Here is a 122,744-nt window from a genome sequence, read left to right on the forward strand (position 1 = left end):
ACCGGGTGCCGGCGGGTATCACACATTGGCGGTTGTGATGCATATTTTGAGTAACGGAGCTGCAGACGGGTGAAAGAGCCACATGCGGCTCCAGAGCCCCAGGTTGCTGATCCCTGCCATAGAGGATAGCAGCTCCCACCTCTCCCCAGCATGTCCAGAGAGGCCACAGTGGTGTTTGTCCCTTTGGTGCCTTCCTCTCTTGATCCAAGAACCATGTTGTCTGCACCCCCAGATGTTTTCCACTGGGGTTAGCCAGAGGAGGTAGTGCCTGGGGTTTTTTTGGGGGGGGCGGTCAGACTGAGGGGATAGCCCCTCTAAAGGAGGACAAAGCAGCCTTAGGTTCTACAGGAGAAGAGATGCATAGGAGTGAGTCTTTGGCTGCTGTGACCTCCAAGGCCGGCTGTCTTTGGGACAGAAGATGGGGGAGGCATAGCTCCCATCTTGCTGCCAAAGGTAGCCCTTCCAAGAGCCAGGAGAGCACCAGGAGGGGTTTCCCCCACACATTTCCCTACCTTTTCCCTACACCTGCATTTCCCCTTTTGCATTCTGGGGGGGAATCTTCCTTCAGCACCAGAAACAAAATTATGAGGGCTAACAGAATCCACTTTTGGTGAATGTTAACACTGCTTTGTTTCTTTGTTTTTATTTTTTAAATTATCTGTTTTAATCATTTTTATAGATGTTTCAATTGTCCTATTACCTACACTGCCCAGAGTTACTATTCGAGTGTCATTAATTAATTGATTGAAAATTGATTAATTGATTGATTATGCTATCTTCGCAGGATGCTGATCCTGCTTCTAAGAAAAACTGAAATTCTCAAGGAGTGTGTGTGTGTATGTGAGAGAGAGAGAGGGAGGGAGGGAAGGAGAGAGGGAGGGAAGGAGGGGGAGGCCAGATCCTCAAGGGCAGCAAGGGAAGCAATTAGCATGGACAATGACCTTCATCAGCAAGCCTGGGCCTGTCCAGCTTTGTGGATTGCTATGTCTGGGCCTGCAGGGCTGCAAGCCAATGCCTCCCCTCCCCCACAGGTCTGCATCACCCTCCCCAAAATGTGGCTGCCATTCCTTCTGCTTATGGTGGCTCTTCTGGAAGTGGCCTGGAGAAGGTGGCCTCCAGCCCTTCCAGCTTCTCTGTGGCTGTGGGTCCCTTCCCCGGTTGGGAGGGGGTGACCAAAGCAGCTCCTGAGAAGACTCCTGGGTGGGGTGGGGTGGGGTAGGGTGGGCTAAAGAAGAGAAAATTGTTTCATCAATGCCCTGCTGATGGCCAGCTCAGACCCCCTAACTAGTTGGGCTCAGCTCCCTGGTCCACAGCTGGTTCTTGCCAAAACAAGATACCCCCAGTTCTTTGGGGCACAGCACCTCCCTAGCATGGTCCTGAACATGTAAGCAGGGGGAGGGGCAGCAGGGGAGGCCATGCGGAGGCCTGGGCCAGCTTCTGCAGCCATTGTCCAGAAGGCAGAGAGGCTGTGTTGGGCCACCCTCAAAATGATGCTATAGAGCACTGCACACCAGAACAACTAGACACAAGGACAGTTTTTTCCTGAACGCCATCACTCTGCTCAACAAATAATTCCCACAACACTGTCAAACTATTTACTAAGTCTGCACTACTATTAATCTTCTCATCATTCCCACCACCCATCTCCTCCCACTTATGACTGCATGACTGTAACCTTGTTGCTGGTATCCTTAAGATTTATATTGACTGTTTCCCTATGACTATCATTGTTGTACCTTATGATTCTTGACAAACGTATTTTTTTTCTTTTATGTACACTGAGAGCGTATGCACCAAGACAAATTCCTTGTGTGTCCAATCACACTTGGCCACTAAAGAATTCTATTCTATTCTATTCTATTCTATTCTATTCTATTCTATTCTATTCTATTCTATTCTATTCTATCTCCCCCAGGACCCTGGACCCTCCTTCTTGGCAGCCGTGGGTTCCCGTGTCCAGGCTGACCGTCGGCTGTGATGGCCAGAGAGTCGGGGGGGGCAGGGGCTGATCCTTGCCCAGGAGGCCCCCGGTGGAGGCTGGAGGAGCCCTTCTCAGCCTGGGTGCCGCGGCCTCAAGCACACAGGCCTTTTCCACATGCCAACAGAGTGAAAGCTCCTCTGAAACTGTTGGGGGGCAGGGGGATTTATTGGGCATTATACACAGGCCTAACTGGTCAATGTTACAGCCAGGCGTGAGGTTAATCCTGGCTTGCCTTCTTCCCTTTCTTCCCTCTTGGGAGGCTGATGAGCCGAGTGGGGGGTGCCCAGACTGCCTGACCTCAAGCAAATCAGCTGCCCTGCAGGATCGCAGACTGCAACTAAATCCCATCTGCAAGGGTGAATTTACCTTCTGGCCACCCCGTCAGCCCCCAAGCCTTGTCTGGCCTTTCTCAGCTGAATGCATCCCCCTCTTCCCAGGTTGCTCAGTCACCACCAGGCCCAAATCCTGCCACATCAAAAGCTCTCTGGGAGGCCAGAATGTGGCCCCTGCCCTGCCTAGCAAGATCCCCAGGAAGCCCGGGGCCCTTGCCAGCCAGGACCCCCAGAGGCACCAGGAATGGCCTGTCCAGATGGGCAACTCAGGTGGGTGGGGTGGCTCTTCTTGGCACGGAGCAGCCCTTGGGGGTCCTCGGCTCTTCTGCCCTGAGCTAGAGACTGCTGGGAGTCCGAGCAGATGTTAAGAGTAAAGAGCCTTGGAAGGGTCTTGTTGAATTCAGGCGGAGGATTTTTTTGTGTTCAGCATTGTTATTTCTCCCAGGGGCCAACCAGAGGCCTCCAAGATGCTCCCCAGAAGGAAACAGACCCCCTCCTTCCTTGCAGCTGCCCCCCTGTAAGTGAGATTCGGAGGGAGCTCTCCCAAACTGGTGGTAAGATGGAGTCAAGGCTCCTAGCCCTGGATAGACGGTCCTTCCTGAACTTATCCAATCCTTTTTGGAGTTGTTTTAGCTAGTGGTCTCATTTAGCGGTAATGAATTAGTGAATTAATGAATCAGCACTAATTAATGAAAGAATCAGCAGTAAGGAAGCACGCTAGTGGTAGAGTCCTTTGGGCTTGTGATGAGATGCTTCCGTTTGTCTGCTTCCCTAACAGGTTGCCCCCTCCTCCCCCCTCCGTCCTAGTCTCTGGCCAGAGGGAGCAAAGCTTCTCCAGGCCCACTCTGTCCAGGGCATGCATGGCTTTATACACCTCAGTTATGTCCCCTCTCCCCCCGCATGCCAATTGCCTCCCCCCCCCCGGAAGCTTCAGTGCAAGTGATGAGGATGGGAGAGATCATCACACTGATGGGTAATGAAAGCTCTGCAAGCAAACATCCCGGCTCAGAGAGCACCAAGGACTTCCCTCCCCCCACTGTCCAAATTCCACCAGGGCGGCCCTCGGTCACAGAGGGTTTGCTGGTGCCCAGATCTCTTAGACCCTTGGCTGAAGACGCAAAGGATGTTCCTGTGTGAACAGCGTGAGGCTGTCCCTTTCCACAGTTCCTGTTCCTTTTCCCCCCTTGGAATACAGGATGGATTTAACTTTATGTTTGAGGAATAAAAGGCCCTTCCAAATGTGAGGGTAGGACAGGGGCTTCCATGGTGCACTGCCCACATTCAGGGTGGGGGCAGGGGCAAAACTGCTGATCCTATTTCAGAAGGAGCAGATGGGATCTGCCTGGCTCCCTTGGTGTGCAGTGGCACTTTTATGGGATCTTCCAGTCAGGAATTAAGAAGCGGAACTGATTAAGCATGAAACAAGATTACCTGCCAAAGGGACGGGGCTGGGAGGGTGGGGGGAGTGGCTGGGATGAGCTCCTGGTGCTTCCCTGCAGAAAAATTCCCAGGGCTCTTCCTGAAGGAGTCTCCCCTTCCCAAGTGGAATGCAAGAAAACCAAGTTCCTGAAACAAACCCAGCTGGAGCGGCTGTGTGTGTGTTTGTTTGTGTGTGGGGAGTGAAGAGGGTCAAATCCATTCAAAATCAGCATTTTTCCCTCTGGTCCAATTCACTTGCAGCATCTGGAGATAGGGGGTTGAGCGGGAGAGGGGGGCAGACGCATTTTCTAGACCTGTCTCTCCAAGTTACAAGCCAGCAAGGAGCTAGGTTCACACTTGTTTTGTCTGCTACACCAACAGAACAACATATGGGAAATTGCCCCATTCCAGAGATATTTTATAGCACCCAAAGTTGGAAACCCCATCCCAGGGCTGCAGTGAAATTCACTTGGCAGCCCAGCTCTGTGTCCTGGCTCGGCCACCGAAAGCCCACCAGGTTTGAATAACCGAGAGGAAGAAGGCAGCGTGGACAACGGCTTGATCAATGGAATCTGGGATCCAGGGGACGGTGGAGGAAGCGTCCCAGAAGGGACCCTCCCGAGTTTCCCAGAGAGTCTTTTCTAGTCGAAGGAGAGGGGGGTTTCGGAAAGAATCTGCTGCCAGAACCTTGCAATAAAGGCAGCCACAGAGACTTCTGGATGCGCAGAAAAGGCAGAGAGAACGAAGGGGAGAATTGGGTCTCTTCTCCCATCATTTTGCTCTTTCACAAAAAATCCCCCTTCTGTGTTGCTGGAGGAGAGCGTGAGTGAGGTTGCGAGAAGCAAAAAGATGTGGGTTTCTTCCCACATCTGGAGAAATCTGGAGAGACCCTGAGAAGAGGGTGAGTAACAGGCCTCGGATTGCCCTTCCGGAGGATTCAAAAGTGGGACAGAAAACCTGCCCATCCCCAGAAGGAAGGAGGGGAGCATGGCTGGCTAGGCCAGGACAGCAGAGCCCCCTCCATGCTTGGGTGGGTCTTTCCATGCAGCCCTTGAGGCTTCCCCTCTCTGACATGGCTGCTACTGCTGTAGCTGAGCCTAGGGTCCTGTCTAGAGCCCCTCCCCCCACATGTGCACCCCTTGGTGGGTTTGGCATGTAGGTCTCTGCTAATCCTGAAGCAAGAGGAAGTGCCCGGCCCCAGCAGGACAATGCCCGGGCAGCGTAATCCTCCTCATCAAAGTGGCAGGGAAGGAGGCCAATGGGATTAGCTGAGGGAGTGGGCCCAGGTGGGGAGATGGAGGGGGTGACCGGCAGCAGCCCCAGCCCAGCCGCCCTTTGTCCCTCTTGCCCTCCCAGCTGGGATTAGCAGTGGCCTGAAAGGGTCGAAAGGCACGCTGGGAGCCCGGTTTGGGGGACGGGCAGCCGGGACCACAGGAAAGGCTCAGCGAGGCTGATAAAGCTCAGGAAGACAGGATGGGGCAGGATGCCTGCACAGCATTTGGGAGGGGGGCAATCAAAGGCCAGCTACAACTGCCAGGGGGTCCAACTAAGACCCCACCCCCGGAGAAGGATGCTGGCTCTGAAGAGCAGGGGAGGGGGCAACACCTGTCCTGGAGGGGCCTCCCTTGGCCAATGCAACTCTGGATTCTGACAGTGAGGAATCAAAGCAAATCAAAGTTCTGGCTGCAGAACTGGGGGGCAGACCCCTCTTCTGAGCAGAGACCTAGCACTATCCCTTGGGATAGTATGCACACACAGTCCAGGGCAGGATCTCCTGGTCAGCATGAGGGCCTCTGCCCCCACCTTCCTAACATATCCTTATGGGGGGGGAACTGCCTTGGTCTGACCTAGATGCACTGCTTGGGAGCCTTAAAGGCTGCAGCTTCTTTGGCCTGTGATCTGGAAAAGCCTCCCAAACAGATGCTGGCTGGGCTTATCCTGAGAGGAGGCAGAGGCTGCAGCCAGCCTGGCTCTGATCAAGGCACACAGCAACTCAGAAAGGCAGGCTGCCCCCCCACCCCCAGGCTTCCATCCCAGAGAGCAGGTTGGGGAACAGCTGCAGAGGGACCCCCCCCCAGCCCATTTCAAAGGAGCCTGCAGAGGCAGCTCTGCAAATAAGACCCCATAAAGTGGTTAAACATGCTTGCCCGAGAACAGCTCTCCCAAAGAGCCCTCCCCACAGGAAAGCAAACAGATTTGTTTGTCCCAGGATGGGGCCCAGTACAGCTCCCCCCCACCCCGCCTAACACCTATCAAAGGACCGGAGAGAACCATTGCCCTCCGTGTGTCTGTGGGGGGCAGAATTGCTTCCTTCCATCCTACTTTGTTTGTGGAGGACACCCACATGCCAGTGGTCTCTCCTACACACCCCACCCCAATCTCAGCTGGGGCTGCCAGGGAGGGAGGATGGCCAGCTGCTTCAGAGTGACCAGCACACATACAAGCCCAGCCCAGCTCAGCAGAGAGCTGGCCCACCTGCTGATGCCCACCTGGGCAAGAGGGGGCCTGTCCTGGGCTCCTTGGCAAACTTAGGGCTTTCTCGATTCTTTGGCTGGGGAAGGGGCAGATTTGAGAGGCTGAAATTGCACAGGGGGTGCAGATGGAGGAAGGCAGGGCAGCCGGGAGGATGGTGCCAGGGAAGAGCTGCCAGCATTCAGGGTCCCTTCCCTGGGCACAGGTGGCTTGGCTCACTTGCTGTACACCCAAGGGCCTAAGTCCAAAGCCACTGCCCTGCAGAGCTGAGGGGTGGAGCCTGGAGGGTCCCTGGGTGCATCATTTGGGCAAGGGCAGGATGCTTCCTGGACCAGCTCAGCTTCTCTGCCACTGCCAGCGCTCCAAAAGGCCTCTGACCAGGGGGAAGCCTGGGCCTTCAGAGGATGCCCCACCCGCCTCTTCAGGCTTTCTTTTGGTCCAGGGAGGCCTTGGGGGGTGTGGGCCATGACTGAGCCCTCTCTGGATGGGTCTGGGGGCGGCTGGGTTTGTGTCTAGATGGGATTAGAACCCGGGTCCCTGTGTCTAGCCTGGTGTCTTAACCACGGCATCGAATGGGCCATCATTCTTTAGGCACCTGAAAGGGTTTCACCTGGCAGGCAAGGCCAGCCCCTCCCCCTTCGCAAAGGGCAGGATACCTATCCCTGGATTGGCATTCCAGAAAGCAACCTCCTCCCCACCCCCGAAGTCAGTCAGAGAGGCAAAAGCCTCCCTTTGCTGGGCAGCCCCCCCCCCGAGAGGGCTCCTGCCTTGCAACGGCTCAGAGGAATGGGCATCCAGGCGACCCCCATCTTGTCCAGCAGTCCAGATGACCTGGGGAAGGGGCTGAGTCCGTGTTTGGCCAGCTGAGCAGACTGGACAGGGCCAAGCAGGGAAGCCAACTGGAGGAGCCGTTGCAGGCCGCTGCTTTCGGCCAAGGGTGGGGGTGGGGGTGGGGGCTCTGCCGTCCAAGACCAATGCTTGGAAGATAGGCAGGATAGACTGCTGCAGAGATTAGGTGAGGACACAACTGTGAGGGAGTGAAGTTTGTGGAATGGGACACACCGGATTCCCACACGGACACCAAAGGTCGTGATTCCACTGCAGCTTAAAGCCCAGGAGGCTGATGGCCCTTGGCCATAATTACATCAGACCAGCAAACACCTTAAAGACTGTTCTGTGAGATGTAAATGCCTTATTCCCTAATGTGTAAATAATGTATATATGGGACATCGGGGGTTAACTTATTCTTTGGTTCCTAATGTATTCATAATTCACCACTCCCATTCTTGGCTCCACCCCTTGTATATATAAGGAGCCACCTTCACCATTTTCCTTGCTTCTATCTGTGAATATTCAGTGAATATAGAATGCCTGTTATAATTAAAGAGAAATATATTTAAACCTCTAACTCTTATTATCATTATTGAGTCTGATCCTGAAAATATTGCAACAAGCTGGTAGCAGAGGATGGTTAATTGACTCAATAAATACTTAAAGATGTCTAAGAAAGATAGGCCCAACACCAGGGCCTACAGCAAAGAAATAGAAACTGAACAAGAAATAATCAACGAATCCACAAACGCGATTTCGAGAGAATCCGAAGAATACACCACTGAAGAAGAAGAACTAATAAATGAAAATAATGACCAGGAGGAAATCGAAATAGAAAATAACGAACTCAGGTCAGAGATATTAAAACTATTAAAAAGCCAGAAGAATGATGAAAGCCTCATCGCGAATCTCCAAGAAATGCTGAAAAACAGCGGAGCAGCGAGAGAGAAAAACATTGCTAAAGAGAAACCCAAAGACCAAAAAACTGTGAGTGATATGACTACAGAGAAAGTCGTTATGAAAAAGAAAAGATGTGATCCCGCGCGAAATTTTGAATGGCAGCCATCTTGGTTCCAACAAGCCTCCAAAGTGAGCAAAGCAGAGCCAATCAAAATGCTCAGTTCAAAATTTCTGGCGCGAAAAACGTTATCAGACAACGAAAGCGAAAAGGAAGATTCAAACTCTTCAGAAGAACCAGAATCAGAAAGCGAAGACGACTTAACGAAATCCCAAGTAAAGTCAGCAATGAAGACGCTTTTTGCTGCATTTGGGCCAAAATTAAAAATTTCCAAAGCGACAACGAAGAAGCTAGAGAACGAGCCGATACCTCAAGACCTGCACGCTCCCATCCTGACTTCGAGAGCGACGACGCCCGAGCCCAGAGAGCCATGTCGATTCCGCCCTACACCGCAGACCGGATCAAGTACCAACGCACACAAAAGAAAGAAAAGAGCAGTTGCCGCCATCAAAACTCCTAAAACCGAGCCAGAAACCGACTCGTCTGAAGAGGAGCGGAGCGAGCGAGCTGCAATGGAGAGAACCTTCCACGACGACGCCAAAGAAGAAATGAGCAACGCGCATGTGCGAAACTACGTAGACGGTCCGGAAAGACTTGAACTGGCCAGAGAACCGCGCAGACTCGTTGCGAGCATCCCCATGCCGTTTTGCAATTTCCTGCACTTGCGAGACCACGGACTACCTCAGGCTGTAAGTAATGGACAAAATAATGTGGGAAACTTACCCAGTGACTTCCCAAAACTTAGAGTTGATGGCATTAATTTGCAAGAATGGTATCAACAGCTCCAGGTTGTCTTTATGAAAGAAAATTTACTATTCTTTATCACTAGTCCTCCAAGAAGACCTTGGACTTTAAAAATAGATTGTTTACATCATAGAGCATTTTTCTTAATAATATCTAGCGTGTCTCCTGCAATGTATCATAGCATCAAACCAAACCTAACTGTTTCAGAAATAATTCAATGCATGTTTAATCTGTTTCACAGCGATAGTGTAGCTACCACTACAAGAATGTCTAAGGATTTCTTTTCTTCCAGAGTAAAACCAGGGGTTTCCATAAGTGAGCATTTGATATCTCTAAACAAAATAAGAGCTGAGCTGCATTTGAGGGGGGAAGTGATTTCAGATCAAACAATGAAAAGTGTTATTATCAATTCACTTGATTCATCATGGGATAGTTTTATGTCACACTTAGACACCATCAATCTAGGATATTTATCCATAGAAAGTCTATCTAACAAATTGATAGCAGAAGACAATTCAAGAAAAAATCATTCCAGCAATCACACAGAACACAAATCTTTTAGGAAGGTAGCTTTCCAGGAAAAATACAATGAAGCTTTTAAATGCCATAATTGTGGGTCCAGGGAACACAATAGAAAAGACTGTCCCAAAATCTCAAAGGAGAGACATAGGTCAGAGTATAGGAGCAAATACAATTATAGACAGTCTTCCACAGATAGACATAAATATAGAAGCCCACCAAATTACAGAGATAGTAGAGGGGGTAGAGAAAATTCAAAAGAGAGAAAATCTGGTTCACTGAATGGACTAAATAAACAAGACAGCACTAAAACACAACAAAATGAGAACAATAATTGGCTTATTGATTCTGGGGCAACCAACCACACCACTAATAACAAAAATATATTGTCTTCATTTACAGAAGATAAATTTGTAATAAAGGTAGCTAATCAAGAAAAGGTTCAAGTATTAGGCAGAGGAAATGTGACCTTGCCTGGCCTAGGAAAAATAGAGGGGGTATTGTTAATTCCAGAAATACCTCATAACATACTAAGTGCCATAAAACTAAGCAGAGATTCTGACATCAATATAGTTTTCTCAAAGGGGAAAGCAACTTTAGAGAAGGACAAAACAAATGTAGGCACTGTGATGATTAAAGGAGGCCTACCCTATCTAATAACAAAAGAAAGATGGTTACATAACATTGATTCAAATATGGAAGATTGTATTGAGGCAGATGATGAAAATGTTAGTAACAGTGACAATGATGAATGTAAAATATCTCATGATCACGCAAATACACACAATGAGAAGAAACCAAGAATAGGTAAACCAATTCATGATGAGTGTGCTCACATCTTGCATAGGAAGTTAGGACATGCAAGTTTTCCTGTAGTACAAAAAATGACTGAACACGCAGAAGGTGTCAAAATAAAAAATTGTGAAAATTATTTGGAATGCTCAGTATGTAAATCCACTAAACTAAAAACTAGTCCCAGACCAAAAAAATCCAACAGATCAACTAACAAAATTTTTGACTTAGTACATATGGACCTAGTTGGTCCATTAACTCCATCAATCACTTATAGAAAACGTTACTTCCTAACAATAGTAGACGATTACAGTCGCTATGGTTTTGTTTACACATTAAAACACAAGGATGAAACCTTTCAGAAATTTAAGGAATTCTACAAACGCATAGAAACACAACATAATATCAGAATAAAACAAATTATGACAGATAGGGGATGTGAATTCATGTCTAAAGAATTCTCCCAATGGTTAAAGGATAGAGGAATGCTACATTTCACGTCTAGTCCATTTTCTGCGTTCCAAAACGGGATTGCAGAGAGAAAGAATTCCACACTACAAACCATGATTAGGTGCACATTAGAGGATGCTGGTTTAGGCAAACAATTTTGGTCAGAGGCCTTACATTATTCAAATTACACTCAAAATAGAACCTGGTCCAGTATTGTGAATAAAACACCATATGAGGTGATGTATAATAGGAAACCCAAATTAGCACACATGCACATATTTGGAGTCACTGCAGACGTACACATACCTAAGCAGTTGAGAAGAAATGGAGAAAACGTATCCAGAAGATTAAGATTTATGGGATATGAAACTGGCACCAAAGGGTACAGATTCATTGATAATAATAACAAATTTATAGTCTCCAGAACAGCTGTGTTCCATGAACAGGCCAATTGGTCTAAATTACATCTTAATGAAATATTTCCAAATAAATGCAAAGATACAAAATCTTGTGAGGAAGGGACAATAGAAAATCAAAATATCAACAAAAATAAAAACAAAACCAAAACTTGGACAAATAGTCAGCACAAAATAAAGACAGACACATTAACAAAAAAGGAAGCAAGATATTTGCATGATAACCATAGCAAACCCGAAAGAGCTATTAGAAACAATAGAAATCAAGTACCAAATAAATACAGAGATTACATAATGCATATGGATGGTGAACAAATGACACCTAATACATATGAGGAAGTATTAAAACTCCCTCGTGAAGAAAAGGAAAAATGGGAACTAGCTATGAAAAAAGAGATGGAAAGTTTGCAAGGATTGAATGTGTTTACACCTGCGATTGCACCTAAAGATAAAACGATTATAGGTACCAGGTGGATTTATAAAATTAAGAATCTAGAAGGAGGCAATACTCTATACAAAGCTAGATTGGTTGCACAAGGTTATGCACAAAAATATCCGGAGGACTACACTGACACATACTCCCCCACAGTGAGAACAGAGAGTGTTAAAACAGCTCTAGTAGTGGCATCTGCACTCAATCTTGATGTATTTCAATATGACATACAGACTGCGTATTTACACGCAAAACTAGATAAGGAAATATATGTAAGAGCACCACACAGTCAATACACTAATAAGAATGAAATTTGGCTATTGAACAAGAGTCTATACGGATTAAAGCAATCTGGCAAAAGATGGTACGATTGCTTGGTAAAAGTACTTAAGACCATGGATTTCAACGCTACCACTGCTGATAACTGTTTCTTTGTAAAAAAGAGTGATGATCATATTGAATTTGTATTAATTTATGTAGATGATATTTTATATATAGGAAAACACAAGGAGAGAAGAGAAACCTTTGTAAATAAGCTAAACGAACATTTCTCGTTGAAATCTCTAGGTAAAGTAAACAAATACCTTGGTGTACAAATTAACAAAACTAGAAGGGGATTCAAACTTACTCAGAAAGATAAAATCATTGAACTTCTGAACAAATGCAATTTAAACAATGCCAAACCCTGTGACACTCCTATGCAAACTGATTTCCTTAGAAACACTGATGAATCTTCCCCTGAATTCAAGGATAATACATTTTATAGATCAGTCATAGGTTCACTTCTTTATATATCTAATTGGACCAGGCCAGATATTGCATTACCACTCAACTTATTGTCAAGATATGTTAGCAAACCAACAATGTATCATTGGGAAGCAGTCAAAAGAATTCTAAGATATCTGAAAAGTACATTAGACTTTTGCTTAGTATTAGAACCTAGTAATGGTAAAGAACCAAAACTTACATGTTACGCAGATGCGGATTGGGCTGGAGATATATCATGCAGAAAGAGCACTTCTGGTTATATTTTTCTATTAAATGACTGTCCAGTTTACTGGTACACTGGTAAACAAGAACTGGTAGCCACTTCGACCACAGAAGCGGAATATGTTTGTTTGTCCAAAGCTGCAAATAACCTTGTATGGTTTAATGATTTGATTTCAGATGTTTGGAAAAAACCTGCTTTGCCTTTTGTTATGCATGAAGATAATAAAGCAGCCATTGAAATATCCAGATCCGATGCCATTGGACAAAGGTCCAGGCATATAGATATAAAATTTAAGCATGTGAGACAATTGTCTCAAGATGGATTTATCAAAGCAGTGCATTGTGATACCTCTGAACAATTAGCTGACATATTGACGAAGCCTTTACCTTCTAAACAGCACAAATATTTAACATCAAAATTATATGTCTTATATTGTCCTGAATCTGAATGTAATTGGTGTTGTATAGCGAACCGGCATTTAGAGGGGGATTTGTGAGATGTAAATGCCTTATTCCCTAATGTGTAAATAATGTATATATGGGACATCGGGGGTTAACTTATTCTTTGGTTCCTAATGTATTCATAATTCACCACTCCCATTCTTGGCTCCACCCCTTGTATATATAAGGAGCCACCTTCACCATTTTCCTTGCTTCTATCTGTGAATATTCAGTGAATATAGAATGCCTGTTATAATTAAAGAGAAATATATTTAAACCTCTAACTCTTATTATCATTATTGAGTCTGATCCTGAAAATATTGCAACATGTTCCATGCAAACTTATCTCATGGTCATGAAGCCGGCTATGACCACAAAGCATAGATAATCTTTGCCGAAGTGTGAAGGTTCCTCACTGCCTTGTTAGTTTTGCAAAAAGCCTTTCCAGAATTTGCATTGCATGGTATCACTTAACTGCTCAGGGTAATTAGAAGGCCAGTGTAAAGTAAGGAATAATATTGTAACTTATGAAATCTCTGGATTTGATTTCAAATCGCATTGCCGGAAGAAAGTTTCCTGAAGTAATTATTTCTTGCTTTGTTCCAATGGGTCACTTATCTTTGTCTTCTAGATAATTATCCAGTTTCTATGAATGGGCCACTAAATTTAATCATTCATGTTGAGCTATCAGAGGGAGGGTGTGAAGTACCCTGGATTCTTAGGGGCCATTAAGCTTCCCTGGAGGGTGGGGGTGGGGGGGCTGCATGCCCAGAGAGAGCTGCTCAAGGCCATGGGGATTCTGGCTAAAAGTGGCCCATTCAAGAGCTGAGGGGAAGCTCTGTCCTTTGGGGGGGGGGGAGGAATCAGTAGCTCTGTCCAACAATGGAGGTCATTAACAGCTGAATCCCCTTGGCTCAAGCCCTGTGTGGATTCCCAGTCTGGGGAAAATGCACAGCCAGCCAGGCAAATTTCCAGAAGAGACCCAGGCTTCTTCAGCCTCCCTGGAGAGGGGGGGAGGGCTCCCTGGCTGCCCAAAGAGCCCCTCCTGGGACCCAGCAGGTAGCAATTCTCCAGGGAAGGCTGGAGCTTTCATCCTGTTAAAATACCTGCTGGATCCCCAAGTGAAACCTTCCAGTTTAAGGCCCAGGGTGGGTGGTGAGGGTGGGTGGGGGTCTCTCCCTGTGAGAGATAACACCAGCCCTTCTAAGCTCCTTCAGATGCTCAGGAACATTTGGCTCCCAAATGTGGCTGATGGAAATGGGCTTTATTGATTTTATCTTATAAGGTATTGATTAGGTTATTGTTATTTATTTTTTATTTTTTATTTTTTATTTTATTTTATTAAGACTGCCAAAGCCAAAACTGAGATGTGTTTTAATTTGAGCCACAGTGGTAGGAAATATACATCCAAAATAGAAACATATAAAATAGAAATAAAAATAGAAAATTCCCACACATAAACAATAATAACCCAACAATACATGGCCCCAAATAGATGCGCTGACACATCTAACCTCTTTCAGTGACCATCACCATGTTCTGTGGGAATGAATTCCACAGGTCAGCAATGGGCTGTGCAAAGAAAGGCTTTCCGGTCTCAGGTCTTGATCTGCTTGCAACTGGCTTTCTTGGATGACCTCCTTCCCAGGATTCTGAGGTGGGCAGAAAGACTGCTCTTTTGACATGCTGTGCCAGCCGGCTGCTTCTGTTTGGGTCCAAGGGAAGCTGGTCTCTTTGCTAGAGGGGGAGCGACCTTCCCCCGCCACAGCCCTCTTCTCCGTCTTCCTTGGACTCTCAAAAGACCTGACATACGTACATCTGCATTACCTTTTCTGGCTGGGGAGATTAAACTTCACAATCTGATCTACCATCTGGGGATCTCTTCTTCTTCAAGCACATCAGACCAGCCTTTCCTGAATTCAGAAGGTTGGACAGGTGCTGCAAGCTGCTTGGGAACGGCATGGCACTATGCTGCTTCGGCTGTGCAAAGGCCTGCATGGGCTGGTACAGCCAAGCACAATTGCCTCTGACCGGCAAGTCCTGCTCTCTGGACCTTCTGTGGAGCCTCCAGAGAGACCTGGCCGGCCCTGTGAGTGGAGGCTCCATTGCTGAGGCTGGAACGGGGCTGTCACCTTCCCTCTGGCCGGGGCGCTTCCTCCAGACAGGAAGACACCTACAACAGGCAAGCAAGGAACAAGCCAGCCTTTTCCTGTGTGTGTGTGTGTGGGGGGGGACAAGGATCCCCAAGCCCCTCTCCCAGGCGGCCTCTCCAGTTGGAAGGCCCTGTTTTTCCTTCACCTCTCCCACCCATTAACACCTTTTCAGGCTCAACTCATTAGCTCCTCCAGGGCTGCTAATTGCCTGGGGCCTTGGGGGAGGGAGGGAGGGGTGTCTGCCTCTCCACACAAATAAACCCTGTAGTTTCCCAGCTGAGACTTCAGCAGCTTCCATTTCTGGATGGAATGTTCTGGTGTTCCAGAAGGTTCTGTGGCTCCCCTGGATGAGAAGACTGCAGCCATTTGGGCCACCTGCCGCCCCACTCCTCCTCCACAGCTGGCCGCAGCAGAGGCCACCCCTGCCCAAGGAGCGCCTGGCCTGCAGCCACCGGCCGGAGTCCCAGGGAAGGGGCTGCTTCCCAAGGATGCGCGGCCCGAGACGAGGCCCTTGCCTTCTCCCCAGAGTCACTGGAGGGAAAGCTTCATTTTCTGAGTCAAAATGTCCCTGCAGGAATAAATGGGGGCTGGTGGGAGACTTTCTCCTTGCAAAAGCTGAGCTTTATTCAGGCCTTGGTAGGTGCATTCAGCCTCCCCACCTCTAAGACAAACAAACAAACAAACAAGGCAGCCAATGGCAGCTGAGTCCAGCTCAGAAACGCCCGGGGGATTCTGGGAGTTGAAGTCTCCCCATTTTACACTTGACAAATGGGAAAAAAAAAATTGGGTTTGGCTCCTCCTCCTCCGAGTCAAGTGAAGCCCGGAAGTGGCGGAATTCCCTCGATCACGTGCCCACTGAGGGCGCGGGGGGGGATTGAGACGGGCAAGGGCCAATCCCGACGGCCGCTCCTGGAAGCTGAGAGCTAGCCCCTTCCGGTCGGCCAGGCGCCGCTCTCCCCCCCGGGCTCTCTATGGTGCCTGGAGAGCTACCGGGACGACGATGGCTCTGGCGGGGGCGCTGAAGGGCGTCCGGGCAGCCTCGGCCGGCGCGGTGAGCGAGCGGGCGGGCGGGCGGCGGGGGCGGGGGCGGGGGGCGGGCGGTGGCTCACCCGGCCCTTCCTGTCTTGCAGCGGCTCCTGCGGAGCCTCTCGAGCTCGGCGGCGCTTCTGCAGAGGGCGGCGCAGGTGAGGCTCCCGTCGGGGGTGGGGGAGGGGGCGAGGGGGCGGGGCTGCCGCGGGGCCCCTTGAGACCCTCCCGCTCGTTGCAGGCGGAGGGCGCCTTCCCGGTGACGCTGCTGCCGGGGGACGGCGTGGGCCCGGAGCTGATGCACTCCGTCAAGGAGGTATTCAAGGTGAGCGCGGGGGGGAGGGGTGGCGAGGCGGGGGGAGGGGAGGGGCCGGGGGGGGGCTCGAGGTCCAGCCCTGCCCGCCCCCTCCCCTCGGTCCCCGGCTGTGCCGTGCAGGTGGCGGGCGTGCCGGTGCAGTTCGACGAGCACCACCTGAGCGAGGTGCAGAACCTGGCCTCGGAGGAGATCCTGGAGCAGGTGCTGGAGTCCATGCAGAAGAGCAAGGTGGCCCTGATCGGTGAGGCTTCCGCCGGGGACGGGTGGGGGGGCTTGGTGCCCCCTGCCCTCCGGCCCCCTCACCGCCTGCTCTCTCTCTCTCTCGGCCTCGCAGGGAAGATCCACACCCCCATGGAGTACAAAGGGGAGCTGGCCTCCTACGACATGAGGCTCAGGTACGTGGCCCCCCCCCTCTGCAGCCTCCCTTTGGTCCTGGGGGAGGGTCAGCAGAGGGATGCGGGACGGAACCCACCCCCGGCTCCTCCTTGCAGGCGAAAGCTTGACCTCTTTGCCAACGTGGTCCACGTGAGCAGCCTGCCCGGCTATAAAACCCGGCATAACAACCTGGACCTGGTGATCATCCGTGAGCAGACGGAGGGCGAGTACAGCTCCCTGGAGCACGAGGTGAGCGCCATGGTCCCTCCGGCTGGCAGCTGCAGTTACGGGCCTTCCAAAGGGGTCCTGGGGAGGGGCTGCCGACATCTCCAGTGAACCTGGAGTGTGGCTGCCCCAACCCAAAGGACCACTGAGGACCTATAGACAGGGTGGGGGTGGGGTGTCAGGTCAGCTATCCAGCAGGATAAAGTCAACGGGCTTGAAAATGCCTCCAATAGGCTGAAGAGAAACCTGGGAGTGTCCTCTCAAATCCACAGGTGAGCTAGATGGCTTTGCTCCCATAGTTTGCTTTAAGCTTCCCAATTAGCCACTAAGGATCCCCAGATGGCCTTTCTAAGATCCATCTAGAGCAGTGGTTCCCAAACATTTTGGAATGGGGGACCAGTTTTATGGGAAACAGTTTTTTCAGGGATCTAGGAGGGAGAGGAATGTGCAGCTTAGGTCCCTCTCACAAGCAGTTTATAGTAGGGCTTGTGCTCTGATGAGAACCCGATGCCTGGTGAAGAGAGGTGGTGATGCCAGTGCTGGGGAGTGGCTGCAGATACAGATGGAGCTTTGCTTGCTTGCTCGTTTGCCCACCCATCACTCATCTACAGTTGTGCAGCCTGGTTCCTAACAGGCCGTGGACCGCTACTAGTCTGCAGCCTGGGAGTTTGGGACCCCTGATCTAGAGGAAACAATTGGAAAAGATAAACAAATTCCAAAGAAAAAGAGGGCAATTCTTGTGCATTACCGAGCGAAGGCTTCCCTGGGTTTTTTTCTGGGCCATGCAGACCCTTGATCCAGAATGTGGGCTCTCTGGAGTGGTGGGCTTTGCTCCTTCTAGTGGCCAGCCTGATAGAGACAGTGCAGGGAGAGGAGGCCAAGGGGAGCCGGGCACCCAGGAAGCTTCTATTCCACCGGCTCCAGTGAGGGGCTTTGGGGGGGGGGCTTCAAGTGAACCGCAGAGCTTGTGTTTCTTTCTGTGTTCAGAGTGCAAAGGGGGTCATTGAATGCCTGAAGATCATCACCCGGGCCAAATCTCAGCGCATTGCCAAATTTGCCTTTGATTTTGCCACCAAGAAGGGGAGGAACAAGGTCACTGCGGTGCACAAGGCCAATATCATGTAAGTGAGCCTGCCTGCCTCAGTGGATCGAGATGGGGGGTGTGATGGCTTTCCGATGATCCCGCAGATCTCTGGCAGCTTTGGATAGCCCACGGAGGTGCCTGCTTTGCAGCAAAATTGTCACAAGCCAAAGGACATGCTGTAGACCCCTATATGTCAAAAGAAAACCCATGAATGTTGAGATTGGGGAAGTTGGAGTGGACTGAACGATGACTCCCTCCCTCTCCTTTCTCTTCCTTTGCCCTGGTACAGAAAGGCCTTGGGAGGTTGGACAGGTCTCGTCCCACCTGTTTAATTTTTAATTTTAATTTGGGCCTGGGAAGAAGGATCAACCGTGGGCCCTTCACGGCCCTTTCTAGGCAGGATCAACCGTATCCATGCTTCTGCCCAGAAGAGCTACCGCAGCAGCTTCCAAGGCCTTCGGATTCCTTCCGATTCTGCTACCTGCCGAGAAGCCGCTGCGCTTTGGCCCTCCTGGCTGCCCCAGTCGGCTCGTTCGGCCCCTTTGATTCAGGCTGAGCCTTCTCGGCTGGGTCGTTCTTGGCAAGACGGGTGACCCTTGGCTGTCCCATCCAGGGCAGGGTGAGAACTTGTCTCTCTCCTCCACCTCCTTCCAGGAAGCTGGGGGATGGGCTCTTCCTTCGCTGCTGTGAGGAGGTGGCTGAGCTGTACCCCAAGATCACCTTTGAGACCATGATCATTGACAACTGCTGCATGCAGGTAGGGCTGCCCTGCCTCAGGCCTGGGGGAGAGGCAGAGAGGGGAGGGAGGGAGGGGCTATGCAGGGTGCGGGGAGGCTGCCTGCACCGGCGAGGCCAGGGCCACTTCCACAGCAGCCAACTGGGGAGCTCCCAGCAGTTTGGCAGCCCCGTGGTTTTGCCACTCGAGAAAAATAGGAGGGGGAAAAATGTAAGGCAGGCAGTGGTTTGGAACCCAAAAATAGGTTGGATACTTTGTGGTTCGGGTGCCAGCCCTTCTTGCTTGAGTTTGGATCTGGAAGTCAGAACGGGGCCTCTGCAGACACTGGACCCAGCAATGATGGCTTATTAGCCTGGCTTGATGTTAGTCCTGGCTCCCTTGTGCTGAGGGTGTTTGAGCAGAGGCAGGAGAGCCCCCTCTCTGGGAGGCTTTGGTGGGGGTTGGGCCCCTCCCAACTCTAGGATTTTGATTTTATGTGAAGGGAGCACAGATACTTTTTCAGAAAGCAGAAAACTGTGTTTTGCCTCTTGCAGAGGAAAAGAACAAATCCAGGCCCCAGTTGGTCAGTGCCCCCATTTCCCACGCCAGGCCTCTCATTTCCACGTGGAAAAGTCTCGTGTGGGACACAGCTGCCAGGTGGTGTGTGTGTGTGTGTGTGTGTGTGTGTGTGTGTGTGTCCCCCGATTGGGCCCAGGCAGGCCCCGGAGCCAGAGGGATGTGTGGGTGTGTTTTTCAGCTGGTGCAGAACCCTTACCAGTTTGACGTCTTGGTCATGCCCAACTTGTACGGCAACATCATTGACAACCTGGCAGCCGGCCTGGTGGGAGGGGCCGGTGTGGTCCCTGGGGAGAGCTACAGCGCCGACTTTGCTGTGTTTGAGATGGTGAGGACGAGGCTGGGCTGCCCCCTCCCCTCCCCTCCCTAGGGGTGGCCAGGGCCAGCGGGTATTTCTGGAGGAGGCTCCTGCAGGGACCTTTCTGCTCCTCTTGCAGGGTGCCCGTCACCCCTTTGCCCAGGCGGTTGGGAGGAACATCGCCAACCCTACGGCCATGCTGCTGTCCTCCGCCAACATGCTGCGCCATCTCAAGTAGGTGCCTGAGCCGGGGCTGCTGGGCTTGAACGGGACGTCCCAGAGGCTGCTCCCTGCCCATCGGCCTGGCCTGCCTTGCAGGGCAATGATGGGGGGGGGGAGGGAAAGGCAGCTGAGATGCATCCCTCCTCTCTCCTGATCAGCCTGGAGCACCACTCGGCCATGATTTCGGACGCGGTGAAGAAGGTCATCAAAGTGGGCAAGGTGAGAGGCTGCCCTGGAGGGCCTGGCGGAGGAGGGGGCGGAGTTGGGGGTTCTGAGGCAGCCAGAGGTAGGCTGGAGCGCTTTCTTTCTCCTTGCCATGTTGACTGCTGCGGGCGGAAGGCCTGGCTGAGCTGCCTGGGTGCTTCTGGCACTGGGCGTCTGCCCCGTCCCCTTTCTACAGCTCCTCTGGACCCCCGACTGACCGCTTCTCTCCCTCCCCCTCCCCCGTAGGTGCGGACGCAGGACATGGGTGGTTATTCCACCACCTCGGACTTCATCAAGTCTGTCATTGACCACCTCCACCCCCCCTATGGTGTTTAGTGTCAGGCTGCCCCTGGCCCACACCTGCCCCCTAGCAGCCCTGTCCCCCCCCCCCGGGATCTGTTGGGGAAGAAAGCCCCCTCCTGCCTTGCGGCCCTCCAGATGTCTGCTCTGCTCCAGCTGGAAGGGATGGGGTGGGGCTGCCCAGGGCCTTTGGGATAGTTTCTTCAGTGACGGTTGCTGTGGGGGGGCATGCCTGGGGCCTTCTGCTCTGGGGTGCCCCCTTGGAAGCCAGCCTCTGCGGCAGAAAGGGTGTGTCCAGGAACGGTGCCTCCTGGAAGAGGTGGCCGGGGAGCATGGGCCTTGTGGAGACCATTGGGCCCCTTTCAGTCCTGCAGAAGAGCAGCCAGACTTTGGGGCTTGTGGGGTGCTGGGGGCTTTGGGGGTGATGTGTAACCTAGGACTGCCTGTGAATAAAAGGGATTTTTTAGCCAGCTCTGCTCCTTCTAGCTCTTCCGTGTTAGCCGGTTCCTGGCAGCTGACAGGGTCTGGTGGGCCAGAAGGTCCTGGCTGGAGGGTTTGTGACCGAGAGGACTGGCCTTCCCTACCTGGGTCCCCTGAGCAGCCCCATGGCCCGTTCCCTGTCTCTGGAGGGCTGCTTCCTGATCCTCCCACCCCCAAAGCAGCCCTCCTCCCTTTGCCTCACCTCTCTGGACTGGAAAAGAGGCCAAGCTTGCCCAGTGCCCCCCCTCCCCCGCTGGGTTTTCAAGTGGCAGAGGAACCACTGAAAGCCCTGCCTCTCCCAGCCTCCCCCCCTCCCCCAGTCTGCCTCGGAGGAGGCCCTTGTCCACGGTGCGGCTTGGCTCCTGATCTCCTTCCTCCTTGCCAGAAGATTTCCCTTGCAATCCGCAGTGGAAAACAGGCACCGGTGACTCCTGGGGGAGAGGTGCTCCCTCACACCCCCTTGGGACTGCTGTCTCCGCCACGGACAGGATGCTCCTGGAGCTGCTGCTGGTCTCCCTCAAAACATCTGGCCCTATTTCTCCTAAGCTGCCCCCCAAGGTGCTTCTTGGCTGTGCCAAGGGAGGGAGTGGCTCCTTTAAGGCCCAGGGAGGACCCTACACACACTGGGCCTGACCGCCCCACCCCACCCCCAGTGCAAGAATTGCCATCAGAAGTGACGCCGCCTCATTGGAAGGCAGAAGGTACGGAGCGCCTCTTGAGCTAGACCGGCCACTACAGGGAGTCCTTGGGTTACGGCTGCCGTGGAGTCTCCCCGTTACGGTTGCAAGCCATGAGGGTCCTCATGTGAGCAACCTGATTTCACAAGCTTATTTGTGGAGGCCATGAAGCAACCACTGCAGTTGTCAGGTGAACCCCTGCTCTGCCCCAGTTGTGCTGCCCTTCGCTGGAAGTTAGCAGGGCAAGAAAGAGTTGAGAAATGCAGCCACGCGTGGAAGCAGCCACAATTGCAGCTAGGTTGCCTGGCACCTGGGGGGGGGGCAGCCATTGGAATTCCAAAGTAAATGCCCTCCCAGGTAGGTGACTGGTCACTTAAGCGATCAGTTGTAAGTCGAGGACTATCCGTAATGGAGACAGCAGGTGGTTTTGACAGGTTTCTGTCCATTCTGGGCAAAGGTGATGGATCTGTGGGGCCGGCAGCTGCTTCCTAGTTGCCCCGTGTAGTCTTTGCCAGTCCCTAAGATGATTGGTTGCCCTCCCCAGGAGAAAGTGACCCCCTCCCGATCTGCTTGGGGAGCTTTCCTGGAGGCCCTTGGACTCTTCCGGGGCATTGGCCAGGCTCCTCCCCGCCACCTTCATGCTGCCTTAACCAGTTCTTAAAAGGGGCTTTCTCAGCCCACTGAAGCTTGCAACAGGCAGGATTGTTTTGAAAAAGCAGAGGCGGTGGGGCCAAGGCATCTTCAGGTCCATCTCTCCGGTTTGAAGTTGCCTTTGAAAATGGGAGGTATTTTTCTCAGCTGGGATTTTGGCAGCCCCTCCCCCCACCCTTCGGCTGTTGAGACCCCCCCCCCCCCCCGTGCAACAACCTGAATGTTTGTCAAGGCTTCCAAGGGACAGAGGTTTATGGGAACCAAACCGCCATGATCAGCATATGGAGCATAGCAGCCCAGGGTTACCGCATCTCTGCTGCTTTTGCTTTTTGCAGGTGCGAACTGCAGACATGGGGGGCTACGCCACCTCCGATGACTTCACCCATGCCGTGATTGCAGCTCTGACGGACTAAAAGGGAACTCTGCTGGCGTGGCAGTTCCAGGCCGCTTGGTTTTTCTGCATTTTATTTATTCCTAATTTATTGTAACTGTTCATGCTCGCCCAGACGCATGCAATAAAAGGAGCCATCGACTCTGATGTGAGCAGCTCAGTGTGGCTGGGAGAAACAGGCAGCGAAATAATGCCGGCTCACAGGAGCCCAGCTGGCCACAAGCAGAGGAGTCTTGAGACAAAAAGGCTGGGGGAGGGGAGACAGGAGGGGCAGTTTTCTGGGCTGATGCTGTGCAAGCTGTGACAAGCCTCAGTCCAGTGTTTGCTGAGGGACATGAGGGCTCCAAGGCGAAGGGACTGAGACCAATTGAGCAGACAAGGGTTGTAATGGGAGGGACAAATTGCTTCCACCATCTAGTTTTTTTTTGGGGGGGGGGGTGCTACATGGAGTGGTTGGTAAGTGCAGCCCTGGAAACCAGATGTATCTGGCTGTGAAGGACACCTGATTGCCCCACAAAGCTGCCTCCCCCCAGGGGTCTCCCTTCTGGCCAAAGCCTGGGAGGAGGAGGACCAATTACCCTCTTTGATCAGGCCAGGCCAGGCCAGCCCTCCCCACCCCATTTCAAACCTGGCTGAAGCCTTCTATTAGAGCAGCCTGACAAAGCCCCTCCCCTCCCCAAAGAGGCTGAATGCGAAGGGAGGGGCAGCTGTATAAAAAAAGTAGCACATTTTATTATGTTGAGTGAGTTAAACACCATTTGGGTTTATAGTCCTGCAGCGGGAGCTCCTGCTGGCCCCCATCCCCATTGATGGGGCACTATGGGGAGCCTTTGGGTGCTTTTCGGTCTGACCTGCCCAGAGCTTTCCCTCTGCCTTTGGGGAGAAGCCTGGCCATTCATGGCTGCCATCCCACTTGGAGCAATGGGGCCAGGGCTGGGCCTCTCGCGCCCGATCTGCCCCCGCTGGGCCTGCCGTCTCGTTGCCTTGAAAGTTCTGGGTTGTGGGAAAATATACCCCTGCTTTGCTCGAAGAAGCAAAATTGGACGGACTTCGCATCGGCTGGACTCCTCCAGGCTAGTTGTCGTCCTCTTCTGTCCTGGCCTTCCTCTTCTTCGTCTTCTTCCCCTGGGAGGTTGGGGGCTCCTCTGCCACCACCACCACCACAGGCTGCCGCTGCTGCTTCTTCTTGGGCAAAGGTGCTTCTTCATCTACCAGGCCGTTGTCAGCCAACTCTTGGGGCTTCCTTTTCTTCCTCTTGGCCTTCACCTCGTTCTCCTGTGAAAAAGGAACACACCTCAGTGCAACCTCCTATGCATAACCATCCCGCCACAAAACGCAAATTGCTACTCAGCCTGCCAAGAAAGGGGGGGGGGGAAGGAGCCCCACCTGTTTGGGAGACTCCAGGAGTGAGGAGTTCTGAGTCTCTGCTGCTTCTGCAGCTGCTGCCAAAGCCTCCAGGCGCTTCTTCTCTTGCTTCAGCTTCTTCCTTTGCTTCTTCTCCAACTTTCTTTTGATTTCAGCTGCTACCTCTGAAGCCTGTGGAGGGAGGGGACGGTCACCGGGGCTCGACTCCCCCACCCTCACCCCTTTGCCAGGCAGGCTTTCGCCATCCGAAGGGCGCTTGTTGGATCAGGCTCATTAAATCAGCTTTGGCCTCCACAGACAAGACTGGTCAGGCTCAAGAGTTTTCATCACTCCCAACAGCGCGGCCCCCATGGCCCCCCTCGGCCCTCACCTCCTCCACAGCCTCTTTCATGACCTCCAGGTTCTTGCGAGGGACCTCCCCGGTTTCATAGAAAGCCAGGCGCTCCTCCACCTGTTCTCGCAGCTTGTCTCCAAAGACGGAGGTTGGGACTTCTGGAAAGGAAAAGAAAACAACAGCTGAGCTGAAGCCGCTAAGGGTGTCACGTCCAGAAGTGCCGCCAGTGAAAGACCCTTCAACTGCTGCCTTTGCTCAGATATTTCAATGTCAACATTCACTGTGCGTGAAATGCTGCTGACGAAAAATGTAACCATCATGGCAAAGGCAGAAAGCATCTTGCGGAGTGGCACCTGTGCTGGCTCCCTTCCCCTCTCTAGCAAAGGGGAGGGTGCTCTGGAAGGTTCTGCAGCCCACCTGAGAAGCAGTCGATGCGAGATGCGATGGTGCACTTGTTGGCCAGGTAGCGAGAGATGCGCCCCTTGTTCTTGGCCGCTGCTCGCCCAATAAAGGTGGAGTGAAATATCAGGCCGTACTTGGGAGTGTTTCCCCGGGTCTTCAGGGCCCTGCGGGGCAGGAGACAATCATGCAGATGACCTCCTTGGCACCCGGCTGGCCATCCCCATGGGAGGGAAGGAAGGCGTGGAAAACTGGCTGCGTGCATAACCCAGCAGCAGTGCCTAGTTCCTGTTAAGTTGAACGGGCGGGGGGGCCCTCCAGAGAATTACCTGAAGAGGGCCTTCTCTGCCCCCAGGATCTGAACTGTCGAGGCTGGGTACTTGGCCAGATTGGTCAAGCTGCCTGCATGGGAGATGAGACGAGCCCCCACCTGTGTAGAGAGAACAGACTGTTTTCTTTCTTTAATGCAATTTGCGTGGCCGCCCATCTTGCCCTAGTGAATCTAAGTGGGTGGCCACAAAAAACTGAACTCTGATCAAAGCAATATGAGAAAACCTATGAGCGCAAAGGCAAAGAGCCCATCAAGAACTCTGGCCACTGCTCTGCCCCCCCAAGCCTTCAGTGTCCTAAACCCCAAATTAACCCCCTATCCAGGCAGCCTGCCTGGGCTGAGAACAGAAGTGAGGCTTTTTCCTTCTGCCTGCCTACCTTCATCTAACCCCAAGGAGCAGCCAGGAGAGGCCAAGTGCTGCCTCAGCCCTTTCTTCCCTGGCTCAGATCAGCATTCATAGGTTTCAGCACTGAGATTCAGTGGATTGACAGATTCAAATGCACATCATGTCTGCAGCCAGAGAGCCCTCTCCACACAACACAGGTACACAAAAACTGCTGCAGCCAACCTTACTTGCAAGCCCAAAGGCCCCAAAGCACTCACCACTTCTCCAATTAAGGCAGAGAGGCTGGGAGCCACCTGGTTCATTTTGGAGCGGAGATACTCCTGCAAACCTTTGCGATACTCCGAGAGGGAGATGACCCGGCTGGAGAAGCTCTCGATGTTGATGAGGTCAATGGGCGAGATGTCCATTCCTGTAGGAAACCAGAGTTGCGGGGAGGGATAAGGACCTGACCGAGGGCAAGCAACTCAACCGGGATGCAGCAAACAGCCTGCAAAGGACCCGGGACTGTGCTTTAATATTACAGCTGAAGTTGGAAATGGCCATAGCAAACTCTAGCTCGTGTGTGTGTGTGTGTGTGTGTGTGTGTGTGTGTGTGTTTTCAAATAGGCAGGTAACTGAGCCCTCTTGTCTGCGTTTCTCCTTTATAGGACAAGTTGTGCGCTTTCGTACAGATACATCAAAAAGCAGTCTTTAAAATCCGGATCATGATGTGCTGACCAACCACATGATCATGTAAATTACTGACCACTCCTCGAAGAAAGGTTTATTCTGGAACAGCCTCCCTCTGACAAACCCCAGTAAAATGCCGCCACCACCCCTCTCATCCCCCCTTGCCACTGACCCATGGAGGAGCGGGAGGCGTCTAGAATGGCTTGGGCCTTGGCGCTGTCCATGACAATTTCCTCCAAAGCCTCCAGGCTCTCCTCGCTCAGTTCCTTGCGATTCCCGATTAGCTTGGCCAAGCGGCAGTAGGTGTAGTTGTCGCTCACGATCTTGATCAGCTCTGGGAAGTGATAACCGTACCACTCTCTGCGCCACAAAGAGACAAGCGTGAGACCCAAAAGGGAGCCACGCTGGCGTGCCTTTTCCTCCCCTGTTGCGCGAGGGAAGCCTGTGCCCTCACAAACCAAACAGCTCAGGCACGGGATGGCCCGGCTGGGGTGCACGGAGGGCCCTTTGCTGTGCCTCCCCTTTCTATACAGCCAGCGGTGGTGGCCCAGCTGCCTGTGGTAAGCTGGAGGAGACAGGAAAGCCCAACCTATCCACCCCCCCAGCACAGGGACCAAGGTGCCTGGAGGGCCTAGGGGAGTGCAGGTGCAAATCCAGCCAGACCCACTGCAGACCCCCCCCCTCCAAAAGGGGGGTGGCTGGCTCACCTGACCCTCATGGAGAAGGTGTTGATGTCCTTGTCCAGCTGGTCCAGGAGGCTGATGGACTGGATGATCATGTTGTCCACCCTGTTGACGTTGAACTTCACCTTGGCCCGCGAGTAGCTGTGTCCGAGCCCCAGCTGGGCCTTGGAGGCGGCCTGGGCAGTCAGGCCCTTGATCAGGCTGTGGAAGTGCAGGCGGATCCCTGCGGGGGGGGGGAGGGGGCGTCAGGGCTCCGGCCACGCTGCCCCCTCCTCCCCGGCGACCCCCGCCCAGCCCCCCCCCCCCGCTCACCTCGCAAGAGCTCGGCCACGACGCCGCCCGCCTGGCACGGGTAGCCCAGCTCCTCCTGGATGGCGGCGCCGATCTTGGGGTCGCCGACGCCCAGCAGGACCTTCTTCTTCTTGGCCGGCAGGCTCGTCTCCAGCAGCAGCCGCAGGTCCTCGTGCAGCAGCCCTGCGGGGTTGGCCGGAGCCCGTCAAGGCCGGAACCCCCGCCCGCCCCGCCCCCACTGCCCCCCCCCGCCGGCCCCGGCCCCGCTCACCCTCCGAGACGGCGTTGATGTTCTCCAGCGCGGCCTGGGCCGAGCGGAAGGGCGCGAAGGCCTCCAGGCGCACCAGGGCCAGGAAGCGGCCCAGGCTCAGCGCGCTCTCCTCCACCTGCGGCTGCAGCAGCTGCACCTCCTCCGTCGGCCGCACCGCCAGCAGCGCGTAGCCCGCCGCGTGCTCGAACAGCACGTGCAGCTGCACCTGCGGGACACCGGGAGGGAGGGAGGGGGGCGTCAGGCGTGCGGGGGGAAGGGAAGGGAACGGGGGAGGGTGGTGGGAATCCCGACGGGCCCGGACTCCCCGCCCGCCCGCCCGCCCGCTCACCATGGCGGCTGCCGAGGAAAAGGCCGCACGCGCCCGTCCCACGCAGCCGGAAGCGCTCCCCGCGGGCCGCCCGCCCCTTCCGCCCTCTCGGGCGCGCCCAGCGCGGAGCCCGCCGAGTCAAGGGGCGGAGACAAGGGCGCCTCGCCGGCCAATGGGCGCCGGCCTGCTCCGCGAGCCGGCCTGGTGGGGGCGGAGGGAGGCGGCTCCTGCCGGGAAACCCCGTGCCTGGGACTTCCGGGGCTCCGGCGGGCGGGGGAGGGGCTTGGGAAGCCCCGTGGCGCTGCGGCCCCCCCCTTGTTCCCCCCCCCGGGCGGGAGGGCTGGGCGCATTGCCGTGGCGCCCAGACCGGTCCTGCTTGGGCGGGGGAGACGCTCCTCCTGGCCCCCCCCTTCCCCCCGTCCATCCTCTGCCCAGCCAGGGAAAGGGGGGGGCGTTGGGGTCTCCGTGGGGCGGAGGGAGCAGCGGCCGAGGCAGGAGAAGCTCCACTGGGCCACTTCGGGCAAGCGGCCGCCTCTCCCTGGGAGCCTCCAGTGCCGAAGCAGCCCCGAGTCCAGGAAGCTTCTTGGGTGCGGAGTGAAACGTCTTCGAAAGCAAAAGGCCCTTTGGGACCAGAGTCTCCATAGACGTTGACCCAGGATGGGTGGTCGCCGGCTTGGCCGATAGGCAGGAAGGAGACCCGGGGGTCGAACCCCGCAGCCCTGCTGTCCCGGTGGTGACGATGAAGCAAATTCAAGGCCGGCTCTGCTGTTCCAAAGCCTCGAGCAAGAGTGGCTGAGAGGAGAAACGGGACCAGGCCTCCTGATGGAAGCCGCTGCGTGAATCTTTTTGGAAGATGAAATGTCTGATGAAGGAAACAGTTTGCCTCAACCTCTTTCCAAAAGGGCAATATTGAAATAATGTTCGAATTTGGAGGGAAAAGGCTCTTCCGCTAATTCCATATTCGGCTTTCTTTCCAATGATTTATCCCCAGCCATCCCATGTGACCAGTTGTTTTTTTAGGTAAAGCAATGCAGAAAAGGCTGCACAAAGGCTCCAGTTGACCCTTGAGACCCTGAGGCTGGGCACTGGAATCGGGCAAAGTGAAAGGAGCTGGGGCACAGGATCTGCAGCTCCACTCAGGTCCTGGGAGGGTCTGCCCTGCCCCTGCTCCATACTCAGCGACCCAGGAACAAGGGCCCCCCTCCCCTCCAAGGCAAATTGCATTCGGCTGGCCACCACAAGCCTTTATGCACTCAGCCGTGGATAAAGCAGCTGAAAAGAGCTGAGGTGTTGGCTTTGCCCTGGACCGACTTGAGGGCCCAGCCTCCCTGAACAGGGCAACCACCGAGCCCTTTCCAGCAGTCTTAATTAGGGCCCTGCTGCCTCCCTTTATCCCCCCCCACCCGATTTCAAAATAGGTGGGCATCTCGGGGACAGCTCTTGCTGGAATTGAGGTGGGTTTAGGAATGCTGAAATGCCTGGCTGCCTTCTGTGGTTGGCATAAGCAATCCTAAAGTGGTTTAAGGTCAGTTCAACATAACCCCCCCTCCCCAAACCAGCTGTTGTGTATAAAGAAATACTTGCAAGCCCCCCCCTCCCCCAGCAAAGCCATAAACCGGGTGAGGCCACTCTTGGCCAGGGTAATTGCAGCTATGCTTTAAGGTGCACCAAGATGCTCTACTGCAGTGGTTCTCAACCTGTGGGTCGGGACCCCTTTGGGGGTCGAACGACCCTTTCACAGGGGTCACCTAAGACCATCGGAAAACACATATTTTCAATGGTTTTAGGAATAATTTTATGGTTGGGGGTCACCACAACATGAGGAACTGTATTAAAGGGTTGTGGTATTAGGAAGGTTGAGAACCACTGCTCTACTGAATGAAATGTGGGAGTTGCACCCCCAGCAGGGGTAGAGAGCAGCGGCCCCTTCCCAAGAGGGCCCGGCTGTGGCCAGGAGGAGGAAGAGCAGCCAAGGGAGAGTGAGGGAGGCCTTGGCCTCTGCAGTCCAGCGCCTGAATGAAGCTACAGCTCAGGTGGGGTTCCAGAGAGCTTTATTGATTTATCTCCAGTCCTCCAAGGAAGTCAACATGCAAGAAAGGATCTGTTTTGTAGTGCTTGTAGATCCCTGGGCTCTTCCCACCGGGAAACCTGTTTGGGATCCTTAACCAAAACCGCAGAGGAAAAGAAAGGCTGTTAAGAGGGGGCACAAAAAGCATCTCCTCTCCATGAAAGCCACCCTCTGTGTCACCACAGGGGAAGGGGAGCAGTGGTGCCAGGTGGGGGGGCGGCGGCAGGACAGGGGTCCCAGCAGACTGAAAGGCCGCTCTGCCGCCTGCACCACAGAGGCAGCTGATGGAGCCGGCTCTCCTAAGTGATCAGCCTGCTGTGGAGTTTGTGCAGCTGCTCCGGCGTCAGCACCAGCTTGTGCCGCTGCCCGTGGCCCGGCTGGCAGGGGAAGGTCACGCGGCCGACATAGATGGCGCTGTCCTTCTCCTCCTCTTTGGCCTGGAGGGGAAAAAAGAGCAGGCAGAGGAATGCCGGGAGGGCGGGCAGCAGCTTCCCCACAGCCTTCCTTCCTGGCCCTGGGTAGAAGAAGCCCACCTTCAGGAAGGGCACTGAGGGGAACGTGCCGAAGTCCGTAGGGATGCTGGCCCCGGGGCGCTGCAGGATCGTCTCCTTCCTGACTTCATCCTGGAGCAGAATGGACAGAAAATGGTTGCTCTGGAGCAACCTAAGGCCTAAAATGGGGGCCCTCCAAGCTTGGCAACTTTTAAGCCTTGCGGTCTTCAAATCCCAGAATTCCTCAGCCAGCTATCCTGGGAGTTCACAAGGCATAAAGTGGCCACGTTTGGATGCCTCTGATGTAAAACATTGGGGGGCTTCCCACAGGGAGGTCAGAACAGAGTGAGAAGCTGCCCCCACTCTACCCATCTCCCCCAGCCCCCCCCCCCCGGAAAGAGTTATACACACACACACACACACACACACACACACACACACAGGACTACCTTCAGCTTCTCGATGGCTTCGCTCAGGGATGTCAGGCGGGTTGTCTGCTCCAAGAGCTGAGCTGCTGGACTGCCCACTGCAGGGGGAAGGGGAGACCAGTGAAAGAAAAGAGGGGAAGGGGAGGGGCCCCTCTGCCGTTGCTCCTGGCCCCCCTGGCGCACCTGCCTTCTGCCGCGTAATGTCCACCACCTGGGCATTGGCACTCATCTGGTAGAGGGTCTCCAGCAGCCGGCTGGTCTTGCGATACAATGAGCTGGAAACCACTTCGTCCCCCTGCCTGTCCTTGGGCAGCGAGAGCTTGGGAACGTGCAGGGGGGGCAGTGCCGCCAACTCCCTCCTCATCTGGGCGCCCTGAGAAACAAGGTTGGGGCAGGAATGGCTGGGATCAGCTCAAGGGACTCTGCTGCCCCCCTCCCCGCCAAAGTTCCTGAGAGGACAAGGAAGGAATGGGAAGGGGAGTCCGAGTAGGGTGGATGGAGACCGAAGGCCAGGGTCACCGTGGGAAAGCTTTTGCTTCAGGCATCTCAGGGCTACCGGGAGCCGCTCACCTTCAGCCGGTTATTCTCGTTTTTTAGGTGCTTGATGGACAGCTGCATGGCCTCAATCTGCTGGAGCAGGAGAGGGGAGTCCTTCACCTGCACGGGGCCAGAGCCCCCGGCCATCACCTGGCTGGCACCCACACCTACAGGAGAGACAAGCAGACAAGAGGTGGCCATCAGCAGAGGCGGCCTCCCTGAGCCTCGGCCAACAACACCCCCAACCCCCAGGGACATCGGAGAGAGACTGAGGACTGGCCTGGGCAATGATTGCCAAATCCCTCCCAGGCACTGGGGGGATCATACATCAGCCTCGGCTGTTATTGGGCACCTGCTTCCCGGGGAGTGTCCCAGAGAGGGGGCTGTCCCCCAGCCCAGTTTTCTCCTATCCCAAGAACAGATTGTCGGGCTGGGGGAAATGTTGGCAAAGGGGAGGGAGGCAGCTAATGAGATGAAAACCCCTGGCTGGGGCGGGGGGAGGTTGTTTCGCAGGGTTCCTGACAGCCTGACCCAGAAGCCTCCCCCTCTGCCCTGCCCGCCCCTCTCTGAGCACCGTGTACCTCTCTGCTGTTCCTCTGCAGCCCAAGCATGAAAGAGACAAGAAGGAGCACGATTAGAGAAAAGCCCTCGGCTCCCTTCGGCCCCACAAGCAGGAAGAGGGGACACCAGCACCCTGGGGGAAGTGGGGAGCTCCTTTCACAGGCACCAGCCTGTTTTGTACCCGGAGTGTTTATGGTGCGTAGTGGGGGTAAGGAGTCTGCCCCCTGTCTGGGCACTGTGTGGCATCATTAAGCACAATGAAGCCAGGATTGGTCACAAACGATGCAGTGGGTGGAGCTGCGCCCACAAAGGTTCAGCAGCCTGAAGCCCAACCCAGGTGCCCATCTGATGCTCCATCTCCAGCTGGGCTTTGGAGCGTCTGCTGGTGCCGGAGTCTGTTCTCAGGCACCCAGGAAGCCACTGAAGTGGCACTGCCCTTTCTCCATGCCCCCTGCCCACCCCACCTCCGACTCATGCCAGGGCCTGAACATGCAAGCAGCCAACTGAGGCTCCCCAGCCTGAGCGGCTCCGGATCAAACTGCCCCTCCCCTCCCCTCCCCCTCCAACCCACCTCCTGCAATGCTGGAGATGACTGAGGCGATGCCCGAGGTGGGGGGGCCCCCACGCAGGCCCTCCATGGTGCGCTTGGACTGGTTGTTGAGCCGCTGCTTCAGTTCCAGCTTCTCCGACTCCAGTTGGTCAATGTCCGCTTGCAGGGCATCCATCGTCTCTTCAAACTCCCTGTGCGGGAAGGAGACTGGCTGACCTCTGACCCTCCACCCCCCTTCTCGGGCCCTGGGGGGGGGGGAGCCCAACAGAGTTTCCTCAAAACCAGCCCCGCTTTCGCTCTGGCCCAGAATGAGCCTCCTTGGGCCAGTGGCCGCTTGGGGAATGACCGGGCTCCAGAGGAGCAGGACAGGTGGTCTGCTGAGAGTTCCTCTGGCTCTGATCCTGCTGGCAGGAAGAGGCCAAGGGGGGCAGGCGCTGTGCTGGACTATGCCAACCCCCCAGCCCCATTTAACTCAAAAGTACCACTTTTCTGCTTTGCATTTAGCTTTAAAGCAGTGAAGTGGGGAGAAAGAGGAGGGAGAAGGACTGTAGGTTGCTTTTGATGTGAACATCCCCTTCATGCCTCTTGTTTTCAAGCTGGGGAGCAGGTCCCTCGCTTACTTCTCCTTTTTCTTCAGCAGCACCTGGGTGTCGCTCAGCTTCCTCTGGATCTTCTCCACCCGCTCATCGGCATCTTTGGAAGCGCTATCCAGCTTCTTCTCCAGGAGGCTCAGGCGCACGTTGGCTTCGCTGAGCTCCTCGCCCTGGATGGCAGGGAGGAGATGGGTGTACGGCCAGGGTGCCAAGCCTCCCTGGCACAGGCCGAGGCGGCAGACAGACTGCCAATCGTACCTTGATTTTAAGAGACTTCTTCAGCTCTTTGATGACGGTCTCTCGATCCTCCAGTTTGAGCCCCAGGCCCTCGGCGTCCGTGATCTCGGCCCGAAGCGCGGCTGCCCGCAGCTCGACCGGAGGAAGAGGCTGCAAAAAGAATGAAGTGCCGTTCGCTCAGGATCCAGGGATGACCTCTCCAATTTGGAGCTGCCAATGGTGACCTCCCTCTCTGAGCTCTAGAGCAGTTCTTAAGTGGGGAGACAAACGCAGAGAGGCTCTCTGGCACTCGGTCTCCAAACTGCTGGCCCGTTCCTAGCGCCAGACGGGAGCTGCCTGCGAAAGCTCAGCAACTGGTGTTGGCTCACCTTGGTCTGGGGCTTGTCTGCATCGTATTCACCTTCCTGCATGGCAGTGGCCATCTTGTTCATGGTGGCAATGAGGATGTTGCAGGACTGGCGCAGGCACTCGTAAGGGCTGATGCCCTGTGCCCCATAGATCTGGGAAGGAATCTCTTAGTCATTGCCTGAAGCAAAACCTTGCAGAAAGTCTGCAGCCACCAGAGAGGAAGGTGCCATGCCCACTTTCTGGGAAGCTTCCGTGGACGTGGCCTTCCTTATGAGTGCCCCTCCCGTCCCCACTGGCCATGGCAGCAGCAGAAGAGGCATGAACTGAAGCGGCCTTAGCCACCCGAAACCACTGACACCGCTGGCAACCCTTCCCCTCACCCCCTTCCAGATGCGAAAGAATCCCCCCTCTGCCAGATATTCTGCTCAGGATTCCAGGCACAAGCAGACAACCAAGGCCTGCAGCTGTATCTCTGCAAACCGATCGGTTCCAGCCCTGCCCGGGGCGCCCAGATCCTATCCTGCTCTTTCCTTTCAGCCTGTGCTGGCTTCAGGTACCTTCACCAGGATGAGTCTCCTGGTCTCAACGGAGGGGGATGGAGCGGAGGGAGGGGAAGGAAGGGGCAAGCCTGGATCCACTTCCCCTTACCTGCTCACTGGCCTTGAAGGCCAGGTCCTCCAGTTTCATGGCCTGCAAGCCCTCGTTCTCAGTCAAGGGGGCGATCATCTGAGCCCCTGCGGCCGCCACCTCCTGCAGCACAGCCACCACCCAGGTCAGGTGTTTGCGGCAGTCCAGCAGGGTATCCGAGACCTGGGAGACCGAAGAGCGCAGAGTCAAGTCTCTGCAGAGGGGCTCCCTGCAAGCAGGGGAGGCTCACGGTGGGGTGGGGTGGGGCTGGGCAGGCCTCCCACCTGTTGCCCAAAGCCCAGGGCTGCAGGGATGCCAGGGGCATCGGTGCCCGGCATGCGCCGCCTGATCTTCTTGCAGAACTGGCGGATGTCACTGCATGAGGTCTCCAGATCCTTCAGGAGGATGGCGAAGTCAGAGGCCTCCTGTCCGGTCTGCAGAAGGGGAGAGGGAGGTCAGCCGGATTCAGCCATCCACAGCCTGGCCGGGTGGGTGAGGCCAGCTCTTACCTGGAGAAAGGAGCGCAGCCGGCAGACCTCCACACTCATGCAGTCCAAGGCACTCTGCGTGAACTGCAAGGAAAGACGACCGTGCTCAGAGCAGGGCAGTGCCACCGGGCAGCCCTCTGCTCTCTGCCCCCAAGGGAGTCAGCAGGAGCAGAGAGGCCCCCCCGCACAGCAGCCCTTCCGGCAGGGCCCATGCAGGAACCTGGGTCCACTCACCTTGATGTGGTCAGCCAATTGCACTGTGCAGTCCTCGGCCTGGTCAGCCAGGTGGATGCTGTACAGGTGCTGAGAGGGGAAGGAAAGACGTGTCTGCTGGGCGTCTCTCCCGCAGAGCCCAAAGCTGCCAGCCGAGGCTGGATGGGACTCGCTCTGGCATCGCCCTCCCCCCATCCCCACGTGGGCTGCACCTGGTAGTACTTGATGGCTTTGGTCAAGGGCTCCACGTTGACGGTTTCGTCCAGCTGGTCCTTGTGCAGCAGCTCAATAAGGAAGTCCAGGGACCTCTCGTGCACACACATCTCCGGATACAGCAGGCCCACTTTTCTGTAGACTTCCACGCTGCACTTACTCAAGGCCCTGGAAGGGCAGGGCAGAGCATCACGGGAGGCCATTGGGCCTCTCAGCCCCCTCCGGACTCCCCAGGCCCAGCCCCGCGCCCACTCACTGCTCATATTTGTGGAGTGTTGCTTGTAGAAGGAGCAGAGAATAGACCAGCCCGGCAGCGAAGCTGAGTTGCTCCCCCGGTGCCCCCCGGAGACCGGCTCGCTCGGCACAGTTCTCGCTCAGCTCAAACTTCTCTTGTGCTTGTCTGCTGATCAGCTCAGCCTGTTTCAGAGAGGGAGGGGCTGTAAGGCCTCAGCAGACAGGCCCCCATTTCCACCCTCTGCCCGGGGGATGGAGGCAAGAGAGGGCCCCGCCCTCCAGAAGTCCCATCTACACCTCCAGATCTCGGTGCTGCTGTAGCCATATTCCTGGGCACTTTGAGGGGAGACATGATCCAACTCACTCAATCTCTCCCTGCTAAAAGGGCTGCCGCCTCTGACTGGGGTTCAGCCCTGAATCACAGCTACAAGAAGTTGCCAGGCATAGTTTACTACCAGACTATTCATAATATTCTTCTGCCTTACGAAATGTCTATTTTTGCGGGAAAAGTATTAAAATATTCATTTGCCTATTCAAAGCAGGTTAAACCTCACTGCCTGTAATTAAAAAACAGGGTTCTTCCCTAAGCAGAGTCCGAGTTTGATTAAAGACGAGGATTAACACGAGAGAAGGAAGGCCAGCGATCGAATGATTCAAAGCGGAGGATTTTGAACGTGAATTAGGTTCAGGGTCTCCTCCAGCCACCTACAGGCATGGGGAGTGCTTCAATGAAAAAGATTGCCTATCATGCCACTCAAGCTGGGATCCAAAGGAAGGGAAACGTAGCACCAGGAGCCCTCCCTTACCTTGCCCACCAGCCGGGGAAGCAGCAGCAGCACCAGCACACAGTCGTGGTCCCCGCCGTGCCGCAGGAAGCTGTCGGGCAGGAAGGAAGTGAGCAGGGAGACGTGCCGGTTGGCCTGCTGCACCTCCATCTGGCGCAGCTCCATTTCGATGGCCTGCAAGGCAAGAGTGCTCCAATGGGGCCCAGCCTAGGGGATCCTTGTCAGCCCCTGAGCTCTGGGCCAGGACAGCTGTGCCCAGGAGAGGGCCCCCGGCCCCCAGGGGACTGCCTTCGGGTGGCCTCTCCGTTCAAATGCCCCGCGTAGGCCTGGGCCTGCTCGGGCTCCCTTGCAGCTGCGGGGGCTAATGAAAGGGGACTTGCCCCACCAGGTGACTGGAGAGGACGGGTGGCCATGAGGCAGGAGAGGGACGGGAAGGGGACCAGAGCTCAAGGCCAGGAGCAGAACGGGGGCCGCCTTGACTCAGACTTCATTGATCTGGGCATCCGCGCAGAAAGGGGAAGGGAGCGCAAGCGATGGAGGCCTTGGCAGAAAAGGACCCTGGAGAAAAGGAGAGGGGACTGGAACCATTGTGGAGGCTCACGGCCTGCATTAAGACACGTTGGGGGGAGGGGCCCCCTGAGCTGCAGGCTCTGCTGGCAGGCGCTTCGTGACCCAACTGGCTCACATCTTCAGTGCAGGTAAGTGTGAGGTTTGCAGGGCAGCTACTCGCACTGAAGGCCTGACCTAGGTGGGCAGTGAAACGCCAGCAGCTCAGGGGGCACCAGGGAGTTCAGCCCTGAGCTGCGGAGAGCCTCTTTGGTTGGAGAACCGGCCCCAACCGGACAAAGAGGAAGGAAGAAGCTGCTGCTTGGATCAGAGCCAAAGGAATTCTGTGACCCGTCAGGGTGACAGGATGAGCTGGGAGCACTTTTTGGGGTGTCTCAGGGCGCCCCCCACCTCTATTGAACTGTTATAATTGACCCTCTTCTGCCTCTCCTGCCCAGCGACTCCTGCGTGAGCTGCCAGGAATAGAAGAGGGCAGCTGCCGAGGCTGAGGCTGTCCTACCTTGGCATGAGCTTTTGTCTCGGCAAATTTGATCTTGAAATCAAACATTTCGGGCGGCGGCTGCTGCTGCCTCTCCACAGAGGCCTCTTGCTGGCTCATCAGGTCTCGGTTAACATCCTGCAAGGTGGAAAGGCAGCATCAGTAAAGTGGGCCTCCGCCCTGCTCTGCCCAGGGCAGAGGCCCTCAGACCATCCCAGATGAGGGGCTGTTCCCCCTTGGCTGGAAGACCCCTGACGGGCTGGGCTTAAAGCTGGCCTTGAAAGCAGAGAAAGGTTGGTCATTCTATGCGTGGCCTCCTCAATCTCCTTGTTTGTATGAGCCATTTCTAACTGGGAACTGGATAATCCAGGCAACTAATTGATAGAAACCAATCCTAGATCCTGGCACCCTAGTGCTCTCCCTCCCTCCTGCCCGTCTCTGCAGGCCCTGGCACCTGCAGGTGGGCCGTCAGCTCTCGGTATTTCTTGATGGTCTGCTGGTAGTCAGCCACCGTCTCCTGCGCTGCCTCCACCCGCTTCTCCGACTCGCGAACTCGAGCCGTGGCCATGTCCAGCTGCTCCCGCAGCTCCAGCTCCGTCTCCCGGGCGTTCTCCTGCAGCTCGTCATTCATCTCGTTCATGGCTTCCTAAAGGAGGAACGGCCACGAAACAGTGGATAGCGAGGGCATCCCAAGCAAGGCCCCCACCCCTTTTGCAAGGGAGACCAAGCGTACCACGCTCTCTCCGGCTGGGACAGTGGAGCCCAGGAGCCCCTCCCTCAAGCCAGGCTCCATTCTGCTTGCTCTCACCAGATCGCCCACTGTCTCACGGAGCTCGCGGACCTTCTCCTCCAGATCGAGGTTCCTCTCAGTGAGCGTCTCCACCATCTCCTCGGCCCCCAGAGCAGCATCCACCTGGGATGGGAGGGCGGGTTAGGGGGCGCAGGAGAACAGCCGCTGACTCCAGAGCACAAGGGTGCCGGAGCTGGCCTGACAGCCCTGGCTGACTTGCCTGTTCCTTCAGCTCATCGATGGTCCCTTCGGCCTGCTTCAGCTCCTCCTGCAGCTTGTCCTTCTGCTGACGCAGGGCCTCCAGCTCCACATTCTTCTTCTCCATGTGCTTCTGAAGCTTCACGTGCTCCTGCTTCTCCGAGGCAGACAGGTCCCGCATCCTTTCAGGGCAAAGAGGGGCTGGAGTCACCCCGGGCCAGAGAGGGAAGCAGCCAAAGGAGGGGGGAGCTTCTCCTTGCCCTGACACCTGGTTCCCCCACACAGCCTCCTCCAGCTTCTCTGCGACCCCTCCTGCTGTCCTCGCCAACAGCCGGTGGGCCTACCTCACAAGGGCCTCCTTCAGGCGGCCATTCTGCTCCTCAAGCTGCTTGACGTGGTAACTGGAGGCAGCTCCTTCAGAACCTGCAGGATTGAAAACCACAAACACGGGGTTCACAGAGCGTGTCAAATGTGGTTGATCAAACAAAAATGTTGTGTTCATGTCTGTCTGTCTGCCTGTCTGCCTCTTTAAATTTTAGAGTCTTGATCATTTTGGTGTCTGCAGTCACCCTGTCTCCCGTTCTGGAATAGTCCTTTTCTAGGATCAAGTGAGGCAGAATCCATAGATTTGTGCAAAGTGTTCATGATTTTGGACTTTTCTTTTGAATCCTTTGGTATTTTTATGAAGCGCTCTCCTCCTGTGACCCTTCAACCCCTCTCTAGCTGGGCTAGGCCAGGAGATCCGGAGCCCCCAGGCCACGGCAGCTGCCTTCATTGCCAAGAGTATTCTAGATGCTTCCAGGTGATTCACAAGGGGGAGGAGGGGAGAGAAGCCCCCCCCCCCAAGGCCGATTTGGGGAAAAGAGCTCCTGGAGGCAAAGCAGGGACCATTTCTGAGGCTGCAGCTGAAAGGAGCCCGACGTCCCCAAGGGTGGTGCAGGGGCCAGGCGGTGGCTCTGCCCTCAAGGCCCCCAGCCATCAAGTCCCCACACATGCTGCCTGCCAGGGGCTCACCCTTCTCTTCAATCTCATGCTTCAGGATCTCCAGGTCCATGGTGAGATCCTCCACCTTCTCCTTCAAGGAATCCACCTCCTGCTGCAGAGACTCCGCCCGCTCCTCGGCCATCTCCTTGTCCAGGGTCGCCATCTCGATGGCATCGGCCGTGTCGGCCATCTCCTCCATGTAGCGCTCTTTGGCCTCCAGGGCCTCTTTGGCTTCCTGCAAGGGCCAGGAGGAAGCAGCCGGGGCTTGCAATCAGGTGGATGCCCTGGGGCCCGATCCCTGACTGGCAGCTGTCAATCAGGCCAATGCAGCTGTGGGAAACCCTTTCTCTGAGGTGTGGAGAAGTGCCTTTTGAGGGCTGCCAAGCAAAAGGACGGACGGCCAGCAGATCCCAATGCAGGTCCGTCAACGGGAAAGTCCGGCGTCTCCCCCCCCCCGAAGCTGCGCAGCCCACCTTCTTGGCCTCCTTCAGGCGCTTCTGGAGCTCTGCCTGCTGCTCCTGCATTTTGCTCTTCCACTCCTGGACCTGCTCCAGCTGGATCTTGTACTTCTCCAGCTCCTTCAGCTTGGCCTTGTCTTCATTCCGCTTCATCTTGAGGGTCTCCAGCTTCTCCTCCAGGTCTCGCACCTGCCCTCGCAGGGACTCCTCCTCCTGCCGGGCAGAGAGAGACCCTCTCACGCCCTCTGGGCCCCTTGGGAGGAAGGGCTCCCACCACCACCCCTCTACAGTCACCCGGCTCCGCACCACAGTGCCAGACCATCCACTCTTGTCCAATTCCTGCTTTAAGTGAGGAGTGGAATCTTTTCTCAAATGAAAAAAATGTCACGTGCGTGTAATAAAAATACTTTCATTTTATCAGGGCCTCCCCAAGTGTAATGATAGGTTTCTTTTTGGAAAATGCCATTCTGCCTCCTGAACCGCCATCCTGGCATGGTCGGTCACATGATCAATGGACCCACCAAATTACGCAACCACCTTTCGTCACAAGTGACATGTGATTCTTTTTCACCAGCAAAGCAGTCAGTGTCCTTCCTGGCTATTGGTTGCGGTTAATGCCTACTTTGACGTGGACTATGTACGGGGGGGGGGGAGGGGAAAGAGGGGGGGCAGCGCTGCCATCCTTTCTACTTCCAGGACTCTCAAGAGGTGCCAATGCTGGGATTTAGGGAGTCTGTGGGAAGGTTCCATCCTAACTGGTGGAGCCTTGGATTTCACAGCAAGATAGTCTGCAAGATAAGGCCACAGAAGCTGCAACTCCATGGGGACAGACCCTCTTCCTCCCACCCCTTGGCCACATGCAAGACGTGGGTCTCTTGAGGCTGCTACCTGGGGTCTGGCTTGGCTTGACCTTAGGAAAGAGGGCTGGTTCCCGTAATACTGAGCCCCAGTTCAGGCCCTTGGCGTTGCCTGGCCCCTTGCAAGTGCCTGACTCCAGAGAAAGCGGGGCAGGAAGTAGACCGTCCACATCCAGAGTCTGGCTACCCGCACCAGCGATACCCAAAGCCTGCAGCCAGGGTATTGCTGGAGGTTGCAGCCTGTCCCAGGACACCTCTTGTAAATGTGCAACTGGACACACGCACACACACATACCCCTTCCCCACCTCACCTTTGTTGGAGACAGGATTGCTGGAGGAGCCACTGGGGATGCCAGAGCTGGGACGGGCACCATGGGGGCAGCCAAGGGGGTCTGTGCAGGAGTGCTTGGTTCACTGCTGCTCATTTCCCCGGCTGAGGCCGAGGCCGAGCCCGAGAGCCCCGCAGTGCTGCTGGAGGTGGCCGAACTGCCAGTTCGGGTAGGCTGCAAGAAAGAGGAAGGGTGAGAAGAGCATTTTCACCGGAAGAGATCTGCCAGGCTGGGCATCTGCTTCAGCCTTTGTAAGTGGCACCATGTAGATGCAGAACCACTCAGGGCTTCTGGAGGAAATGCCAAGGAACTGAGGAGTCCAGCTATCTGCAAAAGCCAAAACTTTTAAATTTTACAGCTGGCCGCTCAAAAGGAGGCAGCAGAGTAGCCTGCAGAAAGACCTGTGTGGCCACATTAGTGGGGGGGGAGAGGGGGTGCTGGCAAAACGCCTATGATTTCCAAAGACAGCTCCTCTCCCCTGCTTTGAAATTGCACCTTAGCCAAACTGACAGGGATGCTCTGGGGGCAGGAGGGTCCTGCTTCGTGCTTTGGGGCATCTCCTTCTTCCATAGTTTTTGGTGGGGCGGGGCAAAATCCAACAAGGTGGGCTTAAACTGAGCCTTCAGGTTGGTTCTTCTGCCGAACCGGCTCAGAGCTCTCATCTCCTAAGACCCCAGCATCTGTTGCCCCCCCCCATCAAATCGAGTATAGCAGGAGAAAATTTTAAAATATAGGATAAGTAATTATATCACCTGTATTACATAAGAGCATAAACACTAAATCAAAAGTCACTGTTCCCTTCTGTGTCTTTACTGATGACTTGAAGGAAAAGATGGAAGGAATACTTATCAAATCTGCAGATGACAAACTGGGTGGGACAGTTAACACCAAAAAAAGAATAACATTTAAAACTGGTTTTCAAGGTTATAAAAATAGACTGAATACAATGGAAAGAAACAGAGACTTGGAGTAGAATAATTTCACTGAGAAAAAAGCCCAGGAGGAGGAGAGGAGCAGCTGAACCGAAAATAGTCCTGGGGAAAAAACAAAGCAAGGATCGTTGCCTGCAAATTGGATTATGAGGCCACGGTAGGACAAGGTTGCAAAAAAAAAAAAAAAAAAAAGGGGAAGGCAAACACAAAATGTTAGGCTGCTCTTTCCAAACTGGGGGAATTAAATGGTTCCAACTTTATTTACTTTGCCCAGGCCCCACATCAAGTGCCACCTCCAGATCAGGGCCTCACCCTGCATATGTAGAGAAAGTGGAAGAGGGCCAGGAAGACAGAAACCAGATCCTAGAAAGAGGTTCTGGACATGTTTGGCCCTGAGAAAAGATGGCGGATTGAGAGGGGATGTGACAGAACTCCTGGGGGGGGGAGGGGTTCCCAAAGGAGGAGGGAGTCTTCCCTCACAGCCCCCAGGAGGAGGTTAGGACACAACCGGGACTGCAGTTCCATGGGAGAAGCTGGGCTCTTGTCCCCAAGGAGGGTGGAGCGCAGCAGAGACAGCCGATTCCTGCAGCAAACAGGCACTGGACTCTGGCCAACTATCCGATTCGGAGGTGATTTATTTTCCTCCTTTTCCTTCAAACCATATCCAATTTCCCTCTAGAAGTCTGCCTCGTCTCTACTGCAGAGAAAAGGCCTCCTGACCCACAGATGCTGCCCAGGATGCAATCTGAGGAGAGAAAGAAACTGAGGAAGGGCCTACCCTCAGGGATCAGGGAGTGAAGAGTGGTGGTGGGAGGTTGGTACTTGCAGACTTGAAAGATTCTGTTACTGCAGCCCTACAGTAAAGCTGTGTTTCCTGGTTTACCTGGGAGAGCTGATGAAACCAGAAGGAACTAAAAATTACAATTAAAGGAAGAAAAAAACACCCTTAATTAGACTTACTACTACAGGATGGAGCAAAGTATTTTAACCATGGAAATATTCAAGGATATGTTTGAACAATGGACCCAGAAGTTAATTTTAACAGTGTCTGCCTCTATAGACAGATTGTGTAAAAAAAAAAAAGAAAGAAAAGGAAAAGGTTTTATTAGACAAGATTAAGGCTGATCTGAAAGTAGATTAAAAATCACAGGCTACAAGAATGACATGAAAAGATGCCTCATTGGACATACAAATCATCTCGACTGATGTCTGAATAATTAAGATATATGAACAGATATAAGAAGAGAGAGTGACCTGGACAATATTCCTATGTTGGACTTACAAAAGAGGCTTGTTAAAGCTTTGAAGAACTTTATGAGAAGAGACAAGGAAGAAATGAAAAGAAACTAACTTCTAGGACGTTAGAAGGGACTGGAGATCCAGGTGGAGATCCAGGTTGTTAGAAGTAAAAGGAAGGAATATAAAGTTGGCTTATTTGATCAAGGTTAATGGTGAAATAAACCATCCAATAATAATCTGAGGGGCATGGGTGGTTAAAAGATATGAAATATAAATAAATAAATAAATAAAAAGAGATACATTATTATCTTTCTGGTAACCCTAAAAGGACATTTGCTGGTTAAGACTGAAACAGGATTTTAGGGATTTGTTTACAGGTGAGATATGGGAAGAGATCGCTTGTATTTTAAGAGACAACAGTTAAGTTACTTCATACTTGTCATGAAGGGGGAAGTAATTTGTTTTCTTTTTCTTTACTATGTTCTTATAGGTTTTTTTTTCTTTCTAGTTTTTCTGCACTATCAGTTTTTATTCTTTTAAGCTTGTATAAAATTACTATTAAAAAAAAAGATGATCACAAGGGCGGCCCCCCCTCTCACCTTGGGCCTCCTCGTTGTGGTCTGGAGGCCGGCAGGAGCAGAAAGCAGAGGAGGAGAGACAGTCACACGGGGAGACGGGAACAGAGACACAGACGGCGGCAGCAGCAGTGGCAGAAGGGGGGAATAGAGTGAGGGGACGACAAGAGAGACAGAAGCGAGATTAGTGCGCACAGCAGCAGCCCGCAAACCTCTGCACTGGGCCCTCTCTCAGCCCCGCCGGACACCAGCGGGCCACCCATCTAGGGCTCCTGGTCCCCCCCGAAGCCTGCCCAAGAGGTCTAGAACTTCCCACCACAATGGCTGCAAGATTTCACACACTCTTTCCCCAGAAACTCTCTGATCACCGATGTCACAAGCTGTCAAATCCAATTCTCCCTGGAGTGGTCTTCCATCTCATGATACCAACGGCTCCCCTGAGGGGATAAAAAAGGACTGCCATGTGCTCTCCGTTGGAGGAGAGAATGTATTCCAACCCCGGATGCTCTCCAGGGGCTCATGAAACAGCAGGAAAAGCAGAACCTGACCGTGGGGAAAGGACACAAGAAAGAAAACGGATCCGGTGTCCTTGGTACAGTTCGTAGCATGGGCTCCTACCGAGGATGAAACTTAATTTAGTCCAAAACTCAACCAGGTCTTTTGACCGAGACAGCCCAGATGATTTGCTGCGGCCAGAATCCCCCACAGCTGGGAGAACAGCGTGATCTTTGAGTCCTCTCTGGGCCAGAAGTGACTCAGCACTGGGAAGGCCAAGTGCCTGAAGGCCACATCTGACTTTGAGGGACAAGGAGGGAAGCTCTCTGTGCTGACCAGCTCCTTCCTGACCGATCCTAGCCTCCTCTGGCACTTTCGGACCATGCATTCAGACCTTGCTTCCATCTTCGAACCACGTCTGAAACACATCTTTTATTTTAGGACAAGGGGCACAGAAAGCAAGACATCTAAGTCGAAGTAAGCTAAGCAATGCCATGGACTTTCCCTAGAATTTGCCAACAGTCTGTAGATCCACTCAGAGCAACTCTGTAGGATGACTCCACATGAAGGCAACAATAGCAAAAAAGGCTCCATTAAAACAGCTCCTCTGAGTCATCTAATCCAGAAAGAGTATCACAAACAGCCCACCTTCAGTTCCGACCTTCCTCCCCATTTGAGCGAACCCATCTAGAGGAGGAACAGGCCGTGGGACTTGGCTACAGGGGCAGTGCAGAGCGATGCTTAGAGCAGCCACTCTCCTTGTGATGCCTAAAGGGAAGGGAGGCAGCTGGAGCCTCAACGAGTTCGCCGTCAAGATAGATCCGACCTAACCTCACACTCGGCACACCTTGCAAGTCTCAAATCCAGCGCATACAGCAGGAAGGGGCTCAAGTGCCCAAAAGATGCCACAGTCACCCACAAGCATCCTACGTCCTAACAATCTGAGGACCCAGATTGTTGGAGGCAAAATGTTGACTCTGTAAACTGCATAGAGAGGGCTATAAAACACTGTAAAGAGGTATAGAAGTCTAAGTGCTATTGCTAAATCACCAGGCACAACTCAACGTACACGTCTTGGTGTTTGTGGAATAGCAATTCAACCATCCAGAGGTTTCTGTTTTCGTGCCGCAAGCAGACTATCCCGCCTCTGCACGTAGCTTCAAGACGACAATCCAAAATGTAAAGCTTTGTGTTCATCACAGCCTGATGCAAGCTAGGATGCCACGAAGAGGCCGGTTCCTGAACTTCCTTCTGAATCCTGCTGCTTCCCTTTCCCAGGCTCTTGGGCCTCTCCCATCATTTCAACAGGACTGAAAGGAGGGAGATGAAATGCTTCGAAAGGACAAGCGTGTGGACAGGCAGCTCAGGGCAAATGCTGGACCTAGAAAGTTTCCAATCCCAGAATATGGCAGGTGAGGCCCGGCCCGGCTGCAGGATTTGTAGCACCTGGCAGCAGTTGTGAGATCCCTGCAGGACGTGAGGCAGCTTTGTGAGCTCCAAGGAGGGCAGAACATGGACTTCAGCCTCCTCACAAAGGGTCAAGCAGACTTCTCCTGCTCTGCATGCTGGGGAACCCCTGTGCCTGCCATTTGGGGGCGGCTGCACAGGGCCTCCATTTAAATTTCTGCCAATGGGAGTGTCCTGGCTGGGGTGTCCCCTCAAGCAGCAAAGCACGGAACAGGTAGTGGGATCAACCCATCAGAACACAGGATACGCACCTCCGCACAACGCGCAGCTGGGATTCGTGAGGTGCGTGCATAGGCCCTTCTGCAGCCACCTGCAACCTCCACTTACCCATCAAGTCCTTGGCAGGGCAAGTATGTGGCAAGGCCTCCAGGGGGGGGTTGCGGGCACCTCCAAATCAGGCTTAAGACAGCTGTTCTTTGGAGGAGGATCAGGCCCCATGGCTGTAAGAATATTTGCAGCTTTCTTTCCAAGCCAAGATTCATCACGATCTCAAAATGCAACAAATGCCTGTTGCCACATCTTGAATGGCTGATTTCACCGGTCTCTTCTGCTGCAGAATGATGCTTCCTAAATTGTCTAAGGAGCTGGGCAAAAGTTTTCCCATAAAAGCAATTCAAGGGGTGCCTGAGGCCTTCCTTGTATAGGGGGAGCAGCACACAGGTGAAGGTGAGCCTCCTTTCCTTCCCTCCTAAAGACAAGACAGCCGTGCTTTGCTTTAAATTATAATGAGGAATTTGGGGCAGCCCTGGAAGAATAATTGTCTCATTGTTTTTTTCCCTTCTCTGTATTGAGGCTTCTTTGCTCATTACAATTCACCCAGGCTGCATTTCTCTCCTGCCTATGATGTGTCTCTGGGTCCAGAGGGCCCTTGCCGCCTCTGTAGAAGACCACTCCCCTGGGGCAGGCGGATAGAGTGTGATCCTTTGCCTTTTGGAGGTGGTTTCTCATTGCAGGGAGATGCTGAAAGGAAGGACTGGATCACTTATATCTCTCTGACCTCACCCTTTCTTCCTGCCCAACCCATCCCATCCCATCTGCCCTGAAATCACAGCCACAGACAGCTGTTCTCGACTGGGAAACAAATATTGGTTGTCCTTGTTGCTGGAAAATAACAAATCAGAAGCAAGTCACAGCAAGAGATTTGTGGGCATCAAAATCTTTGATGAAAATACCGAGTGAAAATAAAGCTGCCGCTAAGGAATGAATGATCTGCAACTGGGAGTAAACACAATGTACTTAAATTGAGTAAGTGCAAATGTAAATGAGAAATGAGACAACTGTCTCATCCTAAAATTTGGACCTTATAAACTGTGTTTCAATCTTCTTTAAATTTCTGTTTATTCCAAAGAGGCATGGGAAGTCCAAATTTCTTTCAGAGTTTCAAAATTGGCTGCGTTCTGTAGGTGTCCTTCTAAACAATAAAAGTACAGAGAAGACATCTCCAGACAAAGATTTGTTACCATTTTTGATTTCAGAGATTGTGGAGCTGATCTGCATTTTATTCCTTAACAGATTCTGGGGGAAAGAAAGTACGGTAAGTAGGATCCGCAATGAAAACTATTGAAGATTTCAAGTGGGAGAGCCGGCCTTCTGGACCTCCGTAAAATTCTGCAAAGGAGGCTGTGGGGCTGCCCCATGGAGTGACTTCCACAAGGTGCTTCCTCTTCAGAGATATGGATGTTTCCTGAGATGAGGGCAGCTCTCCATTCTGGTGGCTCAGCCAGAGCTAGACTTCCACACCCAAGCCTAAACCAGCTCCTAGGCAACAATCCTAGCTTGTTTTTGAAAGGTTCCCATGAGAGCAAGGAGCAGATTACAGAGTAACAGAGTTGGAAGGGACCTTGGAGGTCTTCTAGTCCAACCCCCTGCTCAAACACGAGACCCTATACCATTTCAGACAAATGGCTGTACAATCTCTTCTTGAAAACTTCCAGTGCTGGAAAATTCACAACTTCTGGATGCCAGTTGTTCTACTGACTGATTGTTTAGATGAGGGCAATCTGCATTTACTCACTTTCCACACAGGAACTGTTCATAGAAAGTCCAATTTCGAGGGACAATTTTGAGCGTGCAGAAGTTTCTCCATCACCACAAAAGCCAAGCTCCTTAAACTCTGGGAGACATTCCCAAACATTCCCTTTCCTTAAGCGAAGGAGACCCTGAATCAGCAAGAGCTTTCTGCCAGGAACAAGGCAAAATCTCTCAGCACCAGCAAGGAACAGCAGTTAGCCATAATAAGAGCGGAGGCAGGTGAAAATCTTCAAACAGAGGGGGAAGAGCATCCGTCCGAAATGAAGTAACTGAGCAGGGGATTGGATTAGATGAAGTCCCTTCCAGCCCTAGGATTTCATGGTTCCTATGCAACCTGGTCCTCACCATCCCTCTCCGGTTCATTCTCTTCTGCCATGTTCCTGCTAAGCACAGCACAGCACAGCACAGCATCCTTCCGGTGGCTGATCTCTGCCTCTTAAGGCGGCTGCTGCCATCCACCCCAACCCAACCCAACCCTTCTGCGGCCCTCTTTGTAACTTTCCACCCATTTGGACCCACTCCACTTCTCGGGAGAGCAGAAAAGGAAGGCCCTCCCGAAGCTCTTAGCAGGTTCTAGAGAAGGGCTGCAGGTTTCAGGCTAAGGGGCCCCAGAGGGTCAGCCGGCCTCCAGAAAGCCTTTTCCTTCAGACTACATCCAAACAGCCAGAGAGACTCCCACGGCCACCACAAGCATCACTCCTGTCATTTGGCCGAGGCAATGCAGGAAAAAGCTTGCCCCTTCTCGCCCCCGAGCCTCACACCCTCAAGCCCACCCACTCGATCTGTAACTGGGGCTGGACTCAGAGGTCCGGCTGGGCCGGCCGTGAAGCAAACAACCTCTTGGAAAAAAGAAAGCACCCCAGAGAAGCAGAGACCTCCAACTGGCCGAAGAAATGGGAAGGAAAATGGCTGATGGGGAGCCTGGCTTGAGAAGAGAGAAAGGGGGCAATTGGCATGCAGCTTTCCCAGGATGGGCCCACTCATGCCCACCCTGGCCTTGGCCGCTGCACTACTGCCCTGCCCGCTGCTGCAGGCAACAACAACAAGAACAGGAGGAGGAGGAGGAGGAGAGCACCAACTCCTACGCGAAGGACAGGCAACGAAATGCAACCGGGTGCCTCAGAGTCAAGCATTCCCCCCTCCCGCCGCCTCCATTCCTGTTTACTCCCCCCCAGCCCCCCCCCAGCTGTGTCAGGCAAAAGGCTCAGGAGCAGCAGCAGCCACCCGCCTTAGACTGTACCTTCCGTGTGGTGGCAGCCTGTTTCATGGTTGCAGAAGGGAAGGAAGGAGCAGACAGAGAAGAGGAGAAGAAGGGAGAAGAAAAGCAGACAGAAGATTAAACCATTCAGTCAGTCACAACACCACAGCCCCTCCCGGAGAGCCTGCTGCAAATGGCTGCAGCCCCGTCTTGCTTCCGGAGCCTCCTGGATCCCAGACTGATTCCTGGGGCTGGACAGCTGGGGAGCATCCGAGCAGCAGCCAGAGCCACGGGCAAGGGGGGGGGACGGGGGGCAGGCGGCACATCCCCTCCACCAGCAGCCTCCAACCATCGCCCTGGTTGCTGATTACATCACCACGCCAGAGCCCTCCCCTCCCCTCCCCTCCCTTCCCCGGCCTTGCAGGCGGCTCCTGGGTCCAGAGCTGCGGCTGCTGCTGCTGCACCAGAGATGGGCCAGGCGCCTTTCCCCAGAGAGGGTGGGGAGAGAAGTGCACCTGGAGTTTGGCTGTCTCCCCATTCCCCCTCCCCCACCAACCCTCCCTCCAGAGGTTCAAAGGAGCAAGTTGGAGCCTCCTTCCTTGCAGGGTGGGTGTAAAAATGCCCCCAGGGTTACCCTGAGTTCTTCCCTTCACACTCTGTCCAAGGCTGCATCTCTATGGGGTCGTTCCCCTCCCACAGGCAAGAGCCTGGCCTTCTGGGAAGGAAAAGGACCACCAAGGCTTGCGACGATGCCCCTCAAGAGCCTACATCTTTCTTCCTACCTGGAGTAGTAACTAGCTCTTGGTAGAATATCAAGGGCCAGTGGAAAACTCCCAAGATAGTGGCATGTGGCCACTTTGCCCTCGCTCTTCCTTCCTCTGGGAAGCCCACCCCAGCCAGAGGGGGTTCGGGATTTATGGCAGAGCCTAGATGGGGGAGTTGTCTGAACTCATCATCAGGCTGGCTGCCAGCCAAAGCAAGAGGCCCCCGATTGCAAGGCCTTTCCAGAAAGGAACTGGGGGCCCCTTGCTTCTGGCCCAGAAGAGGGCCCCCCTCCCTCACTCCTTCCCCATTCCCTGCAGGTGTGGCTGAGGATGGGGACGGTTTCGAAAGGGAAGGGAGCTGCTTTGACCGCAAGGGAACAAAGGCAGTAAATGAACAATTCCAGGCAGGGTGAAATGAATCCAAGGACACATTTCATGCCCAGGAACCTCCAATGCTGCTCCTCCATTTGGAGCCTCTGCCGTGTTCGTCCCTTTGCTGGGGCTGGGAAAGGGAGGGGGAAGGAAGAGCCCCCCCCCCCATTGAAGTCCCAGCTGCCCAAAGCCTTGGTCTGTCATCTCCTGCCGCCTTCAAAGCCTCTGCACAGCCCTCCAAGAGGAAATGAGCTGGCACGGGCCACAGAGAGGGAACTTGCCAGGTTTTATCCCTCAGGCCCCCTCCCTCCCTCCCTCCCTCCCTCCTGCGGTGGGTCCCCAGGGTGCAACTGGCCCTGCATTCAGGCCCTGCTCGAGGCTTTAGGAGTGCATTAAGGTGGGGAGCAAGACAGCTCTTAAGCGGACCAGAAGGTCTCAGTCTGGTCTGGACAAACTGGACATCTCCCGGACTGGGGGGTCTTTGAAGGAGACAGACTACACGATTGGGCCAGGAGAAACTGGATCCGATAAGCACATGTGTCTCAGTATTTCCCACAAGCCCCTTCCCCAAGTACTACTTGTACTTGTAGAATACAAGTAGTCCTCAACTTGCGACCAGTTGAGCCCAAAACTTATGCTGCTAAGCAAGATAGCAAGACATTTCTTAAGTGAGTTTTGCCCCATTTTATGACCTTTCTTGCCACAGTTCTTAAGTAAATCAGTGCAGTTCTTAAATTAGTAACTGGTTGTTAAGTGAATCTGGCTTCCCCCATTGACTCGGCTTGTCAGAAGGTCGCAAAAGGGGATCACGTGACCCCCCCCGGGACAGTGCAACGGTCACAAATATGAGTCAGTTGCCAAGTGCCTGAATTGTGATCACGTGACCACGGGGATGCTGTAACGGTCATAAGTGTGAAAAACGATCATAAGTCATTTTTTTTCAGTCATGTTTTAACTTTGAACGGTCACTATATGGACCGGTGTAAGTCGAGGGCTGCCCGTATTCCCAGAGATCTTTCAGGAGCCGAAATGAAAGCTACTCTGCTTGATCTGATTTGCAGCAGGTCCACCTGCTTTTCCTAGAGGAAACATGGCCTTCCACTGAGCCTGCTCTCTTCCACGTCACGTGGCTGGATTGCGACCGGCTGAAGGCACATGAGCAGCGCACAACTTCAGCTCTACGGGCTGCCTGCCTTTTAATTATATTAACAGCACTTGCAAATGTTAAGGACTAGTGTCCTTCTGCAGAAGAAAGAGGATTCAGAGGGTCTACGTTATGAACCATCAATGAAACCCTCCTTCCTTTCGAAAAGAGGAAGGGCTTCTCCTGGAAAGCAGTCAAGGCAGGCACAGCCAAGAGGGTCCCGCAGGGTAGCCAGTGCAGCCGCCAAGGCTGAGCCGGCAGGCAGAGCCGGGGAGGGCAGGGGACGCCAGGCCCCGAGGAGGCTGCTCCCCAGAGAGGCCGCTGCCTAGAAACAAGGCCCATTCTATGCAGCTACCAAGGGGGTGGGGGGGAGAAATGACACAAGATTCCATAAGGGGGGGGGAGGCTGTGGGAGGAGATTTCCAAAAGACACGGCCAACCATTGTCTGCTCTAAAGCAGTTTATTCTTGGAGAGGCCCCCTCCCCTTCCAGAGGCGAATGGCTCCAGTCTGCCAAGAAGGGCAGAGAGACAGGCCTCTTTCCCTGGCCTTACAGGCAAGAGCCAAGGGTCCCACAGGAACCCCCTGGGCACTCAACAGAGGCCCCTTCCTGGCCTCCAAGATCGATCACAGCACCCCAAAGGGTTCCTCCTTTGAAACCAACCTTCCTGCACCCAAAGGTTTATTAGTGATTCCTCTCATGATGGCAACCTGCCTGGTGGCTCAGCAGACTGATAGCATTGTGATTAACACCAGCTGCCTGCAATTACTGTAAGTTCGAATCTCACCAGGCTCAAGGTTGACTCAGCCTTCCATCCTTTCTAAGGTAGGTGAAATGAGGACCCAGATTGTGGGGGCAATAAGCTAACTTTGTATAAATGTACAAAAGTATGAAGGCTATTGCTTAATGCATTGTAAGCCGCCCTGAGTCTCTGGAGAAGGGCGGCATATAAATCAAATTAAAAAAAAAAACAACCACAGGATCGAATGAAAACGAATGCATTTTGATCAAATGGCTGACGTTTTGTAAGATCAGTCACACTCCCCAGGCCACCCCTTCAGCCTCCACCACCACCCCGACTCCCTTAAGGCAGGGGCTGAGCACCCAAGGACACCGCCCCCCCCGAGAAACATGACCCTGGCCAGAGAAGGAGCGAGGAGGGAGCAAAGGAGGGGGCGCAGTCTCCTGCCCTCCTCTGGCCTTGCAATACCCCTGGGGTGGGGTGGGTGGTCCTGGGCTGCCTCAGCACCTGCGCCTCTCCCAGACCGGAAGGCAGATGGCAGGCCCAGAGTGGGGGGTAGGAGGGAGGGCCCTCCCCCTCTCCCCGCAGCCATCTGTCACCCAGAAGGACAGCCAGAGGTACCAACTAATCCAATCAGCAGCTTGCCTGGACCGAGAGAGACAGGCTGCCAAGAGCCCCCCAGCCGCCTCTTCTGAGGGGCAAGCTGGACTCAGCTTGGTTTGGACAACATTGTGGGGGGGCTTTTGCCCTGAGGCGAAGGACAAAGACCGGAGCCCCTCCCAGCCTCGCTTTTCCTCCCGGGTGCCACTGGGGCTGCCCTGTACTCTCAAGGGCACCAAGCCACCTGCAGCCAGGCAAGCCGAGACCTGTTGCCAGAAGCCAAACACGGGAGACATCACTGCGTGCTGGCAGGAGGGGGGGGGTGTCTGCCAGGCACTCCATAAGGCAGGCAGTGACAGAACCAGGGCCAGATTCGGCACTCATGCAAAGCCACACGGACGGAGGATGGTTCTGCAAGCAGCGGGTGCAAGCAAGCAAGGCATGCAAGCCCAGGCCTCAGGCACATGCAACGACGGGAAGGAAGCAGAGCTGGAAGGAGGCAGCGGCGGAGGTCCCCTTCCCCCCCACATCCCCGCTGAGGTTCGGAGCTTGTGTCTCAGGGTCAGGAGGAAGGAGCCCCCACCCCTGGAAACAGGTAGGACCTCGCTTCGGGCAGGCTGGAGGCCAAAGGAGGGAGGGGGGATTCCGCCGCCTGCTTCTGTTGCTTCTACCTTAGAAACGTGCTAGGACTTTCTGTCCCGGGGTGGGCTGAGCAGCCTGGCTCTCCCCCTCAAGCCTGACCTCAGCCTCCGCTTCTCCTTCACTATCTAGAGCAGGGACATCCCCCCCCCACACACAAAGGGTTCCTTTCCTTTCTGGGCAGCGTGAACAGCACTCCAGGCCCCTTTGCCTAATTCTCCTCTAACCCCCCCCCCACCACAGCCCCTAGCCCAGCAGTGGAAAGCCTGTCCACCCTACTGCTCTTTGAGCAGAGCAATGGAGGGAGACTCTGGGGCAGGGGTCTCCAAACCTAGCAACTTTTAAGACTGCTGACTTTAAATCCCAGGCAGCAATGGATTCTGGGAGTTGAACTCCACAAGTCTTAAAATTGCCATGTGTGGAGACCCCTGCTCTAGAAGACAGTTAAAGGGCCCAAGTGGAGGGGGAGACGGTCTCCCGCAGCTGGCCTCTGACCCTGGGAGACAGCCCAGCTCCTGCCTTGGGAAATCTGTCCCCACCGCTGCAGACAAAGAGGGGGAAGATCCCACTGCTCTCCCCAAACTGCTGCGGGGATTAGCAGGGCAATCCCCTCCGCTCTTTCCCCTCTGCTCATGGCCAGGTCAGGAGGGGGGGAGGGGAGGGGAAGGAAGGGGGGGCATCTGGGTTTACAGCTTTCTTTGTGACTGCCAGAAATCCAAAGTAAGCCAGCTCGAGAATTAGCAGCCTCTTTCTGGGCACCGTTAAGCTGGTGATGGGATCTGCCCAGGTGTTCCAGGGAGCTCTTGGCCAGTCAGGGACCCCGTCACACCACTCGTGAGCCCTAATGGGAACTTCCATGCAAGGGGGACGCATGCGTGTATGCAGCAGCTGAGGCCACGGCAGCCACGAGTGTGGCCTTTTGCACCACCGTTTCATGCGCACGAGAAAAAAGAGGCACCACCTTTTTAGGTTTCACTCCGCGCTGCATAGAAAGAGGACAAAAGGACAGGTTAGATTGGGGGGGGGGGGAGAAAGCCAGTGGCTCCGAACGGAAAGGTGTTCCAGGTGTTCCTGCTTTGAGGGTGTTTCGTGGAAAGCCAAAAGAAAAGTCCGTTTGCCCTGGACCACCCACACCTCCCCCTCCTCCTCCCCAGATCAAGTGCAGAATCAAAGGCCAGCAGGGAAAGGAGTGGGAGCTGAAGCCCCCTTTAGTGGCCACAGTTCACCAACCCTTTCCAGGACCCTCATTTCCCCCCCCCCCTCAGGCCAGAGAGAGCTGCAGTTTCCAGGGCAAGGAAAGCCCCCAATTCGTCTCTGGACAGGAGACTCAGAAATGCTTCCCCTCTCCCCCCACCTAGAATTAAGCAAGGCCAGAAGTGCTCGTCAGACGTAGCCATGTGATGGGCTGGGCAACCTCTCCCCACCGGTACAGCAGAGTAACATCAGCCAGGCAAAAGGTGAAGAGTTTTGCGTGCTTGTGGATTCCTTTACAACACAGCAACCCTCCTTCCTTTTCCTGAACCTCACGTTCCAGTTTTGCTCCAAAACAAAGAAACTCCAAAAGGGCCAAAGATACGGCAAACCGCAGAAATCCTGATCGCTTTGTGGGAAATTATTTCAACTTTTTATTTGTATGGACGCATAAAAATGCTTTTTGAAAACATCCGGTTTCTCTGTCACCACTGTGCCCCGTTTACACGAGCAAACACCACGCAAAGAGGAGACGGTCCCGCTGCCCTGTTTCCCTCTTTTATTCATGCTCTGCGACTGCAGAACGACAGGCAGACACAGGCACAAGCGCTTCCCAAAGACAATTCTTTCCCAGGAGGAAGGACCGAGAGGCTGTGGACAGGAAGGCTCAGGAGCCCTTTCGGCACGGATCCATTTCCTGGAGCAAGCCCAGCCCTGCAGCGCATGGGCCGGCCTCTGAAATGACAGGAGGGCAACTCTCTCTCTTCCCCCCGCCACCACAAGCCTGCCCAGGGAGTCCATGGTGGGACCAGAGCCTGTCTCCAGACACAGGCCCAGCCCAGTGCAACACAAGCAATGTGCTTAACTGACAGCAGCTGCTCTCCAAAAACACAGGGGATACGGCCACAGCTGTCATCCCTTCTGGGAAACCTGTGTTTCCAAGCTCCACCCCAACTCCCAACGGGGCCGTCTGCCGCTTAAGACTGGGAGCCCCGAACCCAGGCCGTGATTTGCCCCTCCAGTTCAGGGCAGGGAAAGAAACCACTGGCCCCAACCCTCACCTGGTGGGGGAGGTGCTAAAGGCCCAGAGGGAGCTCCTGTTATGGATGGTGGGCAGGCACCAAACGTTGACTGGCTCTGATCGAGAACAGCACAAGAGCCAGGACAACATGAGGCAGTCAGAGGGATCCCAGCATTCAGGATCTCAGCCACTGCCTCACATGTCTGCAGGGCGGACAGGAAGCAGGTCCCTTCCCTTCCGCAGCACAGTTCATTCAGAGGGGGACAACTGGGAGCAGGGGGGCAAGAGCTTCGGGGCTGAGGCCATGGGGCAGCGGCTTAAGGAAGGGAAAAGGCCTGGCTGGAGTAGAGAGAACCAAGAGAACCAAGAGAAGAGGCCACCGAGGCGGGGCTGCAGAAGTTGGGAGGGGGAACCAGCTCCGAAGAAGGCCCAGAGGAGCAGCTGTCTCCCTGCAGCACTAAACGGAGAGAACCAGCTTGGCTTGAGGATGGACTGGACGGAGGACCAAATGGAGAGGCCATTCGATGGACAGAAGAAGCAAAGGAACAAAGAAAACAGCTGAGCCGGACCTTGAGATGGAGGGGGCCAGTTTCCTATTTCATCCCATGGACAGTTTACAAGGATGGATAAAGCCATAAAAATATAAAAGTAGAAGAAAACTCTAACCCTTCCAAAGTCAGAATTCTTTTATGTGCCGAAGGAATCAGAAAAGGTTAACAGGGAAAAGCCCTCCGGCCCGCTGGAAGGCTTCATTTGGGGGGACCTGGAGGAAGAAGCCCCTTCAGGCCTCTTGGTCAGCACAAGAAGACAAGCGAGTGGCTGCAAGACGACCCAGAAGGGCTTCGCTTCGAGCTCACGGGAAGAGACCTTCCGAATTCTCAGACCTTTTCATCCAGGGCTGATGGGGAATCAGCTGCCCCTTTCGAGCTGAGCACATGGGGCAGAGGTGGTGTGTTTTAGGTGGTTACGAAAAGGGTCAGGGTTACGGTTGTCTTATGTAAAGCAAGCAAACCCCCCCCCCCCAAATAATTGCAAACTGTCTCGTGGGAAAGGGGTCTGGCCATACTTTTCTCCTGCAATGAACATCAGACAGCTACAGGGGACCTCAAACGATGACATGGCAGAAATAAACTACTCACCAGTTTGCTGGCTTTGGGCCCTTCTGAAGAATCTGGAGGAGAAAATCAAAATAACAACATTTTTGAAAGTGATTTTATTGGGAGAGGTGGGCCATGTATTTCCATATGCCACCCAAGTCTGCACTTTACGAACTTCTGGGTAATTCTCTGAACTCATTTGGAAACATGAACTTTGAAGCAAGAGTCCTGCATGCTGCCCACTCCAGATGTGGCCCCTGGGCCCCCCAGCAGGGAATCGTGGAAGGCTCACACCAGAATATGTGCCAAGTCTGTTTGTGGCTTAAGAGTTCTGGGGTGCTTTTTGTTCCACCACTGTCCTATTAGTAACATTTCATCTGATACTCAGACTATTTTGTTTATTATTTCTTTGATTTATTGTGATTATTCATTTCCCCATCCTCCAGAGCTGGGATTCAACTGTGTCCATAGTGTGCTCTCCCTCCTCCCATTTTTTCTTACCATACCCGCTCCCCACCATGAGGTAGGTTGGCCAAGAGAAAAATATACTAGTGGGCCTCCATCTGTCCATCCCCTCCTACTGTGCCCACCCACCGTGGCTCCTGGGCTGGAGAGGGGGACCACTCAAAGCCCCCAAGGCTTTGAGTTCCTGGAGCTGAGGGGGATGGGTCCACATGGGTCTCCCAGTCCCAGCCTAGACCTTCACACTGCAGCCCCCCAGCCCCCAGCCCCCACCCGCCAGCTCTGCTGCTGACTGGCGTCACTAGCAACCAGTAAACCTGCAGGGCGGAGAGGCCGATATTTGCAGTGCAGCTATAATGAACACTGTCCCTGCCTTCAACTGGACCTGGCCTGGACTGAATTCCAGCTGGAAGCAACGCAGGCCAAACCGCAAAGGGAATCAAAGGACCCAGCAAGGAAGAGAAAAAGGGAAGCTCTGCTCCCTGTACTCCAGGCTCTGAGTTGGGGCCAGCTGGGATGTGGGCAGAGGTCCTTCCTCTGACCTCTTGGGCACCCACAGTCATCCATTCAAGCTCTGGGATCAAGCTTTCCTTCTCTGGCTGTTTTGGGGCCCTCTGCAGCCCACCCTCCACCAATGGCAGCTGGGGAAGCCACAGCCGAAAGAAAGAAAGCCGTCAGCAGAGCCGTGACAAAGCCTGCGGGGCCTGTATCGTCTGTGGCAGTTTCCAAGGAAACCTTCCAGCAGAAAGCAATCATCAGGGAGGCTGAACCTCCTGCAAAATCAAATGCTGCTTGGAGGCTGCTTCCCTGCCATCTTTCTGGCATGCCGGCTCCTGAATAGCCATCTCACCTTCTGCACCACACCTGAAAATCACCTGTTTTTCCAGGCCTGAAGTGGGCCCCTCCCCTTTCCTTGGCCCTGGGGATCCCAGCTCCACCAGCCCAGGCTCCCCTGGGACTGAGCAGATCCGTGGACGGCTTTGGCATCCAGCCTGGCTAGCAGGGGCAGCAAGCTCCCCATGGGCCAGGATCCGTGAACATCTGGGGGCTTCTGGAATGCTACCACAAGCCACCTGCCAGGAGCCCCGTGAAGGGCAGCCCCTCATAGCCAGAACTTTTGTGGGATCTCCTTGGCTGCTCCTCTGAAAGGTAAGACATGGCTGCCCAGAGAGAGGCAACGGGCCACCTTCTCGGAAGGGGTGTGGACCCATTCCATGAGGATTTCACTCTTCGCATGTGTGCTGGCAACCTCTTTTATTCCTACGTAAATTGCTTCAAGGGGCAATGCTCAGAATCATGGCATAGAAGACAGGCGGCTACCAAGGTTCCCAAAGGAAGAGACAAATCTGCTAGGGCAGTGGAGATATTTTCCATCGTAAATGGCCAACGTACAGTAAAGAGGCAGGGGAGGCCCCCTGGAGGCTTGAAAAAGCCGAACACCCTACCTCTCTTGGGGACCCTTGACGCCGAAGCCTCCGGGGTTTCTGGGGAGGTGGTGTCTGCGCCATCCTCAAACACCTGGATCTAAAGAGAAAGGAAAGGAGATGAACAAAATGGCCCCTCCAGCTTCTTCCTTCCGGCTTCTTCTGGCCTAAACGCAGCAAAAAAAAAGGTTTTCCCTGCACAGCACTGCATCCACCCTCATGGCCAGCGTCCTTGGGGCTGCCCTCTCTCCTTTACTAATCCAGAGTTTCAAAGATGCTTCATGTCCTCCGTGAGCTCCAGGAGCTGCCCAGACAGGAAGGGCCCACCCAGGGCCCTGGCAGATCTCTGAGGGTTCTTGAGGCAGCCAAGGCCCAACTGGGAAACTCTGGGCTTCGGCCTTTCCCCGGCAACCACCTGTCCTGCAAACTCCGTCTGCAGCCAATGAGGAGATCAGAATTGTAGAAGCCAGTCTTTGTCTAAAAGCTGCTGGCTACTGCAGTTCTTTCAGCAGCCATGTGAATTCCTCACAGGCGAAGCCCCCGCACATCGCCTCATTCGGAGCCTTTTAGAGCCAACAGCCCACCCTCCACGCATTTCATGCCACAATTCCTCGGACCCCCAGGACAGGTGCAAGAAAAAGCAAGGCCGTCTGAGACCCACGGGAGGCAGGTGGTATGCTTCACAGATGGCCACTTGAGGATTCAAAGCAACTACTTCTCCACTCCAGACTCTGGGATTCGCACCACCCCGGATACCCCTTCCAAAGCTGGCATCTCTTGAGGAATGCGGCCCAGCCCATGTGGGATGAAGCTGGGGAGGAGCTCCAGCAGGAGAAGAGCTGGGAGGAAGGTGCCCTGGCTGCCTGGGCACAGAGGCTCAGCCAGGAGAGAGGAGATCTCCAGGAGCCACAGCTACCTAGCATCCTTCTGGACAAAGTGCAGGAAAGTCCTGGGGCCCTGAACCACGGACTGGAGGCCATTGGGGGCTTTCATAGTAAGCACTGGAACGCTTGGTACCAAAATGCATCAGGAGCAAAGGCAGGACACCAAAGCCACAGACTGCTAAGCCAGCATTACTTTTAGGAATGCAGCAGCCAAGGAAGGAATTAAAAATAATGTTATATATTCTCATTTGGCTTTAATGACCAGTGCCTTTCGTTTCGATCGATATTTACCTTTATTTATTTATTCATTTATAACCCACCTTTACTATTTTTTTATAAACAACTCAAGGTGGCAAACAAACCTAACATTCCTTTCTCCTGTTCTATTCCCCACGACAACAGCCCCGTGGCTGAGCTGAGCGAGGAGGACTGGCCCCAAGTCACCCCGCCAGCTTTCAGGCCTAAGGTAGGACTAGCCAGCTGACCAAACTAGGCCAAAGTTAAATGCGTATGAATTGAAAAGCAGCATAAAAATCAAAATCCAAAATCATTTTAAGAGTTCCAACAAGCATATAATGCCTGCTTGGATGTCAGAATTTAGATAGATGATAGATAGATAGATAGATAGATAGATAGATAGATAGATAGATAGATAGATAATCATCAGGTTCTTCTTGTGTAATTTTGCAACTGCTTCCCGGCAGCCGAGACCTGGAGAAGTGAGCGGCATGAGTGATCAAAGGAAAGCCTTGAACTCTGCCCCTCCCCGTGGCTTCCTCAGGTCCCTTAAAGCAAGCAAAGACCCAAAGGGGCTTTCCCCCTCCACACACACACACGCACGCACGCACACGCCCCCTCCTTCCCTCTTCCTTCTTGAGGGGGAGGCTGCTGTTGATGAAGGGAGGGAGCATTTGGGGCCACACCAGCAGAGGCTCACCTGTGACTGTCTCACGAAGATGCCGTGGTTCTCCTCACATGTAAAGTACCGCCTGCCCTGGACTGTCCCATCATTTTTGCCTTTGGCTTCATCCAGGATGACGCCGACCCATTTCCCTGTGGCAAAGAGGGTGGCCCCCACATATGCCACCGTCCCACGGTGCCCCTTGCCGATTACTTCCACTCGGGATCCCACTTTCAGGGGCTTGCCGCCCACTTCTGCGCTCATCCTGGCACTGGCGCTGGAGACCTAGAAGAGTCAGCACAAGAAGGAAAATGGTAGGCCATCTGTTGCTCGTAGATTTCCCAGACCAGCTTTCCTGCGGAAGATCAAGGCAACCCATATGGCTCTCTCTTCTTATTTGGCCCCAACGACGATCCTGTGTGGTAGGTTGGGCTGAAGGCCCCAAGTCACCAGAGAACTACCATGCTGGGGTGGGGAGGACTAGAAGCTGGGTCTCCCAACCCAACAACCGCTAACCAAGATGCCCACAACAGCAGCAGTGAAGGCCTTCCAGCCACATTGAGACCAAGAGCCGCTTTGAGTCCCAGAGGAAGCAGGAAGCCCAATCACTGCCCATTCGGGTGAAAGCTCAGCACCTCCTTCTGGGACATTGGGCAATCCGGAGCCTCCTCAGGACCTCTTGGGTTGAGGATTCCCAGAGCGACTGCTCAGCCACTGACGCTGACCCTGCCCTCTTGGGCCCTAATGGGAGGCCTCTGGAGGAAAGGCCTTCGGACCTCCTGGCTCTGCACCGCCTTTGGTTCCAAGGGCTCGGGGCTCCTGAAGGCGGCCAGTGTGCCAGGAAGGGGATAAACTGGGCTGAGTTCAAACCACAGGGAGCCTCTGTGGGCAAACTCCAATGTAAGCTTGAGAACCCAATCTGGTCTGGACCAGGAGTGGTCCTGGCATCAGCCCTGCCCCATCCAGAGGGAGCCTGGGCATCCAGCCCTGTGTGAAGCCTCCATTGCCCAGCAAAGAGGACAGGCAGAACTGCTTTCCAGCACAAGCATCTCTCCGTAATGAGAGATGCGGAAATAAATTGCACGGAGAAGCTTCTCCCAATTGGTTCCCTGGGCTAAGTTCATGACAGTGTCATGGAAAAGGGCTCTGGATCTGAAGAGAGGAAGACCATTGTCTGTTTGGAAACCTCAATGGGGATCAAGATGCCCCCAAGGATGCCTCCCACTGCCTGGCACTTGGGAGAAGCCTTGTTCTAGGCCGGCTCCCTCTCCAGGCTCCACAGGCGCCGACACTGCCCTTGTTTGAAACCCCAAAAGCCTTCTGGAGTGGCCTGCGCCTGGCAGTGAACACCTAGTTCTCCTGCCTCCAGTTTAATTTCCTGCAGTCAGCCCAGACCCTCATATTCCCCGTCAAAAGCCCTCGTCCCAGCCCAGAAGCCCCATCATGGGAGCAGGAACAGCCTAGCAACTCCTATTAATCCACTTATGTCACGGCCTGCTCTTCTTACCCCAAAAATCTCAGGGCAGCAGGCCTCTAAATCAAAATCCAAGAGGCCAAAGGGACCCAAAGTGAACCCCAGATCAGGGAGGGAGGGAGGGAGGGAGAGACCTCAGAGGAGTTGCTTGGCCCCCCCGCCTCTTGGCATATGGGCAGCTTGGCAGGACAGAATGGGTGCCAGTTGATTGACAGTTAAGGTTATTATCTGTATTCTGCTCTTATTGATTTCATTATTCATTTATGTATTTAACAGTCTTATATGACTGCTCATCGGATGAAACACAATTCTGTGCAGCTCAAACAGCAATAAAAATCAAACATCCCCCGTCAATCCCAATCCAGCAATCCCCAGTCCGCCCAACAGCAGCGTAACCCTCAGGCTCCAGCCACATCTCTCCCAGGGCCTGGGGGGAAGAGCAGCTTTTCTTTCTTTCTTTCTTTCTTTCTTTTTCTTTCTTTCTTCTTTCTTTCTTTTCTTCTTTCTTTCTTTCTTTCTTTCTTTCTTTCTTTCTTTCTTTCTTTCTTCTTCTTTCTTTCTTTCTTTCTTTCTTTCTTTCTTTCTTTCTTTCTTTCTTTCTTTCTTCTTTCTTTCTTTCTTTCTTCTTTCTTTCCACAAGGGAGGGGGGGGAGGGCTGGATCCCAGGGTGTCCCACAAGACGGGGCTGTGATGGGAACAATGTAGAGGAAGGGAGCAGAGTGTGTCCGGGGAGGAGGTGGACTCTGACTAACCCATCCGCCCCCTCCAAGAGGCTGACTGACAGGGCCTGTCAATGTGGTTGGGGCAGCCGCATCCTTTCAGGGTGAGAAGGTCCCCGGGCCGATGTCACGAAAGGCTTTCAAGGTGACAACCCACACCGTGAATTGGACCGGGAAGCAAACTGGCAACCGGTGGTGTAACTGCCCCGCAGCTCGGTTCTGTAGCAGCTGAAGCATCTGGATACTCTTCAAGGGTGGAACGCATTACAATAATCCACCCGTGAGATCGCCGGAGTGACCGAGCGCAGGGGCTCCCAATCCAGGAAAGGGAGCAACTGGTGCACAACAGAAAGTTGCCCAGGACGGCTTGCCTTGTTTAGAGTGGAGAGAGCAGCCGGGTCACAAGACGGTACAAAGCGGAACCCTTTTGCCTCTGCTGAAGCTTTTGGTTTATGTTTACCCAGAAGGGATGGAACCATGCAAAACCAGGTGACCAGGTGATGCCAGAAGGGCAGAGAAATAAGTGTGCTTCTTTGCCACCCTTGTTGCCAAAAGGCAGCCCTTAATACAGACTCTGCCTTCCTGCAGCAGCACTCCGGGCATCTCTCAGGCCACTTCCGCTCCTGGAGCCAAGCCAGAACCTGGGCCCACCTGCGACCCAATCTGTGGCTGCTGTCCCTGGCTTCTTCCAAGCAGCAGCTAAGGCCACTTCCACTGAGCTGTGCCCAGAGCCACCCCAGCTCCCTCTGGTGCACCATTGGGCCCATTGGGGTCCTCCCTCCCTTCCTTCCGGCAGCAGGGCCAGCAGGAAGGGACTGAGGACAAGGCCTCCCCCCGCCACCATATCCAAAGACAAGCACCAGCTGCAGTGAACGCAACCAGCCTGACAGTCCCACACCCCTCACCAGCCGCTCCGTCCCTAACAAGGAGGAGGAGGAGGAGCTCTAGGAGGGAGGCCGGCCTTCCTCGGCTTCAGTAAGCACTTGGCCACCGTAGGCTTGAATCTGAGCTTACACCCACATCCGGTCAGGCTCCCTCGTTTCCTGCCAGCACTACTCCAGGTGTCTCTGCACCCACTTCACCTTCCAGAATAGCAACACCCACCCACCCTGCAGCTGCAAACAAGCTCACAGCATCAAAAGCACTTTAAAAAATTAACATTCAGTAAAACCCATCAGAAAAACATCCACAAAAATTAATGCCCCACTAATTAGGAACTGGCAAAGTGAACTACCGGTAAGCAAACCCTGAGACTTGACTCCCAGCAAAAGCCTGAGAGAAACCCCGGCAGCCCCCTGCTGAGAGCCCCCAGCGCTTCTGAACCCTTTCTTAGCCGGCAGGAAACCTTCGTTCTCCTGGAGCAGAAATGTTCCTCTCTCTCCTGCCAGAGGTGCCACGTGCAGAAGGCGGGAAGGCAACCAGCCTGTTTCACCTGAAAGCCACCTGCTTTGATCAGCCTCACAAATATCATCCCTTCCTATACCCCAAGACTAGAATTTGGGTCTGAAGCCACAAAAAACTCAGACTGCAGCGATGCTGGGGGAGAAGATGGCCCACCTGGCCAAAGCCCTGAGCCAGCTGACAGACGTCTGAGGGGACCGTGCCTGCAGGTGAAATGCCCCTGGGCCCTCCAACCGAGGCTCTCCTCACCAGCCCTCCAGGAAGACGATGGGCACAGCTGAGAAGGGACCTGGCTTTACTGCTGCAGCAAGGCTTCCAGGCAGAGGAACCGGAGTGCAGATAAAGGGATCAAAGCCAAAATCTCCAGCGTCCAAACTGACGTTTGACAAAAGCCCAAAACTGCCTGGAAAAAAAGCTGCCAAGGCAGCCGAGGATGCGAGAGGGAAGTGGAGGGCCACCAGGGGACACAGAGGACTCTGCCTGGACGAGGTTCTGATTTAATGACTCTGCAAGGAACAGCAGCCAGCCCAGAATAAGCAACCGCCTCCATTGGCCGCCACTCCTTTCCTAAAGTTGCGACTTCAAACCTCTCAGCCCCAGAGGGCCTGCCTGTCTGGGCCTTCCGGTCAGAGGAAAGCCCTCCCCTCCCCTCTCCGGGCCTTCTCCTGAGTCACTGCCCTCCCTGCCCGAATCCTTCCCCTTTCAGAGCCAAGACATTCATTCATCTCCACAGGCATTTTCAGCTTGAGCTACAGTAACTGAAGGATGATTGGGCTGGTCTAACAAGGTTTTAACCGGCTGTTTTATTTTCTGCTGTGAGTAACAGGAGAAAGAACAAAAAGCCAAGTATGCATAAGGGTAGGAATGTGGGGCAAGCAAGCAAGCATGTTGGCACCCGCCTTGCCTTGTCTTAGCTCGTAGCCCCTACCTTTCGCCTCTTCGGCTGAGCAGGCCTCTCCCATTAATTCTGCAACAACAACGTAAACGGTTATGGCATTAGCCAGGCCAAGCCACAAAGTCCAATCATTTTCTCTTGGGAAGGCCCAAACAAAGAAGCTACAGCTGTGTTGACTTTTCTAAATCCAAATGCAAGGCAACCACCCAAGTGCTGTTCAGCCTCATGTGTCTAGCCCCACAATCTCCCTGTATTCTAAAAGAAATCAAAAACCACCACCACCATGCAACAAGGGAGACACCGCCCTTCACTTTCCCAATGGTCCAGCTCTTGGAGGATACCATGCCCGGAGACACCACCTGTCCACATGTTCTGGAAAGCCATTAACAACACCAAAAGTTTTCCTCATCCTGAATCAAACGATTGGCACCTCACAGCTCAGAACTGGCCAGGGGTCATTTCCCAACCTATCTGGTGATGCTGCCAAGGAGTGGCCTCGGGATCTCCTGCCTGAGAAACCTCTCTCCACCCCCAAGCTAAGGTGCACAGCGAGCATCAAGGCCTCCTTCAGGCCTGGACAGTGGCTAAAGGAAGGCTCACTGAGGGAAGCAGACACCTCTGGGAGGCTGACCGCATTTTGCATTTGAATGGTCAGATAACTTCCTCTGGCCTCCATTAACCAGGCAGTGTCACTGCAGGAGTAGCCGGGGTAAGAAAGGCACAGCTGGAAAGCCTGGGAATGTCAGTCTTCTTCGAGCCGCTTGTGCTTCCAGGCTTTGCACAAGAGAAGGACGAGGAAGCTGCTCCCAAGTCCCCAGAGCTCAAAGCACATTGCCACGCCATCGCCTCTGGAGGTGGGTGGAGAAAGGAATCGGAAGAAAATGGCAAAACCCCCCAGAGGAGGGGCCCACTGAGCGTGCAGGGGACACCCAGGCCACAATGGGCGGGCAGTCTGGGCTTTCAGGGACCGTCCACGGCCCTCTCGGTTTCAGTGACCAAGAAGGGGCAAAGAGCCAAGAATGGGAAGGGTGAAGCACGGGCCCCAGGTGCCCAGCTGACTGCCAAGGAAGCCAGAGGCAAATCCCAACTGCAGAGGCTTTTCCGGCAGAGAACATCGGCCCACATCCCTCCTCTGGACTCACAAAGCAAGGCCAGGGGCAAACAATCCATGGTACCTTTCTCCTTGTTCACTCTCCCTCTCCTCACCCACCCAACTGCTGGTGCTCCTCCCCTGCCTGGAGAGCCGCCCGGTACCCAGCAGGAACCCCGCGTTGCCCAGTCCTGGGCCCCTTGTTGTCACTCACCTGGCCATAGTGGTGTCTCTTGACCTGGGCCATGCTGATTCTTTTTCCTGCCAATTTTGCTCCGGAAAGGCAGCCTCAGCTCATAGCCAGGACAATCTGGCAGGATCCTGCTCTTAGGTCAGAGAGGAAGCAACCATTGCTGGGCGCCGGGCGGAGACCCCGGGGAGGCCAAGGCGAAAGAGGCCTTTTTGTGGGAGAGGTCCCTGAGCCTCACACACACAATCCTGCCCAGCTGATGGAGACTCACTCTGCGCTAGTGCTGCTCCAGACTCTTGTCACAGGAACTGCCAGCCCACTGGGTCCTAATGCTAGATTGTTCTGCCCCAGACCCAGAAAAGCAACGCGGGAGGCTTGGTAAGGTAGGGTAGGGACCCAGAGAGCCCCCAGCTCTGGGACTGACCCAAAGGCCAGCACAGGGCAGGACTGGCAGCCCCAGCTCAGCTGCAGGAGGCTCCCTTCAACCCAGGAAGCTTTCAGAGAACCAGGATGACAAAAGCATCATGCCCAGGTCTACAGCTTTTGAGCTCCACTCTTCACAGGAACAGCGTGTGCGTGCACACACGCACACACACACACAGAGGGAGGGGGGATTGCCTGCCTCCCTTTTGACCAGCAGGGTATTCATCTACCACCCCCGAATTGCTCTCCTGAGTCGTGGAGATGGGCTCCTCCCAGCAGACCAAAAGGGAATGTCCAAATGGAAAATGCTCAGGCCCCCCAGAGGCTGACCTGGTCTGAAGGCCTGCAGGACCAGACTGGCTGGGGTCCAAAGACCCCACCAGGCGTCCTGCCAAAGTATCCCTCTCCCTGCAGCCATGGAGGCACTGGCTGGAGCAATGGGGGAATGACACGTTGACCCCCAGGCCCCTTTGGGAAATCCCCAGCAGGGCGGGACTCCTCCCCCTCCCCAATTGAGCAGGGCTCCCTCAAAGGACACCCAAGGAAGCCAACAGTGAAGAGATTCCACCAGTCTCACCCTGGCTGACTGAGATGCTTCTTAGACTCTCCCAGCATAAAGTCTTGAAGTGCGATACTCTGAGATCAACAAGATCCCTCTCCCTCTGCCTCTCTTATACGACAATGGATCCACGATCCTGACTATTAATGACTCCATCCAAGATTAGGTTGCATTCAGATTAAAAATGTGGGCATAATTGGTCTTCTCCAAAATGTCTGCACTGGACACCACTTCCTCAAGCACTGTGTACAAAAAGGAGCATTTACGACCCTCTGGATCCACTGAGCGCTTTCCCCCTCTGCAAGTGACAGGGCCCTTTTATCATGTAAGGACCCACCAGTCACTCCTGGGGTCCTCCTGGCCAACCTCCAGATGGGCAGGGGTCAGCAGATCCCCCCCAAGGGCTCCAGAAGCCAAAAGCTGTTCTGTTCATTGGAACAGGGCCTCAGCACGGCCCCCATGGGAAGAAACATTCACGCCAGGAAAAGGCTACATGATTTTTATCCTCAAAATGCTTCAGAAATCCTTCACGTAGATTCTTCAGGGCGCGGAGGGGTCTACAATAAGCTCCTGATGAGCCGGAAGTGTCATGCAAAGGGTGTGACTGGAAATGCAAGGACGGGAGGCCACCAGGAAACCTTCCCTGGCTGCCTCTGCGGCCACATCGCCAAACTCCATACACAGACTGATAGAAGCCTGCCATGGTCCGCCTCGCCCTGCTCTCCCCACAAGCTTTTACAACACTGAGCAGAACTGCGCCTTTAAAGAAAAAAGGAGGCAGAAATTGGTAACAGCAAAAAGGCAACATTTGGCAAAGCTTAGCAGAACCAATATAGCTGAACAGAGAAAAACAGCAGGATTTGGTCCTAGCTAATGCAACCATTTTGGCGAAGTAAAAAAATCAAAGCTTTGCCCAGGAAGCTTGACCACCTCCAGCTATTGACTTCTATGCAAAGGACTCCTTTGGCCCAGTTCTGAGAGAAAGCTCCAAGTAGAGTCAGGCTCTGGACAGTGGTAACGGGCCCAGAGTCTCTCGGGGAGGCCCTCCTTGCAGGGGGTCTGGAGTGGCCACGGCTGCAGGAGACGCGTGACCCGAGTCACAGGACGCCCCACCCAAGCTCTATGTCTACCGCATTAGTGCCCCTCCCCCGACCGCAACTGCAGATGTTACTCGGCCAACATTCAGATCTACCAGCCAACTTTGAATGATGCAATTTTGGGCCATGCTCACCTTATCAAAAAAGGTCTGGATAGAATCGGCCCCTGCCTATATTTGGTGACATCACGGCCCTGGGTGGCCTCCAAGGAACGAGGAGCCCAGTTGCAGCCCTTCCCCACCATCTATACTAGGCAAACCCGGGGAATAATTGGGTGCAACTAGGAAGGTGCATTTCTAAGTGAGATGGGTGGCATACAAATCTAATAAATAAAATAAATAATAAAGTTCCCTGAACCTCTCTGGTGTTTTGTCCTTCAGTCCAAAGGACAATCTGCCTTTGATGCCTTTGAGAGAGAATATTGTTTACGCATTGATATTCCCAAGTTATTTTCATTTTTGCAATTGACAAGAGTTATCATTATGCATCACTGAGAACTGTTTGACTGCAGCAGTTTACAAAATTAATACATGAATGACCCATCTCCGCGCGCCTAACTCAAGAGAGGTCAAGATGAAGGAATCCCCCATCCATATAGAGTTACAGGCACTGCAGCATATATAAATAACTCCTCTGCGCCTCCGTGAAAAATGAATTAGCTTCCATTTCACTTACAGGCTTTTTTTTGAGAAATTTTTATTTTCAGAATTCTGACCTTGCAGGGTGGGGAGAGATTTAATAGGCCAACTGTACATAGAACTGAATAACTTTGCACCATGGTACCCAAGAAGTCATCACATCTCTCAGGAAACCTTCAGGGCTAAAATCTTTCTGGATTCAGTTAAGTCTTCCTCTCTGAACAACCGGCTACTCCAAGGGATTGCTATGACTTTATGTGTTCCCTTTCCCTTAGCATAATGACATTATCCATCTCAGGTGATCCAAAACAGGATGACGAAGGAAGCACCACACATAATTTAATCGAACCAGGATATCAATAGACCAAATACAGAAAATATTTAAGAAAAAGCATTGGTTGTACAGAAAAGACTTCTGGGGAGAGGCTGGCAGCTGAGTGGACAGAAAGCCTCCTCTATTCCTTGCCCAGATCCAGCCCGCCATCAGAGCCACCAGGGAGCAGAGGAGAGAGACGGGCTGCTGAAAGGCCACACCCCTTGAGCGCGTCTTAAGAGAGGCAGACCCCCGGGAGGAGTGGTAAACTACTTTAGCCCAGGCATCTCTCAGGTCTGTAGACCCGAGATACTTTGCTTGGTTCCCAGAGGAAGAAGGAATGTCAGACTGAAAATAGCTCTGCAAAGGGAAAGCAACGAGCATGAAGGGATGAAGAGCCAGCGAGTAGACCGGCTCTTCAGAACCTCTCTGGACAAGGCGACGACAACCCATGTGTGTGGGATGAGATCACTCACAAATGCTACTGACAGCTGCTCCTTGTGAAGAGACTGCAAGATGATGGGTCTCCAGCAGGTTTGCAGCTCTAAGGAAGAAACAGCCTTCTTGCTCAATCCACAGATGGCACCGTCAAAGAGTTCATATATTTCCTTTTATAATCACTTCTAGAAAAAATGGTTACTTGCTTTTCAGACATTAGAAGCCTTTGGATAGACAAGTTGGCTAAGCTTCCTTCAATTCCGACTGAAAGTAAGTTTTAGCTACAAGTTTAAATACTTAAAAAAAATGGCGTAAACAGCAAAAGGGTGATTAAAACTTTTGATTTTAAAAAGTTACAGACTAAGGGTCCAAATAAATTTGAAATATTGGCGGGGCAGATAGTAACCCTAACCCTAAGCCCTTAAGGTGGCCTAGGTTACACTGTTGTTTCGCAAAGCTGTGTTGGTTGTAGGTTTGCTTCAAGGTGCAATTCAAGGCATGGGTTACCACCTTTAAAGCCCTGTGCTGGCAGAGGGGGTGTGCTGCAGACTCCATTGGTCAAGGATTTTCAGTTGGCGGGGTGCAGGAAAAAAGGGGTTTTTTTCTGCCATGGTTCCTGCCCTTTGCAGCATCGTCTCCTCCACCACCCCACCAGGGGTACTTGAGGCTCTTATTGAAGGTCAGCAGGGTGGGCGCAGCTCTCATCTCAGGCCTACAATGTTCCAAAGGGGAGATCTGCACCCACCCAGCTGATCTTCTGTAAGGGTCTGAAGAACTGGTTCTGCCAGTTAGCCTGGGGCCCAACGCGGGTGCACCATTCTGGAGGCGGCTATTGGATTAAGAAAAGCATCCCCACCTCTCCACGTGCATTTTATGTTCCCCTGCTCCACATTTTTTAACTGTACTTACTTTATGATTGTTACTTGTTGTTTTATCATTTTAATGTCTACCATTTTTAATGCTTGTAGGCCGCCCAGAATTACCTCTAGATGAGATGAGCGGCATATACAGAAATACATACATAAAAGTGTTTGAAATTATAAAGAATCCTTCCTGTGGGAAAATGTTTTTGTTTTGAGTTTTAAAAAATGAGATTTTAAAAAATGGGCACTAAAGAGAAGCAGAGGGAAGTAAATATTACAATTAAAGGAGAACACATAAATTCCACTTACAGGTGAAGTAAACCCTTCTAACATTGGATATATCGAAGGACTCGGGAGTTAATTTTAATAGTGTCATCTGCACAGAGATTGTTTCTAAAAGATGTTCTGGAAGAGAAACAAGTTTTACCTAACAAGACTGAGCTGAAGATGGATTGACAAATGACAATCTATGAGAATGAGCGGGAAAAAGATTTTACAAAGAAACTGTTTTTGGAAGCTCTTTAGGCATCCTCAGCTGACCTGGGGAGGGTGTGGGAGCCACAACCAGTCATTCAACTCCCCTCGAAGGGTGTTCTCATTAACAACTTTCTCAAAATTGGTGCTCAAAAGCTTTTATACATTAATCCCTTCAATTCCTGCTGAGGAAAAAAGATTTGTCACCCAAGATTTTACTAGCTAACAATTCATCAATCCTCCCAAGGGCCCTTCTGCTGCCCCCCCAAACTCCAGGCCCACCTAGTGGCCGGTTCACCCTCCAGCCTGGCTCTCCCCCAACGGGAAACTGGAGCCCACCAGGCATTAGGACCCTGAAGGCGTTAAAGAGTGGGCATCTGCGCACTGGCAAATGCCACCATTTCACGACTTCGGCAGCAGGTGAGCCCCCTTCTCCAGGGAAGAGAGCAGGGCAACTGCAGCAGCACAAAGGGGGCCCTGGCTCAGGGAGGCTGGCCGTCATCCTGCGCCCATTTTTCTGCCTTGTTTTTTCAGCAACAGCTGGAGCGACTGAGGGGCAGACCAAGACAGCTGAGGATGTGCTTCACTGAAGGGTAACCATAGCAACGCCGAGAGCGCTGAAGAGGATGCTGGCTGGTAACCAGGTGAGTTGCTTTTGGTGCAGGGTGGTCCCGTTCAGTCAGCCAGCCCAGCTCCTTCCCTGGGAGGGGGAGGAGGGGATCTGCGGCTTCCTCAGTTTTTCCTTCATTTCACCTTCACTAGAGCCAGCCCCAGAAACCCCCAAACCTGCTCCCCTGGATCTGATCCCTTCCCTTCTTCCAGCCCTGCCATCACTTGTTCTCCACCTACCCTGCATTTCCCTCACTCCGTGGTTTTTAACCGAAGAGTAAAACAGCTGGATTGAAAGCGTCCAAAGGAAATAGCCTCTCCGTTCCATTCAGCTCAGCTCCAGCTGCCTCAGACTAGATTCCCCCCACCCCACCCTGAGCCACTATGGCAGGGGTGTCAAACTCGGTTTCATTGAGGACTGCATCACGGCTGCGTTGGATGTCAGTGGGGTGGGGGGTGGCCAGGGTGGGCGTGTTGGGGGTGCCTGTGGTGGCTCGAGTGCTCTGCTAGCAAAAATGGGCTCCTGAGCTCCGTTTTCGGCTGTGACGGCCTCCTGCAACCCTCTGCCACAAAAACGGAGCTCGGGAGGGCCACAGAGGCACCCGGGCTGATTCTTCGCTGTTTCCAGGGTGGCCCCGCGAGCCAGATCCGTGAGTTTGATACCCGTGCACTATGGCTACTTGAGAGGCTGGGAAGCCACCAAGCCTACCTGCGGCGGAGGGAGCAAGATTGGGGAAGGCCACTGGGCCAATGGCAGCATGATGGCCTGGGCCAATTCAGGAGCCGTTGCTCCCCAGGAGCACCTTGTCTAGCTGAGACTTTCTGGATAAGAGTTACTCCCCTTTTGACCAGATATGCTGAAAAAAAAAAGCTGCAGCAGGGCATCAAAAGATGCTTTCCCTGCTGCTTCCAGCTATAAAGAAAGATCTCCTCTGGACCAGGAGGGCCCCATCCTCAGGGAGTTCTCCCTCTGAAAGCCACGGGCCGGAAGGGGTGCCACAGAGTCCTCTCTCCTTCTCTTGGCCTAAATACACTGCCCATCAATGCCTACAGCACAGTTCAGGACTAGTCGTGTATCCACAGCCACGGAGGCTTATTCAGCCAACCATGACTAAACAAGTCATACCTTAACATAACCAGAGCTAAGAGAGATGCTATGGTAACACTGTCTTCAAATCCCACTTGAAATTTAACTTTATGTTTTTATTTATATCCAAAAGAGATTGTTCTAGGTGGAACATTGCGGTTTCTGGTGTATTAAATGTCAGGATGCAACCACTGCAATCACCAACCAGAGTAGGGGGAGGGAGGGATGGTGGCACAGAAGCCCATTTGTCTTTCCCAAGGAATCAGCACAGTAGCTGCAGTGGCAAACAAACCCAACACACCTCCCTCCTCCTAGTTTCCTCACAGCCACAACCCTATGAGGTGGTGGAGGGGAGGTGGGGGGAAGAGAGACTGACCCAAAATCACTTAGTTGGCGTTCATGGCTAAAGTAGAACTTGAACTCACAGTCTCCTGTTTTCTAACCTGGTGCCTTAACCACTAGACCAGGGGTGTCGATTTCATTGAGGGACGCATCAGTTGTGTTAGACGGGGGGGGGGGGGGGGAGTTGGGGGTGTATGGCCAGGGTGGGCATGGCCAGCTCAACATCACTCCTGTGGGGGGTGGGGGGGGGCCACCTGTGGTGGCCAAGTGCTAAGGCAGGACTTCCCTCAGACCCTCCCTCACTCTCATAATTTCCTTCGTTCCTTCTCTTTTTTATTCCCTCTTCATTCTTTCTTCTTCCTTCTCCTTTTTCCTTCTTTTTCCTTCCTTGCTCTCTTCCCATCTTTCCTTCTTTTTCTTTGTCTTTCCACTTCCCCTTTCTCCTTTCCTGTCCCTTCTTGCATGTTCAAATGCAAAAGGGGAAACATTTCTCCTGTTTTGTTTTTAGTTTGTTTTGCTAGCCCTCTGCCAGTGAAAATGGAGCTCATACACCCACCCACCCGGACCCCATTTTCAGCCCTGACAACCTCCTGCAGCCTTCTGCCAGTGGAGCTCAGGGGGCGCATGCTCTGTTTTTGCTGGCAGAGGCACTGCAGGCCAGTCCTTTGCTGTTTCCAGGGCGGCTCCCGTGGGCCAGATCTAAGCACCCCTTTGAGTTTGACACCACTGCACTAGACCAAACTACTCTTAGCAGTAGTTAAGGGTTAGTAGTCCTAACCCTTCCTGAGTCAAATTCTGGGAGTGCCATTCCCAGCACTCAGGCTCACTATGGCAGATTGGGAGAAAACCCCTAAGAAATCAACAGGGAAAATTTTAATAAAGATGATCCAGTTGTTTTGTCCTGGCGCCAACTTTAATCTCCTCCTGTTTCACCTGCCACCTGCCCCCCAACAGCTCTGACTGAAACCTCAGAACCGGGCCCGTTTCCCCAGACGCTGCGCCACTGCCGGCCCCCCACAGCCCCTCTCGCCCTTCAAGGAAGCGAAAGGAGCGGATCGGTCTCGGGGCCGGTGAACGAGAGGCCGCGGGTCAAACAGGGCAGGGACCGAGGGGAGGGGAGGGGAGGCCAAAGCCCCGGGGACCCCTGCCCTTAAGGGGAAGAGCTGAGGGGTCGCCCCATCGCAGGAGAGGGCGGGGGGAGTGGAGTGAGCCCCCAGGGCCCTCCAGCTCCTCCTTCCGAGGGCCCCTCCCACGCCGAGCATCTTCTAAGGCGAGTGACGGAACTTTGAGCCCAAGGCGCCTCCACGGCTCTCCCTCCGCTTCGCCCCCCCCGCTCAACGACAGCCTTGCGAGGTAGGCCGACCAGGGAGAGCGAGCGAGGGAGCTCCGGGAGGGAAAGCGCCCCCACCGCCGCCTCCTCTCCGCTCACGGCTTCCCTCTCCCACGCAGGGGCCGCTCCCGCAGCAGCCGGACGGATCCCGCCGCCAGGACTCCGCGCGTGGCCCGCCCCGCCGGCAGGCAGGACCGGTGGCGGCCGCCCTCTAGCCCAGCCCCGTCGCCGTGGGGAGGGAGACGCCGGGCCTGCCGGGCTCCGGAAAGGAAGGGCAGCCGTCGCAGACCAGCCGGGCGCTCCTCCCTCCGCTTCTCGGGACGGGACGAGCGGAGCGGAGCCGCCGCCGCCGCCGCCGCCGCCGTTCCTCCGGGCCTGCTTGGGCTTCGCCCCGCTCCGGCTCTCGCCCGCCTCCCTCCGCCCAGGGGACGGGGACGGGTCGGGCCGCTGAGTTCCGCCGAACCTCCGGCCGCGCAGCCTTGCAAGGTAGGCCGCCGGGGCCTCTCTCGCCTACCCGCCGCCGCCGCGTCTTCCTCCGACTCCTCCCGCGGGATCCGCCGCCGGGCAACCGCCGCCCTCGCCCGCCGCCTCAGCAAAGCCCTCGACAGGGGCTGCCCCTCCGCCGCCGGTCCCAGAGCCCGCGCCGGCCGGCGGTCAGCACTCCTCAGGCGCCGCGGGCAGCCCGGGCGAGGACCCCTCGAGGGCGCAGGCGTGGGTGGGAGCGGCGGCACTTCCGGCGGGCGCCCCCTGGCGGCCGGAAGCGCCCTGGTGCAGCGGGCGTTGACGAGGGAGGCGGCTGTCGCTCCGTCTCGCCGATCGCTCGGACCCTCCGTCCGGCCGCAGGGATGCCGAAGAGGAAGGCGGCTCGGCCGCTGCGGGCGCTCTGCCTGGAGAACGTGGCCGCCAACATGCAGGTGCTCTGGGCCAAAGACTACGCCGAGCGCTCCCTGGACGAGCAGCGCTTCCGATACCTGCTGGGGCCCTTCAACGACCTGGGTGAGGCGTGAGAGAGGGGCTGGAGCGGGGAGGGGGCTGGGGGGGCTGGGGGGCGGCGAGAGAGGGGCTGGAGGGGGGAAAGGCTCAGGGAGGGAGGGGGCTGGGAGGGAGAAGGGCTGGGGGGGAGGGCTTGGGGAGGGAGAGGGGCTGGGAGAGAGGAGCTCGGGGGAAGGGGGAGGGGCGAGAGAGGGGCTGGGGGGAGAGGGGGGAGGGGGGAAAGGCTCAGGGAGGGAGGGGGGCTGGGGGGAGGGCTCGGGGGAAGGGGGAGGGGCGAGAGAGGGGGCTGGGGGGAGAGGGGGGAGGGGGAAAGGCTCAGGGAGGGAGGGGGGCTGGGGGGAGGGCTCGGGGGAAGGGGGAGGGGCGAGAGAGGGGCTGGGGAGAGGGGGGAGGGGGAAAGGCTCAGGGAGGGAGGGGGGAGGAGGGTGAGGGGCTTGGGGAGGGAGGGGGGCTGGGAGAGGAGCTCGGGGAGAGGGGGGGAGGGGGGAGGGGCGAAAGAGGGCCTGGGGGGAGAGGGAGGAGGGGAGGCTGGATGGAAGACAGGCTGGGTGGGTGGCCGCCCTCCCCCCCCTGCCCTGGGCTGCTGGGTGGGGTGGGGGGGCGGCCTCTGGAGCCCCTCCGCTGGGTGGGCGTCGCCTGCCTGGGCAGCCTCCTCCTGCCTTAGGAATTCCCTGGGCCGGGCGGGGAGAGGCAGTTCTCTTGGGCCCCGCCTGGGCTGACCCTCCCCTCCTCTTCCAGCCGGCTGCCTGGTGCAGGAGCTGATCGACTTCCTGGGGATCAAGCGGCGTGTGACTCGGCCTGTGCTGCACTTGCTGCTGGTGCCACAGCTGACAGAGCTGGACCTGGGCAGATGCTCGCAGCTGGTCACCAAGGATGTGGCTCAGATGATCTCCAGCCGCTGCAAGGTGGACAGCGGGGCTGCTGGGGGTGGGGGGGGCTATGCCGGGGAGGGGGGGAGGCGGATGGGTTCCCTGCATCCTCTGTCTCTGGCCGCACATCCCCCGGTTCTTCAAGCAGCTCCGCAGCCATCGGCCGGGCCTCCCTCCTCGGCTGCCCTGTTGGATAAGCAAAGGTCTTTGCTGCGTCCTGCCTCCTTTCTAGTTCTGGTACCTCTTGGACCGAATAAGTAAATTGGGTAAAATGGCAGAAATTGTATATTTTAGCCGAGCGGCTTCTGTTAAACATTCAGCTTGCTTCTATCTGCAGTAGGAACTCTGAATGCCTAATAATCGTGATAATTGAGCCACTCAGAGGATAAAAGGAGGGTTTATTTATTGATGTACATGTTATATAGTCCATCACCCACCCTGGCCACTGTAGGCACCGTAGGGATTAAAATGCAAAATACCAACATACAACCTCCCGGCATCTAAGGTTATAACCTGATCGGGGAGGGAATGGAGAAGAGGGGAACCCCGAGCCGGCCGACTCTCACCTCGAGATCTAAGCAGGATGAGGCCAGGAGCTCTAAAAACTGCCCTGCCTCTGTCACTCAAGAGACTTCAAGGTTATTTCTCTGAAGGAGAAGCAGTTTTCTGATGTGACCACATTGTGGTTGCGATCTGATTCCCTTGTGGCCAGATAGGATCCCAAGGCTGCTGTGCCATTAGAAGTTCTGATCTGCCTTAGCTTAGTTCAGCCAGTGGCCACTGAAAGCACAGGCAGAAAAGGCCTCAAGACAAGGATTCATTGAAGGCAAAATACAAAATAGACCTATGATTTATTTAAGGCAGATGTGGGGAACTATGGCTCCTTTGGGACTTGGGAATTCTGGGATCTTTAATTTTAAAGTTGTTTTAAATTTAAAATTTGTTAACAGCACCAAAATTAAAATCAAGAAACAGGTACAGCAGTAGCATGAAGAATTAAATGTCCAAGGAGAATTAAAATGTCTGCCTGAAGTTGAAAAAACCGGGGAGGTTAAGCAGGGTTGTCCCACACGATGAGCCCAGCTGTGCGCTGAGAGCCGTGTTTCCTTCCTTACACGCCCGCCTTTTCTTTTTCCTCCCTGGGACAGAACCTGTCCCTGCTGTATCTCCAGCGCTGCAGCCGGATCCCCAGCGATGCTCTGGTTGACCTGATAGAAAGTTTGCCTTCTCTCAAGAAGCTGGACCTGTCGGATACCCAGTGCAACACTCAGGTCTTGTCAGCCGTGGGCTCCACCTGCCGACATCTCTGTGGGCTGAACATCTCTGACTGCAAGCGGCTATCTGCTGATTCCCTTTTCCACTTGGCTTATGATGTCACGGCTGGCTCCTTCTCTTGCCAGGGCCTGCAGGTGCTTTCAGTTGACGGTTTGGAGCCCAGTGGTAAAAGCCGGGATCTGGTCTGGGCCTTGGCCTTTGTTCTGCTGGCCCTTCCCAGTCTCCGGTTCGTAGAGAACGAGTTTGTTTCTGAGGCTCTGCAGGAGATCCTCGGCCAGCAGTTCGCAGCTGCCCAGGTCGACCCCCGGTTTCCCTCCCTGGAGGAACTGGCCCAGCGCAGGATGGCCATGCGCGCAGACCAGGCCGGCTCCAGGCTCACGCTGCCTCTCAAGGAGCTCCTGGAGGTGGAGGAAACTTTCCTGCCCACGGTTTGTGCCGTGTGCCCACATTTAACCAAAGCCATCGTCCTTCTGGACGACGGTTCCGCCTTGAGCCCTGCCTTCTACACCTGGCGCACCCTCACCGACCTGACCTTGGACTGCAGCAGGCCCCGGAATCTGGCGGAACTTCTGCCTGTGGTGGCCATCCTCGGCACCCAGATGCAGTCCCTCTCCGTCGATGGCTTCTATGTCAGGGATGAATTGTCTTTTCACACGCTGCTCAATCGCTGCCCAAATCTCCACAAATTCAGTGCCAGCATCTTCTTGTCCTTGAGGGGTGAGGGAATGCCCCCCCCAGAGCAGGAGGCTGTTTTGACCCCCCCTAGGTTCTCCCAACTTGCCGAGTTTACCTTGAGCCTTTGCCATTTGCACACTTCCGCACCTTCCCAGCCTATTCCAAGGTTGAGAGCAAACCTCCTGTCCGTCCTCCAGAACTCCCCCTGCCTGCACAGCTTGGAGCTGTTCTACCTGCCTTTCTGCCTGGATGAGGTGTTTCAGAAAGTGCTGGAGCCCCAGGGCGCTTCCCTGGTGCAGCTCCGTTACCTTTCTCTGCTCCAGTGCCAGGTCTCCAGCAGCACCATCCACCTGCTGCTGGCTGCAGACAACCAGCTGAATTCCCTCCACTTGGACAAATGCCCAGACATCTACCGGGGCGACTATGACGAGCTTCTCCGAAAAGTCAGCCGGGAAGGTCTTGACTTGCACATTGAGTGGCAGTGAAAGCCCCGGAAGTCGGCTTTGTTTATACTGAGGCCAAAGTAGAGGAGCCCCTCTTAATAAAGTTTGTATTCTCTCCACAGTCTGCCTGGCTTCTGTCGACACCTGGGCGCAGAAGGGGGCAGCCTCTGGGGGTGCAACTCGGGAGGCAGTCAGAGGCGAGTTACTGTTTTGCATCCTCCCTCCTAGAAACCTGTCCTGGGTTCTCACCTGGGTAGGTAGGTGCACCAAAGGCTCTGCAGGACCGATGCTCAGGAGCCTCCCTCTCCCTGCAGGGAGGAAGCAGTTCTCACATGTTGGCAGAGCTCTCTGCAGGGTGCTGCCAAGTTTCCTTGACTGGGAGCAGACAGGAAATGGGGAGCATTCCCAATTGCCTTTGATGGGAGCGCAGGTAGATGGGCTGAGGGATCCAGAAAAACTCCGGGGGTGATGGAGACGTTCCTCCCAAGGTTGGCTTAAACTAGAAACGGGGAACCCTAACCTTGATGCCTGATCAATTGGTGAACAGTTACAGTTCCGAAGCTATTAAGCAAAGGACTGGAGAGAAGTCAGGTTACAAGCTCTCTTTGTCATCACTTCCAGGTTGTTGGTTACTTCATAATTACAATTAATTAGGAGTATTTAATAGGACATTTATGTGCCTCCCATCCAGAGGCAACTCTGTAATTGATAAGGCTAACTTGCTGATAGGTTTAATTTCATGTGCGTATTGAAAATTAGAGATGGTGCAATCCAACATTTACAGAAAAGCTGTAGAATCTATAATCCACCTAACTATTTTTACTCTGGCAATATGTGGGGAAACCTTGATTCCAACTGCCCAAAGCCCTTGGGCCGGCCTGTGTTCCTGCCATCCAATGTGGGGGTGGATTCTAGGCACCCAGTGGATTTTTAGCTGAATGATAATTCAGCTTGTTGAATTAACTTTTTTTTTAGTTAAATGTTTTATTTTATTATATAAAATACAAAGGAGAAGAAAAAATAGAAAATTAAGGGAAGGAGAAGGAAAGAGTGTTGAATTAAATCTTAAATTTAGATTACTTGCTTATTAAAACTTACAAATATTGAGTTTCAGGTTAAATCCCCACCTCCCCTCATTTTTCCGACCAAAGAGAACAAGAACACGGATGACTCAGAGACAACCTCAATCTTGACAATAGTGTGTTTTGTGAAGGAGCTCAGCCTGTCACGTCACCTGAGATCTTGAGCCATTCCTCAGAATGAGAAAGGAGAGTGAGGGGCACAGGGGAAAGGTAGCTTCCAGCTGAGAAGGGCTGTGCTCTTTCGAATCACAAAACCCTGCCAAGAAACTGCCCAGGCACCCCTGTCCTTGCTCTTCCTCAGGAGGGGGGAGCTCCTTTCCAAGACCTGCCAAGCCATCGTCTTGGTCTCTAATAACCCCTGGAGCTTGAAGAGCCTGCTGTTGGAAACATTTATTTTCAAAGTCCATGGGTCCGGGTGTAAGAGGCTGGGGCGGGGGCAGAGAACTCACCGGGCATATGCTAGTTGGCTTCATTTCATTCTGACGTTAATAACCTATTTGCACCACTGGAGCAGCTCTTGTTCTCGCTCTTGGAATTTCATTGCAGTTGCTGGCTAGTTTAGAATTTGCTTCCTGGACCCCCCAAAAAGAAGAAATAACATCGGGATAATTATAATTAATGAAGAGTTTATAAACAAAGAGTTAGATTTCTCTGGAACTTCCAGCCATAAGCCAAAGTAATGGAGGACCTGCTCACAAAAAGGTTGCCTTTATGGGGAGAATCCCACAGCTGCCCCATTTCTCTCCCCATCTTTTGAAATGCTCTCCCTGATCTGGAGAGGATTTATTCAAAGGAAGTTAACAGGTTAACAGAATTGGAAGGGACCTTATAGGTCATCTAGTCCAACCCCCTGCTCAAGCAGAAGACCCTATACTATTTCTGACAAATGGCAGTCCAATCTTTTCTTGAAAGTCTCAAGTGAGGAAGCTCCCACAGCTTCGGAAGGCAAGCTGTTTCATGGGTTGATTGTTCTCTGTCAGAAAGTTCCTCATTTCTAGGTTGAATCTCTCCTTGGTCAGTTTTCATCCATTATTCCTTGTCTGGCCTTCAGGTGCTTTGGAAAACAGCTTGACCCCCTCCTCTCTGTGGCAGCCCCTCAAATATTGTAATTCTGCTGTCATGTCTCCCCTGATCCTTCTCTTCACTAGACTAGCCATGCCCAGTTCCTGCAACGGTTCTTTATATGTTCTAGCCTCCAGTTCCCTAATCATCTTTGTTGCTCTTCTCTGCACTCTTTCTAGAGTCTCAACATCTTTTTTATAGCGTGGTGATCAAAACTGGATGCAGTACTCTAGGTGTGGTCTTACTAGGGCTTTATAGAGTGGTATTAGTACCTCACTTGATCTTAGCTGCTCTGCCAGTGGACTTAGGGTGGACTTCAACTCCCAGATTTCCTTGGCCAGCCTGAGAAGTTCACGTCTGTTAACGGTGTTCAGGTCGAAGAGGGGTAGTGTTTCCGTTTGCCGCTTGTGCTCCGTTTAGGAAAAGCTAGCTGGTTTCAGCAACTTCCCCTCCTGGACCAATCAAGACAGGCACTTTTCTGGCTGGGTGATGGCCGAGCAGCTTCTTTGGGGCCTGGTTTCAGAAGCTGTTGCAAAGTGATTCCCGTGAATGGGACATACTGCAGGAGCAAGCTGCATCCCAAAACACCCCCTCCCCGCAAGCTTCCCATGGAGCTTCCAGACCCTGAGAATACTGTCCCTTGGAGAGAGGGAGCTTTTCCAAGGAAAGTTCAGTCCCTATCTTTTTTTTTTTAAGATCTGTTTTCCATTTTGCTTTGTTACAGCAACCTTTAAAAATAGATATTGGAGCCGTGAGGGACATGGAGCTGCATCCATCAAGAGACGCCCCAGGAGCCTCTGCTCTCTGCCCTGTTCTTTGGCTTTGGGTATACAAAGACCACAAAGTCCATGTGTCTCTCATCCTCCCAGTGCTTCATCCACTGCAGTGGGGCAAATGGGAGGCCACCATTGAAAGGACTTTGGGCCGCCTTGGAGAGTGAGTGACTCCTGAGTCTTGATGGACGAGCGACCCACTTAGAGGGCCTCTACAGGCAGAGAGTGGCCCTCGGCCTGGTCCTTGCAATGCTGAGCTCCTCCCATCCCCAAGCAGGTGGGGCTATTCATGGGGCATGTTGAGGGCATCCAGTTGCCCAGATGACTGGTTCAAACTAGACTCAGAAATAAAAATGATCTCCACCGGATAATAATTTTCCATGCAGCTCATAGACTCTTACTACAGATTACAGTGCAAAACAAACTTGGTTATTCTATTTCAGTAAGAAAATGCACAATTCACTCTTCCATTGTAATCAGAATATTCATGGTTTAAAGACCAAAACCCCACAGCAGAACTAGGGCAGCAAAGAAAAAGGATGATAGGAGAAGCCTGACCTGCTGCAAAGGCATCGCTGGGGAGAGAGAAACGGTGCTGAAGCCGAGAGGAGCCTCGGCTCCAGACAAAAACCATCAGAGATGAGAGCTTCCGACCAGCTTCCCAAGAAACTTAATCCATCATGCAAACAGCCTGGGAAAAGAGATTCAAAGCAGACCCCGGCCCCACAAACTCGAACAGAGGGCTGGAGGGCCCCCAGCAGTCCTCAAGGTCCTTCATTCACAGCATGAGAAAAAATCCAGGGTGAATTTTGCTTTTCTGGCCATGGTTCTCAGTTACAGGGCTTGGCAACTTTGCAGGGAAGAATTCTTGGAAGGGGAGTCGGAAGATGCATGTTGCTGAGCGGCAGTTTTTCTACTCCCCTGGCCAGAAAAGAGGGAGAAGCCCCCTAACGTTCCCTTTGCAGAGGGCCCGAGACCACCTGCTGGCTTCCGTCTGTCTTGAAGCCTGTGGCCTTCTCTAGCGCATCCCACAGCCTCTGGCCGAGGCCTGGCTCTTGTGCGAGGGCTTGAGGCAGTACCAGTGTGCAGTTGCTGTCAAAATACTTGCCCGAAATCCCCTCCATTTCTGGGGCAACTGCGCAGTAGAGAGTGCTGGTGGCTCCCTTTTGGGGGCTCTGGGGAGAGAGCAGGGAAAGCCTCTCAGAGCAAGCTTCGGAGGGGGAGGCATAGAAAGAGGCCCAGCAGCCAAAAGCCTGGAGAGCAAGAATCTGATCCTCCAAGGCCCCATTGAGCAGGGTCTCCGGGTAGCCATCGGGGAGCTCTCGGCTCTGCTGCAAGGAGCTCTGATTCCCCACCCCCCCAGCAATTCCCCAAACCTCCCCCAGTCCCTCCCCCCACCTGCCCATTCTTCCCAGCAAGATCTGCTTCTGGAGCTGCTGCTTCAAAGCCTCACTCACCCTCATGAAAGGGCTGCAGAGCCAGTAGAGCAGGCGGCTGGCCTGGCCGTAATGGCGCAGGATCTCTGTCCGGACGATTCCTGGGCTGAGCACGTTGGCCGACACGCCTGCAGAGGAGATACCCTTCCTGGGTGAATCCCGGCAAGAGAAGGGTGGTCTGGGAGCCAGGATGGGGAAGCAGCCCCCTCTCATCCAGCCCAGAAAAAGGGAAAGAGCCACCGGGCAGGGCCTCTGGTGGGAGCATCTCTTGGCGCCTGATACTAAACTGGCCCCAGCCCCTTCCTGGGGGGACCCCTGCCTGGGACCCTTGACATGCAGACTCTGAGAAGGGGTTCTCACCGCTAACAGAGATCACCAGAGCATATCTACGGAAGCCAATGCTGGGCAGAAGCATAAAAGTGAGCTGAAGGTTGTGCGAATGGGGTTCCAACATTAGAGGGTCAGAAATGGCGAGAGGAACAATCAAGAATGCGGAGAGAATTGCCAAGGAAATCTTAAGAAGGAAGAGCAAATGACTCAAGAGAAGGAGAAGCTCAGGGACGGGCAGGCTGGGTGGGTAGGAGGGAGCCTGGAGAAGAGCCAGGAGAACTTAAGGTCTGGGGAGGCAGAGGGAATGGGCTTGATCTAAACTGCACGCAGCTGTAATTTCTGCCCCGACTTTCTTCTGTTTGTAACTTCTCATTCCATGCCTGTGATTTTGCGTAGCAAAGGGGACCCCCACAGGCGACCATGTGCTTACCGGTGCCCTGCAGTCTCCGGGCCAGCTCCATGGTGAAGATGACGTTCATGAGCTTGGTGCAGTCATAGGCCTGGCTGGCATTCTTGGGCCGCTCCTCCCCCGTCAGCCACTTCAGGTTCACCTTCCTGACATAGAAGTGCCGGAAGGAAGACACATTCACGATGCGAGCCGGAGCAGAGGCCATCATGGTACCTGCACGGAGGAGGAGCAGTGAAGGGAACCAAAGCCCTCTGGGAGAGCTCTGCCAGCTGCAGGGAGCCCACCCCTGGCAGGGCTGGGCCAGGGCTGGGCAGCACAACCAAACGACAGCTAAGACATAAAAGCCAGCCATCAACACACCACAATCAACATCTAAAAAGCCACTTACAATAGGCACTACAAATGCCACACATTGGCATCTCTCTCTCCTGTTTATTTCTCGATATCAAAGGCCAGCAAAGTTGGAGTTTCTCTTCATTCCTGGACCCACCCTCTTGGTACCCATGTTTTAGATAGTTGCCAGCTGCAGCAATGCTGCAGCCCTAAATAATAGCTAACAGTCAGGTCTCCTTTGAGATCCCATCTTTTATTTAGTTATTTGTTTATCTATTTAAAGCATTTATATCCTGTAGCTGCTTATCTTCAAAACAACCTGTGCAACTTTTACTGTGCAATAAAACAGTACAGAACAGTAAAAGCAACAATAAACCAGTAACAGAAGAAACTGGTACCCCAGCCTCTCTTCTCTAGAGCACCCCCCCCCCCAATGCCTGAGGGAAGAGCCAGCCTGAAGTGCCCCTGGAAGGGCAGAAAGTTGGAGGCTGTCAGATCCCAAGAGGGAGGGTGTTGTGTAGGGCAGGGGCTGCAAAGGCTGGCACGAGAAGGGGCCTAGAGCCTGCCTGGTCTCTGCTCTGTAGGGCTTTGAAGATGTGGTGGGAAAGGAGAAAGGAGGTTATTGTTTGTATAGAAATTGTAGCGGGACATACTAATCCTTGAAAAGAAAACACAGCATTTATCTAATCTCATAAATGTGGCTTGAGCTCAAAGCTGCACTTGGACAGAGGGTGAGAGGCCCCTTGGTATGCTCAAAACTGGTTTTAGCTGGAATTTGCTGGCAACTAGAGACAAACCCCAGAAACTAATAGTTATTAGAGATAAATTGTAAATAAGGGGCAGGGAAAAATGTATTCATTTTAGGCACCTCGGATAGATTGTGACGGCCTAAGTACTCAGCCAATGAGGAAAAGGTGGGAGTCAAACTTGTGACGGTGATAGGGAATATAAAGAAAGACTATTGAGGGTTTAAGGTGTGTCCACTGTACCCAGGGCTGGATTTTCCTATAGGCTAACTAGGCTTCAGCCTAGGGCCTCAAGATCAAGAGGGGCCTACATTCAAATTGTTAGCAAAATTAAAATTACACTTTCACTATAGGTGAAAAGGCTTCATAAGTGGAATAGCCTAGGGCCTCTTTTCGTCTAAATCCAGCCCTGACTGTACCTGCATGTACGTGAAACACCCTCTTTGCAAAGTAGCAAATAAAATTACCATTGTTTTATAAGTTGTGGCTTGCAATCATTTTAAACTAGACAATGAATCCCACAAAGGTAAAAGCGGCACCTCGAATTGCACCTGGAAGAAAACTGGAAGCCAGCACAGCTTCCACAAGAGGGGCGTCATAAGGGTGAAGCCGGGGCAGCCAGCGCTCAGCGTGTTGCTAGCTCCAGACCGGTTATAACTCCTGGGTGATCTTCAAGGGCGGCTCACGTGGAGGGCAGCCTCAGGACATAAGGATTCGCTGTGACGTTCTGTGGGGCCGCATTTCCTGCTGCCCAGCCCGTCCTAATTTCCGGTGATGTGTCTCAAGTGTGGCCAGGCCTGGCGCTTTTTCTAGGACTGCCCAGGGAGGTCAGGGCTACTGCCTGGCTGTGCAGAGTGGACGGTGGGGGTCTTTTTTGTTTCCTTTCCTAATTATCCTCAACATTGGCCTTCTGTCCCTCTGGTTCCAAGGGAATCAACTTCTCTTTGGCTTGCCCACCCATTGCTTAGCTCCTGCTCAGAAATGAGCTATGGGGCATCTTGTGCCAGTGTGCATTTCCTTCACTTCTTTTTTTTTTTAATTGTTTTTATTTTGCATTTTCCTGTATAACGCTTCCATTTCTGCAACGGCAGTGTACCGTCTGTATCAAATCTATTTAAATACATAGTTTTATACACACCATAATTATAACCATTTTTCTCACAATACATAGTGTAATCTTCTAATCACCCTATACAATTTAATCTATAATAAGTATAATCTAGTGATAATATTGCTTATGGTATTTATTGCTTATATATATTTACTTTTATTTTATTGATCGTCCTTAATTATAAATTACTAACTTCTGCTTCTATTTTCTAACCATTTATAAAATAGGTCCCAAATTAAATAGTACTCTGTTTCCTCTTTATCCTTAATTTTCATCATTAAGCTGTCCATTTCGGCACAGTCTAATATTTTCTTTCTTACATTTTCATCTATAGATATATGTTCATTTTTCCAATTTTGTGCATACATAATTCTCGTCGCCTTTATCACATGTAATATTAAATATGTAATTCTTTTATTATATTTTCCTGGTAATATACCTAGCAAGAACAATTCTGGTATTAAATCTGTTTGTTGCATTGTCATTTCTTCTAACCATCTTTTTATCTTTAACTATTTCCTTCACTTCTATGCAACTTCCCGATCTCTCCCGACTGATTGCCCAGACCCCTCCAGGAAGTGGCACCATCTCGTAATTGGAGACCCTTTGGGAGATTCCTTCTTTAGAAGGGCCTGGCTCCCCAACTCTAGCACTGATAGAGGAGCTGCTGGATTTAGAGGGTTTCAGGTGACGGGGGAAGCCGCGGAATCAATGACCTTCAGGTTGCATGCAGGAGAAGCTGGTCCTTACCAAGCAGCAGGTTGGTGAGGAGGAAGGCACCCGAGACATTGGTGGCAAATGTGAGCTCCAAGCCCTCAGTCGTGATGGCAAATGGCAGGCCTAGACAGGAGAGAAGAGGGAGGGCAGCTTAAGAGGGGGCAGACTTCAGGATAGGGTCTCTGGGCTCCGCCTGTCTTCGGGAAGGATCTTTCTCAGCCTTGGGCCCTTGGGGTGGAACTGAAGCTTCCTGGTCTCTTGCCTGCTCGCTTCTGACCCAGGCAAGCAGAGGGCATAGCTGCCCAGTGTCTATTACCTGTGACACCCGCGTTGTTCACCAGGATGTGCAGCTGGCTCCCTTCCTCCAGAAACCTCCTGGCAAAGTCACGGACAGAGGCCATGGAGCTGATGTCCAGCAGACGGAGCTGCACCTGGGGGTTTCCTGTGGCTCTACGGATCTCCTCCACCGCAGCCTGGCCTTTCTCCCTGCAGCGGCAGGCCAGGATTGTGTGCGCGTTCTTGCGTGCCAGGTCAAGAGCGATGGCCTTGCCAATTCCTGCAAAGGATGGGCATCAAGAGCAGCTGCCGCAGGACCCCAGGGTGACACCTCCCAACCCCCACCCACCCATGGGCCATTGATCCTGAGGTGGCCAGAAAGATCTCGTGGTGGGAGGGGAGGTGAAAGGGGATCATGTGTCCCTGGGGGCTGAAGGACTCCCCCCCCCAGCAGTGACCAGTGGGCACCAGAGTCTGAGCCCTGAAGGGGGGCATCCAGGGTGCTCAGTTGAATGCCCTCCATGAGAACCCTGCATTGGCTGGGGCTGACCTCCCCAGGGCTCTCTGCTCTTCAGCAGGCAGAGGCTGCCACATTGGCTGTCCTTATCTCCCTTTGGCCAGGGAGGCTGCAGAGATGGCCGGGTGGACTTCCCATCTTCCTCCAAGAGAGAGAGAAAGACCATCAGCTGCTCATAACAGGCCAATGGCTGATGACCAGGGACAGAGCTGGCATCGGTGGGTGGCCTTCTGCCAAAGGAAAACCCTTCTCTGAGGGAGAGAAACAGGCTGGTACCGCCCTCCCCAAAGCCTGGAGACTTCCATAACTTATAATCAAATTATAACTGATAGTGCCCTAAAATGGGAGCCTTATTAAATAGCAGAGAGCAATCATGTATATATAGTTAATTGTAGTTGTGGGATCAAGAAATGAACCTTGTCTCAATCCCCTTTTTATTCGTCCTTGGGGTGCAATTCCTGGCACAACACCATTAAGGGTGGCAGTGGTCTGAAAGGAAGGGGCCATTCCCCGAGGGAGGAAAAGGTGACTTTCCTGCCACAAGGTTCTCCCCCCAGGTGCCCTTTGCCTTTTAGTGGGCAGCAGGAAGACAAGGCCTAGCCCCTCCCTCCCCCGGTTTAGTTCTAAACAGACAAAAGAGGGAGGGAATGTGTGGTGGTCAAACAAGGTAATGCCAAGGTCCCCGCCCCCGCTCTCCCTCTGCCCATTTCCCTGCTCAAGCCCACCTCAGGGACAGAAAGAGGCACCGGGGAGGTCAGTCCCAGCTCCCAATGGCTTGGCATGCACTTGTTCTCCTTAGCCCCGGCGGCTTCTTGGGCAGCCATCCCAGCTGGCTTTTCCTCTCTACCGTCCCACAAGATGAGGGCCCCCTCCTGCCCTCAGACAAGCATGGAACAATTGGGGAGGGGGAAGTACATCGGCAGCAGCCATTCTTTAGCAGACTGGCCGATTGAACAGGCCAGCCTCTTAAACTGCGCTCACACACCAACATTAAGACTGTTGACCCCAGGAATTTTGGGGCTGCCAGCCCTTCTTCCCTTGGACAGTGGTCCTGGCAGGAAGCAAAGGAGCCTCTTTCCTTCCAGACCCAGCAGCCGCTTGCAGGCAACGTGTCCAGAAACATCACACCAGTCGATTCCTTTTCTGGGTTTCTTTATGAATACTAACCAGATTTGGAGGCTTCATGCCTCACACTGCATTACCAAGCAAAAGGCCAGAAACCCAAACTAACCAGGTATCAGGTTTCGATGTAAATGCAGGTTGAAGTGCTGACACCAGGATTGTGGAAATGCATCCACTAAGATTTGAGTTGAGGTGGCTAAGTGGTAAGACTCACCGCTGCTGGCTCCAGTGACAATGGCCGTCTTGCCACTCAGGTCTACGGGACAAGCCTCCGGCCTCCAACTCTTTCTTCTTCGTGCCCACAGCAGCGCCAGGAGGGTCAAGGAGCAGATGAACCAGAGCGGGTGGGAGAAGAGAGCGGTCCCCTCCATCACAGGCAGCCTTTCCAGGAGCAGCTCTGGAAGATGACTGCTGACTCAGAGGTCCACTCTAAGGAAAGACCTCTTGCGTTCAGAAAGAGGAAGTCTCCCAAAGGGGCAGCCGGTGTTCTCTGGGCAGAGTCCGCTTTCAGCAAACGGTCTGCCCATTTCTTGGACAGAAGCCATGCAGCAGAACTTTGGGAAGGCCAACAGGACAAGGCAGTAGAAGCCAGCGGAGGGGGAGGAGGAGGCCTCCCAAGGAATAGAATAGAATAGAATAGAATTTTTTTATTGGCCAAGTGTGATTGGACACACAAGGAATTTGTCTTGGTGCATAGGCTCTCAGTGTACATAAAAGAAAAGATACTTTCATCAAGAATCAGGACGTAAGGTGCGTTGAGCATTTATCCGTTTTGCCAGGGGGAGGGGGAGACCAGCTCCTTGGAGAAAGGCGAGTGAGGGCAGAGAAGCCCAGGCTGCCTCAAAGTCCCAGAGAGACTTGGGTCAAATCAAGGCTGGGCAACCTCCATCCCGTGTCCCCACCCCCCAGGTTATGTTATGTTGTGGTCCTACAACATCACCAATGCTCCTGCTATATCAAATGCATTTATTGAGTGTAAAAAAAAAATGCTGGGTCAATTTCAGACTTTTAAAAAGCAGCTCCTGGTGAAAACTGTGGGTCACCTTACAGGAGGAATCAATCAAGGGTGAAATGCTCCCGGATTGGACCGGATCACCCGGTCTGGTAGTGATCTTGGCCAGTGGTTCAGCGATCTGGTAGTAATGGCGGAGCAAAGCTCCGCCCACCTGCCTGGGTGTCATTACTTCCTGCTTTTAACCAGGAAGTAATGTGTTTTTTACCTTCTGCGCATGTGGAGGTCTGTGCGCGCATGTGACGTGTGCAGCACGTGCGCTTCCGAACCGGTAAGGAAGGTAAGTAGATTTCACCCCTGGAATCAATATGGAAAAGAGTGCACACATGTTTATTTTTGTTAAATTTTCTGATTTTCAAATTTTATAAACTCTATAAAAGAAGATTGCAAATTAATAATATCAAAAACAAATAGACAACAACTTTGCAGGAAGCCTTCTGGGTCACTGTGGCTCTCAGAAACCTTAAGCAACTGAGACACTGACTGCCCTTGATGTCAGCCCTGGAGGCCATCTTTTTCTTTGGCTCTTCAGGGCTGCCACACTTAGTACTGTGGAAAACTGGGAGGGGGGATTGCATGGAGTTGTAGAGATATATACCCATAACAACATTCTTTTCTCTGGGAGTCAAGGACATTTTGCCTGCACCTGGAGTAGCGTGGGAGCCATCTCCTGTTGGGACAGTGGAGTGATTGGACCATGTGATGGACATGTGGATGCAGGGGAAGGGACTTCAACTTTCCTTCGGGTGGGGAAAACCTGGAAGCTTTCAAATTTGTGTTTTCCCAGATGTGCCAATATGGCATCTCTAATAAAATGGAACTTTGAGGAACTTCTAGCCTCGGAGTCTTCTTTTGTTGGGGGTGTTACTGGGAACCTCAACACTTGAAGGATTTCACAATTCAACTGGTGGATTGGGGAAGTGAGGAAGGAATTCCTTATTCCTTTGAGGAGGGGATCAATCTACAGCAGGGGCGTCAAACTCAAGGCCCGAGGGCCGGATGCGGCCCGTGGGGTGCTTAGATCTCGCCCGGGGTGCCTCTGCTAGCGGACCCCCCCCCCCCCCGCAGCCTCCTGTTTTTGGCCTGGACAGCCTCCTGTAGCAGTCTGCCGGCCAAAACGGGCCACGGGGGCTTCCAGAGGCCTCCCCCGGCCTGTGCTGGCTGAAACGGAGCCTCTGTGGGCCCCACCTGGGCCTCTGTGGCTCCGTTTGGGCCTCCGGAGGCCTCCCCGGGCCTGTTACAGGCCGAAATGGAGCCTCCATGGGCTGGATCCGGCCCTCCCCACCCCACCCCACTCCCGTGGCTTTACTGTCCTTACTTTTGGAAGAGCTCCAGAAGAGGCTGAGCCAAGTGGCAGAGAAGCCATAGCATTTTAACTGAACCTGTAAGGTGGTGAGATGTAAGGAAAACAGCTTTCCACATCTGACTGAATAAGACAACTTCGGCTTCTCTGCTATGACGGCCTGCAGGCTTAGTTTGGGCCTAATCTGGCCAGCCCAGTTCCAATGAGCAGTTTCAGGGATTGGGACTTAGCAGCCAATCAACAAGCAGCTTGCAGTTCAGCCTGATGAGGCAAAGGAAGCAACCTCCTCGTTGATTGGCTGCTGCTGCTGCTGCCTCAATCCCTGAAGCAGGAGGCTGCTGTGGCCCAGTCCCGGCCTAGGCCTGCTGGCCACATGGCCCCAGCCGAAGTCTTTTACTTAGAAGCTGGTGAAAATGTTTTCCTTAGATTTCACGTTCTTACAGTTTCACCATCATCTGAATAAAAAACGAGAAGATAATTACCGATGAAGAAATTATTATGAAAATGTTGGACTGTGCTGAAATGAGTAGATTGACATTTGAAATAAGAGAACAGGAAGATAAACAATACTATTTGATATGGGAGATATTTTATCAATGGTTTGATAAAAAAGTATGGAGATGAGATAGCATATATGAAATGTTTAAATATGTATTTTTAGCTTAAGTAAAGAATAATTATTATATTTATTTATTTATTTATTATATTTATTATATTATATGAGGAGATTTGGAGAATTGTAAGCATGAAATGATTTTAACCGATTGAGATGCTGTCTATAATTGTTTGTAAGGATGATATTTTTATGTTATTGTTGTGGTTTTTTTTATTTTTTTTATTTTATTTTTAATCTAAAATAAAACCTTTTTCAAAAAAAAACAAAAAACTTTTTATTCATGCCCACCATGGCCACACACCCCGGCCTTCCAAGGTCAAATACAACCCTGATGTGGCCCTCAATGAAATTGAGTTTGAACAACTCTGATCTAGAGGAAGAAGCCCACTTGCCCCAGACATAAAGTCCTAGGTCTTTTGGCTAGAAACTCTTTGTTAACAGTGCAAATGATTGTTTCAGCAAATACTGGAACAGGGGCTGTTAGCCATAAAACAGGGGAGCTGAAAAATATCCTTGGTAACCTAAAATAGTCAAAACAAATTCCAAGGCCAAGCTATGGGAAAGAGAAAATAAAGGAAATTACTGTACAGGCAATGACTTGCAGCTGTGAGGGAGTGGAGCTGGCCAAGGCAGAGAACACAGCTGGAGAATTTGTGGCAATTCCTATGTTTTACAACCGGATTACTTATTTATTACAAACCTACGTGGCAAACAGAATAAAAACACAAAGCAACCAACAATGAGACTTAAGAGGACATGCTTCAGGCTAGCCGTGGGGTGCCCCTTTTTTCAACCTTTGAGGTGCCAAATCTATCATCAAGACTCTGTGGCTCCAAATTCCTAGGAATTAGAGATAAGCATCCTGGGTTCTCCCATTTTACCTTTGATAATGAATAGAATGGGATACTTCTGAAGAGCTTATGAGCCAAGTCTGGGTCTTTAAGTTTATTTCATATGGTGTAGCAAAATGCAGCATGGGGCATAAAATTCACAGAGGGTCTTCAAAGATGAATATATTGTTCTTCAATAGCTAGAAAGCCATAGTGCAGCACTGAAGGAGGAGGGAGCCGAGCTGCCAAGTTTCCTCTTCAAGGGCAGGAGGTAAAAACCTCCCAAGAGAAGAAGGTCAAGGCAGAGCAACAGAGCCAGACCTGGGGGGGGGGAGGGAAGGGAGGCAGGATATGAGGCCCTCCCAAGGAAAGCAAACGGGGAGGGGTGGGGCTGGGGAGATGTGAAATGTGTCTTACCTGCCTTGTAGCTCTGTCGCGTGTCTCGCCGTTGTCTGCAGGCAAACACGTAGGGTAAAAAAAACCTTGTGAGTTCAATCAAACTTCTTGAATTTGTGAGAAGTTTGGTTTTACCCTACAACGTGTTTGCCTGCAGACAACGGTGAGACATGCGACAGAGCTGCAAGGCAGGTAAGACGCACATCTTGCGTTTCCCCGGCCCCACCCCTCCCCACCTGCCACCCCCAAATTGCATCCAATTTGGGCAGGGGCAGGAAGCCCTACCATGCCCAGCAAGAGGGGGAGAAGAAACTGCAAGAGGAGCCCCATCATGCTCCACGCATCTCGCTTCTCCCCCGCCCTACCTGCCATCCCCCTCGACAAAGAGACAGTGGGAAAGGGCAAAAGCCAGGCTGCTTTACGGTACCATTGGGGTGCGTGGAGCCATCTTACCTGCCTTGCAGCTCCGTTGCGTGTCGCCGTTGTCTGCAGGCAAACACGTAGGGTAAAAAAAACCTCACGAGTGTCAGGGTTCCAAGGAACACTCCTAACGAAATAAAGCTCTGAGGCCTGAGGTTCCTCAAAGTTCCAATTTATTAGAGATGTCATGTTGACACATCTGGGAAAACCCGAATCTGAAAGCTTCCCGATTTTCCACACCCAGCTGACAGTTCACAGCCCTGCCCCACAGCCACAAGTTCGTCACATTGTCCAATCAACTCTTCACACTCAACTGGATACAATCTTCAGGCAGTCTCCATCAGATGCAGGCAAAAGTCCTTGAATACGGAATGTTGTTATGACTAACTTTCTATCGCTCCAACAACCCCCTCCCAACTTCCCCAGCTAAAATATGTGGCAGTTAAGAAGCAAAAAAGAAAATTGTCTTCCAAAACTGACAGCAAGTTCAAACTTCTTGAACTCGCGAGGTTTGATTTTACCCTACGTGTTTGCCTGCAGACAACAGCGAGACACGCGACAGGGCTGCAAGGCAGGTAAGATACGTGTCTCGCATCTCCCTGGCCCCTGGCGAGGGGTGGGGGGAGAAGAGACAGCAAGAGAAGCGAGCCCCATCTTGCTCCATGCATCTTGCTTCTCCCCCTGCCCCATATGCCACCCCCCTCGATAAAGAGCCGGGTGCTGTGGAAAAGGGAGCTGGGTGGGCGCAGGCTTTGGGCATTTGGGTCTGCCGGGGGTCGCCCAGCAGAGAGGTAGGAGCGGGGCGGGAGTTTGCAGGTGAGGGGGATGGATGGATGGCAGGCGGGCAAGTGCCAAGAACCCTGGGGAGATTCCCACTTTTGGTTGCCCCAGCGAACAGCTGACGAGCATGTGTCTGACTCAGCAGAAGCCATGAGGTGGCCATGCTCGCTGTCTCCTGCATCCCAAAAATAATAAGACCACCCCCCCCCCGCGGATAAGACCAAGCCCTTATTTCGGGGTTCAAAAAAATATGACAGGGTCTTATTTTCGGGGAAACACAGTATAAGCTAGGTGGCATTGATCTAGAAGATGACCCTCACTTTGATAAGGAACTAGGTGTATTTATCTCTGACGATTTATGCTGACTTTATGCGTTGCTAAAAAAGCATTATAGAGTTGTAAACTTAATTTTGTGAAACTTTTTTTCTGGAAACATTGTATTGCTAATTAGAGCTTATAAAACCTATGCTAGACCAATTTTAGAGTATTGTTCAACAGTTCAGAATCCCCAATATACATCTGACATCAGTACAATCGAGCGGGTTCAGAAGTACTTCACGAGAAAAGTCTTGCACTTTTCTGTACACAATAGAATTCCTTATGGTACTAGGCTCGAAATTCTCGGTTTGGATAATTTAGAACTGCATCACTTGTGGTCAGACCTAGGTATTGCATACAAAATTATATAGTAGTTTTACCTGTAAATGACTTTTTCTATTTTAATCACAATAAGCGCACAAACAACCGTTTTAAACTCAGTGTAAATCGTTCTAAACTTGACTGTAAAAATATGATTTCTGTAATAGAGTTGTCGAAGTCTGGAATGCCCTACCTGATTCAGTTCTCAGAGCTACAAATTTTCAGTTTCAGTCACAAATTGATAAATTGAAGTCACAAATTACTTCATACTTAAGTGGTCAGTAGAGGGCAGTGGTGGGTTCCTCCCGGTTCGGTCCGGTTCTGCCGAGCCAGTAGCGGTGACGATATGACATCACCGAACCGGTTCTGCCCCCTCCGCCCTCCCACCCCCCCACGTTATTCTTACCTTTTATTTGGTCCCACCCCCAATCTATTGCTGCCTCCTGAGTCTCAGCTGATGACTAGAGGAAAAAAAACAGTTTAAACTCTTGCCGTGGGGCTTCAAAGGGCCGTCCTACAGCTGATCAGTGTTAAAAGCAAACAAATGAGTCAGGTCGTAAGTGCGAGGACTGGTCGTAAGTGCAAGGACCTTCCAGAAATGACTCTGACCAGCTAGCCACGCCCACCTAGTCACATGACCTCCAAGCCACACCCACAAAATAACCCACAGAACCGGTAGTAAAAAAATTTAGAACCCACCCGTGGTAGAGGGGGCGTGCATAAGGGCACTAACATGCCTATCGTCCCGGTCATTGTATTTTTATTCTCTTATTCTTCACGTTTTTGTTTGACAAATTCCAATAAATCAATCAATCAATCCAAAGGGATTCTTTCTGAGTTGAGGTGCCGAAAGGGGGGACTGCAGGGTCTGCCCCGAAGCACTTCATCCTTAAAGAGATTGGATCTGAGACAGGCTGGAAGAGGCACCATGTGCTTGGCTGCTTCAACAGGGATGGAATCACATGAAGTGTTAATACCACTTTATAAGGCCTTGATAAGGCCACATTTGGAATCCTGCATCCAGTTTTGGTCGCCACGATGTAAAAAAGATGTTGAGACTCTGGAAAGAGTGTAGAGAAGAGCAACAAAGATGATCAGGGGGCTGGAGGCTAAAACATATAAGAAAGTTGAAGGAATTGGATGAATGAATGTCATTTTACAACATCTACTTGAAAAGTAAAGCTGAGTTAGCACTATATGTTGCCTTTACTGATTTCAGAGTTGCATTTGATTTTATTTCTAGATCTAGGATGTGTGGAACTTGGAAAAAAACACTGTATATACACACTGGTTCTACTAATGTGCAAACATTATGAAAATTCTGCATTAGAAGTTTAACGCAATATGCAGGAAAATCACAGCTAAGAAATCCCTATCAGCAGTGGGGTTAGGCATCCCTTCCTCTTTTGTTATTGAACCCGTATTCTGACTATCTTGGGTGAAATTACCTTACACAGGCATCCTCTAGTAAAACAACCTGTGAGATACCACAGCACAGGGGTGTTGAAATACTCTTTATCACAACCACCAACTCATTTAAAACAAACTTTGTGTGGTCTGTTTGTTATGAGGAGGTGCTTGTTTGGCTAATTTAGAATTTGCAGCTCAGACACTGAAGCAGGGAGACATTACAGGAGGTGCTGGGACAACACCTCCTATAATTATTAAAATGCTCCCAATTAGTTACTAACAGCACCAGGGTCCTTCCCCAATTGGCCACAGTGAGCCCAAATAGCAGGGACAGAACTCCACTCACAAAGGGGTTATTTTCTCAATGGCTCTCTGACCCTCCACACCCAGAGTGGCTGAGGTTGCATAAGGAGGAGGCTGAAGGGTCTGGCAGGTATTGGGCACCTGCCACAACAAAAGAGGGGAACAACTGTCCAGTTGGTGTTAAAGCAGAAAGTTTGTTATCTCACAACTTGCAAGTGTAAATAGGGAGAGCTGGCTTCACTAAGAGCTTCTCTTTTAGGTCTTAATTCAAAATGTAGTTCAATCGCAGGACACAGTAAAGATCAGCTATTCTAAAATCTTGGTATTTTTGGTATATTTGGGGAGACTGTTTTATTCCTCTGGGAAGTGTGGGGGATTTCTTGGGATTACACTCTTTTGTTCAAAACGCCACACAATCTTTTTATTGTTCTGGAGGACATTATTTATACCCAAAAAGTATTTTCAGCAAAGGTTTGTGCATAGCTTTTACTTGGTGCCAGTGTAAGCCCATCTCGCTACTTTGAGAGGGAGGGAGGGAGAGAGAGAGCGCACCACTGAGAACTACCCAGGAACACAGGGAGCTGCTGGAAACCTCCACCCGGCTCTACAAGCTAATCTGAGGAAGCCAGGCAGGGGCTGCTTGGTTTGGGTGATCTCATATCATGGCTCTTCTGGGGTGGCCCTTTGCAGGACTCTGCTGAACAGGTCGGCCACTAGCAGCCTCTGCCCAACACCCCCACCCCCTTAAAGCCTAGAGCCACGAGAGCCAGAAAATGCTCTAGGATGGCCCGAATCTGATACAAGGCCATCCCCACCCACCAAAGCTCCCTGGACAACTTTGCCCAGAAATCTCTGTGCAATTTCCTTTTTTCCTCTTGCCCCCATAGGCTTCAGTGTTATTTTGACTATCTTTCCAATAAAAATGACCGCGCCCTTCGCTGCCTCTCTCACCCTCCTCAGTAAGAGGGGAGAAGCACCCTTCCATGGCCCCATCAGGCGATTATGCAGTCCAGTCAACCCTGAAGGACCTTTCGAAGGGCAGCAAGCACCTCCCGGGGGGGGCAGGGGGGGCTTTTTCAGTTGAGATGCAACTATGTGCTGGCCAATTCCTCTACTGCAAAGTGGGGGGGGGAGGGACACTGGTTCCACACAGAACACCTCCCTTCTGCAAGGTAACCACAGAAGACAAGTGGGTGGGTGGGGGAATCGTCTCCCCAAATCGCTTCCTTTCATTATCAGCCAGAGTCAGGGCTTCGTAGAAAAGCCACAGGTGTGAGTGTGTCACATCCATTTTATTTCAGGACAGTGTGAGGCTGGGATGTGTCCAGTGAACACCCTGATCCTCATCCCAGCACAGCTTTGGGGCACAAATGTGGCAGAAGTTGTGGCTCCTGAAAGAAGGGCCCTTTGGCCCTGCTGGGAAAGGGCCCACCTGCTTCCTTGGCATCTTCTGCAGGCCGCAAGCATGCGCCACTACCGCCACGGTGGAGGCTCACTCCCGGGGCGAGGTCAACTGTCTCCACCAACAAGGTGGGCTTGACCAACACAAAGCGGGTGGGCTCGAGGGTCTTTCCTGCTGGAAGAGGAGAACAGGCCACCTGCTCCAGGCGGGCCTTCTGCCTTGCCTTCATGGGGTCCTCCGGCTCTACCTGAGCCTGGAGGATGCTTTGATCTACGGGGGCCCGCTTGACAGGGCCACTCGGGGGACGGTGCTGCTTGCAGCGGCCCGAGACCATCTTCAGGGTTTCCTGGCGCCTCGACTCAACATCAGGATCCACCACTTCCACGGTGGGCTTTATCCACCGCTTAGGCAAGCGGGCTGGCTCCAGGTGAGGCACCAGTGTGACGTTGCCCATCTCGTCGTAGAAAACATCCTTGATGTTGGGAGGGCGGCCCATCTGGATGCGGAGGAGGTTGCTGCACGAGGAAGGCAGTAGGGGCTGCCTGCTGCCCAGCAGGGAGCTCACCTCCAGGGGGCCGTGGGGCAACTTCCGCCAAAGCAGCTCCTTCTTGGAGATGTTCTTGGCACTGCCATCCAATCTGGCCGAGTGCTGGGCTACCAGGAGCGGCTGGCAGGACGGCCTGCTTTTGAAGGAGCGCCCGGGAAAGGCAGCCATGGGCCCTTGGGCAGCCCGGCCCTTGGGCAGCCCCCTCCTCGTCTGGGGCTTGGGAGGCTTGACTTCCAGCAGGGAGGGTGCCTGGGGTACTTCCTCTCCCCACTGGAGGGGCATCTCAGCCTGAGTGGTTTCCTCCCCTGGCAGCTCCTCGAGGGCAGGCGCTTCCTCCTCTGGCACTTTGACTGCAGGAACCTGGAGGAAAGGGAGAAGCAGGGGAGTGCTGAGCGCCTGAGTGCGGTGGGTTCAAGGCTGCTTTAGCGTCAGAAGGAGAGACGCGGCCTTTCTATCAAGGAAGCAGCTTTCAGCTGAGGTTGCCTCCCAGCACTTCCTAGCTTAGGGCTCTGGGTTGAGAGCCTCCCGCTTCCCTTCGCTGCCGCCGTGGCAAGACCGGGGAAGCCGCCCGACCCGAAGCCTCCCAGCCTGGCCGGGCCGGGCCGAGCCTCCGTCGGAGCGCCCTCCGCTCGGCTCCCTTCGGCCCGGCTCTAGCCGGCTGCGCCGCGCCCTACCTCCCACTCCGGGCTGGGCACGGTCTGCAGCACCGGCACGGAGCCCTGGGCCCAGGAGTCGGGGACGGCGGCGGACGGCTCCTCGTCCTCCTGCCAGGCCGGGTCCGCAGCCACGTCGCTCTCGCCCGCGTCCCGCACCAGGAAGCGCCACTCCACGATCTGCAGCATCGCCTCCCGCGCCTGGGCGATCACGTAGGGCACGCACTGCGGGCGTGGGGGGCAGGGGGTCAGCGTCGGGGGGGCTCGGGAAGCGCCCCTCCCGCGGAGCAGAGGGACGCGGGGGGCGCCTCTTCCCCCCCCCACGGTGGGGCTGGGGCTGGGGCTGCGGGGGGGGGGAAACGGGCCGACCTGCCGGGCCAGGTAGACCTTGTAGCACTCGCCCAGCACCAGCTCCAGCAGCGCCGCCAGCACGTCGCCCGCCACGTCCTCCGCCTCCTCGAAGGCCAGCAGCGACAGCCACTCGCCCTCCGACAGCCGGCCCGGCACGATCTCCACCTGCGGCACCGGCACCGTGGGCGGCCGGGACCGCTCCGCGCGGGACTTGGCCTGGGCCACGCGGTCGCGGGACGCCATCCCGGAGCCTCGCCGCCCCCCGGACGCCCCGCCCCGCCCCTCCCCGCGACGCCGTCGCCGGGCAACCGCCCCTCCCGCGCGCGTCCCCGGCAACGGCCGCCCCGCCCCGCCCCTCCGCGCCTGCGCGTCGTCCGGGCCAGCGGCGGCGATGTACCGGCGAGAGCGGGGCCTGGCGCTGCGCGGGAGCAGCCTGGCGCTCTACAACAACCTGGCCGTCCTGCCGCTGCCCGCCAAGCGACTCACCTACTTCGCCAGCGTGCACGGCGCCTCGGTCGGGCTGCTCAGCGTCGCGGCGGACGGGCCGGGCTGCGCGCACCGCCAGCTGCAGGCCCGCGAGGGCGGCCTCGGGCCCCCCATCGTCACGCAGGTCGGCAGGGGGCCGGGGGGGGGCCGGGGGGCCGGGAGAGGGGGGCCCCCGCTAGAAACGCTGCCCTCTTGCAGGCGGCCTGGTGCGCGCTGCCCTCGCGGACGCTGCTGGTGCTGGCCTCGTGGAAGGGCATCCAGGTGAGCCCCGGCGGGAGGGAGGGAGGGGGGGCGAGGGAGCGGGAGGGGGGAGACCTGCGCCCAACCGGCCCCTCCGCCTCTCCCGGCAGATGTACGAGCCCGACGGCTCCGCCATGGTCTATTGGCACGCGCTGGACGGCATGGAGGCCTCGGCAGGTACCCTCCCCGGGGTCGGGGGGCGCCGGCCCCGCCCAAGCACGGAGCCCCCGGGACACCCCCCGCTGGCCGTGCACGCCCCAGAAGCGCGCCCGGGTGCGGCCCCTCGGAATCCCTGGGGTGCTGCTCCCCGGGGGCCTCCCTGGGCCCTGGAGCTGTCCGAAGAAAGCTTCGGTGGGAGCAGAGGGGGCGCTTTCTCCCTGCCCGCTCATCTCCGCCTTCTGCCCCCCAGGGATGCTGCTGTTTGCCCGGGGGATTGCAGGGACAGGACTGCACTTTGTGTGTGTAGGTGAGCAAGGCAGGGACCGGCGGGGCCCCTGGACGTGGCTGGGAGGGGGGGGCACAGCCTAGTTGTGCAAGGGCCAGAAAAGGAGGGTTCAGGCTGCAGCCGTCTGGCGGGGCTGGTTGGGGTCCACGGCTGATGCCAGCCCCCGAGGTACTCCTTGAAAGTGGCACGTGGGGGGCATTGTGGCCAGGAGGGTCCCTCATTGCGCAGCGTGAGCCTGCTGGTGCCTCTGTAGAGACGGGGAGGGGCAGCCTGATCCACATCCCCCTTGTAGGGACATCCACCGGTTCAGTCCTCGTCTTTGACGTCCCCGCCAAAGGCACCAACATCACGCTGAGCGAAGTCCTTGAGCAGCACAACAGCCCCATCACAGACATCGGCGCAGAGCTCTGTGAGCAGCCGGTAAGGCCAGGCTGAGCCCACAGACTCACTCTGGGCTGCCTCCTCTGAGCCTGGGGGGGGGGGGTAGCAGCACTCAGCCCTTTAGCCGCCCCCCCCCCCCCCCGTCGTGTGGCTGTCTGGGTCCCTCTGGCCACCAGGGAGCTGTTCAGGCCGGCTTTCAAGAGACCGCATGCCCAGGGCCTGCAACGGCAGTCCTGTCTTTCCCCTGCTGCAGGAGGGAGCTGCGGATCTGGTGACGGCGGACGACTCTGGAGCATTGTGCGTTTGGGGCTCTGGAGAGACCTTCAGGCTGATCACCAAAATCCCGGCTTCTGAGTACGGACCGGGGGGGGAGGAGCAAGGGGTGGGCAGGTGGAAGTTCTGCGCGGCAACAAGGCCAGGTTGCTATGTGGAGCTCAGGGTGGCTGCTCGGAACGGGGTGGAAGGCGAAACCCCGCTCTCCTCGCAGGGAAACCGGCCATGCTCTGGGCTGCAAAGGTGAGGCAGCGACATCCCCCACCCACCCCCTCGCTGCGGGTTTTGCTCAGTCCGCTGAAGGTTGTGGGACATTGCCCTCCGTCTGCCTCTGAGCTCCAGCAGGGCCTGATCCCTCCCCTTCGCGCCCCAGCTGCACCTGCTCCTCCGTGAAGCTGTGGAATGGGGTCATTGCAGCCGGCTATGGGAATGGGCAGATTCGCCTGTATGAAGCGGCGCATGGGACCCTGAGAGCCCAAGTCAGTGCTCACGCCCGCTGGATCTACGCCCTGGACCTGGCCCCGCTCTCAGGGAAGGTGAGCCCGTCGCCATGGGGGAGGGGCAAGCCAGAGTTTGGCACCGGTCAGCTTCCCTTGGTCTTGACCCCAACCTTCAAGGCATGACTGTGCCTTAGCTGCTGCATGCTCACACCTGGGCTCTTTGGCACAGGTGGCAGGCAGGCTCTGCAGAGCTGGTGGAGGTGCTTCACCCCATGGGCAAATGCTTATGTGCAGGTCAGCACAATCACAGCCTGCCTGGGTGCACTTGGCCCAGCTAGGACCCCTTCTGGCAGCTTTGACACTCCTGGAAGGGTCGCCTCCTGTGGGAAGGGTCTCCAATCCAGGGCTGCAAAGCCAGAATCTCCCCCTCCTCCGTTGAGACCTTGTCTGTGTCTTTCTCCTGCCCAGCTGCTGTCTGCCGCTGAGGACTCCTTTGTGCGGGTCTGGGGACTGAGCCACAGTGTGGACACAGAGAGCCTGGAGGTGAGTGAGCCCAAGGGCCATTCGGTTGAGAGGGTGGAAAATGCCCGTCTTTCAGAGGGCGTTTCTGCATTCCTAGGCAGCTCCTCTTGCTTCACTCTCCAGGAAAAGCTTGGTGGTCCCCTTACCAAGCTGGAACGGCCCCACCTTGCCCCAGGCCTGGCTGGGACAAAGAATGCCGGCTGAAGGTCTCTGGGCCTGGGGGTCACCCCGGGGAGACCTGGCAGTGATTCTGCATGGGAGCCTCGGGACAGATTCCCTCCGGTCAGGCCACTCCGGGCTTCCCAGTGCAATGGCGCTCGGGGAGGGGGGGCAGGAATGTCTGAAAGGGACCCACCTGTTTCCCTCAGATCGAGCATTGCCATACAGAGTGTGTGACCGATACCCAGATTTGTGGTGCCCGCTTCTGTAACCCAGAGGGCACTGCCTTCGCCATCACGGGCTTCGAGCTGAACGAGATCATCCTGTACCACCAGGTGTAGCCCTTCGGGTGGAAAGCAGTTGTGATGAAGCCAGCTTGGCCAGAAGGCACATGAAGGGAGCTCCTGCCTCACCCCTCACCCCCCCCCCCCGTCTGAAAATGCCGCCCCCAAAGACTCTTCATTCTTTTGGGCCAAGCAGGCTTTCCCTGGGGTTCCTGGCACATCCGGTGCCAAGGCGTCTCCTTTGGCCCAATAGCTCAGGGTGCCCCCTCTGCCAGGGAGAATCCCACCCGCAATGGAGTTTGAAGCAGGGAGGCCCATCCGGTCCTTCCTCGGCTGAGAGGAGAGCCGGCTGGCGCCTTGTTTCCACTGGTTCATCTCTGCAGGCCGACTGTCTCGCACCTCCAGGGCTGAGGGGCAGCTCGGCCGAGTCTGCAGCAGAGTCCTTCCTTGGGGAAATGCCAGTGCAGTCCCAGAACAACCTGGGGTGGCTTTGTGGATCTTGGCCAGAAGGTCCTCCTGCCCTGCCTGGGTTTGTTTAGGCTCCACATAGCTCGGTTGCTTTTTTAGCGTTTCAGAGCAAGCGGCCAAATTGTCTCTTTTCCTGATGAATAAATCTAGTTATGTTTGGCTGACAAGATAGAACGTCTGGTGCTGTTGCCTTTTTTTAAAAGTGATTTCCTGCATGCAGCGGCGGGAGTGCCTGCGGAGCTGATCACCTCCTGATCCTTCTAGGTTGCCAGTTAGGAACCCTAACCCAAACCCACCATCCTGCCCCCAGTTGTGGGGTGTGGCCCACGGAGAGCAGCAGAAACACAGGGTGGCTCATTTGCCCCGAGGCCTCTAAATTATGGAACCAAGCAGCACTGTCACCCACACCCCCCCCCCCATGTCCTCCACAGGCCAGGGAGGTGCCCCCACCCCCGTCCCAGGAGAGGTATTGGCAGACTCCGGGATGCACAATACAAAAGGCTCTTTATTAAAGATTCCAAACAGCCCAACAGCAAAATGTATAAGAAATGGGGGCTAGCCCAGCTCACAGTGGTTATGCAGATGCACGCAGGCCACGAGGGGCCTAGGGGCATCAAAGCCCTTCGGTCCGGGGTGGGAAGGTCACATTGGCCCACCCCCCAAGTCAGTTTGTGCTTGGCTTACATGTTGCGAAAAAAATGGTAGAAAAAAGTGAAAAAGGTTTAAAAACTGCAGCTCTGCAGGCTCTCCCCCCCCCCCTTTGCTAAAATTATTGGCAGCAATTTCCCTTAATGCACCAGGCAGGAGGGGCAAGAAGGAAGAGTGGATGCTCCCACCCCAAGGAAAGGCCAATTCTGGGCAGAGGCTGCCTGGTGCCCGAGGCGCAGCCTCAAAGCCTCTCTGCATTGCCCCCTTCCCACGGACAAGGAAGAGGGAGCCCTTTCTACAGCTAGTGCCCCCCCCCAACTAAGGGGCTCTAGCTCCTCTGCTCATGCACCCCCCCGCCTCCCAAAATCCACCCACCAATCCCCTTCCACAGCACGTAGACACACCACAAACCCCCCTCTTTTTCCTCCATCCCCTGCACGTCCACTCCCCCCCCCCCGAATACTGCCAAGGTCAGAGGTAGCAACCGATGCTGGGCCCCTGCCCACCCCCCAGGTAAAGGCATGGCAGCCGCGGCAAGAGGCACAGAGCTGTGGGTGGAGAGGCAGCTAGTAGACAAGGCAGAGGCGCCTCTCCCCAGCAAAGGCACCAGCAGTAGGGCGGCCCCCTCCCTCCCCCCGGTGGGTGGGACCCTGCTCAGGAGACATGGCTGGGCTGGTGGGGGCGCCAGAAGCACCACTTGCTGCGCGGATGCTGCTTGCGGAGGGCCTCCTCCTCCTCCTGTGCCCGCTCCTTCTGCATGCGCAGGTAGCGGTCCTCCTCCTTCAGGTACCAGATGGGGGGCCAGCGGTGGCTCTCGAAGTGGGCCCTGTTCTCTGGGGAGAAGCCAGGCCCGGCAGGCGTCAGCTGCTGCTGCTGCTCAAGGGGAGGGCCTGAAATGCAAACTCTGAGGACGGGAGCCAGGCCGCCCTTAAGGCAGCCCCCCACCCTGCCCCAGTTCCTCCCTGGCGTGCAGACCGGGATGGATCTGGGCCGAAGGAGGCAGAAAGCAGGTGGAAGCAAGGAGGCACCCAAGTGGCAACAGGTCCCCGGAGCTGCTCCCTCCCTTTGACTGCAGGCTTACCGGGAGACAGGGCCTTCATCTCACGGGGGAACCGGCGGCAAACACTGTTGTAGTTGGTGCAGATGTAGTGAAGACACCAGGCGGCCAGTTGGAGAGCATTATGGAACTGCAGGGAGGAGCATGGTCAGGCCGCCCAAGCCCTGATGCCACCTCCCTGCCTGGGGAAATTCATAGCCCCAAAAGTCACTGGACCAGGGGGTGGGGGTGGGGATCTGGCCTACTTCTGACTTGTGGCAAAGGCATTGGGCTAGACACTGGGCGATGGTGAGTTCTAGTCCCACCTTAGGCATGAAAGCCGGGTTGGGGGACTTTGGGCCAGTCACTCACTCTCTCAGCTCAACCCACCTCACAGGATTATTGTGAGAAAAAGAGGAAGAGGAAGGACTCTTCACTTGTTCACCCCTTGAACTTTTAATACAAATAATAAAGGTGGGATTAAAAAATCTAAAACTTAAAACATCTAAACTTGCAGGAAGCCTCTCCTCCACTCAGGTTTCCTGCCAGGGCTAAGGCAGCAGCCGGTCTGGTGAGGTTGCACCATACCTGTGTCATTTCCAGGTAGAGGATCACCTGGGCATCGATTTCCACCTGCTGAAGGCTGGCACGCACCAGCTCATCCACTGCATACTGCTCTGGGAAGGAGAGGAAGAGATGCCATTCAGGGCGGAGCGGTCTTTCTTGCAACCCCGTGGATCACCCGTTTCCCTGCCCGTGCTTGGCAGCTGCTGTGCCACCCTTGGTGCCCGGAAGGCTTGTGGCCTCCCAGAGGGGAGCCCCACAGCGACTCACCAGTCAGGGCCTGCAGGCGGGTCAGGCAGAGGCGGTTGGTGAGCACCAGCAACTCCATAGCGTCCAGGTCTGGGCTGGGCACAAAGAGCTCCGTGTACAGGAACTCCAGCACAGCCCGAAGGCAGGCACAGTTGGTGCCTGGCAGGGAGACCTGGGGATGGCAGAGTGGGAGCTCAGGGAGGGTTCTGCCCACCCTTCGCCTCCAGGAGCTGCTCCTGGCAATGCGGGAGGAATTCCTCTTGAAGCACAAAACTGCAGGCTCCATGGTCCACAGCAAGTGCGGGGGAGGGAGGCAGTGCTGAGGAGGAAGTTGGCAGATTGGGGAGGAGGTTGGCCTTGTCCCCTGACCCTTTTTCCAGAGGTCCCACAGTGTTTGGGGGGAGGAATGGTGAGGCTGGTTGGCTGTCCCAGAAACCAGGGGGGGTACCAGGGCCCTTCCTGCTCCTCTGCCGGACACTGGGCCTGGCCCAACAGGGTCAGCTGCCGAGCCGAGAACCAAGCTAGGAAGACTCACAGGCAGGCAAGCTCTGGCCAGTCATCTTTTTCAATTATCCCCAAGAAAGAGGGAGGGGAAGGCCCTGTGGTCTCATGCCACCTTGGAGCCCCCTTATCCCTACCACATGACGGGGGTCTCTAGGGGCCAAGCTGGGGCTTCCATGCACCCAGGCAGGGAAGACACTCCTCGCACCTAGGAGAGACCGTTGACACCCCCCCCCAGGAGCCCCCCAACGGCACATGCACGGCAGCTGAGGCTGCCCCCCAACCGTAGCAGGGGGAGTCCTTCCTCCCTTATAAGGTGGCAGCAGGGCTACCCGCCTCACCTCAGCAGCACAGCTCTCCCGGAAGGTGCCCCCAAACATGGCCACCATGAAGTCACAGCCTGCGAGCAGAAGGGGCTTGTGCGCTGGCACCGAGCCATCATCAACCAGGAACACCACATCTGCAGGGGAGGGGGGGGGACACAGAAGGGAGATCAGTCCTGGGGAGGGGGCTACCTATGGGAGCTGCTCTCCAGCCTCCCTGCTCCTCTCTGCTACCTGCGAAGGAGCCTTTGCTCAGGCACTCCTTGATCCGGTTGGCCCGGCGCACATGGAAGGCCTTGGTGATCTCGCAGTTCATGAAGCTCTCCTTGTTGAGAACGTTGGCCACCATCATGCGCAAGTCGAAGACCTCCAGCAGCTCAGCCATGGCAGCCACCTGCATGAGGCTGGCCTGGGACTGATCCAGGCACCCAGTGTACAGGTACTCCAGCACCACCTTGAAAGGGCCCTCCTGCACTGGTTCATCCAGGTACACGGCTGTCATCGGCTTCTCCTGCTGCGTGACGGGATCCCGCACCATCTCCCGCTGCACATCAACAATGCCCCGGCTCCAGCCAGAGACCGGGCGAGGCATCCGAGCGGCGCACAGTGGCTCGTCACTCTGAGAGGGCCGCAGTGGCACAGCCCGCGTGGCTGTGGCCAGGCATCCCTGGTCTGCTGCATCCAAACTCTTTGTCCGCCCGGCGGGCTCCTTCCCACCAGCCGGCTCATCCCCCAAGTCCAGCGTGAAGAGGTCGTAGAATCGGGAGCAGGCTGTGGCCAGGTAGACTCTGTGTGCAAACAGCTGGTGGCCTCCTGGTAAGCGGAAGACCACATCGGCACAAAGGGGCTCGTGGAAGAGAGCGCCAGGTCCCCGGCCTTCCCCAGCAGCTGGCTCAGGGATGTGGATGATAGGCGGGAGAGGCTTGGGTGGCAGGAAGGGGGCCTGCAGCAGTGGCCGCTGTGTCTTCTTCAGGTGAGATTTCCAGAACTGGAGATGGCGGCGGGAGATAAGGGCAGCCCGAATTGCATTGTCGAAGACGTCCTTGATGCCAAATTGGGCCACGACACTCGTCTCATAGTATGGGATGCCCAGTTCCTTGGCTACCTCATGCCCGCACTCGGGGGGCAGGATGTCTGAAGGTTTAATGGGTCTGAAATAAAGCAGGAGTGTATGCCAATTAGCAAGGAATGGCCGGGAAGGCTCCTGTAAGGGCAGACTAACCCAACTGTGGCAGAGAGTGGAGGCCCCCCTAGGAACAGGCAGGAACCAATCTAGGATGGGGGGCTGACCACACCTGCCAGCCCCCCCAGAATGAGTGGCCTCAGACGGCGGGACGGGGCCCTACTTGGCCAAGGGACGGCGCGCCCGGTTCACTGCCTCAAGGTCTGCATAGCGCAGGTCCAGCTGGCAGCCCACCAGCACGATGGGGGTACGCGGGCAGAAGTGCTTGATTTCTGGGTACCACATGGTCTTCACATGCCGCAGCGAGTTGGGGTTGGCCAAGGAGAAGCAGAGCACCACCACATCGGATCTGTCAAGAAAAAGATGGGGAGTGGGGGAGACGGCATCAGGCGGATGACATCCTCCCCCAGTGTCACTGAGTCTACCAGCCCTTGAGGGAGAGAGGCAGGGGCCGCAAAGAAGGGCAGGCCAAGGCCAAGATGGAGGGCTGGCTCTATTCCTCCGCAGCCCCACCAGCGCCCCAGACTCTTCTTCTTTCCTGGGCCCCACCTGGACCGCCCCCCTCCCCAACACTGGAGAATGGAGGGATTCCTGCAGCTAATTCCGTCAGGCACATCCTTCTCTGGGGAGGCCAGGAGCAACAGAGACCCCCCCCACCGTCCCCCAGAAGGGACGGGAAACCACCTAGACTGCAGCAGCCAGCAGGCTCTCTGGGGTGCTGAAGGGCCTGGGCAGTCCCTCCGGAGAGCTGCCTTGCTGCCTCCCAGCAGCCGCCCCGCGCCGGACGGGGCCATCGGGAAGCGGACCTTTTCGGCGGGAGGGGCGCCCGGGGCTGCGAATGAGGACCCTCACCTGCCGTAGGCGAACCGCCGATCCTTGTGGTGGTCCCCGAAGGTGTCCCAGAGGCGCAGGGAGATGCTGACCTCGTCCACCACGTCGCGGGAGCGCTCCAGCACCTGGGGAGCGCCGAGGGGTCAGGCGGCGGGGCGGGGAAGCCCCCCGCCCGCCCTCCCGCCCTCCCTCCGCCGGCCGGGGCTCACCTCCTGGCACACGCGGTACTGGTCGATGGCCCAGACGGTGGGCACGTGCGTGGCCAGCAGCTGGTACTGGGTGAGCGTGGCGTTGCAGGCCCGCGCGCAGATGAGCCGCGTCTTGCCCACCGCGTTGTCGCCCACCACCACGCACTTGATGGTCTCGACGTTGGGGCGCTCGTAGTCCAGGTCAATATCCATGGGGGCGCCGCCGTCGCTGAGGGGGAAGGCCGGGCTCAGGCCGGGGAGGGCGCGGCCGGGACGCTCCCCCGCCGCTACTGGCCGGGCCCGCCCTTTACGGGCCCCGGGGAGGCGGCCGAGACCCTTCCCCGCCCCGGGGGGCGCCGGCATCCCGGCCGCCGCATCCCATCGCCTCCCCGAGCCTCTCGGCCGGCCGCCGCCGCCGCCGCGCCCCCCGCGCCCGGTGCCCCGCCGCCGCGCCCATCGCCGCCTCCCGCCCGGCTGCCCCGCGGCGCCGCCCCGCCAATCGGCGCCCGGCCGCGCCCCCCTCCGTCCGAACAAAGGAGGCGGCGGGGGGCCCGCGCGGCGCAGCGCCACGCGCCCCGCCCCCGAACCGCCCCCCACGTGACGGGCCCCCGCGGGCGGGGCGGGGCTGGGAGGGGCCGCGCAAACAGCCCGGCCGGAGGGTACCTTGTGCGGGGCCGGACCGCTTGGCAGGCGCGCCGCGGGAGAAGGGCGGGTGCGTCGGCCGGAGGGCGCTCTGCACATGGTCTTGGGCACGCCGCTCGTCCGCAGCTCTTCCCCGCCAAAGCCCGGCCGGCAGAGAGCGCCCAGGCGGCCCGTCGGCCTCATGCCACTCGGGCTCCGCTACAACGGAGGGGAGAGCGCCGCCTTCAGGGCCCCGCCGAGCGGCTCAACCCCCGCGGAGTCCCCGCGGAGCCGCTGCGCCCCCAGTGCGACCGTCCGCCCGCGCCCCTTCACCTTCGCTGCGGCCCCGGCCGGCCCCGGCCACCGGGCTCTCCGCCCCGCTGGCTCCGACGCGGCCCCTCGGCTTCCACTTAGCGGCGCTCCGGGTCTCTCGGGGCGGAGGCAGCGCTGCGGCCGACCCCTCCGGGCGGGCCTTCCGACGGGCGGGGCGCAGAGCTGGCCCCGCTCACGCTACGGCTGCCCCGGGGCCGCAGGGAAGCCGGGAGGAACGGCGCGATTTTGGCGTCTCCTGCTCTGGCCCGGAGAGGAACCCGCCGAGCAGTTCCGCTTCCTTCCCCGGGGCCGCTTGCTGAGCTCTGCGGCTCTGGGTCAGAGCCCGGCCGTGGATTTGAGCGCTCTCGGAGCGGGAGCGGGACTCGGCCTTGGAGCCCGTGGGCGCCCGGCGCCTCCGCGATTTTGACTGGGGGCGGTCGGGGTCCCCCCAGAGCCCTGAGCAGTTGGCTAGCCGGTGGGGAGATCGGACTGCTGGGCTCGGTGGAGGCAGCATTGGGGGTTCTTGGAGGGCGTCCCCCAACCCGAGTTTCCCCAGGGTTTCTGACAAGCCAACAAAACCTGAAAAGCAGCGAGCCGAGGGGCGGGGGTTTTGAGACGGCCAAGGTGCACAGGTGGGCTTCTTGAATTAAGAGCAAGGGATTGCTGGGAATCCCCCTCCACAAAGGTCCCGTGTGGCTTTTCAACCTCCAAGCCAAAACAGCCAGGCACCCAAACCCAGCCCAGCAGGAGCGGCCTGGAGGTTGGGAGGAGGGGTCCCCAGGGCCTCCCCAGATCCAGGCTTTCCAGTCCTTCCGCTGCTCCCCAGTTCTGCCAGCCTTCTGGAGGCCTCTCTGGCAGCCTCACCAAGGGCCCTTCCCTGCGGCCGAGAGGCAGCTCCAAGCCAAGGCCCCTGGCTGGCCAGGGAGATCCCCTGAGGTCCCAGGGAGCAGCTGCGGCTGAGGAGCCCCCCCCCACCTGTCTTACCTTCTGGCTTGCTTTGGTTCCATGTAGACCCCCAGCCAGCCCAGCTGGATTACTGTCCACTAGTTTTGGTTTTCATCTGTTTGCTTTGAAAACCACTTGCTTTTCCCCCAGCCCAGAGTGCGTGGGGCATCTCTTCTTTGTTCAGGGTGGGCATTTCTGGCCCACCTGGGAGCGTTTGATGCCCTTCCGTCCTTCGGAAGGCTTTAAGAACTGGGTTCTTGCCTTGGCATTGGAAAGTTAATGGGGCCCACCTGGAGGTCGGTGTGGTCGATTTAGATTCTGCAGGGTGGCCTTTCCCTTTGATCTTTTTTCTTGTCTCCTCCTCCTTTATATGTGGTGCTACGGTGTTGCCCCAGCGTTGATCGCAAGATGGGCAAGCAGCTAAAGGTCTGTGGTCAAGAGAAGCCCTGTGGCCCGAAGGGAGGGAGTGACCCCTCCTTGGCCACCGAGGACACCTTCTCGTCATGGCAGCCCCCCTTGTTCTCTGGGAAGGGTCGGGTGAGAGTTTGGGGTGGGATATTTTGAGGCTCTGCATCTACCTGCCACTTTCCTTGCCTAGCAGCCCGACAGGATCTCCAGCTGGCAGATCTCAACAGATGCAAAGAGGACAAAGAAGTTCTGCCACCCTCCTTGCCACCAGGCTGGGCTGTGTCCAGTCAGAACTGCTTTGAGTTTTTCTCCAGTGGCGCCCGGGGTCTCTGCGGGGCCTTCCTCCTCTCCTGGAGCCCATCAGTAAGCCTAGATGCACCCTGGATCGGCAGCCGAGAGGCCACATAGGAGTCCCAAGACCCCAGCCCTTCTACCTATTCCAGCAAGCCCCCCTGGCTCCCTCTGGAACCCCACTGGGTCCCTCATGTGCTCAGGGGGGCCCATCGGAGAGGCCTGTCTCCCTGGGGAGGGGTGAGCCAAGGGGGAAGCAGAGAGTGCTCTGTCCAAGGCAACAGGATGAGGTTAATGGCCTCCACTGCCTGTAGCAATTGCTTCATTTCTCTTGCCTGCACTGGGCCTTTAGAATACAGAATAAGAATTGGAAGGGACTATAGAGGTCTTCTAGTCCTGCTCGAGCAGGAGACCCTGGACCATTCCAGACAAGTGGATGTCCAGTCTCTTCTTAAAAACCTCCAGTGATGGAGCACCCACAACTTCTGGTGGCAAGTTGTTCCACTGGTTAATTGTCCTCTCTGTTAAGAAATTTCTCCTTAGTTCTAGCTTCTCCCCTTGATTAGTTTTCCCCCGTTGTTTCTTCTGGTGGTTCCTGCAACCGTTCTTCATATGTTTTAGCCTCCAGCCCCCCAATCATCTTAGCTGTTCTTCTCTGCACTCTTTCCGGGCTCTTCGCTCTCTACAGAGAAGAGATGTATAAAGCAACTCGTCCTAAGCCATATCGCCACCTGTGTTTGGCCGCAAGGCAGTCGGGCCCAGACAAGGGCCTTTCCCTCACCATAACTTTGCCATCGTCCCCGGTCTGTGGGTGAAGCTGCCTCAGATTGCCAGGAGCTTGTGGTTCCCCTTACTCTCCCCCACGGCAGCCACGTTTCTTCTGGGACCTGCTGCCCTCCTTCCGGTTTTGCTTCATTTGTTCCTTACACCTTGGTGTTTTCTGCAGGAAAGAGCTGGCATTGGTGCTCTTCTACTGTATTCTGAAACGGGCAGCCCTGTTGTCCTGACCAGAAGAGGAGGGAAGTTGGGTTGCTTTTGCCTCTGGATTTCCCTGGATCTGTGGCTTTCAGTGCCCACTCTGGTCAGAGATGGGACTGCCTGGTCGGTTTCAGTTTGCAGAGCTCAGCCGGTTGCGTGGCCAGGGCAAGTTCTTCGGTGCTTCTCTCTCCCCTAATTTTAACTTGGGTGATGCCAAGCCAAGTGGGCATCCCACCCAGGGGAGGGAGGAGGAGGAGGGGCAGCAAGTCCAGCCTAGAGGTGGCCAAGCAGCATCTTGACGCCTGACCCTCTACTATGGGGTCTGGATGGTTGGAGGGGACACATGGTGGTCAGTGAAGCCAGAGGAGCTCCCCAAGGCTTCCCTAGGGTGACTGGTATACTCAGGTTGGCAGAGACCTGGAGCAGCATCAGGCAGAGAAGCTGGCAGTGGGGGGAGCCTGGTTTTGTGCTGACAAGGGCAGATGAAGAGCGGGGGGGGGGCTTCAGGTGGAGAAGGCCTGGCTAACCAACGGGGAGGGCGATCCAGCCAGCCATGTGAGGCAGGGAGGGACAAGGCCTGCCCTCTGTCCATGGGGCCAACTGGGGTGCAGTTCCTAGGCCTTCCTCCACTTGCCCTCATTTGGCCCCCCACCCCCGCCCTGCAGCCCTCTGAAATCAACAGCTGCTCTCCCGCTTAGGCTAGCAGTTTTTTTGCTATGAATCCAGCCTGGCACTCTTCATGGTTCCTTTGGGATCCAAATTTGATTGGCCTGCCCCTGTTCTGCAGCGCCTCTGCCCAAGTAATGCCCGGCTGGTGATTTCCATCCTGCTCGTCAAGTCTTCAGTGGGCTTCTTATAAGTACAAGTTTAGGGCGCTTCTGAAAAAGAGCAAGATCTGCATGGCTGGTGGAAGATGGATTTCAGCTGGGGAAGCAAATCCAGTTCTGCCAGCTGAGTCAGCACTGGGGGCATTGCAGGTTTCCCTCTGCTTCTGCTGAATGGGGTTTTTGCATGGCCTTGCTTTTTAATATTTTTTCATTATTTCTCTGAACATATTTATTAAATCTATGACTAGTAGAAGAGCACTAGATGTGAACTCCAGCAGAAGGCTAAAATTATTAAGATCAGTTATAATACTAAAAACTTGCAAGGCAGATTGTTTTAGCCCACCCCCCTTCCTCTTCCACTTCCTCCAGGAGGCCTCTGTTTGAGCTTAGTGGGGGAAGGGTGGGGAGTCTGCCTTCCCCTGCATTCCCAGCTGCCTTTGGGCACCAAAGGAGGCTGAACTCCATGGGCGCCCTCCTAACATCAGTTTGGCCACCATGGATGGATGCTGAGGAACATCTTCCACAGAAATGGCTTTGAGCCATCAAGAACGTCATGACTGACCCTGAAACGGGCTGCCTGCCCACCGGACTCTGTGACCGTATACGAACCCAGAACTATTTTACCTTTGGAGATAAAATGTTGCTGCAACTCAGTGGCACAGCCTCTTCGATGGCTCCTAAGTACATCAACATCTTCATGGTCAGGCTAGAACAAAAACTTCTTAACTCTTACTCCCTGGAGCTGCTCCTTCATTGATGACATTTTCATTAGCCATGGAAGCCTGGGAAATGAATTTCTTTCCAAATTCCATTACGACGTCAACAGATTCCACCACCCTCATCAACTTCAATCTGGACCTGTGTTTCTCAACATTGGCAACTTCAAGACATGTGGAACCTGGCTGGAGAATTCTGGGAGTTGAAGGCCGCATGTCTTGAAGTTGCCCAAGGCTGAGAAACACAGGTCTAGACCTCCCAAAGAACAAATCCACTTCCTTGATATCACTGTAAATCTATTTCTGACGGACACATCAACCCCATGTTGTGTAGAAAACCCCAGAGGTTACCCTGCATTCCACATTCCTGCTGGAGCACACCACCACCAAGCCCAGCTCTGGGCATCAACAGCATTTGTTCTGACAGAGATGCACATCTGATGGAATTAAACCAGGCAGACTGACTGTCCACCGAAATGATCGATAGATGAATCAATAGAACCGGGTCGATTCCCAGGATGGACATATTAAAAGACGGACCATAGTAGCAACAACAGAACATCATCCACAGCTCGCAACTCAAATGCCTTATTAATGACTCGTGGATAATGAGACTGCACTTTCTCTGGCCTTGGGTGAGAAGCCCTCCCCATTGCATTCAGGCAGCCACCCAACATGCGGGGGCTTTTCCTAAGCATCAGGGAACAGGAAGAGAGGCTAACGGAGCCAGACTTCACAACAAACCCAGGTGTCAACTTGGACTCCACATCTATGCCAACAGCACCATCACAGGCTACACAAATGGCACAAACTCTGCAAAAGAATTAATAGATGCAAGTTTGGCATCAGGACTCGAGGACAAAAGGATATCAGAGCTTTTGGTCTTTCCTGGCCAACCTCAGAATGACTCTTTTGGAAGACCTCCACTATCCAGCAAGAGCTTGCTGTGTTCGCAATCTCAGGAGGGTTCAACCAGCCCAAGAGGTTTTTCCTGCCTTCTTTTGGCTCTGTCTTAGCAGCTCTGCTCTTGCCCTCTCCTGCTGAGGTTCCCCAGAGACGGGGGGGGGAGGGTTAAGCTGCCCACCCACCCCTTTTTTTGGCCACCAGGCTAGTGAGCTCGTGGCTGTACCAGGCCGAGGGTTCTTCTATTTCTGAGTGGGTTCCCACCAAAGGTGCTTTTCCCAAAAGGCAACTGGAGTTTCTTGGTTTTTTTCCCTTGGAAACCTTTTGCTTCTCACCCAAGAACTTGCTTCTTCAGTTTTCAAAGAAAAAAAAAAGTAAGAGCAAAGCCCCAAAGCATTGGCTGGGGTAACACATGCAGGATGGTGGAGACACAAAGTCAGGCTTGCAAATTCCACAGAAATGATTCACGCGTCACAAATGCTGCACTTGACAGAGTCTGACGTGAAAGGGGTGTGTGTGGAATATGTGGTTGCCTTATTATGCAATGTTGTGTAGTATGCACTTGCTGTCTTGTGTCTCACGTGTGTATCGTATCTAAGGCCACCCAGAGTTGCTGTTTGCAGGTTGGGCAGTTGTACTGTATAGAAATCTAAATAAATAAGGAAAGAGCCATCTGCCAATCTTTTGTGCTTTAGCACAGCTTCACCCAGAGAGAGAAAATGGCTTTGCTCTCCTGGCCTTCTGCAGCCCAGCTTTGGTGGAGCTGGAGCCCCAGCCAGCCTCTAATGTTTGACCTTCCGCACATGCTCTCCTGCTCTCCCTCGATCTCTGCAATGTGGTGGTTGCACCAGCCAGAACCTGGGGAATTATGAGTTTTGCAGAAGAGGCCCGACTGCAGGGCACAGACTGGAAGGGAGGGTGTAGCTCAAGGTTTCTCTAATGGACCCCGAAAATAGACAGCTAGCACCAGACAGAAAAACAAGCCCACAATATGGCACAGGACAGGATATTCATAATTGGATGAAAATAATAATTTCTCAAACTTCTTTGCTGCTGCCTGACTCTCAACATAACAATCGGAGGTAGAAATGTTTTAACCAGCTTTTCCTCTTCCTCCAAAGTTCATGGGCTCCCACAAATTCCTGGAGCGTCCAGTCGCATCCCAGAGGCGTCCCAGCCTCCACCCAGCAACCTCGAAAAAGGGCCCGGGGTTTCTGCCTCCGGCAGTAGGGAAGCGCGGAGGGTAGCAGTGCCGCTGCAGGCTGCTCCGAAACACCAGAGCGTCGCTGCCTCCCGGGCCAGGCTGGGGAGCCCGGGGCGAGAGAAGCAGGGCTGACCCCGACTCTGGCTCCACGGGAGGCTGCCTGGGCAGCAATTCCCGCCCTCCGCTGAGGAGCCCGAGCCGCCTCCAGGCTGTGTTATTGCTGCAAGGAGGCGGACAATCCCGCCCGCCGTTTCCTCAGGCTGGAATCGCTGCGCTCGCGGCCCGCGCGTGGCGTCTGGGGTGGGGGGTGGGGGGGCGAGGCCTTTTCCCTCCGGGTTTCTCTTCTCCTCCTGCCGGTGGGAAAGTGGAAGCAGCAAGGGCCGCTTCCAAGCTAGGGAAGGAAAGAAAGAAAGAAAGCTGGCCCCAGAACTGCCCCCCTCCCTGCCCCTTTTAATGGACTCTGCGGCCAATGGCCTGTGCCAGCTGACCCCCAGCACCGAGGGAGGCGGAGCCTGGATCTGGCAGGACAGATGTGTGGCATGCTGGGAAGGGCCACTCCCAGGGACCGGCCGAGTCCTACATTAGCGGGCGCTTCTGGCGCCGGGGGAGGAGGCTCTCTTCTCCTCGAGAGAGAAGGGTGTTGGCCAGCAGAAGTTTGGATCCAGGGAGTCCCAACCACATGACAACAGCCAAAAAAGGCACTGAAGGGGTGGGAAGGGGGCTTTGCTGGCTCTCCTGAGTGGCCCAGTGAATCATTGGGAGGAATCTGCCCAGCCTCTCTCAGGGTCCAACCTGGAGCACAAACATGGAGGGGGCACCCCCGCCCATGTTTGTGTTGGTGGTGTATGAGAACATGAATGCAGGTGTGGCTTCAGCAGCTAAAGTTATAACCTGATCAAGAGGAAGAGGAAGAGAGGTGGAGTGGCACTCTGCACTGCACACCTGTTCAGAAGTCAGGTGAATGAACTGCCCTGTATCTGGGTTCAAATGAATGGAAGCACAAAGAACAACAATATGGTTGTTGGTGTCACGTATCAGCTGTCCAGCCAAGGGGAAGGTACTATAGGCGATGCTGAGAAGGACAAACACAGGCTGGACGTAACCCATGCTTTTGGTTGGATAGAGGTCAGATGACAAAGAAAACACACAATCGCCAATGGTTTCGGAATGAGAGGGTCTCCCCTGGGCCGTCGGGAAGAGCCTCCCATGGGAAGCAGCAGGAAGGATCCTGGCTGAGACTTCCTTGGGGCCAAGCCAGGCGTTGATCTGGAAGGAGCTCAGAGCCGCAGGTTATGTGGCTGGCTGAACCTTTAGATCTTCTTTTTGTGACAGCCGTGAGAAGCTTTGAAGAGACCAGCAGAGTTCAGAAAGGTGGGGGGTATAGGGGGAGGGGCACGGGGTCCAAGGAAATACTTGCCAGTCGGTTGAACAGCGTTCTTTGCAAAAAAGTGCTTCCTTCCGTTGACCTGAAGCTCCCTGTTTGGGAGATTCTCAAGCAGATGAGAAAGAGGCTGGCCTGGAGGCCTCTCAAAAACTAGGCGGTGGCTGCTAGGCCAGCTTGGGATTGTGAAGAAGAAATCTTATTGGGCTAATTTGAGTCTTTTTTGAGTGGCTCATTTCCCTACTAGGGAGACGGAAACCTGTGAACATGATCAAAAGGACAGAAGAGGTTCCCCCCAAGAGTCAGACCCCTCGTTTCATCACACACGCAATCCCAAAACACCTGGAGCACCACTTGCACATCATCGGATTGACAAAGTTGCTGTCAGTCAATTGCAAAAGATAATTGGAACTTGGAACAGCTGGCATCCTGCGGAGGATACACCTACCACCATCAGACATCCACCTGTCTATCCCAGGTCCTCAGACAGGTGGATAAAAATGCCGAATCTCAACATTTGTCAGCGCAGCCATCAATCGTAATAATAGTGTAAAACTTTAATGGAGATAAATGCAAAGTTGTTCACCATTTGTTTGTTTGTTTGTTAAATGTACATGCCCTTCATCTCACTCTGAAAAGCGTTTCTGGGTGGCTTACAATTAAAATCATAAATACAAAAAACATTTAAAAGTTTAAATAGAGAGACAAGAAGGAAAAAGGGCACAAGGAAAAATACAATCGATAGACAAAGAGGCATGACTGGCTTATTATCTCTTGTGGAAAAGATACTGGGATAATAATAATGAATTACAAATGAAATACGGATCAGCAGCCTGATATATGCTGCTCAAAAAAATAAAGGGAAAACAAGCAGAAGACATCTGAGATCTGAATGAATGAAATAGCCTTATTAAATACTTTGTTCTTTACATACAGTAGTTTATACACTGCTCAAACAACTAAAGGGAACACAAAACTACTGTATGTAACGAACAAGGTATTTAATAAGGCTATTTCATTCATTCAGATCTCGGATGTCTTCTACTTGTGTTCCCTTTATTTTTTTGAGCAGTGTGGTTGTGAAAAGGGCAAATGCAGTTCCAGGCTGGAACCAGAATGGACCCAAGTGTCATTTCCAAATCACAGCAATCTTTCCACTCAGTTCTGCCCTGGCGAGACACCCGTGGGGCTCCGGATGCAATTCTGGGTACCAGCCTTTCAAAGGGAGTCAGAACTGGGGCAGAGAAAGAGAACCCGATTGAAGGTAAATAATGAGGCTGGGGGGGCCTCCCGGGAGTGGGGTGGGTTGTATGGGTTCAGGGATTAACCCGCGAGAGACGGGATCTAGTCCATCTGAAGAGCATGGCGGAGGAGATGCAGAATCCGGGGCCAAGGAGAGGGTTAGAGCTTGTGCTGTTGATAGACATTACATCAGTACTGTAGGTGGGAGGGGCAGATATGGCGGGAGTAGGGGGCCACATCAAGTTGCGGTAGTGCGCGCTCGCTGCCTTCAAGCGATGGCACGCTCCGGCCCCCAATGCTCTTCTCGTTCCCCAGGTGGCACAGACCCTCAGGCCCTGGGCCTTCGGCTGATGCTATGCAATGCCAGGTCCGTGGTAAATAAAGCCCCCCTCATTTGTGATCTTGTTCAGGAGGGGGGGAGCAGACCTGGTGGGTATTACGGAGACCTGGTTGGGCCAGGAGTGGGGAGTCCCTCTCGTAGAGATGTGCCCACCCGGTTTCCGGGCATTTCATCAGCCAAGGTCACAGGGAAGGGGCGGGGGGTGGTGGCAGTTATCATTATATTTTTAACTGTTTTTTAAATGTTTTAAACGTTTTTAATTGGTAATGAGTTTTAATTGGGCCAAATTTATATATCTTTTAATTGTTTTTAATATTTGTTCTGCATGTTTTTTTAATCTGGCTGTACACCGCCCTGAGTCCTCAGGGAGAAGGGCGGTATAGAAATCCAATATAAAATAAAAAAATAAAATAAATAAAATTAAAGAGGGTCTTGGTCCGAGGGAGGCCACTGTTCCTCAGACGGACGGATGTGAGTCCCTCCTTGTGAAGTGGGGTCATGGGGTGCAGATGGGCCTGCTGGTTACGTACCTGGCTCCCTGCCACGTGGCAGTGGCCTTGCCTGAACTACTCAACGTTATAGCCGCGGTGGCGATTGATACCCCTAGGCTTATGGTCATGGGGGACTTCAACCTGCCATCCGTCGGTGAGGCGTCTGAGGTGGCTCAGGAGTTCATGGCTTCCATGACGGCCATGGACCTGACCCAATTAGTTCATGGCCCTACTCACACGGGGGGAAACACGCTGGACCTGGTTTTTGTCTCTGGTCAGTGGCTGAGTGGTCTCGAGATAGGGGATATAGCGATCGAGCCCTTGTCATGGTCAGATCACTCCCTCCTTCGCTTTGACCTTCGAACCGCCACACCCCGCCGCAGGGAGGCGGAACCAATGAGGTGGTTCCGCCCCAGGCGCCTGGTGGACCCGGATAGGTTCCAGACGGAGCTTGGGCCATTTCCTGAGGCTCTGGCACACGGCTCGACTGAAGACCTAGTGGCTGCCTGGGATAGGGCGGCCACTGGAGCTTTGGACCGGGTCGTGCCTTTGCGGCCTCTAACCCGGCGTCGATCTCACCTGGCTCCCTGGTTCACCGAGGAGCTGAGGGAGATGAAACGCCGGAAAAGATGCCTGGAGAGCAGTTGGAGGGCCAGCCGTTCTGAATCTGACCGAACACTGGTAAGGTCTCATATTAAGACCTACCTGGTGGCAATAAAAGCGGCAAAGTGTAACTATTTTTCCGCTCTTATTGCATCATCAGATAATCGCCTGGCCGCCCTGTTTAGGGTGACCCGCTCCCTGCTCCACCAGGAAGCGCGGGAGGACCCCTTGGAGGGTAGAGCCAAGGATTTTGTACAATATCTGTATGACAAAATCGCTCAGATTTGGGAAAATTTGGACTCTGACTGGGTAAATTCGGGAGGGAGGATGGAGGCAAGTCTTGAGAATATTACCTGGGAAGAGTTTGATTCTGTGACTCCAGAAAACGTGGACAAGATACTGGGCAGACTGAGCGCGGCCATATGTTTATTGGACCCGTGTCCCTCCTGGCTGGTGCTGGCCTCTCGGGAGGTTACACGAGGTTGGCTCCAGGGGATTATAAATGCTTCCTTGAGAGAGGGTGCCTTCCCCGCCGCCTTGAAAGAGGCGGTGGTGAAGCCTCTCCTCAAGAAGCCTTCCCTGGACCCAGCAGTGTTGGCTAATTACTGTCCAATCTCCAACCTTCGCTTCGTTGCGAAGGTTGTTGAGAGTGTGGTAGCGCGACAGCTTCCTCAGTACTTGGATGAATCGGCTTATCTAGATCCGTTCCAGTTGGGCTTCAGGCCTGGATACAGCACGGAAACGGCATTGGTCGCATTGGTAGATGATCTCTGGAGGGCCCAGGACAGGGGTTGCTCCTCTGTCCTGGTCCTATTAGACCTCTCAGCAGCTTTTGATACCATCGACCATGGTATCATGCTGCACCGGTTGGAAGAGTTAGGGGTGGGGGGCACCGTGTTGCGGTGGTTCTCCTCCTTTCTCTCTGATCAGTCGCAGTCTGTGTTGACGGGGGGGCAGAGGTCGACCCCGAGGCCCCTTGTATGTGGGGTGCCACAGGGGTTGGTTCTCTCACCCCTTCTGTTCAACATTTATGTGAAGCCGCTGGGTGAGATCATCCGTGGTTTTGGGGTGAAGTATTATCAGTATGCTGATGATACTCAGCTATACATCTCCACCCTGGACCACCCCAATGATGCCCTTAAAGTGATGTCCCAGTGCCTGGAGGCTGTACGGATCTGGATGGGGAGGAACAGACTCAGGCTCAACCCATCCAAGACCGAGTGGCTGTGGTTTCTGACGTCCCGATATAGTCAGTTGGTGCCATCACTGACTATTGGGGATGAGTCATTGCCCCCCACGGAGAGGGTTCGCAACTTAGGCGTCCTCTTGGACTCACGGCTGTCTTTAGAAGAACACTTGACGGCTGTGGCCGGGAGGTCTTTTTATCAGGTTCGCCTGATTCGCCAGTTGCGTCCCTTTCTGGATCGGGACTCGTTAAATACGGTCACTCATGCCCTCGTCACTTCACGCCTGGACTACTGTAATGCTCTCTACATGGGGCTCCCCTTGAGGAGCACCCGGAGGCTCCAGCTGGTCCAGAATGCGGCTGCGCGGGTAGTTATGGGAGCAGCATGGTGCTCCCATGTGGCTCCCCTCCTGCGCGAGCTGCACTGGCTCCCTGTGGTCTTCCGGGTGCGCTTCAAGGTCTTAGTTACCACCTTTAGAGCGCTCCATGGCTTAGGACCGGGGTACTTACGAGACCGCCTTCTGCCACCAATAGCCTCTCACCGCCCAGTACGCTCCCATAGAGAGGGGCTTCTCAGGGTGCTGTCAGCCAAACAGTGTCGACTGGCGGCCCCCGGGGGGAGAGCCTTTTCTGTGAGGGCACCCACCATCTGGAACGAGCTCCCCCCAGAGATACAGAAGATTCCGGATCTGCGCACTTTCCGCCGTGCCCCCAAAACATTCCTGTTTCAGCAGGCCGGCCTGGCCTAACTTTCCCTTTATATTGCTTTTGATTTTATTTTAAACTGGGATGTCTTGAATTATCTAAGACCAGAGTGTTTAGTATATTTTAATTGTTTTTTTATTAACGTTTGTATTACATGTATTTTTATCGTTCGCTGTTCACCGCCCTGAGTCCCTCAGGAATAGGGCGGTATATAAATTTAATAAATAAATAAATAATAAATAAGGGCATGGTGGGAGGAGCCTGGAATGTGGAGTCTGGGCAAAGACTCCTGGTGTGTGTGTGTGTCTGTCTGTGTGTGTCTGCCTGTCTGTGACAACGATAGCCCTCTTCAGAGACCTGGAAAGACAGAGGTCACACCAAAGAAGGGCAAAACTTGCTTTCTGTCCCTCTCAGAATGGAGGACACGGAATAATGGATTCAAGTTACAGGAAGGAAGATGGAATGCCAGGAAAACATTTTAGTTTACAAAGAAGAAAGAATTAAATGAGGTGCAGCTGTACATACCGTGGGCTCAGTTTGGGAATGGGGATGGGTGGGGGGTCAGGAAGAAGGGACCATACCCTCTCTGGGGTGGCTGGCCCTGCCCCAGCTGGGCTAGGAAGCCATGGGCTGGTGGCACCAGGGACAGCGCCGCCTTGGTTGATCTTGGCAGGCAGAGGGAAAAGAGACCCTGCTCCACCAGAGACACTGCCCCATGGCAAGGAGATCCCAATAACAGGATAACAGAGCTGGAAAGGACTTTGGAGGTTTCCCAGTCCAACCCCCTGCTCAAGCAGGAGAACCTCTACCTTTTCAGACAAATGGCTCTCCAATCTCTTCTTTAAGACCTCCAGTGACAGCCTCTGGAGGGAAGGCCTTCCACTGATTAACTGTTCTCACGGTCAAGAAATTAATCCTTAATTCTAGGTCGGACTTCTTGATATATTTCCATCTGTTACTTCTTGTCTGGCCTTCAGGTGCTTTGGGAAATAGGTTGACCCTCTTTTCTCTGTGAAGCCCTTGGAATAGCGGTAGACGCTATCGTGTCACCCCCAGCCCTTTTCTTCGTTAGACTAGCCATACCCAATTCCTGCAACCGTTCTTCATATGTTTTATCCTCCAGTCCCCTAATCATCTTTGTTGCTTTTCTCTGCACTGTTTCCAGAGTCTTCACATCTTTTTTACATCGTGGCAACCAAAGGTGGATGCAGTACTCCAAGTGTGGCCTTACTAAGGCTTTACAAAGCGCTACTAGAACTTCACATCATCTTGATTCTATCCCTCTTTTGATGCAGCCCAGATCTCTCTCACACTTACTGCTCTTGAGCCAGCTGCCCCCTATCCTGTGTTTGTGTGTTTGTTTTTTCTTGCCTGACTCCTGTGGGCATCTTACATGCCTGCCCTTGGTTTAAGCCACCCAGGGGGCTGGCCCAGGACAGCAGCCCCCTCCCCAGCAGCACAGCCCAACATTGGAGGAATGTGGGTGCACAGCCACAGAACTGCCTTCTGCCCTCGGGGCTGGGGGGAACTGCCTCTTCTCTGTCATTTGGGGCAGGAAAGCATCTTGTGTTGTGCCTGGCTGGGAGAGAGAACTGGCCCCACTGGGCAGTCCTGGAATCAGAGGAGAGCTGGGGCTGGTTGGCAAAGGCACCCCGAGGAAGGGGGTCTCCATGTGACAGGCCTCCAAGGAGGACCCTGGCCTGGCCTTCAGGTTGTCCTCTAGCCCAGGGCAGAGATGGGCTCCCTCTTCCCAGCACAATACCCAAGCCAAGATATCCAAAAAGGATCCGTCCTGTGCAGCTGTAAAAGGACTTTGTGCTCGGGAGATCCTTTAATTGACCAAATAAGGCGAAGGGAA

General features: G+C 54.3%; 8 protein-coding genes and 3 non-coding genes across 20 annotated transcripts; 3 read left to right on the forward strand and 8 right to left on the reverse strand.

The window, feature by feature from the left end:
* The first annotated feature begins 15,963 nt into the window (after positions 1-15,963).
* IDH3B (isocitrate dehydrogenase (NAD(+)) 3 non-catalytic subunit beta) lies at positions 15,964-22,678 on the forward strand. Of its 2 annotated transcripts, XM_070949194.1 has the most exons (13): positions 15,964-16,042; positions 16,122-16,175; positions 16,259-16,342; positions 16,454-16,574; positions 16,668-16,728; positions 16,825-16,957; positions 17,921-18,054; positions 18,672-18,774; positions 19,490-19,636; positions 19,746-19,840; positions 19,987-20,047; positions 20,279-21,513; positions 22,476-22,555. In XM_070949194.1, the coding sequence occupies exons 1-12, from the start codon at positions 15,992-15,994 to the stop codon at positions 20,366-20,368; spliced, it is 1,134 nt and encodes a 377-aa protein (XP_070805295.1). In that variant the 5' UTR covers positions 15,964-15,991; the 3' UTR covers positions 20,369-21,513; positions 22,476-22,555. The 2 variants fall into 2 exon arrangements, with proteins under 2 accessions (XP_070805295.1, XP_070805296.1); XM_070949195.1 differs by lacking the exon at positions 20,279-21,513 and having other exon boundaries at positions 22,476-22,678.
* A 563-nt stretch (positions 22,679-23,241) lies between these two features.
* On the reverse strand, positions 23,242-27,606 carry NOP56 (NOP56 ribonucleoprotein). The gene is made up of 11 exons (XM_070948714.1): positions 27,549-27,606; positions 27,221-27,425; positions 26,971-27,132; positions 26,683-26,881; positions 26,148-26,335; positions 25,564-25,715; positions 24,959-25,059; positions 24,648-24,796; positions 24,267-24,388; positions 23,918-24,067; positions 23,242-23,806 (listed from the first exon to the last, which is right to left on the reverse strand). The coding sequence occupies exons 1-11, from the start codon at positions 27,549-27,551 to the stop codon at positions 23,606-23,608; spliced, it is 1,632 nt and encodes a 543-aa protein (XP_070804815.1). The 5' UTR covers positions 27,552-27,606; the 3' UTR covers positions 23,242-23,605.
* LOC139320787 (small nucleolar RNA SNORD57) lies at positions 24,158-24,231 on the reverse strand. The gene has a single exon (XR_011600731.1). It is a non-coding gene; the product is annotated as a small nucleolar RNA SNORD57 (small nucleolar RNA).
* LOC139320789 (small nucleolar RNA SNORD56) lies at positions 24,482-24,555 on the reverse strand. Its single transcript, XR_011600732.1, has one exon. It is a non-coding gene; the product is annotated as a small nucleolar RNA SNORD56 (small nucleolar RNA).
* LOC139320791 (small nucleolar RNA SNORA51) lies at positions 26,416-26,552 on the reverse strand. Its single transcript, XR_011600734.1, has one exon. It is a non-coding gene; the product is annotated as a small nucleolar RNA SNORA51 (small nucleolar RNA).
* A 1,955-nt stretch (positions 27,607-29,561) lies between the features above and the next one.
* Positions 29,562-74,343, reverse strand: DCTN1 (dynactin subunit 1). Of its 4 annotated transcripts, XM_070949003.1 has the most exons (30): positions 74,196-74,343; positions 59,776-60,024; positions 57,976-58,054; positions 56,111-56,142; positions 43,332-43,352; positions 40,544-40,735; positions 39,391-39,588; positions 38,948-39,152; positions 38,278-38,356; positions 37,956-38,115; positions 37,754-37,858; positions 37,400-37,591; positions 36,967-37,083; positions 35,922-36,074; positions 35,138-35,298; positions 34,881-35,049; positions 34,690-34,758; positions 34,477-34,539; positions 34,252-34,401; positions 33,989-34,150; positions 33,361-33,492; positions 33,014-33,142; positions 32,783-32,925; positions 32,184-32,353; positions 31,633-31,647; positions 31,085-31,218; positions 30,698-30,887; positions 30,536-30,612; positions 30,129-30,218; positions 29,562-30,032 (listed from the first exon to the last, which is right to left on the reverse strand). In XM_070949003.1, exons 2-30 carry the CDS (start codon positions 60,001-60,003, stop codon positions 29,895-29,897), a joined length of 3,753 nt encoding a protein of 1,250 aa, XP_070805104.1. In that variant the 5' UTR covers positions 60,004-60,024; positions 74,196-74,343; the 3' UTR covers positions 29,562-29,894. The 4 variants fall into 4 exon arrangements, with proteins under 4 accessions (XP_070805104.1, XP_070805106.1, XP_070805105.1 ...); XM_070949005.1 differs by lacking the exon at positions 43,332-43,352; XM_070949004.1 differs by lacking the exon at positions 31,633-31,647.
* Positions 74,344-74,436: 93 nt separating this feature from the next.
* Positions 74,437-78,057, forward strand: LOC139320259 (uncharacterized). Its single transcript, XM_070948492.1, has 3 exons — positions 74,437-74,677; positions 75,413-75,579; positions 76,692-78,057. The coding sequence occupies exons 1-3, from the start codon at positions 74,527-74,529 to the stop codon at positions 77,976-77,978; spliced, it is 1,605 nt and encodes a 534-aa protein (XP_070804593.1). The 5' UTR covers positions 74,437-74,526; the 3' UTR covers positions 77,979-78,057.
* Positions 78,058-78,975: 918 nt separating this feature from the next.
* LOC139320158 (retinol dehydrogenase 12-like) lies at positions 78,976-88,252 on the reverse strand. Its single transcript, XM_070948338.1, has 6 exons — positions 88,065-88,252; positions 86,252-86,491; positions 85,969-86,058; positions 83,050-83,241; positions 82,311-82,417; positions 78,976-82,028 (listed from the first exon to the last, which is right to left on the reverse strand). Exons 1-6 carry the CDS (start codon positions 88,219-88,221, stop codon positions 81,801-81,803), a joined length of 1,014 nt encoding a protein of 337 aa, XP_070804439.1. The 5' UTR covers positions 88,222-88,252; the 3' UTR covers positions 78,976-81,800.
* An 8,650-nt stretch (positions 88,253-96,902) lies between these two features.
* CUNH2orf81 (chromosome unknown C2orf81 homolog) lies at positions 96,903-98,755 on the reverse strand. The gene is made up of 3 exons (XM_070949131.1): positions 98,531-98,755; positions 98,183-98,386; positions 96,903-97,868 (listed from the first exon to the last, which is right to left on the reverse strand). The coding sequence occupies exons 1-3, from the start codon at positions 98,753-98,755 to the stop codon at positions 96,903-96,905; spliced, it is 1,395 nt and encodes a 464-aa protein (XP_070805232.1).
* A 148-nt stretch (positions 98,756-98,903) lies between these two features.
* WDR54 (WD repeat domain 54) lies at positions 98,904-102,366 on the forward strand. Of its 2 annotated transcripts, none has more exons than XM_070948536.1 (9): positions 98,904-99,122; positions 99,197-99,259; positions 99,349-99,415; positions 99,648-99,704; positions 99,976-100,103; positions 100,318-100,418; positions 100,711-100,873; positions 101,246-101,320; positions 101,668-102,366. In XM_070948536.1, exons 1-9 carry the CDS (start codon positions 98,904-98,906, stop codon positions 101,797-101,799), a joined length of 1,005 nt encoding a protein of 334 aa, XP_070804637.1. In that variant the 3' UTR covers positions 101,800-102,366. The 2 variants fall into 2 exon arrangements, with proteins under 2 accessions (XP_070804637.1, XP_070804638.1); XM_070948537.1 differs by having other exon boundaries at positions 101,794-102,366.
* A 968-nt stretch (positions 102,367-103,334) lies between these two features.
* On the reverse strand, positions 103,335-108,762 carry LOC139320058 (rho-related BTB domain-containing protein 2-like). Of its 5 annotated transcripts, none has more exons than XM_070948184.1 (10): positions 108,688-108,762; positions 107,755-107,962; positions 107,567-107,670; positions 106,878-107,063; positions 105,766-106,682; positions 105,550-105,668; positions 104,729-104,879; positions 104,483-104,571; positions 103,940-104,045; positions 103,335-103,691 (listed from the first exon to the last, which is right to left on the reverse strand). In XM_070948184.1, exons 2-10 carry the CDS (start codon positions 107,944-107,946, stop codon positions 103,513-103,515), a joined length of 2,043 nt encoding a protein of 680 aa, XP_070804285.1. In that variant the 5' UTR covers positions 107,947-107,962; positions 108,688-108,762; the 3' UTR covers positions 103,335-103,512. The 5 variants fall into 5 exon arrangements, 4 of the variants coding, with proteins under 4 accessions (XP_070804285.1, XP_070804284.1, XP_070804282.1 ...); XM_070948183.1 differs by lacking the exon at positions 108,688-108,762 and adding an exon at positions 108,397-108,511; XM_070948181.1 differs by lacking the exon at positions 108,688-108,762 and having other exon boundaries at positions 107,755-108,171.
* Between the last annotated feature and the right edge of the window lie 13,982 nt (positions 108,763-122,744).

Source organism: Pituophis catenifer, unplaced genomic scaffold (genome assembly GCF_029215685.1).
Source record: "Pituophis catenifer annectens isolate HBS135680 unplaced genomic scaffold, rPitCat1.0.hap2 SCAF_8, whole genome shotgun sequence".
Lineage (NCBI taxonomy): Eukaryota > Metazoa > Chordata > Lepidosauria > Squamata > Colubridae > Pituophis > Pituophis catenifer.

What these genes read in the sequence shown, in the direction of transcription:
- IDH3B (XM_070949194.1), top strand. Translation starts at nt 15,992, where the DNA reads ATGGCTCTGGCGGGGGCGCTGAAGGGCGTCCGGGCAGCCTCGGCCGGC. An exon ending in GAGCAAGGTGGCCCTGATCG is followed by an intron (nt 16,575 to 16,667) that starts GTGAGGCTTCCG and finishes TCGGCCTCGCAG; the next exon opens with GGAAGATCCACACCCCCATG. An exon ending in AACATGCTGCGCCATCTCAA is followed by an intron (nt 19,841 to 19,986) that starts GTAGGTGCCTGA and finishes TCTCCTGATCAG; the next exon opens with CCTGGAGCACCACTCGGCCA.
- LOC139320259 (XM_070948492.1), top strand. Translation starts at nt 74,527, where the DNA reads ATGCCGAAGAGGAAGGCGGCTCGGCCGCTGCGGGCGCTCTGCCTGGAG. An exon ending in GGGGCCCTTCAACGACCTGG is followed by an intron (nt 74,678 to 75,412) that starts GTGAGGCGTGAG and finishes CTCCTCTTCCAG; the next exon opens with CCGGCTGCCTGGTGCAGGAG. An exon ending in TGATCTCCAGCCGCTGCAAG is followed by an intron (nt 75,580 to 76,691) that starts GTGGACAGCGGG and finishes TCCCTGGGACAG; the next exon opens with AACCTGTCCCTGCTGTATCT.
- WDR54 (XM_070948536.1), top strand. Translation starts at nt 98,904, where the DNA reads ATGTACCGGCGAGAGCGGGGCCTGGCGCTGCGCGGGAGCAGCCTGGCG. An exon ending in GGCCCCCCATCGTCACGCAG is followed by an intron (nt 99,123 to 99,196) that starts GTCGGCAGGGGG and finishes GCCCTCTTGCAG; the next exon opens with GCGGCCTGGTGCGCGCTGCC. An exon ending in ACTGCACTTTGTGTGTGTAG is followed by an intron (nt 99,705 to 99,975) that starts GTGAGCAAGGCA and finishes TCCCCCTTGTAG; the next exon opens with GGACATCCACCGGTTCAGTC.
- DCTN1 (XM_070949003.1), bottom strand. Translation starts at nt 60,003, where the DNA reads ATGAGCGCAGAAGTGGGCGGCAAGCCCCTGAAAGTGGGATCCCGAGTG. An exon ending in GTGAGACAGTGGGCGATCTG is followed by an intron (nt 37,592 to 37,753) that starts GTGAGAGCAAGC and finishes TTCCTCCTTTAG; the next exon opens with GAAGCCATGAACGAGATGAA. An exon ending in AAGCCATCGAGAAGCTGAAG is followed by an intron (nt 30,219 to 30,535) that starts GTAGTCCTGTGT and finishes ATTCTGCTCCAG; the next exon opens with GATGAAGTCAGGAAGGAGAC.
- CUNH2orf81 (XM_070949131.1), bottom strand. Translation starts at nt 98,755, where the DNA reads ATGGCGTCCCGCGACCGCGTGGCCCAGGCCAAGTCCCGCGCGGAGCGG. An exon ending in AGGTCTACCTGGCCCGGCAG is followed by an intron (nt 98,387 to 98,530) that starts GTCGGCCCGTTT and finishes CCACGCCCGCAG; the next exon opens with TGCGTGCCCTACGTGATCGC. An exon ending in TGCCCAGCCCGGAGTGGGAG is followed by an intron (nt 97,869 to 98,182) that starts GTAGGGCGCGGC and finishes CCTTTCCTCCAG; the next exon opens with GTTCCTGCAGTCAAAGTGCC.
- NOP56 (XM_070948714.1), bottom strand. An exon ending in ACCTTCTCCATGAGGGTCAG is followed by an intron (nt 26,336 to 26,682) that starts GTGAGCCAGCCA and finishes TTTGTGGCGCAG; the next exon opens with AGAGTGGTACGGTTATCACT. An exon ending in GCAGAGAAGGCCCTCTTCAG is followed by an intron (nt 24,797 to 24,958) that starts GTAATTCTCTGG and finishes CCTGCCCCGCAG; the next exon opens with GGCCCTGAAGACCCGGGGAA.
- LOC139320058 (XM_070948181.1), bottom strand. Translation starts at nt 108,096, where the DNA reads ATGCCGGCGCCCCCCGGGGCGGGGAAGGGTCTCGGCCGCCTCCCCGGG. An exon ending in AGTACCGCGTGTGCCAGGAG is followed by an intron (nt 107,671 to 107,754) that starts GTGAGCCCCGGC and finishes GGCGCTCCCCAG; the next exon opens with GTGCTGGAGCGCTCCCGCGA. An exon ending in TCTACCTGGAAATGACACAG is followed by an intron (nt 104,046 to 104,482) that starts GTATGGTGCAAC and finishes TCCTCCCTGCAG; the next exon opens with TTCCATAATGCTCTCCAACT.
- LOC139320158 (XM_070948338.1), bottom strand. Translation starts at nt 88,221, where the DNA reads ATGGAGGGGACCGCTCTCTTCTCCCACCCGCTCTGGTTCATCTGCTCC. An exon ending in CCTCACCAACCTGCTGCTTG is followed by an intron (nt 83,242 to 85,968) that starts GTAAGGACCAGC and finishes TCCTCCGTGCAG; the next exon opens with GTACCATGATGGCCTCTGCT. An exon ending in CCGGAGACTGCAGGGCACCG is followed by an intron (nt 82,418 to 83,049) that starts GTAAGCACATGG and finishes TCTCCTCTGCAG; the next exon opens with GCGTGTCGGCCAACGTGCTC.